The following is a 144,179-nucleotide window of genomic DNA, read 5'->3' as shown; positions in this document are numbered from 1 at the left end:
TTAAACCATATTTTTTTAGTTATCGGATCTCGAAAAGAGAGATGGTTTTAGCCCCACTATAGTTTCAATTTAAATTATAGGTCGACCGATAGTTGATTCACGGTATAGTAGACTAGATCAAAAACTACACAGAATACATTTTAAGATTTTTTTTATGTTAATAGCCGTTAAGCGCGCATACGGATCACCTGATGGTAAGCAATCGCCGCCGCCCATGGACACCTGATACACCAGAGGCGTTACAAGTGCTTTTGGGGGTTAGGAATTTAAGTGTTGTTGGGGAATCAGGGATTGGGAAGGGGTAATTGGGTCTCCGGTAACCTCATTCACACAACGCAAGCGTTGTTTCACGTCGTTTTCTGTGAGGCCGTGGTATCACTCCGGTCGAGCCGGCCCATTCGTGCCGAAGCAGGGCTCTCCCACACTTGTAAGATGTAATATTACTTACTTTGCGAGGTGACTGGCTGGTGTGAAACTAATGAAAGTGCCGCCTCCATACAGGGTGTTAGTTATCAAAGTTAATTTTCTAGTTTACCGAGTTAGTTCGTCAATCACCGTTGAAAACTTAAAACCGTCTCAATAATACGAAGTCAAATTGGAAATTTTAAGAGGACGATATTTGAGAATGGGTCCTGTAGATGAATTCCACTCGTTATCAAACTTAATCCAATTTCTCTTTGTGGCGAATTGAATTACTTAAGTTATTATGAATTTTACTGTACCTGGGTAAAGTTTTGAGTATCGTCGCGAAGTTGGGTTTTAAGTGTTGGAGAATGGACACAGCGTTTACATTGTGTCTTTTGGTTGATTCGATTATTTTTTTTATACTTTTTCTGACAGAATTTATCTGTTGAAGTGAGCAAAAATCGTCGTCACGATTTTTTATCTCCGAAGGGGTACACAGAGGTATATATTACGGCACGTAATGCCACTGTACAATTACACTCACTATTTGTGTTATAAGTGCTATGTAAAGAGAGTGAGCCTATTGCCATATACCCGATACAATTCCAGACTCCGTGCTACTATTAAGCGAAAAACACTTTGCATGACTTTGTCGAACCCAAAAAAGTCGCACTTTCGATCACTCGACCAACGAGGTAGTGTTGAAGTGAGCTTGATAAAGAAATGTGGCTTGTATCTTATTCGATTGTAATTACACTAAGCAGATGTGCTATTTTAGTACGTCTGCTGGTGATTAATGTGTCTCTTGCAAGCTCAATGTCGCGATGAAAGATTTATACATTCAATGAATTGGTATATTGGTTTGTTTTGCATTCCACAAATTACTAATTAGTGATATTTAGGGTTGACTAAAGTGTAAGGATGGTAACGATATAGTTTTTTATGGTATAAGCCGGTAAACGAGCAGACTGATCTGATGGTAAGCAATCGCCGCCGCCCATGGCCACCCGAAATACCAGAGGCGTTAGTAGTTACTTTTGAGGGTTTGGAATTTAAAGGTTACTACTAATCCGGAATTGGGAAGTTTAGGAAGAGGGGTAATTGGGCCTCGGTAACTTCACACAAACAACGCAAGCGTTGTTCCACGTCAATTGTTGTGGTCGTGGTATCACTCGGCGAGCCGGCCCATTTGTGTTAAAGCATGGCTCTTCTAGCCGGCACCAACATAACAATGACATACTATTAGGTAGGTACATATTTTTAAACGAGTTTGTATAATTTAGTGTAACAACGTCTCAACCTACCCCAATAGAGGACAAACGATATCAATGTATCTAAAAACAAATCTGTGACGTTGAGTATGTAAGGTTATTGAGTACCTAACTAATTTCTAAAAGGTTAACGACCTTAATAGATACAAAAATAAGATTTATCTAATATTTTATTTATGATAGACATCATGAACTGGCTAGATCTTATTTAAGCAGTGTATTTATTTTTAATCTCTCCTTAGTTTCTGCCTACATAGTTTTATTTTTATTTTCCAATTAAGTAAAGCTGTTTCTATTATTCTTGTAGACAAAACAAGGTTAAATTTCATACGGTCTTGTGTTTCAATTATTGTAACAGAGGTATAAGCGATTTACTGCTTTTTTTCTTTAATATTTAAGATTGTTTGCTTTAGTTATTAATGATGGTGAGCTGATTTTTTTTTAGAAACCTTGACTCCGTCTATTGGAAGTCTAGTGTATTTGAAGCTCGGGTTAAATATTACGATGGAAGTCAAGAATAAGGTTGATGACAATTCTTTATCATATTGATTTTAAATATCGCGTGTCGTCACTTATAGATACATTTTATACGTTTTATCTAAATATTGTTAGATTATATGACAAAAAATACGTGTCTAATATTTTTTCATTTCCTAATTGACGGATTAATTAGATATTTAATTTTCATACCCTGTCATCATCTCTATTATAAAATTAACCGTCAATAGTTATATTTTTTGACATCACCAAAATACGTACTAGCTACACTGACGGACAGACTATTATTTATTTGTTGATGTTTTAAAGTACCTAAGTATTTATGGTTTAACGTTTTCAAAGTCAAAGTCAAATCATTTATTTGGAAAAGTTTTCACAAAAAAGACCATGAATTTATATGCACATAGTGCCTAATATACAATTCTTCATAACAAGACCTAATAAACAAAGCGTTGTTCGTTAAGCAGCAATGAATTTAGCCTTCATTGATTTGAACGTGACGCGTAGGCGAGCACAATGCGGCGGCGTACAATTTATTACTTGATTGAATGGCACACAGATGGTGTTTACAAGGTAATTAAGAACAATATGCAGTACATTGCGGTGCCAGTAAGCTGAGGATGATGTCGGTCATCCATCATCGCCTTACATTACCATGTGGGGAAGGGATAAATTGAAGTACGTAAGTACTTTGGTAGTTATTGAGTCGTGGTTTTGGAACAGTTTTGAAGGTAGAGGTAGGATTGTATGGTTTTGATAGATGTGTAATGAGAATTTGTGTGGCTTATGAAGATAGTGAATAACGTTTGTTAATGAGATCGGTTTTTGTTTTGGAACTGTATTGTTGAACTGAGAACCAATACATAGGTATAAAGAAAGAAAGAAAGAAAGAAAGAAAGAAAGAAAGAAAAGCAGTTTATTTGCACCTTAAAAAAACAATAAACATAAAATTAATACATGATAAAAAAAAGATAGGATTAATCAAGCAAGCAATGAATTTTCTTTATCAAATCAATTTTAGTTTCTTTAAATGGTTAACAATGTGCCTTGAATATTCATTAAACAATTTACCTATATTGTATCTGAACGTCTTGTTAATACTAAATTACATTCAAAATAATATAGACTTTTGATTATAGAACATTTTAGCGGCTTTGATTAATAAATAAGTAAAGAGTACCTAACTATCGCATTTCCAAGAATCGTGACATGCTTCGAAATCAGTTTTATTAATATTGGATTCTGTTTTTTATGATGTCAACAAGGAAAAGAAAATTCAAAAGAGGCTTTTTACAAATTAACAAAAACATAAAAAAAAACTAGAATTTTTCACATACCAAGCTTCTATAGCTGATCACTGATTTAGCACTAGTTTTAGAGAATTTGAAATGTCGTCGAAAAATCACAAATGCAATATTGGGGTCACTTGAAATCGTTTCAAGGAATTTTGTGGACAAGATACGTGTTGACTGACCAAATTCTCAAATCTGTGTAGTCCCGAAAATAACACGTACGACTATTGCCAAGTAATCACTATTCTATCATCTGCTATTGAAAGGACAAATCAATTTAATGATGGCCGTTTAAATTGGGACATAATTTCTGACCAATTTCCAATTATTATTATGTACTAGATGAGCAATGATTACATAACATACAACATATTATGTTGAAGTATTTAGGTAATGTTCTTTGTAGTTTCTCTTTACGCTAAATTGCGTTCGTTTTATATTCAAAAACTATTTTCTAAATTATTTCAAAACTTATTTTTTGTTAAAACTTAGTAATAAAAATCTAGTAGCAAGCTACTAAAAAAGTAGAAATGTAGTAGTAACTTAACGTCTTTTCGAAATGTAATGTAGATTATAGTCTAAAACTAAATTCCTTGAAACACGTATCTATGCCTAAAAGCTTCTCCAAAATAAAATAATTGAAGCTAATTTTCTGTGTTGTATTTTCATCAAAATATTTTAGACAAACAACCGAAAATCAACAAATCCTTTTGATATATTAAACCTGAAACAAACATGCTGTTTAATTATTTCTGCGTATAATAAGCTTAGCTTTCGAATATTAAGTATTCGCCTTCATAATTTCTGTAATAAACACCTCGGGGTACGTTACACCTGCGTTTAAATTTGGGGTAACGAGAAACCGTAAGCAGAATTAAATTTAAATATGAAAAATGTTGATGAAATGTTTACATGTTGTTGGTAAAATGGGTCATACAAAACAACGTCTATCTATGACAATGTTTGCGTCTAGTTAGAGACTCAACTAATCTAACGATTGTTTTAATTAAGAATGTGTAAAAATGTTTGCTTGTTTGAATGTTTGTATGTTTGTCCGTCAATTACACTGAAACTTCTGAACGGATTTTGATGAAATATGCTGTAGGTGGGTATGAGCTGACTTGGGTGATAGGATACTTTTATCCTACAGGAACCTGGACGAAGAGGTTGGCAAAAGTAAGTAAATAAATAAAAGAACAAATAAAAATTAAAATAATCATTATAATGACACTATAGTTATTTATTTTAAAATCCAGTGTCTCTGTTGACCCCGGAGCTGCGGACTGCCTAGCGAGTTACCGGGGCTCCGGCTCAAAAAGCAGGAGAAGGAACGGGGTGGGAGAAGTGATTGGCTGATTTTCCCCCATCAAAAAAAAGTGTCGTAGTTGGTCAAATAATTCTTTTAATTATTTAGATACTACTACAGGGCTTACTACATGTGAACCTTTTTAATTTGTGGGACGAAGTTCAGTTTAAAATAAAGTTAGAAACAAAATGTGAATCTCATATAATGGTACATTATTATTACATTACAGCCAGTATTCAGACCTCATTCGTTTCAGAGTTATGTGTCTACAAACTTTGCATTTGTTTGAGATCAAAAGTAACTTTATTTGATTTTACAGCTTGTGAATATTATATTTTGTTGTTGTTTTTATTCTTATGTTATTTTAGATGAAGGGTTGTTGAGATGTTATCTATATAATGGTTAGTTGCTATGTAATACATACCTAAAAGAATTATTGTCTATCTAAACAGTTAAAAAACCTTAATAAAGAGAAAAAAAATTACAGGTAACTAATTGACGTTCCGATAACGCATAACTGAAACAATGTTTTATATATGTACATGTTTACAACTTTTTCATTTACACATAAATATATGTACTAGCTTCTGCCAGCGGCTTCGCCTGCATTCTCGTGGATAAAAACTATCCTATATGTTATTTTATTATTCTAAAGCAAAATCTACCCCTTTTCCAAATTTCATCCCGATCCCTTCAGCCGTTTTGACGTGATTGAGTAACAAATATACACACAAACACATAAACTCGCAAACGTTCACATTTGCTCCGTGCAGGATTCAAACTCGAATTCAGTTGCTACTAACCATAATATTGTATCTATACTTGCTTTTATTTTAAGTATATACATGTTAATTTTCTATTATATGTATGTACAGTTTCGTTCCTAAACATTTCTTTGAGCATTACATACAAATTAAATTTCATAACACAACGTATCTATGCTACTAACTACCCCTTCGGGATAGAAAGTCGTGATATTTTTCTTAAGTGAAACTAAGTGAGTTTACTAGAAGCTGTATTATTTATAAACAGTTTGCGTTCCCCCTCGATGTTATAAACTACGTGAACTTCATTATTATCTAGTTACTTAGTTTGTTCAAGAGAAACATTTTTTAATTTATTTTAGCTGCAACGACGGTGGATAAATATCATTAATATTTGTAGGGTGAAGTTTGTGCATAGTATCTACCTATTCACTTCATTATTTTATTATTTTCGTAAAGCATAGCAGAGTCTTCTAAGTGTGGGAGAGCCATGCTACGGCACGAATGGGTATTGACCGGAATAATATACACAGAAAACCGACGTGAAACAACGCTTGCGTTATTTGAATGAGGTTAATGGAGGCCCAATTACCCCGCTTCCCAATCCTCGTTTCTCAACGACCCTTAAATTCTTAACACTCCAAAGGCCGGCAGCGCATTTGTAACGTCTCTGGGATTTCGGATATACGTGGGCGGCGGCGATTGCTTACCATCAGGTGATGCGTCTGCTCGTTTACCGGTTTATACCAGACAAAATTCATTATCTGCTAGTGGATGATAGAATTTAAACACAAAGGCAAAAATATTTTTGTATTTAAATAAATAAGAAAGCCACCATATGTTGTCAACACGAACATCTGTTTGTTTGTTTGTAACCAAGCAAAGACCCAAAAGACAATAGAGTTACAAACTCAATCAAAGAAACATTTTATGACGTTTTAAACATTTATGAATCCATGTTTTGTGAGTATTTAAACAGAATTCAATACGATGTCCATTGAACATTTTGTATAGAGTTGCCCATTCATGGACTTGGGCATTCTACAGTTAGACAATGTTATCTTGAGACTACAAATTTCAAAGTGCGAGTAAGAGCGTTTCTATTTAATTAAAAGTTGTACCGTAGGGCCCGGCGCACACTGACGGAGTCGCGGCCGAGATACTGCGTTTTCATCACTATGCTATAGTACTTAAGGTTTATTTTAAATTGATTTATTTTCAGTATCTTCGCCGCGCGTCCGTCGGTGTGCGCTGGGCCTAGGGATGCAATCGCGACGTCTCGTGCTTTGTGTCAAATGATGAATGGAAAACCTTATTGCGAAGTATCTGAGTTTCTTTGTTTACAAAATACTGGATATTTTGGTCCCCAATACCACTGTATCAGTACCAGATGTTGTATTAATACCATAAGTGTGCTTTTCCACCAGAGATGTGCTATGCTATGTTACTGTGGTTGCGTTTGGCTTCCACCAATCATATTCATTGGTATACACAGGTGAGCATTGGTGAATACGGCCACTGCTAAGCTATGTTTTTTATATGTAAAGATGCGTGCTTTGGATGGGTTTCCTACTATCGATCGAGCTGCGCATCTCCCTCGCACAGCTACATAGCTTAGTATCAATGCAAACAGTTGCATAAAAACAATAATCAAAGAACTTTTCAAGGAATAATACTCTCAAATACTTATTTTCTTAATATTAAATTCTTATATTTAAGTAGCTGTAACTACTTACATATCTATATCTTGATTACCAATACAATATTATTGCGAAGTAACATTTTACACGTATGTCTGTACATAACGATATGCAGAGGACATTAAAGCGGTGCTCAGGCGCCTCGGGTGACCATAAAGTGCTGCGTCTTGGAAACTATGGCCACTACGGTAACCATGCTTGTTGGGGAGACAGTCTCTATGTAAACGATATACTTCGGGAAACTATTTAGTGGTAATGCTTTGGTTCGGTGTGAATAGATATTTTTATTAAGTGCTCATGTTAATAGGGATGATGGCAGGGTATGAAAATTAAAAATCTATTTAGTCCGTCAGTTAGGTAATGAAAAAATATTAGACACGAGTTTATTATTTTGTCGTATAAGATAACAACACTTAGATAAGACTTAAAATTGCAGGAGAAGGAACAGGGTAGTTTTTAGTCAGTAAGAGTCTGATACTTCCTCGGACTGCGTCTCGCCCAAGGCAGGGAATAGTCATTGGATGATGTTCCGCCCTCAAAAAAAAGGGGTGGCTAATTAAAATGGCCATTACTCTTGTATATTTAGGATACAGGTACCTACGGCCTCAATACGATATTTTTAAGTACGAAATTGTTTCGTAAACGTTTGCTTTCGTGCCAAAATTTCGTACAGTCCAATCTTCTTGTACGAGTATCACCGGACACAATTCAATGAAAGTGGATGTCATTTGGAACCAACGAATCGTTTACGTTTATCGTTACCACAAATGTACAAAAACCATTAAAGGGGAAAACAAAAGCCTTAAGCCTTAATAGCGATACAGAAAATATCGCTGATAAAATAAATAAGACCTTTCTGTAATCCGAATCTTAAGGAACCCGACAATTCGCAGGACATGTAAAAAGCTCCGTAATGTCCAATAGAAGATTCCATTTGTGAATAATTTTATCGATGTATCTATGTGCCCGAATACAATAACAAATTGTTTATAGTGTATTATCTGTCGGTTAGTGGCCGTTGAGAGGGGCGGGAGGGACGGGCCTCCCCATTTATGACGCTATAGCGGATCAAATGCCCTGGAAGTGATACACCCAGTGATCGTTTAGGCTTTATTGCGCCACGCTACGAATATACGCACTATAATAAAAAGTAGATGTTTTAATTTTATTCCGACATCAGTTTCTACGCAGATAATTTGGATTACTTAAATAAAGTCTACTTTAAAAACGTCCATTTATTTTCATTCGACATTTATTTTGCTCGATTCAAAATATCGAAAAACCGTTTTTATTAACTTTATGATTGCTCCTTTTTATTGAATTTGTTATTTTGTAATAAGAACCCAAATACAACGAGTATCAGCACAATTTCAAATGGATTCTCGGAATATCAATCATGTTTAATATCTTTTTCATCCAGTCGCACGATGGATTCTCAGATGATAGTTTTTACACAGAATAAAGCTATATTTTTGTAGCCGTATTGTCATTGATCCATCAATGTCACTCCACTTAGGACTGTTCGTAATAAAATCGAAATTACGAAGGATAACTAAAGTGCTTTCATCACAAGCGAAGATATGAATGTTTACCCAATATCTACATCGTAGGAGCGCCTTGACCGGACGAATAAATTTCAAGGAAAGTATATATTATTCATATTCACTCAACGACGCCAATCTCCTCGCCCTTTTCAATGAAACGAGTTTTTTACATAAAAGTAAGAGCCACATAAGTTGTATATGCATGGGAACACGCGGCATTCCGAGGACACGCCGGGGAGCCAGCAAAGTATATTATCAACCACTACGTCCTCCAGATTGTTGAATTGCCTTCAATTTCCTTTCGCAAGTGCCTCTTACACTGCCCCTAATAATGCTGTCATGCAATAACCCATTCAATTCACAAAGAATAAAGTGCATTTTATGTTTTTGTAAAGTAGAAGCTCTTGTTTTAGTCTAGAAATTCGATTACGCGGGGAATGTAATTTGCCTCGTCATGGTTTGACAACAACGTTTAATTTTCGGGACGCGCCGAACTAGGCTTAATTTAACGAGGTAGCTAAGGTAAAATTAAATCGAGATATTTGCTTAGTAAATTGCGAACAATGTAGTAATAATGTGTTAGTACCAGATCGTAGCTAAATGAAATAAAGATGACATAGACTAACAATACCGCCGTCGATCGCTTTCAGATTATTTAGGAAAGATAAAAAAGATAGATAAGAAAATTATTCGTCTGACGCGAACAGTTTCCGGTGGCTGGCCGCAATTTATTCCTCTCACAAACACGAACCGTGCTGATTCAATATTGACACTGGCTGGAGCCCGCGTACCTAGCCTATTCCCCAGTGCTTCAGATAGAATCTAACTTCGAAGATACGACTTTGTAGCCGCTTTTTAAGTTGCAAGCATACAGGGGTATCCCTTCGACTACAGTTTCTCTCCCTATTTGTTTGTCTTGTGATTGCTACTGAGACGTGAGCCGCTGCGTGCGCCTGGGGTGTCGCTCTGTTTGTTTTCAACTTCTTTTGTTTCCTAGAACTCTAAAACTGGTATGTTTAAAAAATAAACAGTCACACATCCGTTCTCGTTCTGTACCTTTATATTTTCGCAGAAATAATGTAGGGGAGATCGACGGTCTGGCGTTACTATTAATTACCGGGTGTTAAAGGAAAACTGAAACGAATAGTAATTGATTAGCGCTTTGTTCTATCAGATCGTCGCCGTTTTCAAATAGACGCGATCGCTCAAAGTCAACATTAATCCTCTACTAATGAGTTCAAAAGCAGCAATTGTTGAGAGCGGCTTACGTTCAGTAACCGACCCTCGGCTGTACGACTGTTCAGCCATCTTCATTCGCATTGAGCGCCATTACAGCTAATCCGGAATTGTTTACTGATTCTGCGATTACTTTTTAGTCATTTTATTTCTGTGGTCAAACAAAATATTAGCGTTTTCAATACTAAATTATGTCAGAGCCAACTATAAATTCACGTCACACGGTACAATAATTTAGTATGTCTAACAGCGACAGTGAGTAACAAAGTAGTTTACGAGTAACATTCACAAACCTCGGTGACATTTAAGTTTCGTGGTAACAGAGAGACTGAAACCGTGCGGCGATTGTGCGCAGTGCACACACTCGTGTTATATTGTCAGACAAACGTGCCGAGCGTTCGCGAGTGGAGCGATGTCGGCGACACGCGAAAACTGCATCAATCATAAGGAGGGCAGGACAATGGAGGTTTTTTATCGGGAATTCCCGTTCCGGAGGGACTCGTCTGTGACTCCATTTTACATTTGTCACATTACCTACGAACAAAATCTGTCGTTTTCGCCCTTTTTTGGGCTCGTTAGAGATTTGATGTCAAAAGTTTCACCGAACACGCATTGTGGCGGCGCAGCGGGAAATTTTATTCATAATTTGATTTCTTTTCAAAGCGGTTCTGAATTAAATGAGCGTATTATAAATTATAAATCAGTTTTATTTTGTTTGTCGTTAACTTGGCCGTCAAATCATTTTCTAAATAAAGGGATATAAGTCACGTTTTTTGTTTATAAATGAGAAAAAGAGACGAAATAAGTCATCAGATAGCGCTGCTGGCTTAGAAAGGATCTCTGTACATGTTTATCTCGAGTCCTAAGGGACAGTTGGAAGGAAAGAGGGGACTCTGGCAGCTAAGCCGGCGTGATTTAACAACCCATGCAATGCCCATACACAAACACTTGGGTGATCTTATTTGTCTCGAAATGTTAAGAAATTATTTGGAGCAGATTTATTCACGATCCGCTTAGAAAATAACATTTAACAGTCAAAGCCAAACAATTGTTCAGATTAACAATTAATACTCGCATGAGTATTTATTATCAGTATTATGCAATAAAACTGCATAGTTTTAGTGGATAATATTCCTAGGGATAGGCTTAAAACTATTTTCAGATATTACGTAGATTAAATGTCTAGTATTTTCCAAAAATTCTAAATATAAAGTACTTTTAATTGCATTTCTATTTTAACCCAAGCAACAAACGCATCATCAAGTGTTAAGACGAAAACTGCATCGAGTTTTAGCCTCAAAGTAATTTTGCTGTAATATGTACCTAAAATAAAGTAAATATATTGTTATCAAGTATGGCGATCTACTATCAAGTACAATGAAATAAACAACAATAATAACAGTTATCTGCGGATATATTTAGCAACGGTCGTGTTCACAGTTGACACTTAAGCTTTGCTCATTATAAATCACCCTTCTCGGCATACGGCTAGATTTGCGAACGTAACTGTGAGAACTGGGACAGCTAGCTGTCTACCAAAACCCTTGTACCTAGATTTACTGTGTAGCTAGATGGGTAGATATCAGATATTAAAGTTTTATAACCCTAAATATTTGCTACACTTAAACTTTGTTTGCAGTAATTTCTTTTAAAGTAAAAACGCGTACATAGTCTTAAGAAGTTGTTTAAACATCGTTCATGGACTTTGTGACTCTTCTTGGTTTTGCCGGTTTGCATAAGTGGAGCTGATAACTTTTCACCAGGTGATTTGTTGGCAGGTTTGCCTCCTATCTATACTAATATTATAAAGCTGAAGAGTTTGTTTGTTTGATTGTTTGTTTGTTTGTTTGAACGCGCTAATCTTTGAAACTACTGGTCCGAATTGAATAATTCTTTTTGTGTTGGATAGTGCATTTATCAAGGAAGGTTATAGGCTATAAAACATCACGCTATGACCAATAGGAGCCGAGCAGAGCGGGTGAAACCGCGCGGAAGTAGCTAGTCCCTTATAAACTAAATACCAGTTCATTATTAGCAACTCACAACTGTTATTTGGAGAAATAGATGAATTAAATATATAACTGAAAATTTATGCGGAGCTGCGGATGCCCTAGGGGTTTACCAGGGCTTCGGTTTAAAGGAGGATTGGTTCGGGGTGGTTTTAGTCAGTAAGGGTCTCGCACTCCGTCTTACCGATAATTTTCTCCCCTCAAAAATAAAAGAGAAAATTTATCGATATTAGGTTTTCCATTTTGAAAAAAGTCAGTGAACGTTAAGTCCTTCTATGACGAGACCCGTAGTCCAACATGACTAAGCATTAATATCACTTTTTCATTTCAAAATATTGACCGAAACTACGGATAAGCTTTTGAACGAAATATTGAAACCTTCTAATGCAATTTTATGAAGGATCGACCGGCTAATAAAAGTGAGTCGAATGCCTGAATAGAGTGTTACTACAGGCAGAAACTTCAGCCGTTATTCATGTCATGAAACAACACTTGAATTGCTTCGGTGCGCATGATTGATACGTTCACGGTTTAAAAGATGTCGGAATTTTTAAATTTTTAAATTCATATGCGCTATTGGCTTTTGGTTGCTTTATTGAGCATGAGTATGATGGTTTATTTAGTATTGGCGAATTACGATATAATATTTTTATTTAATATCTATTAGTTTTATGAAACAGTGCATCATAAAATCATCTTTATGAAGAAAATAAAATGGTTGAAATAGGTATTTAGGTATGCAAAATGAGAGCTTAAGGTTGCTTTTCCACCAGAAATGTGCAATGTAGCTATACTTTTTTTAGGTAAGCTACGAAGATGTAACAGCTAAGCTGTGAAACTATGTGACCGTTTCCACTGATACTAAGCTATGTAGCTGTGCAACGAAGATGCGCAGCTCGAGTATTCAATGTATTGATGATAGGGAAGCCATCCAAAGCACTCATTCATAGTACGCATCTTTCCATACAACAAACATAGCTTAGCTTAGTTCTTTTCCACCAGTGCTGAGCTATGTGTACTAATGAATATGATTGGTGGAAGCCAAACGCATCCACAGCAACGTAGTATAGCACTACACTGGTGGAAATGCACCCAAACCTCTGAATCTAATTAATAAAACTCAATCACAATAACCAAACAGATTATAAACATAAAAAACCAATAGGTACCATAACATCCCAAGATTACTCCGATTAGTACCGACTGGCAAGTTTGTATCGTGATTAGAGGAGGCTGTGGTTCCAACGGGTCCCGCCACCAAGTATTTATGACACCAGATTACCGAACCCACAAACCGACACAATTACTTTTGCACTACGTTAAATTAGTTACACTGACAATTATTTCATTGATTACTGCTTTAGCTTTTAGTATTAGTTATTTTATCTTTATGTTGGATCTTGTGAAACTCTACTTAGGTAAGTACATATACGTCACATAGGTATGTGATGATTGCGGTTGGACAGTGAATGAGAATGTGATTTGATCTTATTGATTTTAATTATTTTTAAGGCTGTACGGCACATTATTCTTGTTTGTTTTACAAATATGTAAAAAGAGTAACAACTTCCATTTTTTTTTACATATTATTGCTCTTTTTGAAATGAGCAGACATGTTTGCATAATATGGTTTATTGATTATTTTAATGCCAATCTGTGTCAATTTTGAATCCTACAATAAACTCTTGTACCTATTCAAATTATGATAATAGCACAATTTGCGCTCTTAGAATGAAAGTGACTTAACTAAAACTTTTTGTAATATTCGTTTTTATCATAAACTGGCGTTATAAAATATACTCTACAACCAAAATAACTAATCCATAAGAACTTGCAGTTTTTGGATTCGGCCACTTTCATTATTAGGGTGCAAATTGTTAACTTTACAATTTTATTATTTTAATGTAACTACATCTTAGCACGTTTATTTCAACACACAACTCTTTAAATCATAAAACCTCGTATCGAAAATCACCACCATGAAATTGGTTCAAAGGTAGAAACAGCGCTGATTTCCACACATTTTAATCCAATGGCAATGTTAGTCGTTCTACACTTCTACAGTTAGCGTGTCCCTGCAGTACAACATGTACCTACCATGTAAATGTATGTGTTGGAACATGGTATACATATCTACCTACACACCAGTATATCATGGTCTTGCTTTGTATGACATTTCCACAGGTACAGCGGTCAGTTTACACTGGTTTTGTATAGCTTGATGTGTCCAATGTAAGTGTTGGAACATGGTGTACATATCAAACGATACACCAGTATATCATGGTCTTGCTTTGTATGACATTTGACACACTTAAAGGTCAGTTTACACTGGTTTTGTATAGCTTGATGTGTCCAATGTAAGTGTTGGAACATGGTGCACATGACTACATATCTACACACCAGTATATTAAGGTCTCGCTTTGTATGACATTGTCACATGTTCGCGGGTCAGTTTACACTGGTGCTGCTTAGCTTGATGTGTCCAATGTAAGTGTTGGAACATGGTGTATATATCAAAGGATACACCAGTATATCATGGTCTTGCTTTGTATGATCTTTTCATACGTTCAGCGGTCAGTTTATACTGGTATTGTATAGCTTGATGTGTCAATGTGTACTTGGTGCTGGCTGCCAAGAGGATCGCGTGCGGCGCGACGATGCCTGTCTTCCGCACGGCCGCCAAATTCGTACTATCCAGCATGGAAATCTTATTAGAATGTTTGTTTTGTTACATTGTTTTATTTTGCATTTAATCTGTGGTAAGCACTTCAAGTGTTGAAGGACTTTTTGATAAGTGGTTGGTGTATTTGGTCTTATTTTTAGCAAATCTCGTATACATTTTTGTTAGCGCCTTTTACAAAGCTACCTTTGGTATTTTGCCTAGAGGCCTATTGGCCTTCCCAATGACACGCAACTTATCTTTAGTCCTTAGCTCTCTCTCTCTCTCTCTCAGCGTATATTAGCTAGTAAAAAGTCATCATAAACAGAGGTTTATGATGACTTTTACTTTTTAGCTGTATTGCTAGTATTTGTATAGAGTATCTCTATACTCTATACAAATTGCTATATATACAATAATACAGCTCTCAAATATAACTATTATACGTCACAGTCACGCCAAGCACTCAACATATCTAGTCAAACTAATAAATAAAATTGTTGGGTGTCTATTTGTTATATTGAAACAACCACGTTTTACTACACGTATGTATATAATACAATACATACACCGGATTTTTTTTTATAAAACAATGTCTGTCTGTTTGTTCTGCCTAATCTCTGAAATGGCTGGACCGATTTTGACAGGATTTTATTGACAGATAGCTGATGTACTAAAAAGTAACTTAGGCTACTTTTATTAGTCACAAAGTCCATAATTCTCACAACCGAAGCCGCGGGCATCAGCAAGTGCAATATATAGCAAACTATCCTTTACAACGTTCTATCACACACTTCGTTAGCAGATTGGTCGTTGTATCATGCTATTAGTACTCAAAGCAAATTCTAAAGGCCTGTCGTCAGAAGGCAACGGTTTATATTCCTTATCTGAACCCATCCAGCTACACAAAACCAATATAACCTGACCGTCCAAAGTGCAGAAGGTTCATATAAAGTGAGTCCATGATATACTGGATTTGTATAGTTTAATGTGTAGCTGTGTGAACCTGTGCCCGGTACTGACATGTGAATATTCAATATGGGTATGTTTTGACGTGTATTTTATACATGGCTATATCTGGACAGGTTGTTACGTGGGGATGTAGATTAATGTTCTGGTCTGGTTTAACTATCTATTTTTTGACAGACGAGAGCTTTTGTTATCAGACGTGTTAGGATAGGGAGCAAAACTGTTGTGAGACACAATACTATTCAAAATAATAATGAAATTGTATGCTGCTTGAAATTAAAGATCAAGATTTTAAATGTGGGAGAGCTATGCTTCGGCAAGAATGGGCTGACTCAACCGGAGTATAACACGGCCTCACAGAAAACCGATGCGAAACGACGCTTGCGTTGTATTTCGTTGTGTGAGTGAGGTAAGCGGAGGCCCAATTTACCCTTCCCAATCCCCGATTCCCCAACAATCCTGAAATTCCTAAAGCTAAAAGGCCGGCAACGCACTTGTAACGCCTCTGGTGTTTTGGGGTGTCCATGCGGGGCGCCGATTGCTTATCATCTAGTGATCCGTCTGCTCGTTTACCGGCTTATACCATAAAAAATCAAGTTGAACAATACTTCTACTAAGACGTTCAATTAAGTAAGAACGAGCTCGGCAGTTGGTTTTAATTTTAACCATACGACCAAGAACTGTCTACGTGACTGATTGATCTTAGAAAAAAAATGTCTATCCAACAAAGTAATTATTTCCAGAGCTCTTATTAGTGTCACCGCATTTCTCCTCGACCTCAAGCCCTAATCCCAATTTTTGTGAAATACCTACAAGGGTGTTTTGTTACGCGTCACACAAACGAAACAGTTCAAAGGTTTTCGAGTACCTACAGGCTCTCAGACCATCAAAGGATTTCCCAGGAGCCTGTTTAAGGAACAAGCTATGGAGTATCCTAGTAAACAAAACAAAGAATAAGGGCGATCGTTTTAAAAATCGTGACCTAATGATACTCGTGGCGGTAAAGGGGACACTCGAAAAATTCGATGGAACAGAAAATACGCGGACAGCGAAGTTTTTTTACGAGAAAATTTTACACATAAATTACGCCACATACGTTCTTATCCCCCATTATTTGGTCGCAGTGAACTTTCTGCCTGCCTACGTTTTTACAATGTTTTGGAGCCGGCGTAATTTGTCTTCAAGGTAACTTAGTACGGTTGTGAGTAATTTCAGCGTAGGATGGCACTAAATAGGCGCAGAGCAGACGAATTTCGGAGAAAACATTAAGAACTTATTTTATGATAAAATGAATAAACATGTTTTTCAATCATTTATAAGAAATATCACTAAGTCCGACTGTGCTGTTGAAATAATAGTACTCAGGTACTTTGTTCAAACTACACAAGTGTATTACGTGGATAGAAACCTATAGAAATACATGAATCCACACGGAAAATTGAGTCAAGTTACCTGCTGTGAATTTACAAGAACAACACCGATATCCGATGCGAATATTTCCTATATAAATCCTTTTATGGAACGAACGTATAAAGTTCAATAGGGATGTACCAGCAATTGAGTCGATTGAATCGACTCCGCCACTGCTTTTGTCGACTAAAAGACAAATTAATCGAGTTTGCGACTGTACGTCCGAACGACCCAAATCGAATGGCCCATGGGTCGTTCGGACGTAAACAAAAATCAGCTACGTCCGATTTGATGGCCCAGACGAGTAAACTGCAAAGTAATGACAGATCGATAGACGAATGGGACGCTGTTGCAATGTGTGGTGCTGCACTATCTCAGTGTCTCATTTATTTCTTTTCCGCTACACACTGTTCTATACTCTTTCCTGTAATTCAATTAAACGTTTTATGTGTGCACTAACTAAATCTTTACCTCTTTCTCTGATTTGGTATTTAGAATATCCTTAAATATACCCTAAATTTAAGTTTTAGCGTCTAAAACTTGAACTTATTTTGAAACGCATTAATATTGTCAAGTGTGAGAGAGTCCAATCAGGCTTCGGCACGAATGGACCGGCTCGACTGGAATGATACCACGACCTTAAAGAAAATCTGCGTAAAACAACGCTTGCGTTGTATCTCGTTGTGTAAGTAAAGTTATCGGAGGCCCAATTACCCCCCTTACCAATCTTTCAAACCCTGGTTCCCAAACAACTCCTAAATTCCTAACCTCCAAAAGGCCGGCAACACACTTGTAACGCCTCTGGTGTGTCAAATGTCCATGGGCGGCGACAATTGTTTACCATCAGGTGATCCGTATGCTCGTTTACCGGTTTATTCCATAAAAAAAACTAAGGCCGCCTGTCCAAAGGACAAATATTAACCACTAGAATTGCACAAAATCTGCAAAAGTGGACGGGTAACCTAAAGTTCTATTAACAAAATCATCCCCATACATACGAGTATCACAACCTCGTTACGTCCCAATAAAAGAACATCAAATCAGGAGAGATCACACAAAATATATTATAGAGAGAATGTTAAAATGATTACGAAACTCTTTTTTCCGGCTCGACAACCCCCAATAAAATGAGGTTGGAACATTTTATTGACAAGTTCAGTTCAGTACCCTTAATACGAGTCTGATTTACGTTTAAAGTAATCGAAACGAGAGCGCGTTCGGCGCTATGATTGGCCGGCTCGAATAAACCAACCAATCACAGCGCCGAACGTTCACGCGTGTCGATTATTTGAAACGTAAAGCAAACTTATACTAAGGGTTCAGGTCTATTTAGGTAAAGCTAAGCGCTTTGGGCATTTTGAAACCTATTCGGGTCATCGACTTAACGTTTGTGGACATATTTATTTCGCTTTTCTCTTATAAGAAAATGTTTTTGTATATTTGTTTTCTTTATTTATGTGTTTCTTTCTAGGAAGGGTGGTTTTGCGATTGTTTTGTAAGTGTTTGGTAAGTAAGCTGTAGAAGATGTGATATTGCAAATAGTTCCCTGTTTATAAAAATGTCCATGGAGTTTTTTCTGTTATTGATTTTGGGATAGTGATTATTTCATGTAAGGATTAATATATAAAACTACTAGTTTATGTCAGCGGCTTTGCGCGCGTTCCCGTGTAATAAAACGCATCTTATTACCCAAGTCAGTTCATACCTTGTTTGTATCCAAACTTCACCAAAATCCGTTCAGTCGTTTCAGCGTGATTGACGGACAAACATATAAACAAAGTTTCACGTTCTGGGGGCACGCAGTGCCCCTCGACAACCGAGCAAAAAAATGCGGCACGGCCGTACCATCCTTTTCTTTTTTCGACCCCCTATAATTCGGTTGTGGATAAAGCAAGAAACCTGAATCTTCAGTAACTAATCCGGCATTGTATAAACACGGAATATTTAAAATTTCAGTCAATTTGAACCAGTAGTTTAAGAATGACAACTTGTTAAAGTTTCTAAATTTTGTCACTCACTGACTCACCGATCATCAAAAGTCCAAGGCACTTCTAGCAGACTTAGAAGCTTCATATTTGGAATACATATAGAGTTTAGTGTCTTAATCATGGGAAAACTTAAATATTTTGTAATTTCGGTCCAGTTTTCCATGCATGAAAACAAAATGAATATTAAAATATTATATTAGATTCTTTAGTCTCTCGCGCCTCACGCGATTGAAACTCTCGTTCCTGTTGGTCGCTGGCCCGTCGTGCTGTGTAGTGTGATACATACTAATAATCAAATCAAGCGATGTCCAAGTCGATCTATTGTTTAAAACGTTAAATATTTTTAATATTGGCATGATAATAACTTATGTAATAACTTAAGACAGAAGGTCCTTCAAGTAGACACTAAATAGATTAATTTAAATAGATTAGCTGCGAGACTTGGGTTTTTTACAGGATGTTTTTGATGGGATTATAATATTCATGTGATTGTGTGATAGTTGTGTTTTTCTGAAACTGGTCTGGTTGTCACATTAGGTGAACAACTTGCAACCTGTAAAGATAACTAACGAGCACTCCAGGTTGTCAGTTCGATCCAATCCATATATAAAAAGAAACAGGTATCTATATACTATACTAGTATTGACTGGTCCATAGCAAACTCCCACGTTCAAAAGCAATATTAGAAGAAGCAAACTTTAAAAATACAGAATTAAAGTAACTGTAATTTCACGTAGCAGGAGTACAACGTCACGTCCTCACAGAATAACTTCTGTAAAAATACAATTCCCTGCTGCAAGTTTACACGTGAAAGGTTAAAACAACGCACTAAGGTAGATATTCGTATACATCTAAAACTAACTGAATTGTCTTTACTATGAAATCTTGCAACACACCTCGAGGCCCGGCGGAGCATTAACGAGGAAATAGTGGTCGTAAATCACGGGAAATTCGTTCTTATTGAATTTCCTTTTGTCGGTGAACGGAAGCACCGCCTAGGTTTTTGCTCCAAATGGACGTTTCGAGACAGGGACGGTTTTTTGAACCGTTTGCCCACGGCCACTCTACGTGGGGACCTGCTAATGGCTGAAAAGTAATCTTGGAAAACTAATAAGTGTTTGACTTCAATTCGATTACGTTAAACATTGAGTTTTACATTCTTAAAATACGGAAAATAATATTGTTCTTACTAATAGCAGGGATTACAAAATTAAGGTCCAGTGTCTAGCAATAAGTTTGATCTTACATAAAATTCAAGTATAACACAACTCAGGAGAAGTTATAAAAGGAAAACATTAAGATTTTTTTTGATTCTACTGAATACTTCTAATTCTATATATTCAAAAAACAAACCAAATTGATACTACATTATAAAAATACTTCTTAAAACCCAACTTATATCTACAGAAACACAATTGAACCATTCTAGGTTCACAGTAAAAACTTTAAAGCACTAAAAATTAGGTCATCTGTACTGAACCGAAGATCTTTATTCGAAAAGTTCACAAGTTTCATCGACTTTTATTCCTATCTTCGATCTAGTCTTGATATACTAAAGTACAAATAGAGCACTAATTCTACCTCTTGCCAAGTCGGTTACAAGGTATCGATTTACAAAACGTAGTTTACCCTGGTCTAAGTAAACTGTTGGAAATCTCCAGAATTGTAACGTGAGCCTTCGAATCCCCTAAAGTTTCAAGTTATCCGGTTATGAAAATCTCAGAGTTTTCAGAGAATGAAAACTAATTACTATTCTGTAAAGTTTCAGTCTCAATCAGCTGGTTTAAGGAGTTTCCGTAACAGTGGCGAATGCTGTAAAAGTTGCCTGTTTAACGTTCGGCCCGCATAGGAATAGCTATTAATTTTATGCTAGCTACAGGTAAATTGTTGTCGTTACCTCCGAACAATGTTTCAAGGGTTTCCTCTTAAGGTTCTGTGGTTTGAAAAAGAGAGTTGGTGACGCACGTGTATTTGTATCTAAAAATAGAAATCCGTTTTATAAAGTTTAGATTTTACTCGCGGTTTTGGTACAGTACAGATTTTTTATTAAGTAGGTATTTATCCATATCAACCACATTTTAACTGTCCCTATGTACCTAACAAAACATTTTAAGTCTCCTAAAATTTCAGCACAGAAAAATAATTTACAAGCTGGAAAAATTAAACAGCAACCTAGTTTACCCTGCGATTTACACTACCAAGTGATAAATGTTAACCAACGTTTATCATTTACGTGAGTAAATTCATTTGAGCTTCCACACTCGCTTGTAACCCAGCAAAGTTATTAAATTCCTCCTGAAAGTCGTAAGATTAAAAAAAATAAAAACTGCTTTAAAAGCGTAAAGTACATTCCACAAAATGAAGCACACGTGTAAATCTTAATTGCACGCGCCCAAGCCGCCACTAGTCAGACGAACGTTTACACTTGACGTTTTAAAAATATTACTTTTGCATTTTAATAACATTTATTTAGAAGGAAGCGGACTCGAAGCGAAATAATGAGGCGACGCGTGAATTTACCGAGGGCACGTAGTCGAGCTGCGGAATAGTTGAATCGGCGCTTGCGCTCGCCTTTTGTGCTCGCTCGACCGTGCCGCGGCAGGAGTTGAGCGGAAAATGTTATGATACGTCACCTCGGCGAGGCGGTGATGGCGCCGAGTGCTCGCAGCGCTCGTCACACCCGCACCGAAACCAACCAACAAATTAAAAAACTTTTCCGAATTTAAAACCACACACCAACTTTCCGTTTGCATATCAGTCGAGTCCCTGTACGTCCATAAGCGCGTCCCCAGCATATTTCCGTGTTTTTACACCATCGAAACTTTCCCACCGTCGCGTTCGATTGTAATATGCTAGTCACGGCTCCTGCTTTGGTGATTGAAATACAGCACGTACATTTTTGTAATCGATCACGTCAAAATTCTTTGGTCGGAAAATCCTGCACAAAGCTAAGCCAACAAGAAACCAAATGTTTGTTGCTAACTTCTTTAAAATTTTCAAAATAAATCAGCGAACTTCCCAAACTGTTGTATAGAAGTCTGAGTATGAACGTGCATTCGGCGGATCGTATTGGGAAGGGAGTGTGACAGAATTTCAGTAGTAAATCTTTGGTGGAGCGCGGCGGTGCGAGGGCGGCGCGACGCGGCGCTCGCTATCTGTTGCGACATATTTGGCAAGCGAGCCGGACTCTCAGCCAACTGTGACAATGCCTCCGTAGGTAGGACGCGGGAACTTATCAGATCGGCTGGCTTTTCAGATTAATACCTACTTACGATTCTGCATTTATTTTTGTTTAAACATTTCACAGACGTTTTAGAAGTTAGAACGTGTGCACTTCCTTTTTCATCGATTTCTTAAAGCTTTTGTTTTACAAGTTTTAGCAACGAAGTTGTTCGGTTCGTGTTGTACGGTTCCTTTCTCTCACTACCGGTTTTACGTTTCAAACTTGGGCATCCCGTCTAACCACGCTATTACCTGCGTTTATTCCTTTATTATGGAACTAATAAAGACTGACTGTTACTAAATGTTTTTTAAGCCTTAGATAGGTACTTAAGAGTTCTTAGTTAAATTGCCCAGAAACACTTTCAACTTAGGAGACATTAATGGTAGTCTTAAATAAAATAGAACAGCTTTGTGACTTCTTATAAAAATGGTGAGTAGCTAGTTTAAGGCAATTACAACTTTAAATGACAAACATATTGTACAAAGCTAGTAGTAGTAGTTATAAGTCCCATGTAATTATAGGCGATAAAGTTTTTTTAATGACACAGGAGACAATTCCATTTTCATGGGTACGTCCGTACGTACAAAAATGTCATTTCACATACACTATGGCACCAAGACCGAAACAATAATGCATTCACACAAAGAGTTATTCCGCGCGGGAGTCGAATCCGCAACACGTTGCCCACCCACCACACCAACTGTGCAGTCTAATTAATACTTAACCATATTTAACCCAAAAATCATATCAATTTTTTTTGCCTGTAGCAACAGTCGCACTTCTAACAAGTTAAGTCCTGAGAAAAATACTTTTATTTTTAGTTCTAAATTTATTTATCTACACAACCTACAACTTGCGTCACAACTCATAAGTTCAAAACAACAGCCTCGCTTCTCAATCAAAGCACTCTCTAATATTAATCAAATGACATTTATCTCGCAACTATCGTCATAGTCTCATTGTCTAATTCCACAACAAACTCATAAACCCATACATCATACGAGTCGTTCAAAGAATAGGCTTAGTAGTCACGAATGCCATTAATATAGTATACAAGTATATCACTCTATACTATGCATCTATACCTATGAATATATCATCGCTATATACTATGCATCTATACTTATAATAAAACAGTAAAATAGTGTGTCTGTACATTTAACATATTTGAAAAAATACAAGAACAGAAAATGATATAAGTTGAACCAAATTTCTGTTTGTACGTTTGTCTGTTTGGACACGTTAATCACTGGAATTCATGAACGAATTTTAATGAATATTATATTTTTTTTAGTTAATAAGCCTAGGCAACATTTCGGTTTTAATTCGTTTTGAAAATTGTAATGTCATTATTCTATCCGAACGAAGTTGCGGGCAGATGCTAGTACTATATGTATAAGTGTATCACTATATCTACTATATTCAATACATTCACGCGTTTACGTTCATTTCGTACAGAAGATATAATAACTGGTAGTTTTTCTACGAACCACGAAACTATCAGCGTGGCTCACGCGAAAGAGCAATCATGGCCGGTCGAGCACTGAATGAATGGATGCAACAAATCGAAATGTTTTTGATGAGAAATACAAGCTTAAGTCTGTGTTTACTTTGAGGTGGAGATAAGCGGAGCCAATGGCAATGAAAATAGTTTATTCTTTATAGAACCTTTTTTTAAAGTAAAGTTACCCAAACCTCCTTGTATCGCATTAGAACACAGTTTCAAGGTGCTTTTCCACTAGAGATGTGCTATGTAGCTATGCTACGAAGACGTAATAGCTAAGCTGTAAAACTATGTGACCGTTTCCATTGATACTAAGCTATGTAGCTGTGCGAGTAACATGTGCTATGAAGATGTGCAGCTCGAGTATGCGATGTATCGATAGCCATCCATAGCACGCACCTTTCCATATAAAAAACATAGCTTATCTAAGTTTGTTTCTGCGAATTGTAAGTTGTGGAAGCCAAACGCATCCACAGCAACGTAGCATAACACATCTCTGGTGGAAAAGCAATCCTAACGTAAATATGAAGAAAATATCAACGTATATGACCACTTCTCACTTTTAGAGAAAAGCCATTACCCACATTTTCTCCGTTTCATTGTAGGCTCAGCCTAAAAACTAGTAACATGGTCATTAAATCTTACGTTTTAGCAACGTTTGTGCTGTGTTTTTTCCGAATTATATGAAGAAAACAATTTGATATTGGTTACTATGCGTAACTTTTACAAGTGTATTTGCAGTATGCCTTGGTGGACAATATAGTATTACGGTTTAGTACCTCCGTTGATTTTTCTTTCCTTAAATGATGTGTTATTTTTTGTTACCAGTACCAAGAACATTTTTAAACCTAAAGCGATCGTGAAGTAATCTTCTAATATAAAGGCCAGCAACGCAACTGTGACTCCTCTGATGTTGCGGGTGTCCATAGGCGGCGCTGATCGCTTACCATCAGTTGACGCGTCTGTTCATTTGCTCATTATTCCATAAAAACATCGTTGTTTGATATTCACGTAACACCATTAAAACTGAGCTGGATAGTGACAGAGTATCGTCCTATAAATACCGAGGCGACATAACAAACATTTTTAAATCACTACATAAAACACGTTGGTGCCCGTCGCAGCATTTTCACAAATTTGTTTTGGCCGAAGCTATTCTAATTTCTGTTATCGAGGTCAAGCAAAACAATAAGTACCCTTCGGCTAAAACTTTCCTTATTTCTTTGTTTGTTTATTAAAACTGTGAGGGAAGCACTAAACTTTGTATAACTTGACGTTTTCGTTTATTTGCAATTTCATTTAGTGGTCCCTAGTCCCTACACTTGTTTATGTTACTTGTCTAGGAAACTTTGACGAAAATACGAGTATTATAATATTTGATAGCTGAGTGAATATTGTATAAAAATATGAGTTTCTGTTTGTTAATAATATAAGCCATTATTACAAATCATGTTGACGATATAGTAATAATTGTGTTGCCAACTAAGGCTAGCAATAAATGTCAGAAGTAAAGTAGGAACACAAATATTGGATGTATTAATGCCATTAGTGTCGCTGGGACCTCGAAATATTATTGGTTCTGTGGCTTAGGACTCTTCGTAATGTCCGTTATTTTTTCTTGATTTAACCTCACTAGAATAAAAGTGCTTATAATCTATTAACTCGAATTTTACCTACGAGTACTTGTGATTATTTTACATGTTAGTATTATAAATGTTCCGGAGCTGCGGACTTGCTACCGGGTTTACCGGGGTTCCGGCTCGAAAAACAGAAGCAGGAACGGGGTGGTTTTTACTCAGTAAGCGTCTGATATTCTCTTCCCTTCTTATCCTGGCGTGAGAAGTTACGGGATGATTTTCCCTCCTGAAAAAAAGAGGGTTTACCGGGGCTCCGGCTTACTGACTAAAAACCACCGTTTTTAGTAGGTAGTAAGTAAGAGTAAGAGTCTGACACTATCTCTCGCCTCGCCCAAGGCGGGAGAAGTCATTAGATGATATTCCCTCCTCAAAAAAGTATTATAAATGCGATAGTTTGCAACGATTTATGTATGGAGGAATTTCAAGAAACTTGGTAAACAGACAGAACAAGACCGTGATCTTGTTCTGTGAAGAATGTAAATGAGACCGCAAAGAAAAGCTAGTTTTACATAAACATATCATATGATTTTCTTCGAAACCGATGGCTGAGCGATATACACAGGTATGTTATTATCATTTCCACGTAATAATTATAATTAGTAGCTATACAATATCTTGAACGAAGAAACCACGAGTAAAAAATGTAATAGTAATCTTATCTTTCTCATTACATGTTTGTCTTTTATATGTATAAATGACAATTATTTGTAATTTGTATTTAATGTCTTATTGTTATGGATTTACAATATGATTTTAATGTGTATTTTATCTGTTAAACGTAATTACTATATTCATTAGTAGCCATTAACCATATAGTAATTGTCACTATGTTGATGTAGTTAACATGATTAACATTTTTGATAGTTTCAAGGACAGTAAAATTTTCATGACTACTTCGTTGGCTGAGTTGGAAGTGCTGATTTGGTTGCAAGTGCGACTGCCGGGTAACGGGTCTCGGGTTCGATTTCCGGGTCGGGCGAAGTATTGCTGGGCTTTTCGAAATATTTCTCTATCGTAGTACGGAGTCTGGAAATGTGCCCGGTATATGGCAATAGGGGTAAATACCACATATTACATGGGACTTACAACATAAATTGTATTGTGAAAAGTGTAAGTGTATTGTGAAATTGTACAGTGACATTACGTGTCATAATGTGCACCGCTGCCTATCCCTTCGGGGATAAAAGGCGTGATGATAAAATTTCCATCTGTAATCTAAGAGGTTCCCTAGAAACTACTACTAATATCTCCTAACATAGAAAAAAGAACAACAATTTCTAGAAATATGTAAGAAAACCTAGACTACATGTTATTTCTCTGTCCTCCCGTCCGCTTGTGTCTGGCCCTCTCAACCAGTTTTCATTAGACATTCTTACGATATCATTTGCTTACATGATTCCACCATTTTGAGTATTTTATTCCCTCGGCATGTTTCTCATTTACATCTATACGCTTTGTAAATGAGCTTTAGCTATCGTCTTAGCTGATATTTTCCTCACACTTATTGCTTATGGTATGGTGTGGTTTTAACACATTACTTCATAGTAAGTAAAAGTTCATTGGTGGTCTTTTTCTATTGATTTTATCATTGGTTTCTCATTCATAGAAGTGTATTCAGATATCCAATAGGTACTTTTTTTAAGGGGGTATATTATCCAATATCTTCTCGTCATTCGCAGTGGGCGAGGCGAGAGGGAATGTCAGACTCTTACTAAACAAAAAACACCTCGTTCCTACTTCTGCCCTTCGAGCCGGATCTCCGGTAAACCCGCAAGGTAGTCCGCAGCTTCGGATCAGGCATCAGCCCTACTGGGCCCCATCTGATCTAATAGGTACTACATTATGATTTGTGCACCTAACATCTACTTTTCTATAAGATCCCTGTATAGTAGAGCGAGATCAGTGCCACATCGGGTTAAATCTCGTACTCTGTGCCGTTACTGAGAATTTGGTGTAAACAAAATATTTAGGAAACTATGGCATATCATAATGGATTTAAATACACCTGAAACCGCTTCTTCCGAGAACATTAACTGTGATTTTAATCTACACACAATAGCTACCACAAAACAAGTTATAAAAAATGTAAATATTATTTTAAGATGACTCAAAATACACTAATAAGCAAAGTTTGAGTTATGTGAACCCTCGTGGTGTGGGGTTCTCATCCCTTACAGTGCACTGTGTAGCGTCCCCTTGTGACAGATAAAAATAATAACGGTAACATTTATCAACCGACATTTGAATATGGCTGTCTTCGGTATGTTTATGTGCGTAAACAGAAGATATACAAAATAACATTGAGTCATTGATGTTATTGTTTTACGTGGAGGTTATGAAATTACTGAAGATTATAAGAATTAATCAAATGTGTATAGATTACGCTAAGTAATGCAGCGGCCCGTGTGAATTGTGATTTGAATTTACTTGAAGACATGATCTGTGGAGCGACTTGTAGTTTACCAGAGCAAGTTAGCAGCTCAAGTCTCTGATGTTTATGAACTTAGTCCCTTAGAAAACTGCTTTACAAACACACAAAATGGGTGGTACAGTATGCAAATTTTGATGACGTCTGACTAACCTTTTTTAAGGCAGAAAATCATCCAATGACTTCTTCCCCGCCTTAAGCGAGAGGGAGTGTCAGACTCTTACTGACTAAAAACCACCCCGTTCCTACTCCTGCTTTTCGAGTCGGAGCCCCAGTAAACCTGCTAGGTAGTCCGCAGCTCCAGGTGTCTGACTAGCTTACCTTTTTATGTGACGGCCACAAACGACTCTGCCAAGACGTAAACAGATATGCACGTACCATATACATAACTTATACCTAACCCAATATACATATTACCTCGCAATTTTCACCAATCATAAAGTACAGTACGTATACAAAGCAAGCTATAACAACAGTTAGCGGTGTAGCTGTTTACCTGTACACCGCAGTAATAAAGTAATTTAGCTGACGCGGCTTCAGTCCGCCCGTCATGAATATCAACAAGGGAGTTTGGCGTCATCGTCGCCTTTATGCCGCAAAACTTGGCCAGACACCCCCGCCATTCAGGGTTAGTTATAAACAAAAAGGTTCGTAATATGCCTGCGGTTACTAGTAATAAACTTTAAAATGGTTGGTGTATATATTTTGGTTATGTTTTATGGTTATTTGGTTTAACAGTTAGTTATTGATTGCATTAAAACAAATGTTAAAATATTTGATCAATCAGTGTAAAATGTACTATTAGGTGTCATCTACTAGAAAATTACATTTAAAGTAGAATTAAGATAATACCTAGTTACTTAATGGTACACACGCTTATTTACTTTATATAGATAGTAGATACATTCATTCGAAATGACATAATACATAACCATGCTTTTTAGAAAGAGAAAACGCTATATTGCTCGCCTTGTCATTTAGTGACGTCATTGATGAGTCGTTTGTCTTACTTTTACGGTTTGAATTAGGAATTCTAATTAGAATTCAAATTATAGTTTACTGCACTGCTGCAGGTAAATATTTTTAAAATTACGAGTCCATTCCTGCAAGACTGGTGCAAAACCAAAGGAAAGGAAATCATACATTATGCATGCTGCTTTTCGAATAAAGTTCCCAATATATTTATGTCACTCACATGTCTCCAGTTTTTACGAGTTATGTTGTAGTAGCCTCAATCTATGCTGAATAGCATAAGCATAGGTAGAAACTAGGAACTTGGAAATTATGCCTAACTTAAAACAGATGTAATAGCTAAGCTGTGAAACTATATGACCGTTTCCACTGACACTAAGCTATGTAGCTGTGCGAGGAAGATGCGCAGCTCGAGTATGCGATGTATTGATAGTAGGAAAGCCATCCATAGCACGCATCTTTCCATATAAAAAAACATAGCTTAGCTGAGTCCGTTTCCACCAGTGCTAAGTGTACCAATAAATATGATTGGTGGAAGCCAAACGCATCGACAACAACATAGCATAGCACATCTCTGGTAGAAAAACTCTCTTATACAATTTCAAAATTCTAACATTTACCAACCGACGATAGAGTTTTACTAATTCATTTATTGGCTTCCGAAATAGGATTTGTCAATTCGTTTGCATGATAAAAGCTATGTAGAACCGTTTGTAGTTTCCATTCTAAGCTTAAAGACTCAAAGGGATTTTTTTATTTGATGGATTTAATCAATGTAATGGATAAAATGCCTGTAGGTCTCGGATTAATATGTTTCTATCTCCATTTTTCAATTACTTTTTGGCCACAGCGGATCAATAGTTTCCTTCTACGTAATAAGTATTTATATACAATTCTATATTGATATTTTTAATATCCTTCGCGGCATGTTTATAAGAATTATGAAATATGTTATTATTGGGAGCTTTTATGTCATGATGAAGTACGTTATTTGTGATTTGATTATTATTACTCAGTAGTTCTGAGCATATGCTACTAATAATCATATTTGTAATGCTACTAATAAAAAAAGTTTAAGTATGTACACATAGTATCTAGCTATCATTGTTCTTGGTTTGTATCAATAACCTAATACTTATATTACATTATTAATTATACGTATTTCTTAGTATAGAAGACAAGTAGCAATTACATTTGCGAACATTAAGATAAAAGCATCCCTATATTTTAAGTCGCACGCCGTCATAAAGTGACCACAGACTACCAATAAACATTACAAAGTAAAGACCAATAAACAAATTAATAAAACGTTTAACTAGTATGTTCTAGAAATCTAGGAACACTAAGTTACCAGCTTAACTCGTTTAATAACCTATTTAACGATGTTATTCGAGATTATGTTCAACACCTACTAAGTAATGTATTCCAGAGGCTTCAAGTAAAACTGCAATATTCTAATGTAATTCAATTATGTAAATGGTGAAGCGAGTTATTTTTGTATCGAGACTCCTTTTGCGCAAACTAATGAGGTGTTGGATCCTGCATTACTACTTTATTCACACCTTAGCGGACCTTAGAGGATTTATGCAGAAACTGGCCACTTAGAATTCTCCGTACGCTTTATTTTTTCCGCCATGTTGTTTATGTACACTATTTTAAATTCGGAACGAATGTTTGAATTGAATGTGGAATTGCAGATTTGTTGTTTACTAGTATTGCTGCTTATGTGAAATGCGTTTACTATTATTGCAATATTTTAATTAGGTAAGTGCGTAAGTCAGTACCTATTAAAAATAATTGTTTTGCTAAAGCAAATTGGTAAAATTGAACTTTGTTGTTTTGTATTTCTGAATATCGGTAGATAGCTATGTTAATAGAAGTACTTATCTTTATATATATAATTCTTCTGTAAGTGTGTATGTCACTGAACTTTGATGAAATTTTTTGTGTGTGGACAAGGGGATCTGAGAATGGTTTAGATTCACAATTTTGTCCGCTGGACAATGATTTTTTGATTATATTTTAATTTATCAGTAGTTGTTGATTTTGGAATGTTTTACATTGGTTCCGACAGACGGCGCTACCATCGCAGTCTCAAATATTAATGACGTTAGATATTGTCATAACATTTGAATACCGTAACTATTTTCATCAAAAAGATCCATAATGTTTTAGCTTATTAAAAAAAGTTTAAAATTTTCAAATTAAAGACCGCTAGTCTAATATATTATTAGTATCGAAATATAGTATACTAAATAGTTTGAATATTTGATATTGTTTGTTTACTACGAAGGTTAAAAGAAATGTAGCATAAATGTGTTTGCTTAAAATACTTATTTATTTTACCAGCATTAACTATAATTAAATAACTATAGAGTAATAAATATAAATAATAAGGTTAAATAAATAGTAAACAGCTATTTACAATTCCAAGAAACATAATAATATTAACTAAACTAAACGAACAACGCTTAGTTTTCTACTTAAACTTAACTACTTAACCTAAAACTTTTTAAACTTAAGCAACTCTAAGTTATACAAAATCAAATTGTGTATAAATAAATAAAATTATACAAATGAAAATCTTTATACATGTTTTGCTACTTAACTTTGGCTAAGTTAATTTAGAATGTAGCTTCTTTTGTTTTTGAGTCAATGTACCTTTGGAATAAAAAGGTATTGCATGACCTAAGGTGAGACGTGGACACTGGCACGTCTTTAGAGTTCAAAGTCGCTTAGCAAATTATAGGGAGAGTATGTTTCTTTAAGATGGTTTAAAAGGAATGCTGAATTGAAATGTTTTATACAAATTTAATCTTAATGCAATTGGTTGGTTATAGGTGTTGTCATAAACATAGCAAACTCAGTATTCGGTACCGTGTCAAAAATATTTTTTCATAAGTATTACAAGTAATTTATGTGTGGCAGAATCATGCTTCGGCACGAATGGGCCGGCCCGATCGGAGTGATACCGCGGCCTTACAGAAAACCGACGGGAAATTACGCTTGCGTGGTGTTTTGGGTGTACATGGGCAGCGGCGATTGCTTACCATCTGTTTGTTCCGTCTGCTCGTTTACTGGCTTATATCATAGAAAAACTAGTACCTAGTTAGAGTCAGTGAGTCAAATCTATCGGTTTTCCAGTGTCACCACCAAAACTATTTCAGAAAAAGCATGAGAGAAATAAAATAACTTTCTTCTCTGGTCGTTCTTAATCAATAAAACTATAAATATCTTATCCAGTTCACTTCCTACATCTATTTAGAATAAGGTGATAACCACACCACGTTATAAGAACCAGATAACTCAAGACGCTGTTGACAGTAATGTATGCAATCTTTATTGATATCTGCCAATAAAAGTTTACTATAAAATGGACTATAAAACCCTACACTTATCTAAGATGACCATCATTTACACATCTAATTGAAACGTTGTTGCTTACGTAATATGGCTGATTTTGTGTTTTCCTTAATGAAGCAATGTTAGTTTTAAGGAATTTTCAATTCACCTTAGCCATGTGACATCAGCTGCGGATTGCCTAGCGGGTTACCGGGGCTTCGGCTCGAAAAGCAGGAAGGGTGGTCGGAACGGGGTGTTTTTAGTAAGTAAGAGTCTAACACTGCCTCTCGCCTCGCCCAAGGCAGAAGAAGTTATTGGATGATCCCCCCTCCTCTAAAACCCATGTGACGTCAGAGTTTGTCATCAGCCCTGCTCCTGCCGCGGGTATCGTAAAAGTTGACTAAGGGACTATATTCTATTATTTAACAAGGACCAGCGTTTGCCAAGCGTGGTGATAATCACCATGTTGTATGTAAAGTCCTCTTTTGCCGAGGAGGTCCATAGTCTAGCAGTGGTTTCTCACAGGCTATTGATGATGATGGTGACTGTAATGTGTCATTTATATAGTGGGTCGGTGCTTTAATATACGGTACCATTATTAATATAAATAACTAGATTCTGCCAGCAGCTTACCCGCGTTTCCGTGGGATAAAAAGTATCCTATCACCCATGTCAGCTCACACCCTGTCTGTATACCAAATTTCATCAAAATTCATTCAGTAGTTTCAGCCTGATTGACTGATAAACATCCAAACAAACTCTCACATTTATGACATTAATATGATTTGTGTGATAAGCATAATACATTTTACATACATGTACAAACTGATATACAGACGTATACAGAACCACTGAAACACACGGTAGTTAAGTAAACAGTTATTAATTAATGTTACACTGAAGTACAAATTAATTACAGGGATAAGCACGTCTGCCAGCTAACCTCTTTTAGACGTTGAAATGATTTAGTATAAAAGAACTCCTTATGAGTAAAATTGTAGCTGTTTTTTAACTTGTAAGTGCTCTGTTCAAAATGTGGAAATTACGGATGGAATTTCATGCAACATTAAATCTTTATTGCATCAACATACGTCTCTTATTTCTTTAATTGGCAGGTTGAGATTAAGCTGTGGGCCTAGTACAATAAGTTGTGTATAGAATCCCTATGTTCGTTAATTTTTCTGTCCTACATTTATGCACTGGTTTTTTTATGAATTCCTGCTACTAACAATACTGTGCCACTTTACCTGGTACGTTTTCCTAACAGGAAATCAGATAGGGCACCTAACTGACAACCTAAATGTTTACCAATAGCGACATATTGCTTAATTATATTTACTTTCTTACTCTGTATTCGTACTCACATACATCATAATCATACGCAACTCGTAACCTATATTTTATGAGACAATTAGCAACATACACATAGGTACATGGCACTTAAAGCAGTACACAATAATTACACATTAGCCTACAGGACCGGACGGTACTAGGGTAGCAGTAGACACGAGTAGTAATAATTTACGGCTTGCGAGTAGTTACGGGCATACGACCATAATAATAACCAGTTATATGCTACAACTTCAGCTACCCTGGTACCTAATTGTGTATTTCTTACAACTTATGTTGTGTACTGTTCATTAGCGGCCATGTTTAGCTTTTATACACAATGTACACAGATCTCCATTACGATAATTTGAAAAGCAGTCTCTGTTAAACTAATTCGTGGTTCCCAAGTTAATTGTGGCAACATTGCTTGTATTTTGCAATTGTGCTTCGTTGTCGACGGTATTTTGCGTTGTAAGTTGATTTTATGTTGTATAGAGTTGTGTGTTTTGATTTTTGTGTGTAAGTATTTTATTTTTATGGATGACATGTACACGTATGTTCATAAAGTAGGTAAGTTTTTTTTAACCGACTTCCCAAAAAGAAGGAGGTTCTCAATTCGGCCTTTATGTTTTTATAATGTAGCACAGGAAGCAAACGAGCAGATAGATTAATTACCTAAAGGCAAGCGATTAGAGTCGCCAGAAAAGGCATTTAAGAGTTTTTGTTTTCTTATTAATGCATCATCAGGATTAAAGATAAAGCATGTGTCTTAGAAATTAATGTCATTGTCATTAAGCCAGTATGCTTTTTCCACTGCACAATATTCTGCCACTTTATGCTATTTATAAGTACAATTCTAACCTTTTAAACAGCAAATACGGAAAAAAGCCAAGTAAAAGGGAAAATTAATAAGAACGGAAATGGAAAAATAAAGGCTATTGTAAAAGTGGAGGCTTCGCTTAGTCAGCTGTTAATGGCATTTGTGTTTACGTGCAACCAGACGATGCCGACTTTACGACAACATTTTCGGGAAAGAATATGTTGGATACGACTTGAATGCTGATTTAAAATATACCTTATTAAATGTTTACATAGAGCTTGAATTTATTTTGACAAAAGAAGTAATTTTTAAATTATGTATCCTGCATCCGTATAATATTAAATAATGAATCATGTAGTTACAAATATTCAATCCAATTCAATTTCAGCCGTGATCGTACCACTGCAAGGCAATAGGTAGTCCCTAATCTTTCCAGTCTTCTTTTTAAAGCTTTATGCGTGCAAATTAAAAACGAATCATGTATTGACAAAGATTATTTACATAAAAATTAAATATATCAGCTCATATCACAAACAACAAATAAATCTCTAGTACATCAACAATGTCTACAAAAAGCAAAATATTTTAAATGGAACCGTATTCAATTAACCATGTATGACCATAATTACAAGTTCTAATAAGAATAAAGAATGCTAAGCAAAAACTAACGCGATTTAATAGCTTTACAAACTCGACTACAAAGTAACACAAGGGTGATACATCACTTGGAATCAGCCATAAATAATTCTAGTTTTTTCTCATGACTGGGATGAATCTCTGAAGGGGTAGGCAGAGGTGTACATTATGGCACGTAATGCCACTGTACAATGTACACCCACTTTTCATTATTTGTGTTATAAGGCTACATGTAATATTACGGGTGAGCCTATTGCCATATACTGGACACAATTCCAGACAGCGCTAAAAAAAAATAATTGAAAAAGCTCAGTAATACTTTGTCTGAATTGGGAATCGAACCCGAACCGCCACTGCCTGACAGTCGCACCTGTTATGTATGTAACATAACTTCACGTCTGTCTCCCATGGGGGTAGGCAGAGACAATGGACTGCCAATTACTACGACTCTTACATACCTCTTTCGCTTCATCAACAGTCATCAGTCTTTTCATGCATGCTCGTCGGTTAAAGGTACTTTTAAGTATTTTTTTCTGTAGATTAATTAAAGAGAAATATTAGTAGCAGACGGAATATCCATAGTGTTATATCAGAGTGCGCTTTTAGCTTAGTTATCAAGTCGGCACACGCAATCCCACAATCAGGCTTGGACCACAAAGAATGCATATCGAAAACTACATTTTAGCACCTCAACAATACATAAATAATCCCCTTCCGTGATTTTACGAAACATACAAAAGCAAGGAATTGCGTTCTTTTATATTAAAGCGAAAATTTAGGTCAACGTTTATTTAGCCTTTGTTATTATAATTGTGTTCGTTAGTGAGTTTCTTTCCATTGTCAATTTATTAGAATTTCCCTTTTTAATATAAAAACGGTTTGCTTAAAGACTAGATAATAAAATGGTTTATCTTGATGTCCATATAATTGGGTGACGTTAATGAATAGTCTTGATCTTGCGGATCTAGTCGCTATATGTCCGTCTAGGGTGTCCTCTATCGACAGCCCCATTCATATCCTATCAACGTATCTTAAAATTCTTTAATGATAACTAGGAAGCAACTAGGAAGCTCTTTTCGAAAATATAGCAGTTTTGAAACTAGAACGCTTTGCCTTAAAGCCTGCAAGGCATATGTGAATGGGCATGCATGTTTTAGGCAAGCGCACTGAATCTTAAGTCGCTTGTAGACGAAGCTGTGATCAAAGCTTACACTGAATCTACAAAATGTGACGTCACACAGAAAAAAGACTAAAAGAGACAGACCTAACAGTTTTGACTAACGTCGAACGTCAAAAAAATTGATTATTTACATCTACGGATTTCAATTCCATGCAAACACCATTACCAATACCTTTAATAGATTTATTAATATGCAAGGTCACACCTTTTATCCCCAAAGGGGTAGGCAGAGTTTCACCTGCACATTACGGCACTTATTGTAATTAATATAACTAATCAAATACCACTGGTTAGCACAGCAATTGAAAGCGAGATCTCTTATGTAGCAAGAAACCACCGCGATCAATCAAACTACAAGCCAGTCAAACCGCTCCTAATTTTTAACCAAATCCAAGTGTAGGAGTGTTTTATATCAACTTAAACTCACATAAAAGATGAAATATTTACAATACAGCCATTAATTATATATTTCCCATCATTTACATAATTAATAAATCAAGCTTTGTCATTTTTATTTGACCAAATTTCACGCTCCGTATTGAGCTCAGAAACTTAATATTGCAATCTTTGTCGTATAAAATTCGTATCTGTTACATAAATAATAATAAAAACGTATATAATAAAATTGATGACATATTGGCTAATGTAATCAAATAACTTAATATACGCTTTTAATTTTTAAACGTATAGTGTATCCGTTAGTCTCACATGTATTTAATTCATGGGTTGGGTAAATACATTTTGAAATTTTCAGTAATAGCTATATGTCCTAGTATTTTGTCTGCAACTTTATCTAGAAGGTTAATCTAGAAAACTAGGTGAAATGACATGAAAATAAATATGTCGAGGCTTTCTACTTACTCAAGTAGGCGCTAAGATATATAAATCAACTAAAACATTAGATAATTAAATTGTACTAATGTAATTAAGTTGTTGTAATTACATTAGGTGCTAAAACATTGCATATATAATTTCTATCTCAATTTATTAAACAAATAAGATTTTACACAACACACTCTACAGTTCCACTATCATAGCGAAAAATGAACAACAACTCATGTTTATACACCCGGTTATATCCTACTCTAGTAGATGACACAAAACCATGAAAGACCGAAAAGGCGGTGCAACTAAAAACGGACGCGGCCGATTGACGTTGCACATGGGAACTGTATGCTAATTCCGACCGTATTTCGGGGCTCCGTCAACGAGTAACAGCCTTCTGTCTGCCCATCCTACGTGCAACGTGGATAAAATGCAAAAACTTTCAACAATCGAATGTTTTTCATCACAAGTTTTGTTGGTAGTTAGAAAAACTAATAAAAACAAGCTTTTGATTAGACGTGTGTTACATATTCGCGTGACACGTGAACCGCTGATCGTGCATTAGCCTAATTAACGCCAGATTGGGCCCAGTAGGGCTGATGCCTGATCCGGAGCTGCGGACTACCTAGCGGGTTTACCGGGGATTCGGCTCGAAAGGCAGAAGTAGGAGCGGGATAGTTTTTAGTCAGTATGAGTCTGACACCCTCTCTCGCCTCGCCCAAGGCGGGAGAAGTCATTCGATGACTTTCCCCCTTAAAAAAGGCCTAATTAACGCGAATTGCAACAACATAAACACGAGGCGCCGACTCTTAATGTGATGCAGCCAGCACTGGACATTGCGGCCCTCTCCAAATCGTCACTTTTGACACAGCATCCTCAACATCAGGAGACATTAACCGCCTCGTAAAAAATCGTTTACAATTTTTAAACCTTCCCTGGACTGCACAAATAATTCAAGACTAACATTATTCAAGCAGTTTTCGAGTTTTAATGAGACTAACGAACAACAATACGTTTTGTATTTTGATTCGGTTACAGGTCAATATAACAAAAGCGCTTTAAAAACTACAATTTTACTTTACTTACTTGCTATTTTACTATTTATTTTTGTTGGAACATGTTGTATAATGTGTGTAGGGGATCGTGATCTTTGATGTTCCTGTTTGTCTTATTTTGACTCCCTTCTAAGGGGCGATAGTACGAGTACAATGTTTTATTTTACTTCTGGTAAATAAATTGTTATTGTGATGACTTCATGTGAAAGTTGTACAAAATTGCTCAACAGTTATAAAACTTGCCTGTTCGTTTTTTAAAAATCAATTTAATAACAGAACAATTTATTTTATGCGAAATGTAAATGCTGATACTATTCGAAAAGAAACTATAACTGACCATCAGTTAGTTAATCTAAGTCCATGGCTTCATATTAAAATAAAATATATATTTTAATAATATTCTTTCAGCATCTTTTTCGAATAAATCTTAAATCGTGACATAAAAGTTATTCTTCAAAACATAAATCCAAAAATTATGTGTCGAAAGCCTTTCAAATAATAGGATTAACTTAATTTCAAAACAAGTCCGTCAATCCGGAGTTAAACTAATATAAATGAAATAGCTATGCTAATGGGTGTCCAAGAAGCTAAGCAATAAATAATTTATTCTGGCAACATTGCCCCACTCATTTTTTATGAAGCAACTAAAAGCTCGAAATAAACCGACAAAGAATAACTCCATAAAGAGATTTCCTCATAAATTACAAAATTGTTTATGAAGAGAATCCAAAGTATTTTACTTCGGTACTAATTCCGTAATGAAAAGTCTTCGTCAGTAGAAATAAGTCGGCGGTAAAGTAGTTTCGTGTAATCCCTTTCACTAACAAATAAGTACAGAGGAGCTGATATTAAAATATAAATTTAAACTGTATGAGGCAGCGTGTACAGAGGTAAGCCGTAATTAAAACAAACTACGTACAATTTACCCATCATTGTTCGGTGGAAGTTCACGAGCAAGCAACACTAACACTCTACATTGAGATTGATGAACAGTTTCGGTTAGATTAAAGTATTCCGAACGAGGATTAATAATCTCTCGCTTTGAACATGAATGTCGAGGAAGCTACGCACAAAGCCAACATGGAAAGGGTATTAAACAGTGGCTTCAATAAACGGCCCAATAAGTTATGTAAAGTGCGGGTGCATCGCGTTACATTACAACCCCTACATGGGCCGCCGGGGTTGGGACGCATGCGCTCGCACCGCCGGCCGCGCACGGCATATGCGGAATATTAAAGGAGGAAAGAGAAAAAAATTAACTTGTGAAGCCATTTTCGTCTATCGGCGGCCCCCGCGCCCGCCGTAGGGTTTCTGTGATGCAGGCAGAGAGGCTCGCGCGCCCGTCGCGACCGAACGCCGCCTCGCCGAACGCGCTACGGACGCCCCGAGCCGCGACGTCGACCGGTCCGCCCGGTCTTGTGATTACACCTTGTGCGACACATTATAATTGTGCAGTGTTATTTGGACATTTGAGAAGCTTCTACTCCGTGAACAAAGTGTTACTCTCTTACTAACTACCGTTTAACTTGTAAGTGCGGTCTAACTTAACTGTGAGTGTAAGTTTTGAAAAGTTTAATTTTTATCTTTTACAGTGATACGTCTTGTAAAGTGAACTAAACTTTAATCGGAAGTCGTGTTTCATGTGCCGGGAATATTTGTTCAACAAGTTTTGTATGAATATCAGTTACTTTGCTTTTTAGTAAAGTTGAAACTTTTACAACTTACTCTGCATCATTTTTCATACATTTGTGTGTGTCGTCCGAATCAAGTTCAAGAGCATATGATCGAACACATTAAAGGTATTTATTGGGTTTACTATTAGACTGTAGCTACTTTGGTAGACTTATTTTTATTTGCAGATAAATAATTTTTGTTGTAAGCTACGCGTATTTCTGTTTCAAAGTGAAACAGAGTAAATATTATTATGTTTAATATCTGTTACATCTGTCGCATGCATAATTTTATTTTGTACAAACATATATGTTTTCATTCGTTTACGGTTTTCGGTTCCCGTATTTATTTTACGTAGTGGTAGAATGTTTTCACCTGTTCATCGTATCAGCTGTCCTTTGGAACCGGCTTGAGTTGTATTTGACGAAAGTTAACCATGTAGTTGTACAGGGCACTGCAGGATCATCGTAAAGGATAAAACAGTCATAAAAGAAGAAACTATCGTAGCGTAGGTACATTCTAAAAAGTTTTAATGGCATTCTGAGGATATAGTAAATCAAATCTTTTATTTATGAAGTAATAACAGTGGGACAGAGTGCACTCTAAAATAGACATGTATAATAAAAAATCCATACTCCTCCCAATAAATTATCGGAAGACGTTCTTTTTATTGGAGTAACGAATGGTGAGATGAGTAATGGCGTAAGTTTGTCCGATAAATCATGCTTGCCGAAACTGTGAGGAGCTTCCGACGTAGGGGTAGTATTTGGCAACCCTCACTTGTTAGTTTTGTATCACACACTTATCGAGACGGCAATCAATGGCGTAGAAAAATGAATGCTACAGTTTTAGCAGACAACATAAACATTTTAGAAACAAACACCGTGGAAATTGAAGATACAGAAACATCAAAACATGAAAGCTTTTTGAATGGTACTTAAGAATCAACATGAATGGAATTGAAGTCCATTTACAATACGAGATGCAATTTGTCATTGTTAGTCATGAAATCCTATACGCAACAATGATGGTTATAGAACACATACAATAAAATGATGTTCAACTTAAACGGTATTGTGAAAGAGTAGTAAAAACGTGGTAATTGTAGGAAAGCGATTCTTGTCAAGAAAATGGAAGTGCTAAATGGTACAAGGGCCGATGGCCCGTGAAATGACACGTCGAGTGAACCGATACCATTTGATGAACTATTGTTTAGGAATGTAGCTATGGGTGGAGGCGGATTGGACTCGCACTTAGATTTTCTGTAGAAACATGAATTGGAATTTAATAAAGAAATTCTTGTTACAACATTTTATTGATAGGTTATATCAGATAATAATCTTGTTCAATTTGTAGAATTTCTTGAAAATAATTTAACTATTAGTACGTGTTACATTTGTCATTTGAATGAAATTGAAGAAAAAAGCTAATCTATAAATATTCTAATTAGGATCTTTTACTTCTATAACAGGGATCATTTATATTTGACTTGCACATTATCCAAAACAAATTGATTGGACACAAACACAACTAGGGGAGGGGTGGATTATGAATATCGAGTATCAGACTAGAAATTATCGATAGCTATGAAAGGCGTTCCCACGTTGCCGGAAACAGGCACTGGATCGCCACGCTTCGGTACTTTGCTCTTTCACTATTGTCCCTTTGTCCGTACTTAGCTCCGTCAGGCCGTCAAAAGAGCGCCTCTTTATTCCACGGATCTAGTTTGCCGCACTTAATTCGTATTGCATCATTCGTTCCACACCATTTTCTTTTTTTAACATCGATCGCACCGATAACTCCCCCAATGTCGTGTCGTGCATTCGTAACAAAATTCTCTACACTACTTACCTTATCATATTTTTCAATCGGCTATTTGCTAGCTTATAATTATATAGCCGCACCACAATAGTTTGTAACGTATAATTTAATGCCTTATTACGGAGCTCTTAATTAGTAATTTCCTAGTCGAGCTTATGGCTAGCCGCCTTCATTTAGTTGCAACAGAGTTCAAGAACATAGCGGCCAGCAACACTAGTGAAATTTGCATTCTTGCTTCGCTCAGCCGACATAGCCTAAGGACCACCCGCGTTGAAGTGCCTCCGATTCAATACCAACTTTATAACATCGAGATAGAATTTCAAATCAAGATTCTCGTTTCTCATCATACCTATCGTTTGCAATAAGACGCTCTACAATCTACTCGCGTCTACTCGGGCAAATTTCAATATGCGTACCGGGAGAATATTTTATGTCGGTCCGCCCGTCCCATTCTGTTAAGAAACAAAATCAGTTACGTAAACAAAAACAAAACGAAGGGCTTTAATTTGCGGTAAACATCTTTTCTGCAATACCGTAAATAGAAACTCTCGGCGAGATTTTTTTAATCTTCGTCCAACATCTCGAATAATACAGCTGCAGCATTCGAATCTCATTAGCAAGTGAAACAAGAGAAAAAACTCAAAGCAATAAATTTTAGCAAGGCTCAAGTGGAAACGTTTACGGTTCCTTTTAATTTGGTTGCCATTGTCGAGGCGTCCCGCTGCGCGCCGCCCGTTGGATTTCTTGCTAGAATTCCAGCTGTTTCAAACATTAGTTACTTCTTATTAGTTGATTACTAAAAAGAATTAAATGTTACATTTAATTATTTAAGTTTATGGTTGTATAATTAAAAGTGGAGTATGTAATTCATTAGAATTCAATAAAACAAAACCACACATGGCGCATAATAAATTCGAAGTAGCCAAAAAGTTTCAATATCCTGCAACCTAAAAAACACCGGCAGATGCAAAAGCAACTGAGTCAGAGGATCATCGTAGGTATCATAAATCAAAGTGGAGTTTATGATGGTATGATGGGACCAATAGCTACCTCTCTCGACACATTCGTGGAAGGCGTGTTTATTTTAAATGATTGAAGTAATTCCAAGGGTCTAGAGAAGGAACCAAAGCGAGTGTGAGATCGATGACGTTGCGCTTTCTGGCCGCGCCGTCTGCCAGTCCACAGATAATATTAATACTAGCCCAGCTATCGATGGCGGCGATAAACTTGTTCGAGTGTGGAAAGATACCATACTACTACATCAATCATCCAGTAGTAATTGAAAACATGCAGCTGCGGCTTTACGATAAAACAATAAATAACCTTCACGACCCGAGCACCGAAGAAAATGTTCATTTCATTATCGTTATACAGAAATATGTTCTTTATTCGGGCGTTAAAGCAAGCGTTACTAGACATTTTATTACCGCAGCGACACGTGTTTTGCGAAGAATCCACACCAACTGCGGCCCAGCTGTGAGGAGCAGAACGTGCCGTTCTGGGTGCACATTAAAATTCCCACACATAAAATTCAATGATAAAAAAAAGGTTCACCCGATGGCCCCTTTCCTACTCACAACAAACAAGCAGGTAAGGGAATCTTTACGAGCCCAACAAAATGAAATATGCGCAATCCGGTGAAGGATTTTACATCTTATTACTGCTGCGTAAAGAGTCAGTTTGTGGAAGTGAATTGTAACAATGATCTTTCGCAACATTTAGAAAGAATAAAACTTTGTTTTTTTTCTATTCTCTGACAAATATGGTGCCATCAGATAAGAATAATCATTGCGTTCTGATAGGAGTTTTTGAGGTCTTGGCAACCCCTTAGCTGCAGTTGATTGTACTTTATATGGTTTGCTTCCTCGATGCGTCCGCTGCATTTAGTGTTTTGATTACATAATGGGAACTAATGAAAATGAATGAGTTGGGATGGTCGGGACACGCATCCGCTTCAGGAAATAATATGGAATAATGCATTATTTGTCTACGTATCGATGTATAACTTATTGATTCTGAGAACGCTTTGTTTGCCCGACAGCCACATGTTTGAGGTCATTGACAAAACATTATGTCAAGAAACGATATCCGTGGGTACTGGGTGTAGGCATCTCGACGATATTTCGGGTCCTCTGTATCGATTCTCATCAATAATAGTTCGTGACTGGATTTCGGCTAATCATTGTAAGCGCTTAAACCGGCTGTGACAGCGTACTTGTAATACATTCCATTGTCGCCCGCCGCGCCGCGCGCCCGGCCTCTATACAGTGCAGTGAGGTGGTCGGCCCAATCAAAACAAAGCAATATGATAAACTATTATGCACCGGCCACTTAACTACTATCAAGATAGTGTTAAGGTCGTTCCTAAAGTTACGTATAAACCACTTCTTAGAACGAACGAAAAGGACATCACCCTTCTTTCTAATTCGCGTTCAATAAAGTTCTGAAGAAAAATGATGAAAAGATATTTGCGATTGAAATTCAATGAAACGCCTTTGAATATGATAATTACATTTTTTCTCAGCCATATCTAAGTAGTTTATGAATGAACTAAGCTTTCTATTAAAGTCGTATCCCTTCGCGGTTCATGACTGTACAAACTGAGGTGTGAGATTTTTATTCCCTCGTAAGGAGCTGCATATATTATCGTAACTATGTTATCTAGCAACAAATAGTGAGTACATGTTGGCGTGAATTAATTTGTTCAAACACCGCGCCGTTATAAAGAATAGTTAATGCAATGTAAACAGAGATCTAACATCTAACATGTTCTCGCGTCGGTTGTTTTAGTTATGGTATATTAGGTAAAGGTGTTTTGTTTACATTATTTTTAAATTTCAAATAAGGTGGTGGGTATCTGAGGTTACGTCGGGAACATAACGGGTTAGCCACGGTATGGTCAGCCACGTCCAGCGCTGGGCGAGCAATCAAAACAATAATGTTATGATAGGAGGCGGCGGCCACGGAGCATCGCTGTTTATTTTAAACATTCGCCGCTAGCCGCGGTAAGATTATATTCCTTGTAATGCTATACCCAAGGGCTGTGTGTTTTACCTCCGTACCATTGTTTAACGGCCCCGCACTTTGTTTACACAAATTACTTTAAACAATTCGGTAAACACCAACCATTTCATAACTGGTAGTTGTCTGTGATAATAACTATTAATCTTCCGTTCCGCCGACGCAGCGTTCTCAACGGCACTCTCGTTCATTATAAGTACCCGAAATGTTATTTATATCTCTTAATACGGAATGATAGGCCATGAGCAGTTGTCATTAAATAATTTTTACGATAAAACGCCGCGCACCGACCGCACTGTAAGTAATATCTCGTTAACCGAGTCGTTCGACTGGTTGCATCAGAATAGTTTTGTGGGCAAACGGTTCAGTAATTTAAAGTGAGATAACATTCACCTAAGAATTTAATGTCAAACATAAAAATCGACGTAAAATGTTTATGGCGTCACGTAAATAATTATTTTGTTATTTAACAACAAACATCGTAAATAGTAATCCTAGAAGGTACTTTATAACATTCTTGACAAAGATTATTGATTCGAACTCAATCAAGTCGTAAACTGTACGTGTTAATGGTATAATCAAAAGTTTGTAAGTACATACAACACGAATACCAACTCCGTGAGAGACATACTCCGACGTAATTAAATTGTTTACATTGAAAATCGATTATTGAGTTGAGGGTGTGTGTAAGTCGAGACTCGGGAGGACACCTCAGAATTTCGTGCAATTGACTTCCGAGCCCGACGTGCGAGGGAATCGAACTTTACTGCCTATAAACTCTTTATTGCCCATTGTCGACGATTATTACTTAACCCTCATGACTTATGAACTAATAAATTCGATCTTTCCATGCCGATCGTGCTTACGATTTCACTCGTACGAGCTTTCGGAGTAAATAAAGAACGTAATTTTCAAGTTCCATCGTTATCTGGAGAAGTAAAGAGTGGTTCTCGAGTACTTGAGCCATGATAAATGCGGTTCTGCCTTATTCGGAGTCGGTACCGAGCCGGAATACCGATTGGACTAAATAAGAACATTAAAAGCGTGCAATGCCGCGTGCGTGAATCAATAGATTAGATGGAAATAAGCTTAAAATATCTCCGTATGGTCTGGCTGTAAATAACTTGTTTGTAATTGCGGAGCCGCGATTGTCTGCTACCATGGCGGAGGGCGGCGCTGTTTGATAGCAATCTTGCTTGTGCCAGCCTGCCTCGGCTCCCCTTCCTACCTTTTGCGTATTCGAGTGCCGTTTGCGTGTTACCGTTTTCGGTCATTGCTTAAGTAATACACTGTCACTGCGCACAATATGTCATTGTAATAGACTAGTTAAATATTCTAAACTGAGTTTCCATTAAACCTTTTAAGCGCAGTAATATTATCATGGAGGCACAATAACATTGCATTATTGCACAAAGGATATGAACAAGAGAGTATAACATCTTAGAAGGACCATTGGCTTTATTGAAAGCCGTGCTTGCTTTATACTGTCCCCCGCTTTCTGAGGCATAAAGTTATTTTCACAACAAAGCACGCGGAGCCTGTGAGCTCCTTATATTGGACCTCTCTTGAGCCGACCCATTGTAATCTTAATGCCGTATTATATTAATGCGATAAACATCTCCGAGACCTCTGTGCTCATTTTTTTTCGTGAATCATAGTAAGTTTAATATTGGCAGGGCACACTAGCCTGTTAGATGAGACGTTTCTCTGGTTACGAAGTCTTATCTTGAATCGATCCGAGGGGAACAAATTCTATGAACGAGTACCTGCTTTACGAGTTTTGTGGTTTAATTTCTTTAACGGTCTCTATTGAATTGATATTTATTTAATAATCCAATTCATGTGAGTTTAGAAGATGATCTGAATACCATAAATAATGGAGATATGGCCGTCATCTCATCAATGTCACATGCTATTAAATATGTATAATACGGAGCGCATTAAAACACTTATGTCGGATGACAAGGCATGAAAATCCAAATTTACTGAGCATATTGCCACGGAGCGAGCACGGCGAGCCGCGTACAATGAAACTTTGTGCCTTCTCTGAATAATTGCCGTATTTAACTGTGGAGATTTAGTGTCCCAGCTTGCATCACAATGGAGTATTTAGTCCGTGAAAGAAACTAAAAAACTATTGTTTGTCCCGCCTCAGACTAATAATCGTGTGTATAAAATTTATGAAAAGAAATGGACTATGAATCTCTTACGACATGTATTGGAAGCCAAAAAAACTGAGCAATTTGATTACTTCTGATTTGAACATACATAAAGCAACAACGAAGAGGGTATCTTAATCAGGTTGCTTAACTTTGACCGACATTTTTGCTTTATATTGAATGAGTTTGTACGGCTTTTGATCGATTGCAATACACTTAGAAAGGTAGAATTCTTTGCATGGTCCTAGAGATTAATCAAAAGAACCCCTATATCTATTCTACTGACCTCAAAGTCCTCAGTAGCTAATATATCTAATCTATCGTACACTAAATCTCATCTACCTATCATAAACTAAAACAATAAGAGAATATTAAAATAATATGTATGTTATACATAATATACATACTATGTAATGCAATAAATATCATTAGAATAATATTAGAGTGCTTAAAATATCAGATTTTTAACACATATACATCAATTTAAATGCGTCTAGGCAACATTAATTTGGGATAAAAAATCGGTTTCACACCGAAAAGTATTAAATTAGCATTCGTAAATCATAATACGTTCACTTAAAAACTTGGTTCACAGCCAAGAACAAATGTTTTCGTACAGACATACAATGGAACATTGAAATCATGGCTGTATGGTGTCACACCATATTTATTTTAATGGCTGAGGTCATTACTTTCGATACTTTCCACAGCTAGTAGGGTTGCCACTTCATTAGTCATTACGGACTCATAATTATCGAATTGATTAATCCTGTTGAGTACCTATTATTATTCATCTCTCTTTTCTGTTTGATTTAAGTATAAAGTGAATATTATTGTGTGTACCTTATCTAAACCAATTATTCGCTACTCACACTGAACAAACACTCCATTCAGAATGATTGCAAAAAAAACATGCGAGCCTTTGTATGTAAAAAAAACTGGGCCAAATCCTGAGAAATGCATATTGATGGCAGCCCTTAACCAGTACAACGTTGCTTTGTGTCCCGCTGAGTAATCGTCACAACTTAGCTCCTCGAATTTATGTCCCATTTATACTTCAGCCATAATGGAATATTTAGGGGTGCGCGAAAACTTTTGCACTGTACAACCATATTTTATTTACGCTGTGACATATGAATGTTATGTTTTTTGTTCAACGGCACGCCGCAAAAGGTTCATGGTGGATATTGTTAGTTAACAGCTTTGATACACCTGGCTTTATGGGCCGAGGACAACTTTTTAAAGTACGTGTAAGTTTTCGAGAGTGGAGAATGTTAAGCACCTGCACATGATTGTATACTATGCTTTGGTATGCGCTACGCAGTGCTACGAGACTGCTACGTGCTTACTACGTCAATTTTTGTATGCGTATTTGATTTATTTTATACTTTATTTCGTATTTATTTATTTGAGTGGAGTACACCTATACAATACACGCTCTACGCCCGCGTTACACGAAATAACCATCAAAATTAACAGACCATATTTGAAATTCTTTAACAAAATTCAAGATATGTATTATTTCACAATACATATTATATGCTTACGCTTCAAAGTATCTTCTACAAAGAACCGTTGAATAAAAAGCGAACAGCTGACCGCTCTCATAAAACCTATCTTACACAAAATGAACGAAGAACTAACTCTAGTCTGTAACACCAGATGTTATGCAAATACCAACTTTAAAACCTAAAGCATTACAGTTTCAACTTGTAAATAGTTTTTAATGTACCACTCACTCACGTTTTTAAATATGTAAATTCTTAATCTTATTTCAATGAGATAAGATTCCATAGATTAACATTTCTTTTGACTTATGCATAAGCTTTAAGATTTAACAGATGCTACGTATTTTACGATTATTTTTATTGCCAACGTAAATTTTCGAATAACATTTATTTCTAAAATTTATCAAGAATATGTTGTATTCTGTGCAGACTCTTATATGTATAATAATAAGGTCGTAAATTAGTTATGAATATATTTATATTAATATTGGATGGTGGGTCATCTGCTTCTCATTAAAAGTGTATAAAGGTTACATTGAGCAGCTTAAGCCGTAGTGAAACATTTTGGTTAATTTTATCAAGAACAAGTTTCGTGACAATTTTAAGAAAACTTTCTAATACATAATATCGTACCTACTTCAACAATCTATTATATTTATTGGCTTATCGTAACCATGACTGGCCTATTACTATTACTATTTAATGGCCTATGCCCATTATGGGGTCCTGTATCAATAAAAATATTGAAGATCATTTCTATTATTCTTAACCATAGTATATGGAAAAAATCTAAGCTTAAATAAATAAAACTACGACTGGTCAAACCTTTTAATGTAATACGTTCTGATTTAGGAAATCTTAAGACTCTTTTGTTTTTTGCTAAACATTCCTCCTCGTCCTTCAATAGGGAATACTTTTAATTTGTCCCGTTCCAATGTGCCACCAATCTAGCCGACATAGTTCTCATTTACCGTCTCCATTCAATCTCGTTTGATACCTACTATTTCGTTAATCTACTTTCATCCATCCTTTGACTTTGACTCAAAGTCTCGAGATTTGCTGGCTTACTATCCATTTTACTCCTCACTCGGTTTTGTTACGAAATTACTTCTTTCATTGTAAATTATAAATGAAAACTTGTCTCATATTCGGTACTTAGTAAGCTAGAGCTTTGTCAGATATTAAATCTAGAACGTAATAATGGATATTTAATAACAAATATAGGTACGTCAAAGACAAAGAAAGACGAAACGAAATAAACTAGTATAAAAGATTGCACACATTCGAACGAATTTATCGCGCTCTCAACAATACTTCTTGCGAAGTGAAGTTTCGTGAAAAAGTGGAAGAGCGTTATATGAGTAGAGGGGTATAATAAAACTTCCAACTTTTCTGCGAAGGTCGCTCTAAATATTACTTTCGCCTTTGACGTTTTGTCCTTTTTTCAAAGTACCTACGTATTTGTGTGTACTCTAAGTAATCTACATATATCACGGCTCATGTTTATCTTTGATACGAGAGGCAATGGTCTAAGTTTTGTCGGACGATATTATAATTTATCTCGTACACAGTTGGACTTGACAGGACTTTGGACTGAATATGAAACGTGAGATAACATTTATGAGTGTTTTTTTGGAATTGGTGTTATCAAGAGACGCTATAAGAGGTCAGGTTTGCTTATGTTACACCTACGCTATGCCATTAGATTGTTTTAATGGTAAAATCTTGTACGAGATCTAGGTGTGTAGCTGGTGTTTCGCCATAGGTGCGGCTTTGATGACTTTTAAAATGTTGCTAAAATAGCCAAGTTATAAGACAAATACATAAAGAAAAGTTTCCACGAATACTGCTGACTAAAATCATTGGAAAAATGTAAGTAACCTTTAAATATCGCTCTTTGTTTCGTTTTACAATGAACCATTATTGTTATCGTATCTGAACAAAGACTTTATTATTGGGGAAGCAATTAATGCTGAATACTGATTTATTACAAAATCTAAAGAATTCTAATTGTTGGATTCTTCTGTTCTTAGAAATATTATGATCTTGCTTTGATAGATACCCATAGCTATTCACATAATTTGATGTTGGTTATTAAAATAGGTTCTTAGTAAGTAGGATAGCCGACACGCATGTCATCAATACCAGCGCGTAGCCAACAACTGATGTACTCTGAGTATCCTCCGCATGCAAGGGCTTATCTTAGTCTCTACGCTTAGCTGGCAAATGGAAACTTTAGTTTAAAATGTGCTGATTTGTTTGATATCAAATGTGCAGACTCTAACTCGGCTCTTACAATACCATGGAGTATGGTTCCAATGTAGTAGTTCCAAGAGTATGGAATATGGATTGGAGACGCGGACTGCCGTAACTGCGGGTTACCGGGGCTGCGGCTCTAAAAGCAGGAGTAGGAACGGAGTGGTTTTCAGTCAGCAAGAGTCTGACCTCCTCTCGATTCGCCCAAGGCGGGAGAAGCCATTTAATGAATTTCCCCACTCTAAAAGAAATGGTTCCAAATGTATTCTTCTCTGGCATCATCCCATAACGCAACTTGTAATCATTAAAATAATGACTATAAACAAAACAATACATTGGGTTTCTCATTCCTACCTCATTTTATTAAATCATAGTGTGAAGTTCGTCCACTTAGAGCTCGGCCGCGATGTACTGAGGTTTCTCACTGAATAAATAATGAGCGGAGCCGCGCTAAACCCCTAGTCCACCAGTCGACACTTGACGAAGTTGTCTTTAACGTATTTCGAGTTATGTTGCGGTGTAAAATTTCTACATGTTTTGAGCATTTAGTTTAAAGATTAGTTCAATTTTTAGTTAACACATTGAACGCCGTGGTGGTCACCGGTGACCGACGCTAGTGGAGGATTTGCCTTCAAAAGTTTTCTATTGTCAGTCAAAGACTTAAGGGTTATTTTACAATTAAAAACATACGGTACCTAATTTGAAGGAAGACGTGAAAACTACTATCCCACCCAAAACATAAATGTGAAAGGCTGCCAAGTTCGATAATATTGGAATGCTTCGCCTATAAAAGTGAGATCTAAATTACAGTTAATAAATCTCCAAGGTCATTTAAAAAAACCCACTAAACCCAATGTAGTAAGTAGGATATGAAGGGCAGATGGCAGACGCCCGCGTCTCATTGATTATTTATTGACGCCAAATTTTTTATTTTGGGATTTCATTTATTTTTGTTAGGTTTATTTTCTAAATAATAATATGTTGTCTAGAATTCGTATTGTGTCCGGCTTATTACAAGTTAGATTTTTGTAAAGGAACATATAATTGGCAAAAAGGTACACTAAACCTAATCTGAGAAGACCGGACATGCCAAATTTCATTTCAATAACATTATTCTAGGTTTTTGATGGTCAATAAGAAGAAAAATAGCGATTTTTTGATCTTTAAATAAGCTACATACTCGTACATACCTGTGCCACATGGAAAATTTGCACCTGTTTTAATTAAAATACTAAAATGTTCATCAAAGACACCGACTTAAAGACCGGAATGCTTATCGTTAATTAATAAGTTTTTAATTAAAGATCCTATAACATTCTTGTAGTATCAATCATTAAAGTAATAGGTAAGTGGACTTGTACTCATAATATTAAGTTAAATAAGTAGTATCTAGAATTATTGTGTCCGGCTTATTACAAGTTAGATTTTTGTAAAGGAACATATAATTGGCAAATAGGCACTTAAACCTAATCTGAGAAGAGCGGACGTTTTATTTTAAACATTATTCTATCAATACTATTCAAAAAGAAGAAGTATTAATATAATTATTTAATCTTTAAAGAAGCTACAATACTCGTACATCATGGAAAATTTGCTGTTTTAATTAAAATACTAAAATGTTCATCAAAGATACCGACTTAAAGACCGGAATGCTTATCGTTAATTAATAAGTTTTTAATTAAAGATCCTATAACATTGGTTATTTTTAAGTGACTACTCATAATATAAAGGTAAATAAGTAGTTTAATGTTTACTTTGGCTAGAATCTGATTCTTCCCTATGGTAAATAATGTACTTTGGCTAATGTGTGCTGCGACTTGCGTGTCAAGTAAACTGTCAAAAAAGAGACTTAGAAAAAATTGGTCTTAAATTCTTGGGTCAATATTCGCATTTGCATTCGTGAATGTCTAAAATATGATATTCGTTACATCACTACTAAAATATATTTTTGACATTTAACTTTATTATGTTTGTAATAAACCATTCCATGTATATCACTGCTAATATACTTAATATAAATCTGACACGTTACCACATACCCTATTCCTAGATTGCCACCCAAGATATAAATTCTAGAATCACACACACGACAAATAATATGCAAATAGCGTTTAAATATAGTAACACTACACGAACGGAAATACGGTAGTGAGTGCTAAACTCAGTCAGCTTGATAGATTTATAGTATGGGGCGACGTCTACCGTCAGTTAGCCGTACTACGTTACATGATAATGCTTTAACCACTAAACAAATGCGATAAAACACCCCTATTGTACCTCCTTGCATAATAAGAAGGTTGTGAATACCCAGCCTTAATCTGTCATGGTTAGGTTACATGTGTCTAAACCCGGTCTTATGCATATGAGGTTGAGGAAGATACGTCACTAGCGCAAAATAGAATAGATATTCTTTTAAATTTTAAATATGGAAGGGTTGTGCATTATGACGTCGTTAGATTTTTATGTCAAATAGCTGACTTATTTCTATAAAATTAGCTAGAAACAAATCAAAAATGAAGTAGATTATCAAATCTACTAAGCAAGATATTCTTTTCTTTTCAAAAAAATACTATAATTTATTATCATCTCCAAAGCTTAGTCATACGCATTGAATATAAATATTGCTGAACAATTTATTAACGCTATATAACCCATCCCATACATATCACATATTTAATGCTCACAATATCAAATTATGGCACATTCACAATTGAAAATGAATACGCTTTTTAAATGCTAAAGTAACACTATAGCATGTGACAGCTAGTTATTGTTTGCGATCAGCCGTGCCGTGGTAGGCAAGTCCATTTAATTGGCCAGCACCGCACGTTGCAACTTGGCGTGTAAGATAACACCACGGCATATTATACGGTCGAGGGTGTGTGCACTATGCTCCTCACTATACCCACATAACAGAAGCTATTTTTAACTTAGCCCGGTTATACTACATTGTACGTCCACTTACCGGAGCATGGCGACAATTATTAAACGATAACACTTCGGATATGGCTTTCCTGTGCCTGAGTCGTGGGCATTAAAAATAAATTATGACAATCGCTCGGAATTTTAGATACGATAAGGAATAACTTGAATGTGAGATGTCGATGGAAGTTTAATAAGCACCGGGAATGTGTTTGTGTTGTCAGTGAGCCACACTCAATATATTTAATAAATGTTGCGTGAAATATTGTAAAGCATACTCGTACATCGAACAAAAAGGATCGCTTTTATTAAATTTTCGAAATAGAATATTGGCACGACATTTATTTATACAAAAAAATTGGTGGCGTATCCAATTTCACATTGAAATTTTTACCAAACGAAATTTACATAATTAAAAACAGCTACAATTTTCTTAAAGACACGACCACAGGGAAATAGTTCCGTCGAGGTAATTGTAGAGAAATAGTAAATGGCGGAGTTTGAAGACTGCAGACGGAATAATTTTAATTTGCATAAGTTTGAATAAAACATTCATTATATTTAACTATTATTCAAACAGATGAAACAGTTGTGCGGCAGAGTCGATACAGAGCGAGTTATGCAGTTGCAGTTTAAGTTTAACTCTAGTTTTATATGCTCCGTCCGCACTCCGAGGCGTTTGGAGACTTACCAAACGTAGAAGGTGTTTTAGTGTTAATGTATTCTGTAGTTGTGCATAAGTTAAACATAAACATCAGGACTACAAAATAATACGCATTATTTTGTAGTCTTTGAGCGGAGCTGTCAGCGTACAAATCAGTTCACCGGATCATGTGGTATCAAACAAAGCCACGAAAAAAGTGGTCGCGACGTTCCACGAGAGCGGAGCGTCACAGTCACGTCAAAGCTCGCTTTGTTCTTTTTGAGCAAGACGTTGAAGATAACCCGTGTTCCTGTTTGAGTGGCATGTCTGGTCGGTCGCGTGCTGGGCTCAGATCCATTAATGTAGGCAGCCGTGTGCTGCCGCCAACAAACAAATTACTGATGCAAACACGTCGCAACACGCGAGCCAGCCTTGAAAGCCTTTTGCTTGCTTTGTCAATTTTGTTCCTCGTTCTCGTCCCTCCCTCCTCGTATCGCCTCCGAGTTACTCGCCCGAATAATTTGATAAATGTTATTGTTATTGGTAGTGCCAACAAAGGTAATTGTTTTAGAGTTTGCTCACGCTACTCTGTGTACATATTCGGGGAATCATTTCTGAATACGCGTTTGTTTGTTGTGCATTTAGTTTGGGAACAGTATCGGCGCGTTGTGAATGATTAGGTCGTTGAGTTACGGCTGTGTACCTAGTTTAGAACAATGTTTGTGTTCAGTCCATTTCATTTTGTACCAGTCTCATAATGTAAAATGTGTTTACAAGTTTTATTTCTAAAAATAGAAGTTGCTCGTTCGACCTAAGTCGTCGACATAATATTTCAGAGGTTGTAAGCTCCCCATTTTTCAGTCTTGGCACGACCTACCAATCATATATCTGAATCGTCGCAACATCTCTTGCAGTCGGCCACTTGTAACGAAGGCTTCACGTGCAGGGTGTGACGTAAGCGGAGGTGGCAGGAGGAGGAGAAGGAGGGGATGTAACATGGCTCTACTAATTTCGCAGTCTCATGGGCTCGAGCCGCCACAGCGCATTTGCCCGCCTGTTGCCACAATCCCGTCTTACTCAAAGGATTAGTCCTTTTAAGCAATGCTAAAGAAATTATACGAATTGAATCTCATGTTTATACTCAAGCTAAATGTTAAGCAACCTATGCTTTTAATTATTCAAGATATAATTAATGCTCAAATTCGCAAACGAGCGTATCGTGGTTTTTTGTTTCGTAGAACGTGGGTGGTCAATTATAGCGAAATTATTATTGTCGGAAATTAACCTTTACGAAAAAGCTTTTCTGACGTAATTGATGGAAGATTAATAATTTTGTGAATAGTGTTTGCATAAAAGCAATTTTATTAATGGTGTACCACTATTATAGTCTGTAAACAGAGTTAGCCTGATTAGATATAATGGGTTAAATTTCATACGGCTTCTTACTACAGTAAGGTAACTGTAATTATCTCGTTTAGGTTCGTCTAACTGGTCACATAGGCCATTGAATAACTTCTTTAAAACCAATATGATATAGGCAAATGTAGCTACCATGTAATTAGCTGATTTTTTATAGGAATACTTTAAATAAACACGGTCTCATTTGCGTTGATCACGAGGAATGTAATTCAATAGCATAGATGGGTAGCAGTATACCAGTTGTTCCTCTATATAAAACATAGATCTATTAGTAGCAAGCTAAAATAGAAACAGTGTATTGTGTAGTGGCTGGGCAGACCTGTCAATTAGCTGGTACCAGCCCTGGCCGTCGCCTGTCACGAACTGAACTATGTGAAATTCTGTTCGCTCGATTGTCGGATATTTTTGGAAAATTTTGAATTCATCGAACCGAGTGCTGAAGTGTTGTGTGACGATTTTATTTATGAACTCACGGTGTTGGTTATAACTTTGTTTTGAATGAAAAGTGTTAGTTTGGGTAAAATTTTGTAGCGATTAAGATGAAAAATCTCAAATATACGATATATGTTAGCATAGAAGAATTTAGCTTCGAGTATTCTAATCGTTAACGATAATATCTCAGTTGTAATTCTCGAATTTTTTTTGCTCAATGACTATACTAAAAAGTTACCAACCATCTTTTTAAGGAAAAAACACACCATTATCATGTTCTTACCCATTAAAAACTACGTAAAAAATTTAGAATTTCCGACCAAGTAACAGTACATTGTACCATAACTTACGAGAACCGACAATTTGAATATTTTATCGTGTTGTATTGTTCCGCTAGATGATTCGTTAATGTAGTTTTGAACGCCTCCCAATCCCAATACCGGCTGTGTGCCGGATGCGTCTAATTTCGTGGCGTCCACTGTACATTTGAGTGTACAGTCCATGATAGGTAGATACACCGTGATAGCTACATAAGTGGTTTCTAGTGTCACTCCTGGGCCCATACGTGGCCATTTAATGTGACTACTTAGCTACATCAACATTTTAGGTAGCACTCCAAGACTGTTCTGTTTATACTTGGGAATTGGAAACCATGTTCGTACATTTAATATATGTTTCAAAATTGGGGTGTGTCTAACAAATGGTGACAGAACATGACGCTAAAATAAAAAAAGGACTTCTTAGATTATTCCATATTCTTTGGAATAGAATATAAAAGGAAGCTAAATATTTTAAATATTAAACAATCTAATATTGAGCTCTAGTTCTAATACTTACTATACATACTTAGGTATATTATCTAACGCTCATCTCACTACCTAGAAAAGTTCTATACAAAATCTCATTCAGTCTCCAAGGCCTAATTGCAAGAAACTAAAGATTTTATCAAAAATAACTTTATACATACGTACGTAAGTACGTTTTTAGATCGTCCCCCTTCCATTCCAAGTTACTAAACGGGGTCTTAGAAATCTCGGAGGCCACAAAGGAATACTACTGGTCCGATAACGAACAACTTTGCGCAAACTTTTGGAAATTTGATCATTTTGCGAGGCTCATACATAATAAATAGTATTCTTTCTTTAATCAAAGTCCCTGGAATGTACGTTCGATATTCCAAAACGGTGGATACGGGTTGAAGAGTTTGTTCACCCTTCCGACGCGGGAATATGTAGGGTTTCACTCTGTATATAAGTAAGTAATGTAATAATATAGACAGCTTCGTTCGTAGATTGTCTGTTGGACAGCTGTGTACGGTGATTCAAGTTCGGTTTGCGCTTTGAGTAAAGTATTATAGGGTGTTGTTCAAAAGCACTATCACTTATGAAGTTATGAGTAATAGCATGAAATTCCCAATTGTGTGTCACATACACAGGCAGATCAATCGATTAATGACATTGCACATAGTAACATTCTTCTTCTCTGTCGTTTCGCTCTTGGCATTGTCGTTTCGATTTGACTTGATCAGCCCAGGGCATAGGTGATCTACCTCGTGGACTGTCTGGCGTAGCCGGTGTACTTGACCAGCTAAGGCATAGGTGGTCTGCGTGATCTGCCGCTCTGGTTGTTGCTGTTGTCGTCATGGCCTCTGTCCAGTTCTTGGAGATGAATACGTTGGTGCGAAACTCAATCCACGATAATATTGTCCTCCAGTCCTACTCCAAATCTTCCCTTTTCCAATTCACGTACTGTCCACGTCTCTAATAGTAACATTGTAAGGTTTAAAATCGGATCTTTATGCCATATTGTACAATACCAGTTACATCAACAGTTATAAAGTAACATTGATTTAAATTAGCAGTAATTCGCATTTAATCGAGTACGTTGATACGAGTTATTAAGTTTTATCTTTCACCATTCGTCATATTGACTTTTAATTACCGTAATTTCGCTCATCATGGAGAACATTTGTCTCAATAAAATAACGTGTTTTAATGTCGGATTACTTTTATATTAACAGGTTTTTGAGGCACTAATGAACTTCAACTAGTATTAAATATTCTTTAGTTTATTAACCATACTTTAAATACATAGTTTTTTTGTCGTCATAGTCGTTTAGCGTAATCAAGGAGTTAATATTTTTATTTGAAATTGATAGAGTATCTGACTGATCGTATCTGGAAAGTTATTTAAACTGGTATGATTATGGGACTACAATAAAACTAGTGAATTTATTTTTATTCTTAAATCTGTGCTTTAAAATATCCAAACATGAATTATTATAAGTTAATATTTAAATACTTATATAGGTACGTTACAGCGTAATTACATTTATATTTCATTAATTACAACAAGATTTAAAGCTTGTTAAGTTCGTAGTACGAATATTAAAATAATATGATATTTTATTATGATTGCGAGCTTAAAGTAACTTGTGAAAGGTAACTTTAAACGAGATGAGATAAATGAGAAGATTGTCAATAAAACATAGCACATTCATTTTAATGTTTATTAAGGTCAAACAAAACGTGTTCAAGTAACACCAACTAGTATAAAAGTCACTAGTCATCGCAGTAACTCGTGCCAATAAAGAGCCATCGAGCATCGAGCGTTGGCTTGGCGCCGTGATGCCACCGCAAATACTTGTCATTCCGATCAACCGCGAACGACAAGCGTCCTCGAAAATGCATCCGCATCATTGAATAAAGAAGTCCACTGCAATCCACTCACGTAGAAGTACAAACGGACAGACGGACTGATGCGTCACGTGCACCCTGCTGCACTCTTTGCCCGCAACTTCAATTTAGTTAAAAGTAGTAGCTGAGTGCCGGCGTGAGCCGTGATCTAACTTCTCCCCGCGCCAGGAATTCGGTCTTGCTTTTTCAAAGCCCGAACAACTTTATACCACAGAAATGCGGTGACTGGAAACGGTGTGCGCTACTCCCGAAACTCTCGCGTTCTCACTTATTATACGATTTTTATTACTTCGGTTTTCAGTGACGGGACTGGTAAAAGCATTAAATGTTTGTACGTATTATTTTATAGCTTAATTGTATTTTTATTGATACTAAAATGTGGTAATAAGTTTTGAAAAGAAAGTGAATTGAATACCGTAAGTGTATTATGCAGTGCCTATGTAAGTTCCGTACACAATTTCACAGTTCCAAACACACGTAAACAATATCTAGAAACACAAGCTCGATGTTCCAATATTGATCAAAGTTTTATAAATGCAAAGCGTTCACATACCGTTGCGTGTTCGTGTTAAAAAACCATCTAATTTGGAGTGGGACGCACATCCATGGCTTGCGAGCTTCTCTTGTTTTATTTTCGGAGACAACACTCGACCGAGAAAGTTTTTCCACGGCGTATATCAAAATGTCTTTTGCTAAAGCCAGCTAAGCAGAGCAGTCTGCTTTCGTTTATAATTAATTTTGGCTGCAAACTTTACGCCGCGAATATCTTTGTAACTCCAAGTTACTATTTTAGGAATTTAATACGTCCTTGTTTTGCGGGAAACTCCAATTTAAATATCTTATAAGCGAAGTTTTGTATGCGGAAATTTTCGAACAATTTTTGCGGTCGTAAATGTACAAATAGTTTAATGTCAACCAAACCACAAAGGATATCAAACAACAACTCAAAAAAAAAAACATGTCAGTGAAACAGTTTAATAAACGTGTGAATAATTTATTCATGAAATCGAATGTAAAATATGTATGTATCATGTTAAAACGAGCTTTGTAGATGTTATCACTAAACCTTCCATGTAGCTGGTCGGTTTAGAGTTTTTTCAACAATAGCCGAAGCAGCGACATGTGTTTCGTCAGCCGGAACCGCCCCAAGATATTAACATACAGTTACCGGCTCTATAAAAAAGCCTTTTTAAAACTGTGACATGACAATGATGCGTTAACATTCTGACAATGCGCTGTTGGAGTAAAATGGGAAGTGGCGTCCATTTAAGTAGGTATTCACGCTGGAGCCGTGTTTACAACGCGCACGCTTCCATAGAGTAATGCTTAGTCACAACCCGCTGCGGAACTTGTTGCCTTAACGAAATTTTTATTAATGATCCCCGGGCCTCCAAGGAAGCCTGGTGTGTGTAATTCGGTCGCGGTCTATTTGGTACACATTTGTTTTCTGTTTAACGAACCGCGCGCATAATAATATTTCACTTTGTACTATCAATCACAAGTCGACGCGCGTAAATATTGCTGATAAATATTCATGTCGAACTTCGATTACTACTCATATATTACCCGCTACATTCCCACTCTCGGATTATGCGGCAAGAATTGCTGATATCTTAATAAATAGCGCCATTAAATATTTTGTCGTGGTTCGATTTATGAGGAGAGAAGCTTAAGCCCATTCTATATTAAATTAATTCCTTTTTTACGAGTGTCGCCTCCTACGCGTGGCCAGAGACTATTATACTGGTATGTAACTTATAATAATTTAATGCATGGCCGTCCCATTAAAATCCATTGGTGTCGGCGCTGTATCAGAAAGCATTCAATCGACGATGGGGTCGATTGGGGCAAATAAAAATAAAATTTTACGTGCGTTTTATACGCAGAATATTAACTTACAGCGTATTAAATGTCGTGGTTCTTGCGCATTGTTTAATGGGTAGGTACCTACATATAAAATATATAGGTATAAAAGTGTAATATAGAGCCTACATTGCGGTATGTTAACCCAATTTGTAGATATGTAATCGGTAATATGAAAAATGGAGCATAATAATAATGGTATCCAAGTATTTCCAATTCGATAATTAAATACAAAACCCAGCTTTTGACAATTGTACTATAGACCACAACACAATGAATCATAACTGGACCCTGTCTTCAAAACCTTTAGACATCTTAGACTGTCTCCGAAACACTGTCAACCAAAGCCCCTGCAATAAGACCAATTTCATCCGTTGTCAAGACGAGCCAGCTGACATCAAATGAATAAATCCAGGGTCATACTGGGGGCCGTTACAAAATTATTCCTACTTAAAGCCTTGCTTAATTAACGCTTCAAAGATTTATCACGGGTCAATCTCAACCATTTATTTTATGTGGGTTCCACCGTTTCGATTGCCTACTAAATATTCAACAAATAGAAATGTCGGTTTGCAAAATCCTTCTTTATATGATTCACTAAAAGTAAAGGTCGGACTGAGGGTTAGTGGAAAGTACAGCGTGTTTAAAGTTCTGTGAGTTTAAATACATAAATCAATTTTTGATGTTGTTAAGTCGAGTCAAAATTATTTATTTTAAATACACCAGGAAAGCACCTTTGAATTTCAAAGCAAATATAATAATATTAACAATATCTATCTGTCGATCAGTCCTCTAGTGAAGCTATTTGCTCGTTCCAAAGTGTAGATTCCTATGGAGAAGAACGAGTAAACTCCATAGGTTACTCCCTTTCAATCAGATTCACAATAGAATTCTTGACTACTTTGTTTCGATAGAAAAAGTTAATGTTCAAAAACTAGGGAGTTGAAGCAAAAATATAACAAACCGTGTCAAAAGCCCATAAAATGGTGACGTCAATTAGCAGTTGTTCCACGTACATTTATTGACAAATCTTGTTATAGTAATTTAGGCCGGGCCGACATTATACCAAGTTAGGGAAAGGCCAGGTGAAAGAAAGGCCAATTAACGTGCACCCGGCGTTTTTAGTCAAAGTATTTGATAATAAAAATATGTAAATATTTCTGTTTTGTACAGTCAAATCGCATTAACAAAACCAACCCATTGTCATGACATAATATGTAAAACTACAGTCATATTAAAGTAAGACATGATTATGATTATCAACAAAAACACGACTCAATCCGAAGCTTATCTCAAACAATCTCCATCTACGTAATAAACTCAGAATTACTTAAGAATCACACGTCTGTTGAATTCTTTGAAAGAAAATACTTCGTTTGTGGGACATTAAGAATATTATGATTACATTATATTCACCCAGGGCTGCAGCAGATGGTTCACAAAATTAAATACCACCTGTAGTTTAGTTGACCGGCCCGTCCAATGATTACGGAAGGTTCGACTCTAATGGCCCACTATCGTTACAATTTATCGTTCAAACTATTTATTCGAATTCGAAACGAGTTTTGAATTGCATTGATTTAAATATATATGGAGTTTGTTTACTTAAATTATATAATTAAAATTTAAATAGGACTGATCAATGTCGTATTTGTGTAAGAAAGTAACACTTGATGGCCAAGTGTGGGGAATGTGTGGTGGTGTGCGTGGGTGCGATACGAAAGCCTAGGTGCTTATTATTGCATCTGTGAGAAATATCAAAAGTTAATGGGCTCTTGTCCGCTGGTTCACTGCTCTTTTGAAATTAATTTAAAGTGCATGGGAGGAGTAATAATTATGAGGCCACGTATTAAGTAGCCATTATTGTAATAAACAGATGAATCATCTTGCTATTTGTATGTTAATGCTCGGCGTACGGAGCATGTTATTTAATTAGGCAGAATTGAATCGTAATTGTAAGAGGAATTATAATATCTATTTGTGAAACTCAGTATTAATTTACGTTTGATTTGAGCTCAGTAGTCATAAAATAACCATTAGGTAAGTTAGCGTTTCATAACCTCTTTTGTTACTGTATAAAAATAAATTTCTCTAAACAACTCAGACTCTAGTGCTTAAAAAGTTTTAAAATATGTTCTCATTTTAATATGGTGTAGGTAGGTCTTTAAATAGAAGGCTGAGTTTGCTCGGATGACGCAGTCTATCGTAAAGGCTAGTTTAAATATTCAACTACTGTTCAGAAATATTCAGAATGAAGTATGGATTGAGCAGCAGTGATTTAGTATCCATAAAACCGTATGCGGACTCCTAGAAATCGTTCAATGGTTTTTTTCCTTTACCATCAACGTTTGTTAGTTTATGATAGTTATTTAATACCCTTTATACCCAGTCCGTACGTTGCAGTATTTGCAATTTCCATTGGATTACTGGGTGACTCTACAACTCATACGATATTAAAAACGTAGTCGTTATTTCCAACTATGTTTCTACGAAATATAAATTACATATGATATCGGAATCCATATAAAAGTAGAATGCTATATATTTTCACTTCCAAGAGACATAAAAATGGAATCGAGCTGCAAGTAATTCTCGTTTCTTTTCAAAACATGAGGGCTCTTTTGAAAGTGCTCGCGTCTTAGCATTCAATGCGTTAATTATTTTCCATTCCTTTGCGAATTGTGCGAGCGTGGCTTTGTTAACGGCGTGTAAAGATTAAAGCACGAGATTGGCCACGCCCAGAGCTGATTGTTGCCGGTGATTGGTCGAGCGCACTCTTTGTTGCATACCGCTTTGTTTAACATCTCAAATTAGCGATTACTTACCTGCGTTAGTTAGAAAGTTGCGCGGAGTTGCGCGTGGGCATGCGGCCAGCGGACAGCGGGCCATCAGCCAATCACTATCTGTTCTCTTGGTTTGTTTTCCCAAGATTGTGCTTCTTAACGTCCGTCAGCACGGCATCGCCTGCGCATTAGTCAGCTTCAATTTGTTGTTAAACTTTAGATAGACGAGAAATAATGAACCGTCTAGAGATGCATATAAACCCGTATCATTTATCTCTTTACCCGTTTACAAGGTTCATTACAGCGATATTGGTTTCCATAAAAGGTAGAGCATACAAGTATTTATGGCCTCCGATATGCAGTTATTAAAAACATGTTCGGTTTCATTGAAAAACTAGGCATATAAACGGGAATAACTTTCAGGACGGCTTCGGTCTGTAGTTTATTTTTACAGCGAGCCACTTTAATAACGTTTTAATTTTATACCCGGTTATATTGTGTTAAACAATTAAGTGTCTGATTTATAATCATAACTTTGTTGATCGTTTAATATTAATCGTTTGCAAAATTGACTGAATTTAATTTACGTTAATAATTTGTTGCACGTAGTTAATTAGTATGAATTATTTATTTTCTAGAAGCCTGAATTGTATATTGAAATATTCAAAGTCAAAGTCAAAATTGTTTATTTCAAATAAACCGGGAAGGCATTTTTGAACGTATTAGAATAACAAAATGTCTGTCTGTTGGTCATTCCTCTAGTAAAGAAGCTATTTGCTCGCTTCTAATCCGTTTGAGTGTATTGACATAAAGTAATGAAATAGGTTAATTAACAAACCACATTTTCACGTTATCTTTATGTCGCATACCTAGAAAAAAAACGTAACATTACATACAAAACAAAATCTTCAGTAGAAGAACAAGATGTTTTTTTATTCATTCAAGATTGTAATCTAACAACTAAATACTTCTTGCACGAGTTAGCATAACATTAAACATTATATCCGCGATTTTAAAATAAACATTTTAGACAATGGCGGTGTGTCATGGCTGACAGGTGCCGGTCGACCATAGACTGATTTATTGTAATTTATTTACTTTTTAATGCTGTTCCTGGACTCTTGGGCCCCTGGTTATTCAGCCGTGGCCCCTTTTTTGAATATATTAGGTTTAAAATACGATTGTCATATGAGTGGGCGCCCTATGTTATAATGTATTTCTTTGAAAAGTAATGCGATATAAAAGGTTTTTTGTTTTGATTTGATTAGCCAGAGGCTGTCATGTGAAAATAATTTTGTTCCAAAATAGATATGTTTTTTTTTTGTTCTGGAGGCTAAATGTATATATGTATAGGTATGTGTAAATGTGTTTGAGTGAATTAGGAATTATATTATTTTCTTTTTCCTGAGTCCGGTTAGGTTTAGCTAAAACTTAGTTTAACTAGGAAATTGCCTGACTTTAGCTGAAGTTTTAAATATAGAAGTTTGGAATGTTCCTTACCCATATTATGTCAAATACAAATCTTGATACTAAGGAACTATAGTCCCTGACTAAATTCCTTTACACTCTTATACTCATTAATACAGGACGAAAATAAACTTCTATGAACATAGCTCTTAAATTAACGGTATTTTTATCTTCGATAATGTACCCATAAGCTAGCCTCAGGCGATAGGCGTTACAATCTATCATAAAGAAGAGTAACTTTCAAGCCGAAACAGGTACTGAGCAGTTGATTGAATAAAAAAATGTTTTTAACCTTTTGAACCGATTCGTGTAGGCAGCTTAGTACTCATGTCCTTGTCATGTCTTTCAAAGCTAATTTAGGAGCAAAAAACGTTAATAATTATAGTCAAATGATCTCGTGGGTGATCTCATCGCACGCTTGGGTCTCGAGCCTAATTGATATGAACCGTTTATATACACGGTGTAACAAAAAGGGGGTATACATATCAAGTGCACGGTTTCTAGATAACAACAAACGATACGGGAAGGGTTTTTAAAACTCATGTTTTCATGGAGCGAAGTTATGAATTTCTCCAATACATAAAATTCCAGAAACTGAACATCAAAATTAGGTAGATACAGGTACTAGGCGATCAGATTTACAGAAGAAATGTTTCAAGCTGAAACTTTGTGTAGAGATTCTATTCAACCTGTATTCTTCAGTGCTTCTTGATGTATATGGGTATTTTGTTACACGCTGTATAAGTAGGTATTGGCTAGGGTCTAAATTCTTTAGCGTTTACATGACAAGATCAAGGTGATTTCGATCTGTGAATTGATTGTTTTTTGTTTCTGTTAGGTATCGATATTTTTCTTGAGTCATTTGTCGACGTTCCTAATAAATTGATACCTAAGGTCGTTTCCTGATTCAGCTGTCTAGACTGTTTCAGTATTTTACAAAGATTTTATGGGTCTTGATTTTAAAAACATAAATTACATTGGCATATAAAAATAATTTATATACCTAGCAATATCAAAAGTTTTGATAGACGATTTCTATCATGTAAACAAGAGGATTCCGTTGTCACATAAAATCAAGCAAAACCTCACTTAACTGCGAAGTCATGGACCATCAAATACATTAAGTTAATACTTGTAATTCTTGCTATGATGGCTGTAAAACTCAAATGACGAACAGACAACATTGGGCAACTTTTTATATAGGGTGACGCCTTCACGGTGTATAATGGTCGGTAATGGATGTCTTAGCGTTCTTCCTTCGCGTGACTCCGTCGTAATGGTAAATGGTTTACAAATCTTCTTAATTATATCTACTTATATTAGAACTGGCTAGGCACACGCAACTTACAAGGAAGTAAGACCTACCACCGATAATATATATACTTTGTATTAATATATATAGGTGCATATACTTTGATATGTGTTAATAATACCATTTATGCTTACACACACTATGAATAAAATAAATATATGGACTCTGAGAAGGTATTGTAATTTGTAACACAAAACCTTCATAAAGAAAATAACATTAAATGATAAATGATAAATGATAAATGATAAATGATATTTATTTCTGTAAATAGATTATAAAATAACACTTTTACACGTCAATATTTCAAATAGCTAGATGAGGCCGGCATTTCCTATCCGACTACTCTGAGAAGAAATGCCGAAACAAACTCAGAGGTCATAGTCTCTTTTAAAGTCCAGACAAAATCAATTAAAGATGTCGGAGAACCGTGCAAGTTTATTCTGTAGTGGTCTTTTGAGGAAAGAACCACAGCAGTTTGAGCGGACCTGTTCAGATGGCAGCACGCATGTGTCAGTTTACAATGAGCTCAGCTGACGGCTGTTGCTGAATGATCCGACGAACATTACCTACCAAAAGAACATTTGGGTAGGCCACACAAATGCTCACACTGTCAGAATATAATTAACTAAAAGTAAAATGACTAGGCAAACTCTCGCACGGTCCTCAAACTAACAATTTTAAAAATAATATGTGAAAACAAAAAAATATCGAATGATATTAATGTAGGTATATCATGTCAAATTGTATAAAAATGTAACTTGTGTTACAAACATGTCAACATGACCTGTGTGGACATTATAGCGGCTCACTCCCAAGCCTGACTATCATCTAAGTAGTCTTTAATTTTATAAAAAGCTTTACTATACAGTTTTTCTTTAATAACATTTTTAAATTTATTCAGGCTCAAACTTTGAATATCGCTGGGAATTTTATTGTAAAAGCGTATGCATTGACATCTGAACGAACCACTTATTTTCTTAAGTCTAGTAGTGGGAACAATATATTTGTTTTTACTTCTAGTGTTTATATTATGTATGTCGCGGATTCAAACGGATTTGAATCTTCGTGTTGGTGACATTCGTCCGCCATCTCCATATTTTGTTCGGTCAGTGCGCACAACCGGCGCAGGCGACGTCTCTCGAGCAAGTGAGTGCTCAATTGACGTACACACTACTGACAGATTGAACTGACACATAGACACTTCATAACAAACTGTCACTGGCTAGTGTTGCCACTCGAATAAATGAATAATTATTAATTCTCCGACACGGCCATTCTGCAAATCAACGCGCTCTCGCGTTGTCCGTTGATATCATAGGTAAATCTGATTACACCGCAAAGCGTTGGAGCTTTCATCATAAGAACCTTAATAACACATTAGCTTAACAAATCTACAAAGCGTGGTAGCTTTCAGCAGTCGTACTAGATCAAGCAACAAGCTTTCAATCTATACCTCAGACAAAGCGTACTGATTTCCAGGCTAAGCGTAGCAGGTTTCAAGCAAACTCAGGTTAAATCAAAGCGTAAAAGCTTTCATCCTGTGTTGGACAAAGCGTAAAAGCTTTCAGTCAAAGCGTAAGAGCTTTCAGTCAAAGCGTAAGAGCTTTCAGCCAAAGCGTAAGAGCTTTCAGTCAAAGCGTAAGAGCTTTCAGTCAAAGCGTAAGAGCTTTCAGTCAAAGCGTTATAGCTTTCAGTCAAATTTACAGACAAAGCGTTATAGCTTTCAGTCAAATTTACAGACAAAGCGTTATAGCTTTCAGTCAAATTTACAGACAAAGCGTTATAGCTTTCAGAGTGTAATAAAACATTCGCAACCATTACAATCCGTTTATTGGATTCGGCATACAATCGGTACACAATTTACACACAATTTACAAACAAAAATAAATTCTCTTTTAATAGACTGAAAACAATTCGTAATTCTTATAACATCTCGATCGATGCTGATTTGCACGCACTAATAGAAACAAGTTGAAACAACGTCCACTACACTAAAATGTCGAAGTCAATCACTACTCTCTGGACCATCTAGACATTCAGACAAACCTGGTAAACACGATGGATATTTACGAAGTCTTTCATGACAGACGTATTGAGTACGTCTTCCAGATATTGGCTCAACCATGCAACGCTTATTTGAACAGACTTTAGTGATTTTACAGGGACCAGCAAACTTTTCACTCAATTTATTAATTATACGAGGGTTCTCTTAAACCAAAACTTAATCACCTACAATAAATGGACGAATGGTGGCTTTGTTAGAATCAAAACGACTTTTATCTTTAGCTGCCTGCTCGTCCATCCTATCTTTTGCCTCATTTCTAATTTCGGTTAAATTCTGTGCAGTATAAGTGTTAACATCAGAAGTCAGGAAATTTAATCTTGGGGGACTTTCGTTGTAGCCAATTAACAACAGAAGGATTTTTATTTACTTTGCAATTTAGAGTCTTTTAGTTCTTTTTGTTTCTCGTTACGTTGTTTTGTAAAACATGTGGATTCAGAATGCCCCGGTTTGTGACAATAAGAACATTGAGTCGACCTATCGTTAGTTTTGTCAATGGGTGCCCGAGAATGAGCGGCACTACCCTCACTTTTATTATTATTCCGCAACGACAAACAATGACGTTTTAGATGTCCAACTTTATTGCAATAATGACAACGTCTGTCGGTAGGGTCTTCATTGGGTTTGGGGCGATTAAAATATGAATGTTCGGGCTCACTCCGGGTCTTATCAGAATTTCGCTTAAGGTTTTTAATACTAGGATAAGTACTCAAATGTCTATCAAGTGATACAAAGGTCGTTGGGGTATTTTTAAGTAACTCTGAACGTACCTGACTATCCGTGATACCAGAAATCACAACTTCAATTTTGTTGGACTCGTTCCAGCCGGTCTCCAGTCGATCTATCAACGCTAACTTGTTCGTAGAATACTCGACGTACGTTGCTGCTAGATCGCTCTTGTACTCCACCATGTCACGGAAAAGGTCGTGAAACCTTTTTGTTGCTACAAACTGCCGTGTAAGCCGCTCCTGTAATTCTCCCCAACTTTTACATAAAGGATACGTACGCACCGCCCACTTCTTAGCACGTCCCTGCAGGTGTGTAAACGCAGCGTTCCTCGTTTCATAATCCGTCCACGAGTTGTTTTTCCTGTGGTGGTCGACCTCTTCGCACCACTGCGCCGCAGTAAACTGACACTCATCTGGATCAAATGGCGGTAGGAATACTTCACTCGCTTTCAGTTTTCTAGGTAAGCCAGCACTTGTAGAAGGGTGTTGGTTAGAATTCTGAAAGCCTGTCATCATATTTTGGAAGAATGTTGTCCATGTTTCTGATGTGGGTGCACGTGGTTGATTTTCTTCGGTTACCCCAGCTCCATCCGCCATATTTTCTTGCGCCGTAGATTGGGACGTAAAATATCCATGTTCTCTCGTAGCTGGCGTTGCAGTAGGCTCGCAGGATGCCCCTTGGGGTGATCCCACCGCTGCTGTCGCAGATTCAAACGGATTTGAATCCTCGTGTTGGTGACATTCGTCCGCCATCTCGATATTTTGTTCGGTCAGTGCGCACAACCGGCGCAGGCGACGTCTCTCGAGCAAGTGAGCGCTCAATTGACGTACACACTACTGACAGATTGAACTGACACATAGACACTTCACAACAAACTGTCACTGGCTAGTGTTGCCACTCGAATAAATGAATAATTATTAATTCTCCGACATGTATATCACAATACTTTTTGAATAAATTAATGTTTTTGTGAGCATACACTACATTTTCATAAATGTATTGAGAAGGAACAGTCAATATATTAATTTCTTTAAATAGTTCCCTAAGAGAGTGCCTCGGACTAAGATTATAATTTTCACATTTTCTTACCATTCGTTAAATTATACGATAGGTATTGCAGTGAAGACACATTTTCTCGTAAACACATCTGAATGCAGAAGTCCATTCAATATTAATAAAAGCAAAACTTATTCCTTTGTCATCTTTACAATATGCACGAGAATATTGAAGGAGCTCTTCAGCTTAGGCCACTCAGTGCCTCTACAAACTACGGATTCATACATAAGTCAATAATCATAACTATGGAAATAAAGTGAACTCATTTTTCGTATATTGTCGCTCACCTAGAACAAATATAATCTACCCACGACCGTCCCCCAAAGACACAACCAATAAATGAATATTTTATGGGTATGTACTTTTTAAATAATTCATACGTTGGTATCTTTATTCGGCGGGACATAGACCGGTGACTAATACATATTTAACAAACCTTTGCTGGCCTGTAATAAAGACAATGAAACGCTTTCGTGGTACACAAAAATAAATGGCAACTCCTCAACGAAACATTGCAATTACTCGACTCAATGAACGCAAATCGATTCAGACGATGCTTTACGACCTTGTCGATTCTCGTTATTGTTGAAAATTCGAGTGTAAACTTCGATATTTTGTGGCGAGCGCAGGCACACCGAAAGGGCCTCGTTTGTCGTACCATAATAAGATCGACCACTCTCCACAATAATAGATAATTTGTTTAGAGTAAAAAAACCTGCAAATGGGCCTTAAGCCTATAATAAAAACAGAGATATGGCGCTGGTGGGTCGGATCGAGAAATGAATTTAGATTACAGGTTAACGCCGACTAAGTGTGGGTTGCCGCTTCACCTGTGCTTGAAAAAACATTGGATAAAAAACGGCCAGCGGATGACTGCTCTTCAGGCCGTCACACGAGCCCGGCCATTTTAGGCGGACGCTTGTCAATCTGCCGGCTTATTATGAGTGTTACCGTATAACAAAAAGCATTTTCAAGTTCGTAACTGTTCACTTTTTATACTATTATAAAGTATGAGAAAACTTCAGATAAGATTAAATGTTTTTTGTTGCTTTAAGCTCTTCAGTCTTTAGATATCGTTGCCCAAAGCTTTTAATTCAAACTAAACGTCTGACTGGCTCCGCTGCCGCGCTGGCAAGAAAAAGTGCAGCGCGTTTCCAGCAAAATACAATTACACGTGTAAACCCAATATTCATAAATGTTATTTTCCAATAACAGGACGTAAAAAAGCTGATCGCTCGTTGCTGAGAGCGGGGCGGCCGGCAGCGTCGCATTAACGAACAGTAAAAATAAAAGCTTGCGACTGAAATTAATAAATTTTAATTGCATAAAAGTACAGGTTGCCGCCGGGTTTAAGTGGTAACAATCTACCATTCGCGTCTATATGGGTCGGAACACGACAGAATTAAACGATACGAACAAATAGACGATGATGGATGCGCACCCATTATGTGAGTGCGTTCTAAATCACAGCGTCGAATAACAAGTCAACCGGTCCGTGCACAGCATCAACTGGACGTTTAGACCTTGATTATTATTTACGAGAGAGCAATAAAAAAGACACGACAAACTCTCAAAATACAAAGAAAAACTTCTTTACGGTAAATAAAAAAAGTCCAAATCCCACGGTGAGAACTGTTTATGACAAGTGTCTTTTAAATCGAATTTTACACCGCTGAGACGTGTACAAGTAAAAAATCAAGTCGTCGCTAGTGTTCGACACTCAATAATACGAGCATCGATTTAGTGGAGAAATAAAGGCATGTCCACACTAAGCGTTTATATCGTAGTGACCCTTCTCGGTGCATCGGAACCGGTTGTAGAGAGGAATAGTTTCGACGTGAGCGCTGTAAGCACGATTATTAAGCACCCATAGTCGCTGTAGGACGTACCCAGCCCGTGACTAAATATGCCCACGCGTATAACTTATGATGCTTCAAATAATTCCCTTGTCTGCGCCGCGCACCGCCTCTACCTCGTGAACCGAACATTTTCTTTCGGAAGCAACGTTTCATAATTAAATTTAACGCACGGTTTACGCAGACGCCATGTAATGCGATTATAATTGACTTATGATCGAGTTTCAAATACGGTTGACTCGATACGTTTTGTAGAACGTTGTCCGTCATCATACAGCTTATTACAGGGGTGGCTGGCGTCAGATTAACAAAGTCAGATTACTTTTATAATTACCAATAATGCCGGCTTACAAATGAAGTAGATTAACTAAATTACTTTTTTTATTTTTACAAAGGAAACGCTTTCATTTTGATTCGATGTTAGGGAGTGAAAATAAAATGGCGCCGATCGCGTATGAAACTAAATTAAGTTCTCTTTGACATTCATTAGTTTCATAAAAATACCTCTCTAACTCTGAATAAAAAGGTCGGCGAATAAAAGCTCGTTAAAATCACTCGCTCTTCGACCCTGAATAAAAGTTTCTAACGTACTTTTCACCGACATGGATAAAAAGAGAGGGCAGGAAGTGAAGCGTATTTAATCATTACAAGCGGCAGTCATTTTTTCATCTCCTGAATTAATTTTAAATTTGATTCTATTAACATAATAAAATAAATCACTGGCCGGCCCGGGGCAAGAGTGAAGAAGTAATCTTGAGTGGGGATCTCGGAGATTTGAGGTCGCGAGGTTAATGTTGATTTGTTTGTACAGTTGTGTACATGTTGTGATCTGGTCGTTACTGCCGACTGCTCGGCCGGCCGTCGGGTGCCGGTTGTCGGTTGCGGACTCTTTGAGCCCGTTAACGTTTTTGTTGATGGCCGAGACAAAAACTAATGCCGTGGTGAGCGAACAAAGGTTGTAATGAAAAGGTGATGCAAACGTCCAAACACGATCTCCAACTATTCACAATTTGTTGAAAAAAATTTATGACTCTTGTTATTGAATTAAATTATAGACATTTATGTTTTTTTCTATTACGGCTCCGTTTTATGAAGGAATGTTATCACGTAATGTATTGCAGATTTGTTCGTTCCGTTATTAATATTTATCTGTGAGCATTTTAGTTTTAATCTTCTTAAAATTTTCTATTAGGTAGAGTAGTGCTCTGAGCTTATTTTATGGCAGATTTCTGTCAGGCTATAAAATGTTTATTACAATTAGGATTCTGACAGTCATCATAGTTATTTTTGATATAAAATTAATGATTATATTTCTTGAATGGTTAAACTACAGTTGTGGGCAAATAATAAGTAATATGAAAACATCTATTCTTTCCTTCTTGATGCAATGCGTTCTATCTTGCACTGCACGCTCGCATTCTTATTACAAATTCATAATAACACTAACAAAGAAAAACAAGCGCTTCATGCATTATATACTCTCTAGCTTTCAGCGCAAACACTACAATACAATATACGGGCAGTTTACAATACGTAAATCATGGAATTATTAGATTTATGTACAGTGCGCTCTGGGCCGGTGCACGAATCATTTATAAGCTCTGCAGCGACTCGATGTACGGAGTTAAAAGCTAAATACAGGGAATTGAGCGACCTAAATGCTTTAATACGGAACGTAGTGAGTGACCAGCCGCCGCAGTGCAAGTGTGTTGTGAATACGAAACGCCATTTCATATTTACGTGTGATGCGAACATATTTCGTGGAAGAACCACGAATATTCAATCGTGGTTGGTTCTATGTACAAACATATTGTGTTTACTTCGTGAATGCTAATCGTGAATTATATTATGCTAATGCCCTCGTTCTGGTTTACTCCAAAAATGTTTGAAGTAATTTTTTAAATCGCATACCTTAATAGTTTTAAAGATTTATCCATGGACACGTCATCTGCTGAACCCGGCTGACTAAGCTCTGTAAATTAATAGAAAACTACAATAAATTATAACCACATATTATTAAACTCCCAATGAATCACTCTATTCGTTGGCAAAACCGCATGCAAAAGCATGTAGCAGTTTTGGAGTTGTGTGTTACCAATTTCCTTTTGCTAGTCATTCCTCTACCTACCACTATTTTAGTACCTAACTGCCACACTCAGAGACATTTAATGATTACTTAAACTATTCCTTAGTAACGATTTTGTATCGAAAACAATTGCTAAGGACTGGGTTAAGTAACCATTAAATAACTCTGAGTACGGCAGTAAGTCTGTTAGGCATTCCTAATTTTTTAACATTGCTACAAAATAGAAAGTATTATAAAAATATCTTCATCAATAGGTAGGTACATGTCTTGTATCTACATAACAGTTGTAATACCCAATTTGTTATTTTTCAACCAAACAACGACCGCACAATTTACATAGCCTGTTTAGCGACCAAACTGATCATTGCAACAACGCAAACGGAATAAGTAATCATTAGTTACCTACATTTAGAATTTTAGATTGTTAGTTAGTTAATTGAAAATATCAACAACAGATCTGTTGGTTGTCAATACTATTGATGAGAGATAGAAACCTCAAATGAAATTGTCAATAGAACATGTAAAACTACTCTATTATATGACTGTGTAGGTAATTGACTATGCAAATGGGGAAAAAATGGGAGATTTCTGCACTTAGGTAAACACAATGTAGTTTTGCTCAAACTCGGGAGGTAAAAATCGCAATTGCACACTTAAAGATAGTCCCAAAATCCTGATAGGGACTAGAAAAACTCTAACTTTTAAGTAATCAAAGTCACGAGGCAAAGCTAGTCTAGTTCTCAATAAGTTTATAATTAAATTGTATAACACATTACAATTTGATCAATGAAATACAGTGCAATCTGTCGGTAGATAATTGTCATTAAAATTAGCTGTATCGAGCTGCAATTAACCCGTTTATGGTTCGTATTATTTTAATGTTCATTTGTTTTTGATAATCCTGTTATAGTGATATTTTTAGTGTATTTGTTGCGTTGGAAATCATTTCGTTTTTAATTACCCAATGCATTGTATCTCTGCTGAACACATATTTTTTTGCTTGTTCACTTAAGAACGCGAATATCGATTCGCTATTGCTTTGAATAGGTAGTAGTAAGAAGAAAACACGATATGTAATGTATATCACTTATCATCATGTTAACAAGACCGTATTCCTATTATAATAGGTGTTTGTAACGAAGCCTCACCTAGACTGGGAATAACAAGCAACTATACTGAAGCAGCATTCTATTTGAGCACCAAAGAGGCAACGAAATAAAAAACGAATTGTCGCCATGAATACGAAACAGACGGCTGCGTCGTCTCAGAAAATACTTCGTTTTCCTAATTTGGGAAATTCTTAAAATAAATATATCACAAAAGAATGTTCCTAGAAGAACATTTCGTCCATCAAACAAAATGTGCGGGCCTTAAGTAGCGACTACTCTGTTGTTTTTACATCAACAGCGAAATGCGCCATTAATAATTTCAACACCACCGAGGAAAACATTGCTCAGCCCATAAATATCCCCCTTAATGGCAACGTCTGTAATATTTCTTCCCTCATCTACATTACTTCTGCAAAAATAACAAAATAGTGTTCGCAGATTGCCACAGCTCGATAAGCCTTGGTGGACTGCATAGAATGAGGCACTTCAGCAGTGTACCTTTGTTATCTGATGCGAGCAAAACCGAATCATAATGCGAAGGATTAAGATTGCTTTTTGTGTTAAAAGTTTTTATCTAGAAGTTCCACTGAGGTACTGATTTGTAGTCGAGATAGGCACGCGAATGATGCTCTCGGTGGCCGCAACAAGGACAGAGCTGAAATAAAACTACATATTACTACGTGAAGATAAGAAACGTCCGCCTCTTATGACTCTAGTTATTTTTATAAAGCATCATGCCCGGGTCAAACGGTAACGTTTCACAACAAAAAGTTATGACGTGTTGAAAGCAAATATTAGTTGTAACATTTTATTTATTTAGGACGCACGGGGACATAAATATGTATGGGTATTATGAAGAAATGCGACCGTTTCCCAGTGGTTATAAATCAACGACGATTACGTTCCTATCTTTCGCTAATTTGCAGTATGTTGGAAATTAAATAACAAAGTAATCTAAAGCTGCATTGATAATAAATATCTACAACATCCGCTTGGTGTTAGTCATTGTAGTTTCAATGAAATGTACATATTTGTATTGTACAAAGCTGGTCAAAATGATTAGCATTACGAACGCAAATTAGCAGTCGGGGCGCAGGATAAACACATCAGCGTGCTGTGTCCGTCAGTCGCGGCATTACATAAATACATATTTATAAACATCTTACATGGACTCAAATCGATGTAAAGTTTTCATATGCAGGAGCGGGGCTAAGGTACTGCGACCACTGCCAATGGCGTCACGTACCACCATATTAGACAAGTTTTCAATGAATTTTAATGCGCTCCAAGATGCCCCCGACTTGGGATCGACCATTCAGTGTGGTCGAGTGCGGTGATTGATCGAATGTTCAAGTAATCCGATCTAACATCGATTTAATCGGTGCTTGTTTTGTTTATTCGATATTTTATTTTATTGTGTTGTTAGTCTAATGGCTGCCGGCTAATAAGTGTGAGGTTTCGAATTCAATTTTGGGAGGTAAGCAATATTGTAAGTTTACCAATTTCATAACTGTCTTATAAAAAATACTTCATTTATTTTGTTTACCAACTTGCTTAATAATTATTTCCACTTTAGTTCTTCACAGCTCTAGAATCTTCCACAATAATTTGCTTTAGGTATCATTTTTGTATGTTATAATTAAAATCGCCAATTAGCAAGCAAAACAAGCGAACTTAATCACTTGGAGCATAATAATAGCATTCGTTCCTGTCAGCTTTGCACCCCTTAATAAAACAACTAGTAGGTAGATTGTAGACGGGAGACTCAAGATGGGAAACTAGTGACGTAGTAGTACCTATGTATATTATTGCTACACTAATATTCTGCCATTGGCTTCACTTGGGAAGAATTTAGATGAGGTCTCGCATTTAAGTGCCAATTTTTTTATGGTATAAGCCGGTTAACGAGTATACGGATCACTTGATGGTAAGCAATCGCCGCCGCCCATGGACACCTGAAACACCAGAGGCGTTACAAGTGCATTGCCGGCCTTTTAGGGGTTAGGAATTAAAGGGTTGTTGAGGAATCGGGGATTGGGAAGATTGGGAATTGGGCAAAGGACTATCGGTATAAACTTGACTGCACGGTTGGTGCGGTGGCTGGGCAACTGGCTGCCGCGCAACGGGTAGCGGGTTCGATTCCCGCACGGAGCAACTCTTTGTGTGATCCACAAATTGTTGTTTCGGGTCTGGGTGTCATGTGTATGTGAACTTGAATGTTTGTAAACGCACCCACGACACAGGAGAAAATCCTAGTGTGGGGCAACGTTTTTTAAAAAAAAAAAAAAAAAAAAAAAACACACAAAACAAGTTTACAAACAATCCAGTAATTTAAGAGTCTATTCAAAACAAACAAACAAAGTTTTGCATAAATATACAATGCAGAAGCACGTGCGTTATAAAGAAATTGTCGTAAAAACGGAATTGATTCTTTATTCTATTCTACATACGTTTCATATTCATATAACTATTATTTGAATACTAACAACAAATATTGTGATTCCGTATAACTGTAGGAACGGTTCGATGTAGAATTTATTTATATTTAATGGTAGACCTTCTAAGAATGAAACTTCTGTTGGAGTAAAGGATTGAATCGTTCTCGGAAACCACACTTACGCAGCTGATTGGTATGGCTACCATTTGGTATTTTAATGGCGGAATTTTAATTTTAGTTTACGTGTTTTTATTGATCGTGTGTAGAAGTTTGTAATGCTTATTTTGACCAAAAGATGTGCAGTTTCCTTATCAAATACCACCTAATTTATTTTTAAGCGGGGTAAATCATCCTATAACCTCTCCTGTCCTAAGCGGGGCGAGAGGAAGTGTCAGACTCTTATTGACCACTTCGTTCCTTCTCCTGTTTTTGAGCCGGAGCCCCAGTCCGGATTCCGGAGTCCAGCCCAAACCCTCTTGGTAGCCCGCAGCTCCGGATCACCTAAAAAATAATTTAGTATTCATTAAGAAATTTAATAATACCTCATTGCTTTCAAAGTAAGATTCAGTCAATATTTATCAAAAACAGACATATTATGTGACAATATTGTAAACGATAAAAGCTTTTCCAAAAACAATAACAATACACACAAGAAACATTTAAACGTTTTGTTTATATCCATTTTATAGTTTAATAACAATTTTACAGCTGGAAACAATAAGCGGCTTTTATAATAAACTGAATGTCTTAACAAAATCCATTTATTTTTAGTGACATATTGTCCTGAATACTGACCATTGTTTGACGTCGTAAAATGTTCGTGTGTGCACTTCTTAGGGTTAGCAAGCTTTAACTGCATTCCGTAAATATTCATAAGGCAATAAATACGTCGTGAGCACAGAATTGCTTGTGAACGACTGGATTACAAATACTTAACTCGACAATAATTCCGTTTTAAGTCAGTCTTACGATTCAATGATTAAATTTGCTCAAAGTAAATGTATCCGCTTGTTCCACTGAATGACAAATCAAAACATATAGGACCTTAATTCTGGAGCTCGTTCCCTTGGGGACAGCCCTACGGTGTGTATGTGTGCGTGGGTCGTGTATGCAGATACTAATTTCGCTTTCGGCGACGTCGGCGTTTAACATTTGGAACGCGGCGCGAGTTTTAATTTGTGATCAATTATGCGAGGGCTCTGTTATTTATCGTTGTTTTATTTCATTTGCCTTCTCACAGCGGCTGTGGGTGGTCCGATCACGATTTTCGGCTTGCGATGTTCACCAATAAGTTCCACTGATTGCGCCACAGAGTTAGCAACGCGATAACAAGGTCCTCGTCTACGTTGAAAGGTATAACGTCGGTTCTTAATTATAATTATCTGGCTGTGTACTCAGTACGTGCCTTCATATTTCAACAGAGATTACCCTCGTTCCATCCAAATTCGGTTAACTTCTCACATTATAAATCTAAACAGATACAAAGTTTGTTTAATACCTGAGATCGTATATCTTCCCCACACTTAGGATAATTAACCGAAGCATAAAAGGTGGGTCGAAAATGTATTTATGAGCAAAATTTCCGTGTATTAAATACTCGTGGTCCCAGTTAATTTGATCGCGATCATTAAGTATAATGGTAAACAGAATTAAATTGAATTACTTTGTGAATTATTGGCTATTTCAGCATATAGAAAGAAGTAGCTAATTTCCCTGAAGTGAAGTAATAAACCAAGGAGATGTTATGGCATCCTTAAATGTAACTCTGGAGAATTAACTTTTTGAAGGTTTCTTGACATCTTTTTACTTTTATTGTTGTTTGGTGGGATGGAGAACTGGTTTAGAGCTCTACTCGAGTATCTATAAAGCTTTCCTACTCGCTTTACTTACGGAAATTATATTTTTAATTAACGGAGCATATTTTATTATTTTGCTTAAGGCTAGTAAGATAATAATTGGTTGTAACGATGCCTCAAGGCAAACCTTCGCTGCTTTAGTTTCTAAATATTTGAGTTTGTAATTTCAAACGTTATTTTTAACATATATTTTTTTCATCTATTGGTTGTCAAGTTGGATTTAGAGAAGTTGTAGTTACGTGCTAAGCATTAATACATTGAATTAACCAATGATTAATTACCTGGTCTATCAAAACCTCATACATATTGATTTCAGAAAACCTATGAATGAGAAACTGTATCATTTTGTAAGTACTTTCTGATTGCTACGTTACATAAAACAAACACACAAACAATAAAATTGAACAAGATGTCCAACTGTTTCGAGCACATCTGTCGATTATTTCGTCAATATTTCTCCATTAGCACTATTACCGAGATCGATGCTCACCAATAAATAAACGATGCGTCAATTCTATAATCTTCTTGATCTCGTGCGTACAGCCATTTTGTTATTCCAAGCGCATCGAGCGCCCCACGACCGGTTAGCGGTAAATTGTTCCACGTAATGTGATTCTAATTGAGCAGCTAATTCCTACTGAGCATACACTGAGTTAATTAGCCATTGCCCTCACTGAGACCGCTTCTTGTATTCTACAAACCTTTTTGTTACCACTCTGTTGCCATTATGTGGCTTACTCGCCTACAGATTACATGTAGGTACTATTAGAACAAAAACTTTTATGCACAGCTAACGGTTTCAGTGTGTAAACTACCGCAGAAGGGATTTTAGTCGACTCACTACGCTAACAGTATCCGAAATAAACAATTTGTTGCGAATAAAACGGCTTTCTAAACAAAACTGAATTAAAAACAATAGCTGAATTATCTTAAATTATTTAACTGACTTGCAAAAATGAATAAATAAGCTTTAAACTGTGGCCGACGGCTTTGTGTGTTGAAATGAAAATGGCGAAACCTTTCTATATAGAAAAAGTTTTCGACATTTACCCCGAGCCGGGTGTATGTTTAATAATTACGTCTACACAACGAAATGAGAAATTGTTTAGCGTTTTAACTCGAATCAATGTCTAAATTACTTAAGTACATTTGTTACTAAAAAGCAATGAATATACAATATTGCATTTAAACGATAAAAGAGATGAGTTTCCTAATAGCTCTGTACAGATAATAAAATTTCATAGATGAAATCCTTTTGTGGCTTGATTTGTTCCGGAGACAAGGCCGTGATAAAGGCTGAACACATAATTTTTCCTCTTAGTTTATGGCTTCAAATTACGGCGATTTTATTATAGATATTGTTACCAATTATCTGTACATAATAGTTGTGGTAGACTCTCTCGTTTTCCGGTTTGTTCGAGTATAGTTCGTTCAATGAAACTAGTCACGTGCCCGATGTTATGCGCACGTTTGGCTTTGATTTGGCGAGCTCCTGCTTTTACAAGGATCGACTGCCGATTGACCTCTTTTTGGAAGATAATAATGCAACATTACCATGCATTATGTGGTGTTATAGACATAAAAAATCTTTAATACTCGATTACCACATGATAATATCATAACTTACATTCAAGTCGCACACCTATCATAATTTCATAATAATGGCGTCTGTAAAAGCGCGGGAATTTCGAACTGTCACTGTCAGTTGTCTTTGACACTAGTGATGTGCACCACTGCTTTAAAAATCGAATAAATCTAGTCTTATTAGTTGACATTTTGTAAAAACTTCTATAGCTTCTTAGCCAATTAGTAAAAAGACAGAATAATATCGTCTGCTCCACAGAATACAAATAGGTTTGTGTTTTCAACATGAGTTGACTAGCTTAGTGCACTACGTAGGAGTACGTAGGGTAAGGTAAGGTTGTAAAGTGTATAATTTTGAGGGCGCAATCGTATCTAATGAGCGGTATACCGTACATTGAAGAGTACTCGTCATATTCCCGGTGTTTTCTTGCTAGAGTGAATATATAACTTAATATACGGTATAATATAAGCTGGTTGTACACCACTAATAGGATTTTGTATACTATTTTAAATGGTGAACTTAATACTCGTTAGTAATGCTATTACTTAGGGCCATTATGTAAAATAATCGGATTCATTTCAAGCTTAGCTGGTCGGTTCGACTAAAGTTTGGGATTTATTGTTTTTTTTTTTTAAATATAATAGTTTCATTGAATCACAATGTTCTATTATAAATCAAAGTACAATTTGAAGCATTATAATGTCCTACGTAAGTAGGTACCTATTGGTAAATCATTTAGCTGAATTGTCATTGAAGATACATTCTTATCAATTCTAATTGTGTTGTAGTAGTAGGCAATTATATTTTGTTGAACATTCTTGTTTATTACACTAATGTTATAAATGTAAAAGATTGTTTGTTTGGTTTGAAGGACGAATCGCTGAAACTACTGAACGGATTTTGACGAAATTTGGTATACAGACAGGGTATGAGCTGACTTGGGTGATAGAACATTTTGACAGAAGCTAGTGAAGAAATAAATGTCTAAAACCATATTACGTAATTTACAATTGATACTGGTTAGTGGAAAAACTATTAAACTACACGTGTCTTCATAGCTGAAACGACAATATTATTATACTCACCAACTATTACGCATTTTCCCTCCTCTTTCGAGGAAAACCGAAGTACAGTAGAGTCCGTTTATAATGACATCGAAAGGAATTGACAAACACGTCATAATAAGCGGACGTCATACAAAGCGTTATGTATAAATGAAAATCTTTTTTATGTAAATATGTATGTATTAAGTATTTTAATACAGAAACATAGTATATTTGCATATGTGTAAGACCATATTAAATCAAAATCAAAATTGCAAGTAATCAGCAGATTATTATAATAACACATACAAGTGTATTTTTTATTGTAAGTAATCTGTAATTTTTGTCTGCTTTTGTTTCTTCATTTTATTGTAAAAACAGACTCTCACACTATTGTGTATAGAAGACATAGCTATAGTCAAATTATCATTTTCAATATTGCTGTGGACAATGTGGACTCACTGAGATTCAAAACAAAAACTAGGCACGTGCCGAATGTCGTCGGGAATTAACGAACATTATTGAAGGTAAAGAATCGTGCCGGTCATTATAACCGGACATAATTTATTAAAAATGGGTCATATAAAGCGGCATGTCACTGTAAGGGAAGTCATTATATCCGACTTTTTTATAAAGAATTTTATATGAAAACCAAACTTCGTCATGCAATTACGTTATAATAACCGGTTGGTCAATATAGGCGGAGTCATAATAAACGGATTCTTCTGTATTATTATATGTCTTCCTCATCAAAAAGGATGTAATAAAAGAGCAAGTTCTATAAATGGATAGATATATAATTTTCAAGATAATATTGTGTGGAAAATATATATGAATAGACTGGATTCTGAATTGGGGACATATTCTCTGGTTACATTTTTATATTTGGAAATCTGTTGATAAACTCTGGATAGTGTGGTTATAAATTCCAATAGGTACTTTAACTAAACACCTAATAATAGTATTTCTTTTATTTTATTTAAAAAAAGTTGCCCCACATTAGGATTTTCTCCTGTGTCGTGGGTATGTTTAAAAACATACAAGTTCAAATACACATGACACCCAGACCCGAAACAACAATTTGTGGATCACACAAAGAGTTGCCCCGTGCGGGAATCGAACCCGCTACACGTTGCGCGGCAGCCAGTTGTCCAGCCACCGCACTAACCGTGCAATTCGTATTAATACTTTGTCCAAAAATTGATATCCGATTGTCATCAAAAATCGGATTTTCACAATTCTCTTACAAAAATGAACCTGCTTCTACATACTTCACAGTGTAACTTACAATCATTGATCCTACACGGTAGTCACGTAATTAAATGGCTATCTAATTAGTTTGTTGCCGTGATAACGACGATTGGAACGGAGAGGTCAAAGAGCTTATACTGGAGTAATTCTCGTAATGCTTAGGTATATAAGAACTGTAATGTGCTTGGCTATGTGTTCTGAGTGAGATTAGATTATAAGTATTTACTTCTTTATGTATGTATTGGTGGGGATGGAATTGGTCTTTTGTGCCTTCTTCGCAGAATAATAACTAAGACATTATTATTGTTTCATTGATCTTTTTCTTTATGAAGTCCGTAATCGAGCACATGGGTCACTTGATGAGTTATGAGCCGGTAAACGACCAAACATGATGGTAAGTGATCACCGCTGCCCATGGACACCTGAAAAACCAGGGTCGTCACAAGTGCGTGGCCGGCCTTTTGGGGGTTAGGAATTTAAGGGTTGTTGGGAATCGGGGATTGGGAAGGGGGGTAATTGGGCCTCCTAGTGGTCATAATCACAAGTGTGAGTGCCGCATGCCAAAAGTTTCATGTTCAAAGAGGTCCAGGGCCATTTACTGGATTTACTATTTTTAATCGAAAAATTCTCAATAATAGTACGGATGCTGGAATTGGTCCAGTGTGCGGTGTGTAGAAATAGACTCATAATATACTTAAATGATGAAAAGTAAATGTTACTATGGGTTTAAGTAAAAGGATTGGCGCAGTTCGTTGTAGTATTGAATTAGCTTCAACTTTGTATTTCTAAGTTATATTTAAAGCTGAAGTATTAAGTTAGTTCAGCTTACAAAGTGAAAGATTGCGTGTTCAGTTTCTTTGGCAGAAATTAAACTAGTTTTCATTTATTTTGCAGTTTCAGTACCTAGCGTAATTTTATTGAATTTTACATTGCAACTTTAATACTCGTAATGAAATAAAGTTATAAGATAATGTACCTAGTAGACGCTTTTTGCTTGTTGTTAAATAAATAGCTAATAAATATAAATGTTTAACTTACTAAAGAAAGAAAGAAAAGTGAATTAAAAATATAAAAAAGTAATAATTTTCCTGAAGTTAGAGATATAAGTTACACGTAAATCAATGAGTTATTTAGGTATTGTTATATTGAGTTTTTTATTGAAAATATCTTCTAATCTTGCCTCAATTACAAAAAGGGTTCCTATAGCGAAATGCATCAGCTGTAAACGTGATGCTAGAAAAATCTTTAAGTCGAATTCAAAATCGTCCCTACATTAACAAATCAGATAAAAACAGTGTGGGAATCAAGAGGCCACAGCCGACCGGTTGCCGGCCGTCCTTGTAAAAAACAACGTAACAACCGGTAGCCGGTAGAGAGCCGGTTAAAAAACCGTAGCAAATGTGAATACGGTCCGAACGCGTACGGTGTAATGTTTTCTGGAATTAAAATGGATTGCCTTTGTTTTTTTTTTCTTTTAAATAATAGGGTCGGTGTTGTCTTGTCATGTATTGTCTAGTCATGCTACTAGTTAAGTGTAGTTATGATGAAAAAATGGGTTTTTGAGGGATAGGTAAATGGATATTTAGTTAGGGATAGATTGGGTGGTCTCCGGATGTTACTGTTAAGAGTTTAATATGATTGGCTATATTTTTATAATAACTATCATGTGACATACTAAATTAACTAAAAAATCACAGTATAGCTCTTTTTATCATGTGCAGTGTGTGCAGACGCGGGGACGTCGCGCAGTCTACTTTAAACTAGTAATGCCTTTCTCCACTAACGTACGTGAAGTAAACTATGATGTTTTAGTTAATGATTGGCTATAGTTTAGCATTTTCTTCTACTTCAGACTTCTGTATATCCTTATCCAAAGTTATGATTGTTTTCAAATACACGCAAGGTTTTTACAATTTTTTCGTACCTAACATTTTTAAGCCATCTATTGATGATATTAAAAATGATTACAATATCTTTTCGTACAACAAATAATACATCCTTGATACTTGTCCATAATACCATCTATTTTATTTACCGAGCCAAACAATTTCGCGTACAAATTACATTGTTCATACGCTTAATTTATTTCCTATTGAAACGTTTAATGATCTCTTCGTAAGCTCACATTGTTATATTTAATATTCAATGACGTATCAAAATTAATTAGCCAGTTAATTAAACCATAGCAATAATTACGTTTTAAGCAGAATCCCTCTCGTCAAGGGGATAGCTGGAATTCGTTAATGAATGTAACTTGATTTAAATGAATTTAAAATGTGTCCGTTTTTACTTGAATGTGAAATTTAAATGTAACTGCCTCGTTGACATTAACTGACATCGCCGTTTTTACGCGTACTTTAATTTATTATGCATTTATTTTGTTGTCGAGTATTTTCAATAATGTTGATATGTACATTAACGACATATAACAGCATTTTTCTGAACTATCATATAGGCTTCTTCTACTTATTTGGTTTGTCATAGTCTCTAAACTTGGCTGGGCTGGTTACAAATAATGGTTTAAAAGGTTCAGAGGTCTTAGTACCTACGAGTTTTCTTTTCGTTTTCGCGTTCGACGTAAACCACACTCGTTTCGATTTTGTAAAACGTAAATCAAACTCGTACTATGGGTACAGAATTATAAGAGAGTACAGCTGCCCGGGCTCTTTCAAATTTGGAGACGATAACGTTTCTTCTGATCTACAACTCCGCATACTAAATGGTAATAGAACTACGTTTATACCACATTGTCAATTAGCGTAAATAACATGTACAAGCTGTGTAAATAGACCAAAAATGTAATTCTCTTTCTAAACCATGTTTGTCTTTTGTTACAGATCATTAAGCTTCATTCGTCTCGTCGCGTCTTGGACGAAGTAAGTCGTAGAACTCTTCAGAAAATGGATTTACTTTAAATTATATACCAAACTTCTCAAGAACTTCGGTCAAATAGAAATATTTATAATAAAAACTATATCTAAGTAGTTTTAATCATATCGCTAGACAGAGACACGAATCTATGAATAATTTAACATCTGTAATTTTAGAAATGGATCTGTGATTATATTGGCTACTTTTAATAAATATATAGCATCTTTGAAGTATACGTGTTGGAATAAATCTATGCCTTCTATAATCTATAGTATTATCTATGGTCATTTCTATAAAAAGAAATACTATTTGTCTATGAATATAACCTGTGATCATCATGTTCTAGTGCAGATGTATTTTAAATTAAATTAAAGTTTTTCTGCATTTCTTATTAAATAAGGTGATTTTATTACCCCATAACAACAATGTGGTTAAAAACACAATTGATAAAGTATAATCTTGAGTAAAGCTGGTACACACGTAGAAACACAAGTCACAATTAAAACTATTTAGAACAAAATAGTTTTGATATTTATTTTCTCACGAAACAAAAGACAAAAAAGATAATTACTCGTATCTAACGTGAAGTCAACATGAGTTCACATTAACATTAACGTACGTGACGACTGCGTAAACTTCGTGAGCGCACCAATGCCAAGGTGACCGGCAAATGAATTTATCCCTTGGAACAGTTGGAACCAAACTCCTTGGCTGTACGTTTGTCACTCCGGTGACATCGCCCACGCCCCCACTCTCTAATTAGTACAGAAATAACGTCAAGAGATTTGTCAACTTCCGAACCTTTATGGCATTCCTTTGACGATACTCCGGCCAAGTTGTACGTCCTACATCTCACACAGGAACTCAAATAGATCGTTAACTGACTGTGAAATATCGTTTTGAACTTTAGGGTGGTCCATGTTAATACCTCATATTATTTAGTTACATCGCCAGAACAAATTAATCTTGATTGTCGAATCAAGTTCTCGTCTACGAAGTTTTGTTGCCCAAACTTTGTTGATGGAAAAAGTTTAAATATACCTAAGTGCTTTGTTTTTAGAATCAAATTGTTGCCAATAGTTTATCTAAATTGCTTTTCGTAACGCTTAGTCTTTGTCATTCGCTTACATTAAAATTTATTCTAAAACTAATTATTTTACAGTATTTAACTGAATTTTATCCAAATTAATCAATTGGATTTAGTTAAATAACAACGCTTTAATACAGTTAAATACATTTGTTGTTCATAAATTTCAAACTTACTAAAACTTTTACTCCGACTCGAATTCAGTTCAACCGTTTACATTCGCATTATTCAAAATTTTAACAAGAAGAAGGGGTTATACAAAAATGATAAAACTAAGTTTCCCAACGTCAATATTACCGAGAGAAATTAATCTGAAGCTAAAAGGGAGCCCTCGAAAGTTATCTGAGGAAGCTGGAGCGAGGCATGACCTCACAATCAAATGTCAAACAAAGTTTTATCAGCGCAAAGTTGACAAATAAATCCGCCGTCCCGCAAGAGAACTTTTCTCATAGTCGACGCGACGAGACGTGATCCCCCGACTATATCAACCTCTTCATGTTCACGGCTCTCATATATTTTTTGTTGCTGCTATAATAGCTGCAATTTCCACAATTGCACAAAATTGTTTTTTGGTAACGAGCAAACAAAGGAACTAACACGCTAAGGTCCTTATTGTACATTCAATTATGTTTAAGAACACGTCATCTTTGTCGTTTCAATAATTGAGTCTCTTGTCTGTGGAGCACGCACGGCGCGTGGGGCAGCCGTGTCACGCGACTAATCCGAACTCCCATAAAATCTGTAAGACTCGAGACCTCACTCGGGGCGTCGAATGAGAAACGACTGACAAGCACGCCCACCTTGTCTCCTGTGACAACGTATTCCCGAGATTTTCTCACTTATTATTTGTTCAATTTCTTTTTGTGAAATCCCCTCGTGTATCCTGCTCAGTCTGAATTTTACAAGGATCGATTACTTGCTTTTTAAAAACGAATTTCTTTCCTTTATTTTTGTTGTTTGAAAGTGTAGTCTAAAACTAATCTCAGTAATATAAAACTTCGATTTAATGAACGCAAACAAGTTCGACGAAAATAGAAAAGGTATTTGAAGAAGTTGGAACAAACAAGAATATTCTTATTTGTACGGAAAGACATGGAGATGTCAAGAATCCAAAGTTGAAACATACTCGTGGCACCCTTCCGAACCGCTCCCTAATGAGCCAATAAGCAACTCTGGTCGCATAGAAGAGTCAGTAAACAGTAACTTTTACAAGTTTCGTGTTACATTTTGAAGAGTTCATTACTTTGTATTATTTAAACTCGAGTTAAGTGTGCTTAAACAGCTGTCATTTGTCAAGTGCTGGCCAAAAGTGATGGATGGCACGGGCGTTTCCGTTCGACTTTTAAAACTGGGGACTGTTGTAATGGGCCAGTATTGTTATTTCAGTCGTCGGAAACGTAACGAACTAACGTATGGGAATGTTAAAAGTGACGGAGCACATATATTTTATAAGCGTCCATTTGTCTGGAGGCGCATGTGTGTCCGCCCTGCGCGCTGAAATATTTACGAGCTATTAGCGCAACAAGAACAAATACGCACTCGAGATGCGTCTCGGAAGCCGGATCACAGGCGTCTTTTAGCGCATCACTGATTTAACACCACTACAGAATTAAGCCTAAGTAATTAATGTCGCATCTCCCGCTATATTCGGACCTTTGAAGTCAAAACATATATCTGTTAATTATTTTATGTTAAATGGCGCGTTATTGATCTTCACATTGAAACAGGACTATCAAAGGCGTCCATTGTGGTACAAGGTAAACATCGGTACTAGGATTACACGACGCATTTTTCTTCCATTATTTTACTGTTAAGCTTAAAAATAGAAAGCTATTGTATATTTACTAACTAATAAATTAAACTAGAAATATCACGTTTCAATACCTAAACAAAAAAAAAATGCCCATAATTGTGTTGAAAATGTGTAGAGAGGGAGCAATGGGCATTCGCATGTCCAATCCCGCATACAGGAGGTCTTTGGAAAATTATAATTACCTGCTTTAATTAAACTATTTGAACTATTTTTAATTACAGAAGATTCAAAAAGAAAGGTTTACGACGAGAAATTCAAAGATTTGATATTACGAGCCATAGAAGAGGTATCTGCTGATAAATATAAATATAAGCCTTTATGGGTTATAACTAATTTAAGATAAGTCGTGATATATTTAAGATGTCTTTTTTTGTTGATATTACGTATATTTTTGGAGTCTATTATAGATGTTAAGTGTTTTACAGGCCATGCCCAAGCCTCCCACCGGGTGTGCCCATATCTCCCTACCATAGGGAGCCTTGGGCACTTTTGACTTAATTTTTTAATTACCTTCTAATTAGGAGACTGATTATTATTATAAGAAAGTTCTTTATAAGATATCTAGCCAAAAGTATGGAGCAATAGGAAGTGGCAATAAATGTAGATTATCTACAAAATCTGACATTTTATGCATTAAATTGTGAAAAAGTGCCCATCCCTCCCCTACCTCCCTTACTAGGATTACACGACGCATTTTTCTTCCATTATTTTACTGTTAAGCTTAAAAATAGAAAGCTAGAAATATCCGTCCGTTGGGCTTTTCCCGGGAGAGGGACATTTTCAAAGAAAAACTGTGCATGTTCGACGTAAAAGCTTATTTGCTTTTCAATCCTCGCAACAAATGTGAGTGGGTCCGAATTAATCCCTGACGCCTTATTAAGGGTGATGTACGGCCAGTATCAACGCAGTAAGTAATTCAATTTCACGATGAAAATCTGTTTAATGAGCCTAAGCTAATGTGTCCACCGTTAACAAATAAAGGCGCAGCGCGCTGACAAATTGCTTAATTTTATTAAGTGGCCGTTCACTTGGCCGGAGTGCAGTGTTTGCTCGCTAGGACATTTACAGCTCCGCGCGACCCTCGCTCTATCCGCGGTTCATAATGTACAAATTCACTGAACTGCTATATTAGCCGACTGCGACAAAGAAACGGTAATGGACCCTCATATATATGCTAATAAACTTTCCAAATGCGTTTTAAATTAAAATAATCCCGAATTTATATGTAAATTTGTGACCGCACTTTGTCCTTCGCGGCTTCTCGTTCCGAAATCGATTACATTACACGGATTCGAGCTTAGATCCGAGCCAGATAAGTTTAATGAAGGGTTTTACTAAAACGAAGATCCTCTAGTACAATCCACTCGATTGGTGATTCTATCGGCTCTCTCGATTTACTTTTAGCTAATACGAACTACGAAATATAATTGTTGTAACGTCTTAAATATTTGTTTTTATCATCATCGCGTTTTATGTTCGCCTGTCGGCACAAATGTAATTCCTTTACAGATAGTATTAACGATGTTTTTATTTAGTGTTCCATTAAGCATTCCAGTATTATCTTAATTTTTATGTGGTTAACCTTTTAGTCGCGTATTATCTTATATTATAAAAGCTCAATGCTGGTTATGAGACCACCCGTACATTCCGACTAGTTTCGATCTAGATGTGTTCGTATCCCCCTTATGTCAGCCCAATTAGTCATGATTAAGTTAAATTTATAGGTTTGTTTAATGGTCCATTAAGGAACTCACTAGGATCTAACGACTTCTTATTGTGCTGCAACAATTCCATAAAATACTTTCGTCCAATTAAACAAGACGTTGATATTTGATCCCAATACGTTGATGTCACTCTCTATTAGAGTTTATTACTTAAAAGTAATTGTATCAGAAATATGGCTGGCAACACGAAGCCCTTATCCCGTAAATCACTAAAGACGTAACATTAAAAGAGGGAGGTGTGTTTTATATTTTTCTCAAAGAGAAAATGTTTAAGCTTAATTTGAGCAGACATTCAGTAAGGTTTCATTTCGTTTAGAACGTGAAGTGGGGCGTTTTGTTTGACATATTGCACATTTCGCCACGCTCGCCTCTATCTGTACGCCGTACGCGGATGGTATCTTGGTACATTTTCAAATGTTACGTTTTTGTATCAAATAACAAAACACGCGATCTCAGGCTTTTATTCTGAAGTTGAGCTCTTTGTGTTTCAAGGAAAACGTTGTTATTTAGTTCAAGTACCACGAACGAGTACATTTGTTGGTATTAATTAAATAAAGGTGGCACGTTTTCTCTTTGATTGTGTTCTGCTTTTACTGTACCAAATAAGCGTTTACAGTATTAAAGTGTACATTTAAAAACATAGATTAGTATTATTTTATACCTTTTAGATTAATAGGCATATTTCATGAGCGTACAATTTTCTATCTTAATCTCTAATGAGGTAAGTAACCTTTTGTATGGCAAGAAATTTATTTTATGACCTTTTCACATTTGAATATTGTTTACACAGCATAGCAATGTAACACTGAAAGCTAAAATATGTGATATTTATACCTAGCGCTGTTTCAAGGCAAAGTTATTTTGACAGGTCATTTTATAAAGTTCTAAGCCTTTATTTAGACGCGTAGCAGATTAATGTTTAGTCTTTATAACAAATATGTGTTATAAACGAATATTATATTAGCCACGTAAATGTTGACATTTGAAAATATGATAGTGCTGAGCTCCTTATGTATTTCATGATAAATGGATTTCAATTTGTACCGCGACAGCTATTGAGGAAAGTTTTCGGTAAGGAATGCTTATGTTTAGAATGCACGCAATGACCGGATTTAGTTTTGACTTTAATTCTATGGGAAGCTATTGAGATTAAGTGGATATGTTTAATTTCCTTAATTGTTTGTAGGATAATCTTCTATGTTATTTTGTGTGTTAAGTCGTAGTAAGGTGAAAAATATTTTACACACGTATCTTTTATTGTAGGAGTGTTTTGCAAATACGTAATGATATTATATGCAACGTCAACGGGGTAGGAAGAAGTGAACATTACTGTTAAATTTCACCATTTGTGTTATAAGTCCGTAAGGTAAATATACCTACTTCTGTAGAAAAATACATTTATTTTAACAAACAGGAGATCTAAGCTACTCTATGGAGAATTAATCACATCTATCGAACATAAGTATTGGATATAGCAACATACCACGATTATGTTTTATGTTATTCGAGCCACAGTAATATGACGTCACAACGTGACTGACAACTTAATGATCGTTTTAATTGCAGTTAGTTCAGCGGTTCTGGTGGTACTAACTCGTATTTGCCTAAAATGTTGATAAATTACATGAACCACGTCATGCATAGTTATGTACGTGGTTACCTTTTTTGTAGGGGGAAAGTCATCCAATGATTTCCCCGCCTTGAGCGAGGTAAGAGGAATTATCAGACTCTTAGTGCAGTAATCCTGCTTTTCGAGTCGGAGCCCCGGTAACCCGCTAGACAGTCCCCATCTGTTCTGGTTTGATGGTGGTCTGATATAGTTACCTGGTTAGTAATAAATGTGCTTATTGTATGGTACATAATTCGATAGTGAGATACAAAAAATTCTCAGTTTTTATGTGATTATGATAGGCCTGATGGTGATGATTACAAATGTAGATGTAATCGATAAAACCTTCCAGATACCTATAGCTTTAGTTCTTGCTGATCAAACTAAAAATATCTAAAATTTTCTCCTTTGCACTTTTTTGCAAAATCCATTAAAACTTTCTTTAAAAAGCAAAAATAGAAATGGCAGTCATAAATTGTAGAAATTTAAGTGTCGTTTATTTATAGGTAGGAGGGTGGCTAGACACGGAATGGAACCTTGGGCTTCATTAATCACCTCCCTTAATACCCGGGGTTAAACGAATATGTTAAACCAGCAGAAACCAAGATGGCGAGATGCCATTGACTTTTACATTACCAAATGTTAGCATAATTCTGATTCAGTGAATGACATGAGACAGATATTAATAGATTATGCTCTGTTAAAGGTACTTTGACTTGGAGCGTTAACTTTTCTTCTATTTTGGGGAAAGTCAGAAATGTATGTATTATGGATTGACTATCAACACCCAATTTGTATGCCAGTGAGACATTACTAGACTTATAGATACGAATAATTAACTAGTTACTTCTGCGCGGTTTCAGGCACTCTGCTCATCTCCTTTTGATAGTAGTATTATGTTTTAAAACCTAAAACCTTCTTCGATAAATGGACTATACAACACAAAAACAATTATTCAGATCGGACCAGTAGTTCTGGATACTAGCACTTTCAAACAAGTAAACTAAGATACTCTTCAGTATTATTTTATAAAAAAAAGTGTCAATTTACCAATCACTCAATCAATTAATCAATCAGAATCAAAACTAAGTACGTATGGATAAAATTTCTGAAATCTAAACGCCCAATAATATTTTACCCGACCCGGAAATCGTTCTTAACGTTCACGACTGTTCGATCAATGAAGCAGATGTTGCCATAATCCTGATTTAGTGGAATGACATGAGTCGGAAATAAATCGTACCTATACCCCTGACTCCGAAGGTCACTCCGAACGAACATAATTTATGTAAGCACTCCTATGTGAGGACTTGGTATTTGGTAGCCAATTTGTTATCGCATAGAACAATCTTTATTAAGAATTTATTATTTCCTAGAATACCAATTTTGAATTTGAATGTTGAATGTAGATAAGTCTGTTATTTATAGGTGTTTAATAAAATTCTAGTAGGTAGTCTACCTAATAGGCTTGTGTGCTTACTTCTATTTTTAGAAGCAAATTATAAATGTAAATGTTTGAATGGAGAGAAATATTATTGTTTTAGCTATAAAATATAAATCTCTTTTGTGTTTTAAAAAATATATTTCAATTTGTTTCTTAAAAAAATATTGTGACCAATGTCAAGTTCCATAAACAAAACTATATAACTAGCACAGATAACACAAAACAATAAAAGAGTATTTATTTCGGTGCACCACAAACAAATCAGGAACGCAACGATAATTAAATTCAAAATAAGAACACGCTAAAACATTATTCATTAAAACAAATGAACGGAACACGACCGTTGACACATCGCAGCCGGGTCGCTGATCGCTAACAAATAATGAGTAATATTAACTACTGCTCGCATTGTGTTACGAAAACCAACAACCAGTTGTTAATCATACGTAATCTTCGATCTAAATCTACTGCAACGTTAGATCATAATTAATGCGCAGTGAGACGTCGGGCTCAGGAAGCGTTTTGTCCGTATCTCGACCACCATCAGTTGTAACCACCGTCAAATGTATTTAAGCACCCTTAATTACCCCGAAAGCATCGAAAATGGTACAAAAATAGTAGCTATGATCATTAAGGTTGTTATCGATCCATCTCGTGTGGAAATTAAATAGAATTGCCGATGGGTTGGGCAGACAGGATGGAATAGAATATGGTAGGAAACGTGGCAGAAAGTTAATTTTTAACGATACTAATTTATATAAAAGGAACTTATAAACAGTGAGTTTCAATGAGCATAGAATGTTAATTGATTTGTAAGAAAATGCACATCTATCTACGCATTTGTCGTTCCATTATCTCTACGTATTTCACAAGATATGGGAGTGACAATAAGTATGTGTGTTCCATCTTAGAGAACAAACTAAAAGTCCCTCTTGTGCCCTTTAATTAAACTTACTGGCACAAGGCCCCCATGTCCGTGAAAGTGGAACAAACGACGTTCATGATGCGAGTAAAAACATACTCCTACCGTAGAAACATACATAGCATCTATATCATTATATTCCCCATACAATATCTTTCGCAAAGAACGTTTTACTACAAAATATTAAAATCATTCACTTCAACAATATCACAATAAATATTTTTGATGTACCAAAATCGTCTTTGAACATCTCAAGTGATCATAAACATCAATGAAATACACTACACGCTAAGCATATTGTCCAAATTGACAGATTCTTTGAATGAACGTGCAGAATTGTATTTCTTCACATCAAAGCGTGGTACAAAAGTGCTGTAGTAGGATTCTTTATAAGCTGATAGTCTCTGCGTCTCAAGTTTTTGCTTTACTGTGAGGATTCCCCCTCGCGTTTGACCCTTCAGTCTTACTCCGTTGCTACCCCTCCGTCAGGGGTTGTAAATCATAATTTATTTCATAAGAACACAAAGAAATTTCTTAAATAAACAAACTCATAGACGCAATTTAAAACAATTACTGTCTGAGATTTCATTTTAAATTATGCTATCATTATTTTGAATGAAAGATGATTTTAACGTGTATTTTGTTAAAGTATAAACATTTGAATTTGTTTTGGTATTTTCCGGTACGTTTTTCCGTCCGACTCCTACGTATTTTTCGTTGGTTATCAGGTTACTGGCTGGTTGAATAACACAAATACCTAGTTGTTATAATTTTCTTAAACTAGTCAGTATTTCATTAATACAAATGAAAATTCGGTTTATTCATTTTCAGATACGTATAAATTGAACCCGTTTAAGTACAGAGTTACAGAAGCTATATGTATATGTACACAAACACACGTTCAGACGTGTGGTTGCTCAATAATAAATACATTATCCGATCTGCAAATAGAATTGAATCATGCTCAGAAACTCAGTGATAGTTCTCATTGGAGTTACTGTGCTAACGAGGCAGGACTAATAATACGAAATACATGTATTCTAATACAGACGTACCTATGTCATTGTATATTTATTGCCTCCAAACTGACTCCTAGTCAAGTACTTTATCATAGTAAAACAATAAATAAACAAACAATTTTATAAAAACAACACAGAAAATTGCACTTAACTCCATAAAGAAACAAGTAGATATTTCAATAACACGACAAAGTAAACTTTGCAGGGTCGGATCCAATCCATCAATATACGTGTTTGAAGTAATTTTTTTTCTTCTATTTTTATAAAGAGTGATGTACGCATGTCAATATAGAAATATGCACGGAACCAACGCATTTCGTATCTCTAACATTTCTCGAATTGAGCTGAACGTGAGCTGGGTGACAAATTTGTTCGCGCACACATTTTCCTCAAGAAGGGATGTGGAGGAAATTTCCTTAAAAAGGAAACTTTTTTGTATAAGTTCATTATAAGGTATGCAAGGAGATTTTTTTCTGTAAGTTTTGTGGAACAATGTTTTCGAAATTCAATGGAAGTTAGGACGATATGCACCAGATTTCGTAAAAATTACTTGAAATTTAGAAAAATGTTTTTGGCGCAAACCTTATATTATAACATAGATTATTACTCAGCGTAAACATTCGACATAAACACGTTAACGTTTTAAAAACCATTCACGCGATATTTTTGCATTACAACGATACTTAGTACTACGAAATCATAAAAGGTTTATATCGTTCAACCTACTTTATCCACCACCGAAAAACACCACAAAAAGGGCAATAAAATTAGACTAGTAAATTGGCATGTAACTGTCAAAAAGTGTCAACACTTTACAATGGGAATACTTTTATGTATGGGAAACGTCTGAGCTTATTATCCTTATTTGATACTTCATTCTGAATGGTCCCTTACCTCAGTGGTATCCATCTCACGAAATGCCTATGGTTTTCCAAGAAACTTTATCCATATGAAAAACTTATAAGAGATATGTGGACAGAATTTCAAGTCAACGGAATATTTGGAACGATATTTACATAGGATCGACAACCTTAGCAATATGTCAAATATACATATAGAGAAAATTTTTCTTTCTTATAAATATATTGTTGCTATTTGGGTCTCTTATCCATCTTATCTCTGGCTAGCAAATAATGTATGTTAGAAAAAGCTGATTAGGGCTTACACGAATTACTTAGGTACTCGTAAACATTACGGTAATAATAATAGGTCTGCTGGATAAGACAGTAAAAAGCCCTAAGGTTTTACTTTCTTTGATACCATTAGCCTATATCAAAAGTAGTGTCTAATTATAACCTAGACTTCAATTCTCTTACTCACAAACTACGTCATAACACTGAATACTGTAATCAATGTGGTTGGTAGAGCTGGGTGGTTCCAAAAATAGGGATGATGACGGGGTATGATAAATAAAAAATCTATTTAGTCCGTCAGTTAGGTAATAAAAAATATTAGACACGTATTTTTTATTTTGTCAAACGAATCAAAGTTTAGGAGTGAGAGCAAATACGTAATTTCTACGTATAAAACATACCTTGAGTGATGAGTGAGTGACGTCAAACGATATTTCAAATCTATACCTATATTTTCGAAATTATTTGTTTTCGTAAGAGAATAAAAAATACATGTCCAATGTTTTAAAATAATCTACAAAACGGACATTGAAATACTTACATACAAATTAGTGATATGCCCTATTCGCAATTATTTCAAATTCCCGATTATGTACCTATAAAGATTACCTACCTACAGTTAAGTAGGGCTATGTACATTTCATAAGCAAAATAACATTTTATATAGAGCTAACTGAGACCGGTATATGATTTACTTAACATAAACACACCACATGATTCAATATAGAACATAAAACAAAACCAAATTTTAGAATTCATTTGTTTATTAAGCGTCAAAGGAATCCTTACCGGGGGCGAAAAAACTCGGATGTGAGAAATAATAATTCGCTTTTTATTTTGTTTCGTCATTGCGAACTGTTCAAAGGCTGGAGTACTTTCAATGGTGGATGAGTGCCTCATATACTATATTATTGGCTCACAGAATCGTGGGGGAATGTAAAATGAGGTCGCGATTTATCGGTACACAGCTTTGCATGCCTTAGGTACGTACAGATAAAGCCACTTAGTCATTCATGAATCATTTATAATAAATACCTAAGCTTTAAGGATAAGTGTTTTATGCTTAATGGTAATTCTTTGAATTAATGTTCGTGTGAATCAGTTTTATTGGTTTGAAAGTTACTTTTACTTTAAATATGGTTTAGACAGTTATTTTTTTTATGAGGTTAAAAGTTAATTTTATTATAACTTTCGTGAGACAAACTAAATTAGCGTATGTCGCTGATGCTCATATTCTTGAAACTAGTCGAGTTCTCCGTCAAACAGTTAGGTACGTGAAAGCCGATAACATCATAATTGAGGTTAAAATGTTTGTAAAACTACTTTTCAGATAGTTAAGACACATCGTATGACATATGAAAGATACTGATCTTCCTGTACTGTATTTAATTTTTGCACACTTTAAAGTGATTAGTACTGGCAGATTTACAAACACTATTACTTAAAATTACATTTTCCAAAGTAAATCATATTGAACCTCTATTTGCTTACCAACTTGACGTGGTAACTCGAATAGTTTCAAGCCTTGATAGGGTCCATACTCGTGAATAACATGAACTTAGCGTAGCGCAACCAACAGGTCAGCAGTTTCTAAAATAATACAGATTAAGTACCTAAACATAAGATACAATAACCTTCTTTAATAACAATAAATAATATCAGCTCTATTAATAATATAGTACAGTCTCCGCTTCATAAATAACGATTGATATTTTTTATAAATATTCAATTAACTACCAACTATCAATTACAATTGGAGTAGCCATGTTTTTTGTTGAGAAAATATATTGTATTAAAAGAACGTAGTAACCGGATCGATATCGTAATAACTGAGTTACGCGGTATCAATTTTCGATAGGAATTCGATATTAGGACGTAGACTGGAAGAATGATCCGTGTATGGCAATAGACTCGCTCTTTATCAGGAGTTAATAATGTTAACTTTTTATATACCTACAACAACCTACAATAGAACCTACTTCTTTTTCTTCTCCTCTTATAATAATATCTTCAGATTGATTTCGTTTCGAAATCCAATACAGTCATTCATGTCCCTAGGACGCGCCGGTTTAGTGTTCCTGTGTTTTCATGGTTGTATCTACTGTAGATCCTGACTTACAGGAGTTGCAACGGTATGGGAGGTTATGGTGGGTTTGTCCCATAAAAAAGTACATACAACAGAAGAGACAAACAGACATAAGGTCTTAATTTATTTATTACTCTCGTAACTGTTTGACGAAGAACTCGACTAGTTTCACACCACGTTAGAGGCTCATATTCATGAGCAAGCACTCCGCGTCACACATAAGGTCTATCTAAAGGGAAACAACCATTGCCTATGTCCACCTGCAACTCATTAAAACCTCATAATCAATATTGCATTTAAAATAATATGTAGCGCTATGCACATCTATCTACCATTGACTATCATAAAAATAATAAAAACGTGTTAAAAATTACGCAGTTTTATAATGAAACTCAATAATTATCGAAACATTAACATACTTTATTATTGACTTTAATAGAGTGGAATTTTCCGTGGCCTGCATAATGCGTGACAGACGTGTCAACGCCGTGACAGTCACTATCACGTGTCACCGACATTTCCGTGCGTAAAATCCGTAACAAAATTTCCGTATACACGAAACATTGCGGAAAATTCCGATATGATGTATGTATTGGAGAAATGTGTACGTGAATTATTATAGTAGATGTGTTATCAGTCGAGATATCATAAGTACTAAATTTGAGTTGTTGGCTGAGTCGGGTAAAGTATTATTGAGTTAATTGGTTATTCATTTTTCTATAAAGCACGGGTAGGTAGTATAGGACTATTGACTTATTCAGCCTCAATTTCATGAGAATTTTAGTTTAAAAGTTACTTATGTGGTACCTTGCTAATTACTTATAACATATTTTAATATGTGCTTACTCCTTTCCTTAAAGGGGAATAAAAGACGTAATGATATGCTACATAGGTAACGAAAATTATGACAACAATTTACATACATCAGGACTAACGTGGATAAGAATAATTGAAACGAAACGAGTGACATTACGTTTCGTATCACGGTGTAAAGATTACGGCTAGCTTTATACAGTAATAAATACCAATATTTCCCCTTACTTCTTTACATTTACACCATAATATTGCGTATTTTATTATCATGATCCACTACATTATGCATGCCACCTGTTATTTGAGAAGTTATCGCAGTCAATTTATTGGGAAAAGGTAATGTCCACAGTTATTTAACGTTTGTTGTGACGGGCAGATAGTTTAAAACGTAAGTTAATTTGTAATTTTGATCAACACTTAATAAATATCACGTTTAGAGACAAGATGTAAATGAAATTAGAATCAATGTACGATTTATTGAATTACATGACAAGTTTGAATTATTTATTGAAATGTATTCCGAGTTTAACATGAGGCCTGGTATTTGTTACCGTTGTTTTTCTAGACCAATAACTATATTGATTTTTAATTTTTGTCTGCCTGTCTGTTTATTCTGTCTAATCTCTGAAATGGCTGGACCGATTTTGACGATACTTTTATTGGCAGGTAGCTGAGGCACTAAGAAGTAACTTAGGCTAATAATATTGTAACACAATAAAGTTGTCCTAAAAACACTGACGTGGTTGCGCAAAAAGCTGCGGCCATCGGCTTTTTTTAAGGGAGGGAAATCATTCAATGCCTTCTTTCGCCAGGGCGAGGCGAGAGGGAGTGTCAGACTCTTAGTCACAATATAAAACTAAGTAAACTCTTACGTGTAGAGTTCAAGAAACATCATAAGTATAACGATATAATTGGCCTACAATTAATATGAAGCAGGAAACAATTTGATTGAAATACGATATCAATGCGGTGTCAAACGTACAAACTTAGGTATATAATTAGAAATGTTATCTCGGGTTCAAGAACCGCGTATATTTGATGCGAGATCGTTACTTACCTTGCTCTACTTATAACTACTTGACATAATATACTAACTAGCTTCTGCCAACGGCTTCGCCTGCATGCCTGTAGGATGAAAGTATCCTATCATAGTCAGCTCATATGCCTGATCTCTGTATACAAAACTTCATCAAAATCCGTTTAGTAGTTTCATTGTGATTGACGGACAAACATCCAAACAAACAAACTTTTATATGTATTTATAATTTTAGTGTGATTAACTGTCATTGTTGAAGGGGCAGTCAAATGCACTGCATCGAACTAAATATTTCTAAGTAAAAAATTAAATCTCTTTGACTGCGGTGAAGATCACTGCAATTAGACTTGTGTATTACAAGTATCAATAAATAGTATTTACAAGTATAAGTCACTCCGTCACAATATTAAGCTATACTGATACTTATACGATCTATACCGATTTAAAAAGCTCATCATCATCAATCAGTCAGTCACAATTTTACGTGCCAATTCTATTTTTACCACTTATATATCAAATCAGTTGATGAATTCCCTGATTCGGTCACGTAAGGCTATTCACCCACTGTTACCTTTCGGGGAATAATTGAAATAAAACCGGTGGCGTTAGTACGTTGTGTCACGCACCGCGCTGATGTATGGTGCAACGTTAAGCCAATGTATTACAACCCTAAGGATTAGGCGACACGTTGATGTAATCATTTATCGAATTATCTACGCCCCTTTTTGGGTGAATTTGTCTCGTTTGTGTAGGATTTGTAGGTATTTTTTGAACGAGGTGATTAGATATCGGATTAGATATAGTACTTTTGTGTTTGTGGGTGAAATCTATTGTTTTGCATTGTATGTTACGAAAATGTAATAGGTAAGCTGTGAAACTATGTGACCGTTTTCTCTGATACTAAGCTATGTAGCTGTGCGAGGAAGATGCGCAGCTTGAGTATTCGATGTATGAATGATAGTACGCATCTTTCCATATAAAAACATAGCTTAGCCGAGTCCGTTTCCACTAATGCTAAGCTATGTGTGCCAATAAATATTATTGATGGAAGCCAAACGCATCCACAGCAACGTAGCATACCACATCTCTGGTCGAAAAGCACCCATAGAAGGAAAAAGTGAATGGGAGATTGCTTGACATTTACAAAAAAAAGTAATCTCGTAATATTAAAAGTGTTGCCAAAAATAATTCGAAAACTTTACACTGTTAACATTTAAAAGCTTTCAGTCCTTAAAACACTTAGGGAACCTTCAAAAAACAGTCCATCGGCGTACATAAAACGAAAATTCGCGGCAAAGAAACAAATGTTATCAATTAATACTTCCTCATTCGATTCGAAAATATTACGAAACGAAAGAAGAAATCGCTTTCTTATCTTTAAGATATCTCCTAAGTGGTAAAACAGACTTTAAGTTATCTACCAAATTAGTGCGATAAGATAAAGGCAGAAACATTACATTAATTATGAAAGCGGTTGTAATCACAGGTGAGAGGCCTCCTTAACGTAATGATTACAAGACGCTACGAGTTAGAGCTGGGTTGTAACAGGTCAAATACGATACCTGTTATTCCCGTTATTGTTGCGTAAAAATCACAGTTTAACACCTGTTACTGAATAATAATAAGTAGAGACTAATATGCAACATAAAAAGCTTGAAATATGCATAAATATGCATGAAAAATGCCTAAAATATGCAAAAACTACAGAATATGCAACATGAGTTTTTTTTGTTTTGTAAATATTATTCCTTTAGATTTAAGTAGTTTTGTTAGTAAATACTTGTCTTATGTTTTACTTTATTATGTATGTATCTTTTTAATTTATTGTTATTTGATGAAATAAAGAAACTATTAAGTTTTATTTTTTTTATTAAAAAATCAGCATACATTTTTTTATAGAAAACTATCCATTGATCGACACAGTAACATGTAACATTATTTAATATTTTTGTAAACATTAACAATCAAGTATTGTTCCAAATGTTCAGTGGTAAGATTATGTCTTCTATTTTTATAGGTCGAAAATGATCGCTCCACATCTACTGAGGTAACTGGGTAGAATTTGAGCTTGGGTGCTATGTTAGCGCTTATATTTTCTGGCAAAACTTCCGTCGGACCATTAATACCTACTGTAAATTATAGCAATAATATGCATCATCACTAGATTTTAGTAAAAATATGCTATTAGCCTTGAAAATCGCTGAAATATGCAAATGCATATGCAAATATGCAAATGCATATTATCCATTTGAAGTATGACTGTAATTCGTGCTTCCCGCAGTCTAACCCACGTGTGAGATGAGACACCGGGGTGGGATTTAGTCAGTAAGAATTTGACAGTCCCTTTCATCCTCCCCAGACGTGGTTGTTCCATGAGGAATTCCCATCGTGGAGTATGAGTGAAGCTGTGATTTACCTGTGAGAACAACTGTTATGTCTGTTATACCTGTTACTTATTATAACTGTGACTATAATGTGCCTCATGCCTAGTCACGTCTAATGCAGTGTGAGTTAAAGAAGGCATTACTTCGTCGTCATTAGGTAAGGCTGAACTGAGTTTAATGCTAGTTAAGGCCGTATTAAGTGTTATGCCATTTTTGCCTGTCATGTTTGGAATCAAACTGTGTTTTAGTGAGAGACCTTTGGACATACCTATTGGATTACGTTTACGTTACGTTGACAAACGATTCATGTATTATGTAATTAAAAAATGTAGTATCTATGTATGTGAGTGCCAGTCCTTAGTTCTTCCTTACCCGGAGCTGCGGACTGTCTAGCTGGTTACTGGAGCTCGAAAAGCAGGAGTCAGTAAGAGTGACATTCTCCCTTGCACAAGGCGGGAGAAGTTATTAGATCATTATCCCTCCTCAAAAGAAAAAAATAATAACAATATATTCCTAAGAGATTATACGAGTAATAATATCAACTAATCTTTGCAATCACACAAACGCATCAGCTAGTCGAGAGAATTTCTCAATACAAATGCGTAGATATTATACGCGCAGTGTTTAGATGTAAATTGGACAGTAAAATACAAATGACTTGAAGCAGTTAGATTAAACACCGAGAAGTAACAAGCGATTATGGTAAATACGAAAGCAAAACAGCCAAGAGACTATTCCAGTGAAAATTCCATTAAAATTTAACGTTCATACATATTTATCCTCATTTGAATCGAAACCTTCCATTCAAGGATTATCACAAACAATTTATAGATAGGATCTTTCTTCGGTACCACATCCGTCGCAGACATGAAGCTTGACAGCCTAAATAATGGACCCAATTCATTAACCGATCTCTCGGTGGAAGACACGGTGAAATTTTAGACCTCTTATTGTTGGGAACCCGGTGCTATTGTCGACGCCCCCAGCCAAGTTCACATGTAACCAAGCCCTTTGTACTTCAGATCTGTCCTTGACGTCGGCCTGTTAAGATAAATGGAGCTTTCAAAATTATATTCAATCTAAATGATGAGCTCTATGTACACTAGTCGTGATACTGACGTGATGAAAATGTTAAATGTATTTTCCAAACTTGAAGTATTGATTCTAATAAACTTTCTGTTATCGAGATCTTTCCAACTATCGTTTTACTCGTAAATACTTTGACTCGAGCGACAATCGATCCCTGAACTTCGATATTGAAATACAAACGAAAGACACAAACTTGGACGAGACGAAATCATTTTGATTTTGTAGACTTACAATGAGCGAAATTTGCGTGCTTGAACTTATTGTGATAGGGTTCAAAGTTTAGACTAAGTAAATACGAGTTGATATGCAATCAGTGAGTATTTTAGCATGAATTTTGACATTTACATTCGCTTTGAGAAAATTTCACATTATCCGAAACCACAAAGTAGATCTATAACTCTTGGTAGAGAGCCACTTTTTTAAAAGTTTCGAAATTTATTATCTTCTATTAGAGTTCACAAAGGCTTTGTATCGTAGTCTAAGTTCGATGTAACTTGCAGTTCCAAGTACATGGTAGGTTTACGTGACTCAGTTCGTGTACGTAAAACTAAAATCCAAGCATCGTGAGACGTATCAAACGAAACTTATACAGGAATATAAATAAGCTAATTATTTCGAAACCCTTTCAACAAGTATCACGGAACAAAATAATCGTTTAGTCACCTCGTTGAATAGTTATTAGTTAACAAGAATCGGACGTTGAAAAATGTGGGCGAAATAAAAAAGAATGGTCGACAAGAAAAGTCTTGGCTAGATTTCGGAGGTCTAATAGCGGGTCTAATAATGTGCTACACTTTTATGGCGGAAGCAATAAAAAATAACAAGCACAGATTGTGCGACGAAAGTGTAATAGTAACCTCTCGCAGCAGGTGTCAGGAATCGGTATTAGTTGTCGAATAATAAACACGATTCACACCAACTTACGATTCCTAATTGATGATCGAGTGAGACCGGTATGAGTCTCAATCGCTTATCCCATTTAAAATCAATGGTGCGATAACCCTCATGCATATTCGTCTACATAATCGTAATCCAAATGAACGATTACCGCCTCGTGCGCAGCGTGTGGGCGCGGATTAACCTCGGCTCGAAATTTAGTCGGCTCGCCCTACAAAATTAAAAAAAAATCTTATCTACGTACCGCCGCCGTAATTATAATGCCGTAAGTCAGGTGACGGGGCTTTTTACAACGAATTAGACCGCTATACAAATACTTATTATAGATATGTATCTGCTTTCGCCGCGGTTTTATTAAGAGCTTGTGCTCAATGTGATCTTTGAACATTTAATATTAAATTGGGAATTAATTTATATTTTTATCTTTGTAGCTAATTTACTAAAATACTAAATTATATTGTCCAATTACGCCACTTCCAAATCTGCGCAATCCCCGATTCCCTAACAACCCTCGAGATTTTTAACCTCCAAAAGGCCGGCAACGCACTTGTAACGCCTCTGGTGTTGCGGGTGTCCATGGGCGGCGACGAGTGTTTACCCGTCGGTAACGACCCGTCTGCTTGTTTACCGGTTTATATCTTAGAAGAAATAAAATACTTACTTACTTACGAACTTATAATATTAAGTGGCCATTAAAGATGATAAGCGCTAATATCTTAAATATAACGTTAATACTTATAAATAATGTAAAAGAAACAGAAATACGAGTCATATTTATCTTTAGTTAAACAGTTTAGGCTAGATAAACACAAAAATTTGAGCTAGACACATTTGTTTGTACTAAGCGCCCACTCATGTCACTATAAATAAGCAAATAAATACTTTTAAAGCGAGTTAGGTACAAAAATGTATGTTCATAATAAAAGAGGTCAAAATACGCATTAGAGTGTGAATATTTCTAGCTCTGAATGAACTACGAAGGCGTGAATCTCGTAACTACTCGAAAAGTCATATTTTTCTGAGTTATAAAAATATGAAAAGGAATAAAAATCCAGAATTTTCTTTCTCATCATTTGTATGTAATGTAATGTAACCTTTTGAATACTTACTAATAGTATTATTATAAACTAGCTTTCTGCTAGCGTCTTCACCCACGTTCTTGTGGGATAAAAAGAATCCTATCACCCAAGTCAGCTCATACCCTGTCTATATAACAAATTTCATCAAAATCCGTTCAGTAGTTTCAGGGTAATTGACGGACAAACATTCAAATAAACAAATATTCATATTTATAATATTAGTGTGATACAAAAGTGGTGTATTTGTATGTCTTTTTTCATGTATCTACTACGGGACATTTTTGTGTAGTTGAAGAGAGAAAGAAGTTATTTTTCATTAAACTCGCGAGTAAAACCATGGCTAACGGCTAATAAATCCAGACTAATTTTCAGAACCTCTTCACAGGAGAACAATGTACAAATATAGGTAACACAAATATAGCCCAATAAATAAATTATGTGCACCGCAAACTAGTAAGATGTATAACAAGACCTTCTACAATAGGCTACTCGACTGTTCCAGGATAAAATAATAATGTATTGTACTCTAAAATAGCTGTATTATGTACACGTGACTACTCATCAAGCTATGCAAAACCAGTATAAACTGACCGTTGATTAAGTAGAAAGACCATATAAAGTGAGGCCAGGCTAAACTGGATATGTATAGCTCCCTGCCCTGTTTAATTCCACCCGGACGGTGCTAAGTTTAGGCCGCCTCTACAGGTCGTCTAGTAAATTCATTACTTAATTTAAAATGCTAATGGCTTGTCGTCTGGACGGCGAACAGATGAATAATGTAATGGTACAACCGATTCCGATCTGGAATTCTACCATGATTGAAGTCCTCCTATTAATAAACTATGAATAAATATTTTATATAGACATACCTTAGCTGCTTGGGTTAGGGCTTTTCCACCAGTTATGTGCTATGCTACGTAACTGTGCGATTAGTTTCATCCATCCATCAATCATATTCCTTGGTACACATAGCTTAGCACTGGTGGAAACGGACTCAGCTAAGCTATGTTTTTATATGGAAAGATGCATGTTATGGATGTGTGCTGTGGATGGCTTCCCTACTATCGATATATCGCATACTCAAGCTGCGTATCTTCCTCGCACAGCTACTTTGCGGCGACGCATCTTCATAGCACATCTTACTCACACAGCTACATAGCAGCTTAGCTATTACATCTTCATAGCATTGCTACATAGCACATCTCTTGTGGAAAAGCACCCTTACGCATTTTTTTTACCAAGTTCTAATTTTCGACCAAGCTGACCTTACAAAGGTTACCTACCAATAATATTTATTTCATGAAAATGAATTGGGTGAAAATAATACTGTATTGCTCAACCTCTACATTACGTTTGAAGGACTAGACAGCTATCTAGATGCTAGAAGGATACCTAGAAAAGCTACAGAATAGACAAGTAATCTATCTACAAAGGCTTCGTATATACGTAATAGGTTGCTTCACAGAATTTCTGGAGCTTAAGCACTTCGTAGGTACTCGAAACACGATTAGATACTATAAAACCCGAGGTAATGTTTACTTTTATCTCTAAATCCCTTAAATAGAGATAAAAAATCTCTACAAACTTGTACACGATTAGTAATTTAGTAATTTAATAACGTGTTCATATACCTAATTATAATATCTAATGAATAACATTAAAACTATATTTATAATGATTATATTATTTCTCTCAGGCCTTTAATATCCCAGCAATTAAAATTCGAACGTCCATCATCTTTTTTTCAAAGAATTCCATATTTAAAAGCTTAATATTCTCGACAGCCAGTCACATCGATCGTTAACAAATTTATAATAGAAATATGTCTAATTTAATATGTGGAAAACAAACATTTACTTTGTAATTAATTGTACATTCGATAAATTATAAGCGGTTTTGTATTATTTATGCCACAACACGTAGACGTAATTATACGCCGATGTGACAGTGGGTTATCAAACACAGAACATAAATAAACGGTAAATAGGTACGAAAACAATGATTTATTTGCGCCCCACGTACGTGTAATTGTATGTGGGGGACATTTTAAAGCGTTATAATGATGTACTGATTAATAACGTGGTTTGTTAGCGATGACAGTTATGAGACTCCATGATGGTTTAGTGGCAATTAAAGAACCGAAAAGTTTTATTTAAAAAATGTAGTCTAGAAATCCTAATAAATTAAATTCTAATGCATTAAGTGTAGGAGAGCCATATTTCGGTACGAAAACGGCCGTCTCGACCGGAGTTGCAATCTTCCCAATCCCCGATTCCCCAACAACCCTTAAATTCCTAACCCCCAAAAAGCCGGTAACGCACTTGTAACGCCTCTGGTGTTTATGGGCAGTGGTGATTGCTTACCATCAGGTGATCCGTATGCTCGTTTACCAGCTTATACCATAAAAAAATATCCAACAATTTTAATTGAAGATTTGTAAAATGACTAGCAATCAGTGTCAAACATCGACACGCAGCCACTAATTCGAAGGAAATAGACAAAAGATTATGTCAACAACGTCAATGTGACGTGTCTGTTTGTTTATTAAGAAAAATGTGACGTTTATTGTATGTCAATAATCCCGCATGTGGGTGTGGGCTATTATCGGGCAATTGACCAGGCGGACCTCGTGGCGGTCAAGCTCTCACGGACTCACTAATCAGTTGACATATGCCTTCCTCGTCATATTGACATTACGACATTTTTATATCACTTTTATTGCTGGTCTTTGCTTCCATTATGGCTAACGTAATTCCTTTTTTCTTTTTCCAGAATCGGACTGACAAAGTGCAGCTTAACCATGTCATAAGGTGTGTATTGTAAGTGCTTTCATATATTTACTTTAGAGATTTATAATGACTTGTAATATCACGTCAAAGATTTACTCACAGCAAACATTTGCTTTCATTGGCGGAACATTATAATGAAAAGGCAAATTTTCCCTAAAAGGCGAATCCCTTTCAAAACACAGGAATGAAAGCGGAACAGTTCACATAAACTCACGGTTGAATATCATCCTGTTTACGAAATTAAAAGTTTGGAAGTTTCAGTTCCAGTAGGGCCCGCACTGGTATGTCGCGAGAGCGCCCGGTGAAATAAACTTGACAAAAATCCATAAAAGTTATAATGGTCCTTACGGGTAATTCGTGACAAAGTTGTCCAGGTATTTTATTAAAAACTGAACGATGAACGAAGAGGATTTTGGAAAACGTAAAACTTTCAAATTCATAAATATTATTACGTGAAAGTCAAACATAATGGAGACCATAAAAATAAGTTGGGGTCCGCCACTTGATATTGATGCGAAGTTACTGTTGAACTTTGATTTATTCGCAAACTCTTTGAATTATGTTACTCTCGTCCTTATTAAATCACTTCATTGTAGAATACTGCTATCGATTCAAGGAATTTATGAGCTTCCCGCGATCCAATGGAGATACTCCCACAATTTCATGATAGATTCAAATGTACTATGTATGAACTTATATTTTATTCAATCAGACACAATATGTAGCCGAAACATCCCTTCACGGCGTATGTAGTTGTTATAACAATGATCAATAATTTAGAAGTTTTAAAACAACATTATATATTAAACGTTAGAAAATGAGTACAAAATTAAATGCAACTTGTCCATAAATTTCAATTAGGTAGGTACTTTACCTAGTACAATGGAAAACCACAAAACGATTACATTGAATTGAAATATATATTGTTTTTGCTTAAAAACACTTATGAAATTGCCTATCAAACTGTTATTGCCTATTATAATATAGTAGAAGCCGCATATTAACCGCGAATTAGTCATTTAAAATTATAGGTGATTACTAAATGTCTATAAATGAACACATTGAAGCATTAGCAATACATTAAAATTACTATAAAAAACTAATTAACATCAACAGTTTTTCGTGTGAATTTAATTTTTCAATTTACTTTGTACCCAAAAATATCGTTCGTCGTGATTACCCTTTGCATCTAAAGACTTGTACTTAACGTAGTCTGAGATAAGTTAGTGAGATTGATAGAAAAGCAAATGTGCTACAAGTGTACATTATAAGGAAAGTGTTTAACTTTTCAGTGTTAAGTAGAGATACTCGTTTGAAACAGACAAAGGGCCATGGAGTCAATTGTCGCATCTGTGTGCTTCAATAACAGTTATTGTGTGGTGTCCGGCCGGCGTATTTACCGTGGACGGAGCGCGGCCGGCTCGCCCCCGGCGCGGCGCCCGGCGCCCGGCCGTATGTCAACCGCTCCACTGCAGATTATGCTCTAATCCCCTTTCTCTCAACTAAGCCGCTTTCATTGCTTTGTACTGAGAATGTTGCCGAAGCCCGTCAAGTGGCCCGAATCTGTTTAGACCCTGTGATGTATATTGTACGCGCCAGTTCACAGCTTTATTGACTGATAGTTATACGGTTCGCTAAATTACTATCATCTCAGCTTTTAGTGCCTTTACCCTTAGGCATTCTGCTTTCCACTTTATTTATTGTTCAGTAGGTAATTTATGGACAGGATAAAATATTATATTCCATTACTGGGCCCCAAGATAATAATATATCTACAAGTGGCAAGTCCCGTTAATTGATTCAATGGCCGTATATTGATATTGTAGACGGACAAGCGCGCCGTTGTAATATTGTAAGTGGATTAATAATTAATAGCTTGTTTGTACTCTCTCACAAGTCTTGTCTTATAAATGATTATCTTTTGAATAAAATGGACGTGCTTAAGTGAGGCATGAAATAAAAACTGTTAAAACAAGTTCTCTTGTAACTACATTTTCCTTGGAAAGAAAACTCTTTGGAAATTTCTTGATCATTTTTTCGATACCTCTTTATCAATAAAGATTCGTAAGATAGCCGATAAAGTGGGTCTATTATTGGAGCTACAATTTCAGTATTTGACTTTAGAATAACAAGTAACCAGTCGAATTGAATTACTTCTACTGGGAACTGAAACTGAGTATTTTGCTAGAGTTCTGTCGACCATGGAACTTGGGATTGTTTTCCTAGTTACTGCGCGGGTTTGGATACGAGGTTCGATCTGTTATTGTTTCAATTCAATGATTATTTTAATGGGTTCAACAAAGACGAAGACTTGGTATTACCAACTATCTTTGTAGTTTACAATGGTTTGATTGGTTAAATAAATTAAGTCGATTATTCATACAGTTCCAAGAAGCATTGTGAGACTATTTTACTTAGAAGGGACACAGCAGCAAAATTAGTCTTAGCACATAAGTCATAAGATTTATTATCACTACATGCGATATTAATACAATGATACTTAAGGCTTACGTTAGTACATAATAAAGATTAGTTAAAATCCCCAAGTTACAAACCAAGACAGAACCTACTTAGACATTTTACGCAGTCGGAAACTTTATAATTCTGGCCTAAAGAGGCTTCAAAGTAGACTACTTAAAACAAGCGACGTAGCAAAGATAAACAAACGAAAGAGAAAAACGCTGCGGTACACGGAAAAGATATTTAGCGACATCACGTAAAATAACCTGTGCGCAACAAAATGTCAAGTCGTAATCGATGGAGACCTAATGTGGGTTTAATGTGGCCGGGACTAGGAGCGCGTGTCCCAGCATCGGCCGTCGAGATTACGCCATAATCCGCTTTCTTTGTGCCTAAGTCACTCCGGTCTGCCCAGACTAAGCTCAGGACGCCGTTTGGCGAATCAATTGCGACTTATAGTGCTCCGAGCGCATTCCAGATGTCACTTTATTAAATTCTTTGTTGGTGTCGTTTGCAAGTTGGTTTGTTATTGGGACGTGTCAATTGGGTTCGCTATCGATTGTTGTTGTATTATTTAACTTACTACTTTTAATACTTTTACATGATCTTTAAAAGCAATGTCACTATGTCATACCGTTCTAAAAAATTGTTGTGAATTTCGCGTCACGAATTTTACGAAAGACGTAGACGAGACGCTTACCCAACATCATCATTTGTAAATAAATAAAAGTGACAACTTAAGTACCTACAGTTTACTAAATCATTATATCAGAAAGCGAATTAATTTTGCCAAAACAAAATATATCATCGGTAAGCTGAATGAAAGTGTCAGGAGCTTTAAAATGTTTTTCAATGAATAAGACCATATATTTTCTTGAGGAAACATTCCCTTTTATGATAATTACTTAACCTTTGACCTTAACTTATTCTGTAGGCCGTAGGTTGAAGAGAAAACTTTACATTGTAACAACGGCTAAAGCTAATTCATCTAAAAGAAAATGTATTTCACATTTTAATAAGCATAAATCATTCGGTAAAGAATCAGAAAATTCTGCCCTCATTTTAATCTCTAGAGGCTTTTTTGGTTTATTGTATAATTTATGATAATGTTTACTTTGATTTGACTGAATGATAAATTAATTACTTCTATCCAGATAGGCTCACTACATTGTCTTGTCCTTAACTGGCCTTAAGAGGCCTCGGTTTTACATTTATGTACTAGAATGTGTAACATGTGTCGTGTACATCAATCCTTAACATCGATAACCTATGACAGTCCTCCGTAGTACTTTAGGCTTCCTTTATTATGAGGGTACCTATGCTACGGATGGCAGTTGGCAACATTTTAATATTTTACTATATTTAAACTTTAAAAACGCTTACTAACTTAGAGTAAGTGTAAGAGTCTCTTACTGACTATAAACCAACCCGTTCCTACTTTGCTCTTCGAGCCTGATTCCCGGTAACCCGCTAGCTAGTCCGCAGCACTACGTAGAACTCTGGACATATCATTTCAACACCTCAATTTGCCACCTCTACTTCATTTATCATACCTACAACCCACAAAGTAAACTATCTCACCAATAATGCATAGCAACATTTCTGCAATGACCTCATTGTGACGTCACGACAAGCTCGGACATGACAGTTGCGGCTCTCTCATAATCCGTATAACTGACAGACTCGAGTCCTCGATCGCAATCCGCACTGATCCATTGTCAAGCTGCACCACAACACTGCATAGTATTAGAATAATGCTAAACTAGTAATCACTTTGTGGTTCATTCCAATTAATGTATTAATTAATTTCATGGCTGTATTCTGTTGAGGCACGTTTTATGTCCCTTTCTGTAATCGTATTGAACTGTAATTTAATTACTATTGACAGATATAGATTGTAATCTATTTGCTCTGTATTTCCAAACATAGAAATTGACCTATCTGTGTATTAAATAAGAGCACTTAGTTTCATAGACTTCAGAAAAATGAGCAATCTTTTTTTTCATATTAATAAAAATCTAGAAAGCTAACTAACAGTCTGAAATCTGTCTAAAAAGTCTCATAAAAGTTCTAATAATTTTCATCGTAAAACACGTAAAACTAGATTAAAAATATTTCAACGAATAAGAAATAACATTCGTACATTAACATGTTGTTTCAGAAGTCAAAAGACATTTCCGTCGAATAAAAGAATGCGTAAACGAAAAAATGTTAGAATGCGAATAATAATTCAGTTTCCGTTTTTACGCAGCTCAGCACCCTTAGTATGAGTTTGTTTTACGTTGAAAGTAATCGAAACGAGAGCGCTTTCGGCACTCTGATTGGTTGGTTTATTCGAGCCGGCCAATCAGAGCGCCGAACGCCGATTACTTTCAACCTAAAGCAAACTCACACTAAGGGCACAGTTATTTGTGAAACGGCCCAGTAGGCACACGTGTTTATTATTTCCACAGAAAGTTTATTCTATGTTTTGTTATCCAACAAAATTTAAATAGAAATAACACCACATGTCGGACGCAGGGACGCGTATCCTTAAAATTTGTTTGTCTTAGTCCCAGGCAAAACAAAGAATCTCATGAACCGTTACTGTGAGAACATTTTTATCTGTTATTCTGCCTTTCTATAATACGAACAAACTAGCTGTCGGTTTGTGATGAATATTAATCATTATTTTAGTGGTTTGTCCGTGTAAACTGTAAACATTTTGTTCTATGTTTATTATTGTAGGCAATCGGTAGCCAATGGGCGTATTAAAATTATTATGTGAATATTATAGATGAAAGTTTACTAAGGATCGATACATTGTTTTACTTATCGACGTGTTTTTGAAAATTTGCGAACGTTTAATGTCGAAGGTGAAACCGAATATATGTATTTTCTAAATAAAAACGTTGTCACTTGTGGTGAGTGCATTTACAAACTTTCAAATTCACATACACATGACACCCAGACCCAAAACAACAATAACGGGATCACGCAAAGAAATGCCCTGTGCGGGAATCGAATCTACTACATGCTGCGCGCCAGCCATGCAGCCATCTTTTAATAATCAGGTTAAATATTTAAATTAGGATTACAAATCGTATTTTCCTTTGCTGCAGTGTTGAAACTGAAAATGAAAGTATCAGTAATCCTTAAATGAAATAATAATAATTACTGTAACTCTATAAAGCGTTGGAAGTGGACTTAATGGCGTAGCTTCCGGCGTGCGCCCGCGCGCCCCCAGCCACGGAACTTCAATTTCCGCTCCAAAGCTGATTTTCCCTTTATGACAGCAACACTGCTTCTATTTATTTACTTTTTTATTAAGATGCTTATTGACAGAATTTCGTATTCAACACTTAAGCAATTTAGGAAGGCACGTATTAGAATAAAAGTGGCATTCATTTGATCTAAGAGGGGTGAAACAAAGTAGAACATTATGTCTACAAAGATTGCATCTGCATTCCCTTTTAATGAAAAGTAATATAGATGATATTGTTCCATTTGTAACACGGAAATTGAGTGACATTCCAAATGTCTTTTAAATAAATATTCCATGCGTAGAGAAATAATATGTTAGTCTATTATTGTCATTAATTTCTAACAAAACAATTTCAAACGATATAAAGACAAAATAACTAAATCATAAATAGAGAAATAACTATCGCGACACGTGTTCATTGATTTATCATTACCAGGAATATATTTATGACAGTCGTCTGTCCAAACAATCACCCGATGGGCGCTGCGTCGCGACACGACCGTCTACTACGTAAGTACGTAATACTCACATTCCCATCGCCATACTCATTCTTCTGTGCACGAGTATAAATCTGTCGTGAGATCGTGTATTAATCGTCGTATTTGGTGAATAAATTTACTTTTGTTTGAGTTTGCTTTCGCGTTATTTATTCAGTAGGACGACCCCGGGCCACACTTGAGAGATACTTCGCTGTTTACATAACATTTTCGTGCCGGCGACTGTTCGCCCCACGTTTCCACCGACTTGAATTTATCAAGTATTTAGTTTGGCATTATTGAGGGTACCTTTCCTATTGATTTTTCTTGTCTTTGTATTAATTTCATTGATGTTCTTCCTCATTAAAATTCGAGTGATTATTTACTCCTGTTTGTAGCCCCGGGCCAGTCATTACTGTGTATTTACATGAAAGCAACTCAGGTGCACGGAATTAAAACAATTTTAAATATAAAATACAAAATAACAAAGAACAAAAGCAATAAAAGTTTAAAAAAGCTGGCTACATAAAACAATATTGGTCCGTTTCACGCAAATTTCGCTAGAAGTTGCAGTGCGCGCATTGCACGCGAATTGTAGCAAATATAGCTTTATTTATTTTATTGACGCCCTCACAATGCGCTGTATAAGTTATGCTATTGATGTGTTTACGATTTGTGGTATATTTCGTTGATCGTCGTATACCGAGGCAGCCTGTTGCGTGGGTTCTGATTTAGTGCGACTGATCGGTCGACAATAGGCGTCTCCTTGCGAGCACAGGACTACTGCCCACACTGCCGCGTGTTTGCCGTCGTTATAAAGTGCTGCGGTGTCTACATTGTCGTCTCGCGTCACCGGGGACTAGGGACTAACATTTTATACAGCGAAACTGAGTAAAATACTGGAAGGAATACTTTTTAAAAGCAAACTTTGTATAATGTGTTTTTTTCTAAGAATATTGTAGCTCGAGGTGCCCTGTGGGTGTCCTGGAATGACTAGATTATTCACGGTTTGCGGCACCTGTGTACTTAATAATACTAATACTGCACTGTCTGTGCGGCATGTTGATTATAGCAATATTACTCAGTATTACGGACGGTCGTAGCTTATAGGAACGGTTCATATTCAACAGTAATCAATTACATGGCGCTTTGATGATGATAAATTGCCTTAGGTATCTGGCTAAGTTATTACCTCTACAAAGTACCATGCTGACATTAACAGAAACTCATAATGCGAACCCATAAGGCTGGCAATGATGGTTTCCATATTTTATATCGCCTAAGAAAGGAAGGAGCTTTAATAAAAATACATTTTGGATAGTTATATTAAAATGAAATGTTGCGTTCTACATTTATTAGGGTAACAAAGAGGAAACCAACTCCACCACATTATGTAAAGACAGTTCCTTTACTACATTACGGACGTAAAAGACAAAAGTATAGAGATTTTATTTGAGTCAAAAACTTTAATACGAGTTTACTTTCCCGACATCACTGAAATATTTTGCGCTCTTTTTATTTGGTTGGCTTTATAAAGTACAATGTGAGTTGGAACAACTTTTCCTGTCGGTTGAGCAAATCCACTGAATCCTAACTGCATCACAAACCTGCAAGGTGGCTTTAGCCGAAGCCACTATCATTCTCCGTCCCCTTGGGAATTTCGTGACAAAAACAAAACAGAATCACCATAAATAACCGTACCTCATGTATTTACATATTACATTCTCGAAACAAGCAGACTGAACAGTGAACACTTCCCGTGTACTCCACAATGAATGCATTTCCATATTAAAAGAAATGAACAAAAACAATAAATAATTGCCAGACTTTTATTTCTCTCATAACGTCGAATTATAATAAGAAATTGCAACACCTCTTTCGCATTCGAAATTAAGAAACACTCTTACTGTAATGAACGAACGGGGACGCCATTAAAATAGCGGATCATAAATAATTCAAGCGCGGGTTTGGCGTCGTTTCAAGACATTTCCACATTAAATTTCATGAGAGGTTCATTTTTCCGGTGAGCGACGCGTGCGATCGTGCGCGCGCCCTGCCGACGTACTCGGTGCTCCGCCGCAGCCCGCAGCACAACGAGACGCGACCACTATTTCACGAGTAATTGACCGTTTTGTCTGATTACCAGAGCTGTTACCTCTGGAATTGTTCCATTCCCCTGATATACAACCTCTGCGCAAACATTTTTGGACGCAACAAAATACTAATAAACGCAAAACAATGCTTAACAACGTAACCTTAAACTTTCCCCGATTTATTTATACAAACGACAACAATGCGCAATTCTCAAACAATTCTGCCTTAAGTATTTCCAGTCGTGGTGGAAGAAATGTTATTTGTTCGTTTTGTGTCGTCGCCTTACCCGCCGGCAGCGCTGACGGGGACCACTCGGTTCATTTTTATTTTTATGTCGTAAACCAAAGTCTACGAGTTATGAACGTTGATTTATATGTTAATGGTCTCTGCAGCGACTGTCCAAATTTCATTTAGTCTGGAGCAGTGTAGCAGGGCTTCATACGAGCGTAGTTACTTCATACCGGAGGGTACCACGTCGGTTCGGTGACATTGTGGAAACGGCCATCCATCATCCTAGTATCAAAATTTGAAGTTGACATAAAGTGGATGAGAAAATGATTGATGCGTCGGCGACTCCCCAAAGCCATTGGCACTTACCGAAACTAAAGCATTAATTTAATAAACCCTTCGTAATTAGTATGTGAGCACAAGAAATAAATTAGGCTTCGGTACATTTTTTGTTCGTGGAATGTATTACATTAAGAAGGTATTCCGAAAATTCTTAAAATATAATGTCGTGTACATTAATTTAGTTCTAATGTTCCGAGGAAAAAATAATTAACACGTTGTAGTGAAACAAGCCTATCTGTTTTCATTTGTTGTAATGTTTGTGGGCACGCTATACACTAATTAACAAATTATACCTTAACGAAATGCTGAACTAAACGCAAGAATTTATACAATGAATTGTGGAAAAACTTTAATTAGAAAAAAGTAATTTGGAATTGCTTTTATACTTTTGTAAGAATGTACAGTCACTATTCCTAATTTAAACCTACTGCTATTATTTTATTTTTAAATTGACGGTTAGAAGTTTGTCACTGTCGTATAAAAACTATTAAGAGAAATAAAATGAATTAAAACAATTTTTGTAACTATTAAAAACACAATAGACTTTGGTCTAAAATGTTACAAAAAATAAATAACCCAAGTTACTGACAGCAAGCGTTTAAAAATATAACTTGACGAAAACAATTGAAATTGTTTTTAAAATTCCGCAGACATCGTCAAATGAAACTTCTCCGTCTCTCTCCTGTGTAGTGAGTTATAAATATAGATGCAGGTACATTCCCCGTTCAGTTACTCCGATTGATATAGTCACAAGAATGAAAGGTCAATGGGAAAAGATCTTAAAATAGGAACCCTTCACGATATTTTATTGGGATTCCTTTGAATACAATTGGGATCTTCCGTATTTCATACGAATTGTTTCGGACCCAGCCCCTGGTTTCTTGAGGGATTTCCAATGGCATCCCAGTCATGAACATAATATTTTCCGCAGATTCTTATAGGAATTGAATACAAATTTATCGGTTATTCAACGAAATAAGTGGAAATGATAGATTGAAAGCTATGAATGAACATTTTCCATTGAAATCTGTGAAGTAATTATATTGTTTCGATGAGGATTAAACTTGTAAGTTTACAGAACTCAATGAAGCGTAATTAAAACGTTAAATTCGCTTTAACTTCGTTGAGTTCATTCATTTGCACTCCGTAGCAGGGAGTTGAGTTATTTATAAGTGTTTCAGTTCCATTTAGTAAAATATGAATAATAGGATTTTCTCCTGTATCGTGGGTGCGTTTACAAACATACAAGTTCACATACACATGACACCCAAACTCGAAACAACAATTTGTGGATCACATAAAGAGTTGCTCTGTGCAAGAATTGAAGCCGCTACACGTTGCACGGCAGCCAGTTACCCTGCTACCGCACCAACCTTGCAGTCTTATTATGTATTATAGTGCAATTACGACTGATCAATAAATGTATTTATCGTTCCTTAACATTACATTCACAATTTCAAAACTCACGTATTCACAGTAGAGCAACCAATCACTACAACAGAATACTTCATCAGAAACTTCCAAACGGCTCGCATTCTACGAAAGTAAATTTGTCATTCGTAATGGTTGCAACTGTAGTTTGTGTACGTGCTCTCCTATTCTTACAGTCATTACTTGAACACCCCCCCTTGCCCCCTACCTACCCATGTCGACCCGTAAAATTTTCCACGAAACCATTACTTTAAACTTCATATGCAGAGGGGAGATTGCAAATTCACGTGTGAGACTAAAAACTGGGCGTTCATTAGTTTAGTGACTTGCATTGTGTTGGGAGTCGACTACTATACCGTTGTACAGTGGTTCCCAACCTGTGGTCCGAGGGTTGTTACTTGTCCGCAGAAGATACTTAATAAGAGATAAAAAATGGAGCGCGATTTTTTTTTAAATATCGTCCATCTTTTATCCCTGAAGGGGTATGCATAGGTGCACATTATGGCACGTAATGCCATTGTACAATGTACACACACTTTTGACAATTCATGTTGTAAGCGTCATGGTGATGAGCTTATTGTCATATATTGACAAATAAAAAACAAATACACATATTTTTTTCGTATATTTTCACGCCTTTTATTCCCGAAGGTGTAGGCAGAGGTGCACATTATGGCACATAATGCCACTGTACAATGTACACCCATTTTTCACAATTTTTGTTGTAAGCGTCATGGTGGTGAGCTTATTGTCATATATTGACAAATAAAAATCAAATGCACATGACTATACCTCTGTCCAATAAATACCACAGTTAAAGCAAATTAACTTATATTAAAGGAGGTTATCTCCTTTGATATAAGTTAATTTGAGTTAATTTGAGAGGAGCAACTGATGTCAATAATCCAAAAGTCACTATTTTTGTGAGTAACTGAGAAAATCAGATTACAGGACCATATGGTAATAGTAATGGTGACCTCTAATTTAACAAAAAATATAAAAGTGGGCCTTGGCCAGAAAAAGGTTGGGAACCCCTGCCGTAATGGCAGTAACGCTTACAGCCTTACCCTTTGTTTTCATAAGTATCGCGTGCCATTCGGGTATGTTGCTTTTTCTACACACATTTTCTAAATGACAACTTTAAGCTACTCTACACTGAACGTTAAACTATCTGAACTGTACCAAAACCAAGATAACATATCTCAATCTAAATTAAAAAAATTAAAACGCCATCCATCACCAAATAACCAGAAACATTATTTTTAATTGCATTTAATAATCTAAACGGTCATTTATTTATAGCGATCGTTATCACAGTTTTATTACAAACCCACAGTCCCGTAATAAATTCTCCACACATAAACATTTACCCCGTTTGAGGATTTATTTGATTGTTTTCATGACTTGCATGCCTCCCTAGCTCCACTGATAACATTTTTTATGTCCAAACTACGCGAAAAGAGGTTACTGCGACCCTTTCGTTGATCCATGAATGACGAACAACTTCTGTGTGGATCTACGTCTCCCCCCGGAAATATTATCGACGAAAACCCAAACAGCTACGTCACTTGATTCGATTTTTCGTCTCCGTTCTGTTTGTTAGCAAGTACGAGTCAATTATTAATTTCATTTGAGGCAAGCATAAAATGTTTAGAAGCTGTCACTGTGACGTTTAATCAGCCCGTGAAGCATCACCGCTTAATTTGTAAAGTGTCAAAATAAACAGATTGATTAAATTATGTACAAAGGTGGGTTCGGACGTGAAGGTGAGTGGATTCATTAGTCCACGTGACTTGCAGTGTAAAAGCGAATGTCACCGACCACCGCCGACCACTCCCGGCCGGCGCTGGCGGCCGATGGCGACCGCCCCCACGGTTTTACTGCTTTTAAAATACAACCCGGATTCACCGGCTCCATTACACTAATTACGTTTCGAATTTAGAACGCTCATGTTTATTTATATTGTTTGTTTTGTCCAAACTTTATGGCTTTTATAAAATTTTAAAGTGTCCAAATTGACTCATTTCGGTCGAGCCCAGCCACCAATAAAAATAAAAACACTCGATTGTTAATTGACTCAAAAAATCGACTAATTAATAAAATCTTAAGTTTAATTGTGTCATAAAAATGAAATTAACTCACTACCGTGTTGGTTGGTTATTAATTCGTGTTTATCAGATTTAACTTGGAACGGGTTTATGAAAGTTGGTTAAGAGTTAATTTTATATAACTTAAGGGGGATAAGCTTATTATGTCCTTGTTGATTCATAATAATTAAAGTAGGTGCTTCAGTGAATGGGGAGTTTCTGTTATCTTTACTGGTGTATCTGTATAAGTTATGATACCTGTGGACTTTCACCTAGTGTCGCATGCACTTAAAATTAACGGTATCAGGTAAGTACACACGGGGGTACGCGCCGCCACACCGCCGCCGATAGCACTGCAATAAACCGAGGCCTCATCACACTATTTCGTAATTGGGTCGTAAACTTCTGTAAAATTATGACCTGTCTTTTACTACCATACTTTCATGACCATTTTATTTGCCTGCCATCGCATTTTCTTTACAATTTTATACCGAATACTGTTTAGTTCTCGACATTTCATTGAATTGTTCGTTTTGTTGTAAAACCTACAACAACTATACAACAAAACTAAACTACTATAAACGTGTTTCATCAGTTCCGTATTATGTCGAAAGTCTATTCGGTACAATCTTTTCTTTGCGTCCAAATTATAAGCAATAAAGTGTCACCATATTTTTCAATTTAATATGTTTTAAAATATTTTATCAACGCATTGGGGCGTTAGACAATTTTTTTCTTCGATAACTTTCAATGTTAACCTATTTATGAAACATGAATGGTGTTTTTCTCGAAAGCAGCGGAAGATTGGGCAATATATTTCAACATATCGCTTATCGGGCAAAACGTTATAATAGCTGTTATATATCAAGTAGATAGGCTGGCTGCTAAAGCTGAAAACGATTAGAGAGATAAGTTTCAGTAACATTTGCTTTTATTTGTAAACATAGCAAGCTTCTAAATATTTAATAACAAAGATAAAGCTTAACATTATGCTAAGGAATTTTCATGTAATTAGTTCGCGCTGAGGGACGCAAAAATTAAACCTAGGTAGTCAAGGCCAGGCTCCAAATTAGTTCTTGTTAATTCTGATGTTTTTTACTTAGAGCAATGTCAACGGTTTACGACTTAAATTACGGTTTATTATTGAAAATACTACTGCTCATTACGTGTCCCAACAGATTGAAAGACAGACTTAGTACGGCCTCACTTTCTATGTATCAAAGTACTCTTTAATGTACGTTAGAGACCAAAATCTCGGTTACATGAAACCAATATCGTGTACCTACTAGAAAAACCTCTACATACCTAATTTAATTATCTAGTGACACAAACAGAATTCAATCCAAAACAGACCTTAAATGACAAATCAATTAGATTGCATTTCGTATGGCATGTACGATAAAATGCAAATATCAGAGAGTAACTATCTTCATTATCATTGCGCCAACTGATTGATGTCAAAGGTCGCCAGCCTGTGACGTCACTTATCTCTTATGATGCGCACTCATAGCATGAAAGCTGTTTTATATCGGACGTGTGAATCATTTTTAATGCCCTCACATATCACATTTCAATCACAGCGTTGATATAGACCAAATTGTAAAGGATCAATTTATATATGAATCAGAAGAGTTTGTTTATAGGTTAATCTATTATAAGCATACATACATAGAGTACTCTTACAGAACCATCTAGAAGCATGTTTGTTGTTCCGTAACTCCAAAACTGCTAAGCGGATTAAGATAGGATTTTGCACTCATATAGACCATGGTCTTGCTCTAGCTCTAGAATAACGCATAAAGTTTTTATTACAGTATTATAGGCACAGCCGCGAGTTGAGCCCTAGTCATGAATATCCCTGTCGGCAATTGGACACTGCGTAGGCTTCATTCTGATTTATAACAGGTCTGGCAAGATTATGCTGAATTCCTCACATTTACAACTGAATGAACTAGTCAGTTCTCTACATGTTACGTGTACCAAGATAACGTCATTAGACATCTTCATCTGTCAAGTGAGGCGTGACCACCGACGTATCTGAGACATATCGAATGCCAGGCATTCGTGGTGACTAATACTGGATTAATTATCTCTGTGTGCTATGCAAGCTGTCGGGGTAATGACCCCTTTTTGCACCTCCAGCAAAATGCTGATTTGATCCATCCAACGTCAGCAAAGTAGACTTTACTATAACATTAGTATTTTCAGTCAGCTGTTTGAGTTAGTACTCATCCGAAGCGCAAACTAATTTATTCAGGGCGTGAGTTCACACAGCCGCGGCCACGACACTCGGTTTGTTTATCGTGACTCAAATTAAAATGTCGTGAAAACTCAAAGATATGAAGCTATGTAACGTAACTTCACCATTTTTAAGGGTTAAACAGATACGTGTTTGCTTTTCTTGTTCAAATTTATAAAATTGTTTAATTTGGAACACGCTTTACTATTGCAACATAATATTGGGCAAAAAGAAACTTTATGCTTATGTGTATTTAAAAATAAACAAACGTCCATGCAATCTAAGCGCCATGATGGTTTCAATGTCTTGTTATTTCTCAGTTTAATTTAAATATGTAAATTTTATTAGGCATAATACAGACTGAGGACTCTTGAATTGCAAATGAATGTGACATTACGTTTTATAGGCTGGTAGCCAATTCGCCGGCTCGTTTCCTTAGAGCTGACGGCAAATTTTCACTTAGAAATGCCCTCAGATTTAGTGGTATTCCATTGGATACACATTGAAACGCTTTGGCAATCAGATTATTTAAATCCGAGCCTGCTACACTTAGTCGGGCTATTCTTGTAAGTAAATTAGTCTGCGTGTAGTGTTACGATAGTCTGGGCACAGGGCTGGAACATACAATTAACTGACAACAATACAAATAGTACAATGAATAGTTTAGAATTAAATTCCCAGCATAAACTACAAACAATACAATTTGATTCGTGGTTCAATGTGAAAATCAGATTAGAACGTTTATTGAATTGATTGTGGGTATAATAATATATTTTACTGACATTTAATATCGTTTAGTGGAGAATAAACGTTGTAATTCTCAAAAGGGAGACGATAATCGCGGTAACATTCACTCAATACATATTTAATGTTAAAGATGAGAGACAGATTTTGTAAAGCTTAATTTCATCGTTGAGCTTCGGAAATATTTTCCCTTACATATAAAATGATCCTGACACAAATCCTTAAAAATGTGTTATTGGGAAGCTCGGGGATGAAGCAATATTGGAGGTAGTCGCGTCCCACCTCAGGAAAATCTTGCCGTAAAATAAATGGACGATTTCATAATCCGAGACGTGATATAAAATCTTTTGAAAAACTATTTTTAAAACGAAAAGATTTTGCTGAGGTTGTCGTGGCTGCAGTTTTGTATAGTTTAGCGGATTAGTGGATTTCTAGATTATGTTTTTTAGATTATAGTCCTTTTTGAGTAAATGACTGCCTCGTTGGTCGAGTGCGACTGCCGGACAAAAGGACGGGTCGGGCAAAGAATTAATGGGCTTTTTTCGGTTTTTCGAAAATTTCTCAGTAATAGCACGGAGTCTGGAATTGTGCCCAGATGTTATGGCAATAGGCTCACCCTCTATTACATGGGACTTATAACACAAATGGTGAAAAGTGGGTGTACAGGTATAGCGGCATTACGTGCCATAACTACCCCTTCCCCCTACGTCACGTTGTTTTTTTAGGAAATAATAAGGTTGACATCTATTAAGAAATTATCCAAATTGGAATCAGCTGCTATGTCTATACTGAAAATTATGATGGCTCACTTTTAAATTGGTAAATAATGTATAACCGTGGGACTCACCTAAAACTTCTGCACGTATACTTAAGCTAAAAATAACCCAGAATTCAGACTAGAAACTTTTACATAACCTCTAATTCTACGTGAGAGAGACCGCTAGGATATCCATATTCTCTTGGGTGTTATGAAAACTGCAACTCGAGAATATCACTTGAAGCCACGTACAATAATAACGTGTTGAGAGCAAATATCTTTCCTTACTTTAATGCTAATATATTCCACAGTTACCTTCATGTAAACTTAGCTCTTAAACTCCCTTTCTCTAAGATGTTTGTGTTGGCTACCATACCATATATGTGTTTACATGGCTACTGACAATTCTATAGCTCCATTAGAATTTTGGCAGCGAAATATGTTAAGCAATGTTTGATGTTAAACGTCGAAAATATAATTTCGAAATTCTAATTGCTCAAATCTGTTGTCGAATGACATGTTTGCTTGCATTTTCGTGTGACTATAATTATTAGGGAGTTCACAAATCACTACTTATTTACCAATGTTGACTGTTGAACTTACTAGAAATGTAATAGTCAATATAAGTTTTTAAACTGACATGGGCACTAACACATATCTATATCCTGTTTCGAGTTCTAATACTAGTATAATCGACAAGTTTAAAGTAAAATATCAAAAGAAAATCCTTTAAAATCTTAACATATCTAGAGATCGTATAAAACCATATATTCATTAAAGTTAAAAGATTGAGTGTACAGCTCCCAACACTAAATATATTAAAGCCTTTGTACGTGGGTGTCTCCATCCCGCTGTGTACCTACACAAGTTGCGGGATCATGTTCAAACAAGACAAAATTTAAATCAACCGTGAACTAGAGTTTTGAAGTTACTTTATTACAATAATTACACAGCCAATTTCGTTGAACAAATATAATGGCTTCTCTTACATATCGGGGGTGACGCGCGTCCCTAATTTTGGTTGCAAAGCGTGTATAAACTCGAGGATAATTGTTAAGACGAAGTGAGCCTATTCGTTTGTAATGTGTTCTTAGCTTTACTGAATTTTAACGAGCCACCCGACCTGCTGATGGATCGTGAATGCGTGGAATTAAGGATGTAGCTGTACGGAAAATTTTGTTAAAACTTCTGAACGCGCCCGATTTGTGTAGCCCTCTGTCTGAGGTATGATTCCAAAATTTAAATTTTCTTGTCATGATTTTGTGTTATGTGTTCGGCGTAGATTAACATACGACCGTACATTTTGTGGGAATTTGTGTTTTTATGTATCCGTGTTTTGTTAACATATTATCGTAGTTGTCAGCGGTGTTGTTTTACAAAAGTGTACCTATTTATGGAAATATTTATGCATTGCCTTTACTTTGGACCGTAACCGATGCCACAGAATGAAATACTTACGGATCTCAGGTTTATATACCTATACTCATTTGAATTTAGGTAGAAAATACTTTATTTACAGTATAAATGCATTTGTATTATTCTGAATGTGAAAACATTTATTTAAAGCAATATTTTATTACTGTTTCATTGAATTCGGAATTTGAAAATCGAAAATATAAATTAAATACAGAGAAAAACCTTTTTGCTTCTACATTTTTTTTTTATATTTTAAAAATCGAACGTAGCAAAGAAGTACCGTATTCAGCGTGGTCACATTAGCGACCGCTACCTAAAGCGATATAATTTTATTTAAAAATGGCGAACCTTTTACCAGAAAGTTTTACTCCTTGCAAAAACCACAGGAGCCAGACAAGCGTGGCGGCGGAAAAAGTCTAAACGAAACATTTTACTAGAGTTAATTTATTACCACAAAAACTCTTGTTACATTATACGTAACAACATATATTTACATTAAAACAGATTCAATTTAAATAACAAGAACAACGAGAATCTGAATAATTAATTTACTAAAATTACCTGAGCTTGCTTCTTCGAGAATTAATCAGTAAAAGTTGCTTAAATTCAACTACTTGAGTTTTTAAGAAACAATTATTCTTTATTTCGTATATTAAGAAATAGCTAGTATTACGAGAGTTTTTTTTTCAGTAAAAGTTACTTGGCCGTTCCCCAATTTTTCAATTTGACATTTCTTTTTTTTATTACATCAATTTTATTTTGACTTAAACACATTTATGTACTGCCAATAATTTTTACTTGCGGCATTGATGACTAAATTTATATTTTGGATTTGTTTCATACTTTAACACGTTTAGATCAAAATATAAATGATCAGGGTAATGAAAAAGTCAAAACAAGAGACATCAAACTCAAATAGATTATTTTCGTCAATTACATCCACTAAAGGGATAGGAGATATTAGAAGGAGGTAGACATGAAAACATTCAATGCTTTAGGTACCTACTTAAGTCCCTAACGTACTAAATAAGACCTATCATCGTAAACCACGTATAAAACTAGACTCAACTAATCTTGAACTTGTAAAATCCAATAATAACAGCAACCCAGAATTACACAGTCAGCAGTCAACACAAACTGCTGACAACAACGGCATCTCCAAAACCAAAACAAAATACTAAAACAAGAAACGAACTCAATCTCACAATAACTATAACTTACTTTAGGGCAACATTAGTAGTCGAATAAACTGTGAATAGTTACGTCTTGCAAAGATATTTTCGCACATTTTATTAACTACTTTCTTGACGATAAAACGTGAAGATCTCTCTCAAAGAGCAGTTAAACCGTTCTGCGTTGAGTGTCGCATAAACCCGATAGGCAGAGGAATTAACCGTTCTCTATAACATTTGTAAGTAATAGTTTCCAAGGATAGGCCCTAATCTGTGTTATTACATGGAGACTGAATTAAATGGTTAAATGTATGGACATAATGTAATTATGTATTTACACCGCACCGAATTGTGGGAGAGTCATGCTTCGGCACGATAGGAGTGATGCAGAAAATCGACGAGAAACAACGCTTGCGTTTTGTGAGTGAGGTTACCTAAAACCCAATTAGCACCTTCCCAATCTTCGGGTGTGAATAGGTGGCGGCGATTGCTCACCACCAGGTGATCCGTCGGCTCGTTTACCAGCTATATACAATAAAATAATAAATTAAACAGCTAAATGAATAGATTAATATGTAATTGTATACACCGCAAAGTAAATAAAACTGCATGTGGCTAACTTTCAGGTCTATTCTTTACATCTTGTTTAATTCTATGAGGTAAAAAATCGTTAGGTCCTGTGCCCTATTATATAATACGAAATTGATTCACAATCACAGAAAAATGTCTGAAAGATAATTAAAAGCCAACATTTTTTGCCTTTGACCACACGAACAAGACTGCGAATGAAAAGCTTGGACCTAATTAGATAAATACGAGTAGACTTATTCATGACCAACCAATCATATATCTTTTATGGATTCACATATTATGTATTATTTATCTGTATATTTTCTCGTAAAATCTCCTAAATTCGACTTTAATTAGAGCGTGGGGGAACAGGAAGAAATTAAAATCACCCACGTGGAATTTACGCACACGATAAAAATAAATTAGTAGCTTTCCCAACGTCTCTAATTTATTCAGTATTCATTGAAGTGTGCCAGTAATTAATATAATAAACATTGGTATCAGAATTACAAACGAAAATCTTGGATTAGTGACTATTAATAGACAAGACTTAAGTGTCATTATCTTTATTAATGGAGTCTCGGCGAGCCAATCGGCTTCGTTCTTATCTCGGCTTTCCCTCATTTCGACTTTTAACTAAACTTTCCTTTTGTTATTTATTTCCCAAATTCCGTCTCTGGGTGAAGACTAAAGAGTAAATAAAATAACAGAATTGTCGCGAAAATGGCCGCTCGTTTGGTATTCAAATGTGAACAACTACGTTCAGTGTAATAGCTTTCTTGTACTAACATGTAAATATCCATTTGGGCTGTTGACTCGTGTATTTATTGGTGAAAGCTCAAATCTTAGAGCTCTGATAAACATAAACACTATTATTATAAGTTTACAGTACTTTCTTAGACTACATTTTATACTTTAAACTAAGAGAATTAAGTCTTAAAATATATTTTAAGTTATTAAAAGAAGCTCTAAACGCATAGATATGAGGTACTAATCTGCTTATTAGCTCCAAACTTTCTAGAACAATATTTAACAAGCAAAATAAACATATTAATAGTTACTAGATATAACATAAAACCCAACTAAAACATCTGTCGAGAACTCGTATTGTCTTAATATTTATGATCTTTGTAGAGCACTTAATAAAATCGGTTTAACGAGTATTTTAAATGCAATTTACGGCGTTGTTTTTAAGACACGTCTTAGATTTCATTGCACCGGCACCAATGCGATTATAAACGACTTTAGGTAGAATTAAATAGCTGTTTTTCTTTTCTTTAGGAGTAGCTATTGCTAAAAGTTTCGGGTAATAAGATTCAGTTCAATTTAAGTTTAATGTATTGCATAAATTTGTTTAGTATCTTCTTTGAATTCGATAGTAGTAGTAAGATTTATTTGAGTGTTAATTTTATAATTTTATCCTCGATAGTCAGATGCGAGTTGAATTTTCAGAAGTGATATTAGTCGTCCTTTTTCATTGACCTTTTGTTGACTTATTAGAATATCATAGTATCTTCCATGGAATTGAAAGCAACAAACGTAAAATTCTACTGATCATACAATACAAATTGTAAATATGAAAGTTTGTAACTATGTTTGTTTCGCTATCATACAAAAACTACTGACCGGATTTAGGTAGAGAATACTTGACACAGATATAGATGCAATGCCACGCCTTTTATCCCCGAAAATAGAGGTAGGCAGAGGCTTTAGACATAGGTGGACATTAATGTCCACCAACAGATATAAATTATATACTGAATATAGTCTAGAATAACGCATAGGCAAATTTTAATCCCAGTAATACAGGTAAAGCTGCTTGACAACTAGGCCTTTTATAAATCCAACCTTGCGTCAGCCGTCATTCATACAGAAACTGTTAAACTAAATAGACATTTACTAACAAAGCAATAATAGTATAGTTATATAGCATCAATCCGCTTCATTTCTCTGCACTACCCTATGGTTGACTGTTAGGTACCACAAATACTCCATGAATACTTAAAACATTTACCATAGTTCCTATAAATTAAAACAGAACAGTGAACTTACCCAACTTATAAAATTAACCCAGCAATGTATCGATGGATAAAATTTTAATTGGTTAGCAAACCACAGCGGCTGCCTTTACTACAGATAATAATTTTATTTCGATGCATAACGAACATATTCGAAACACTTTCCTGTTCCATATTTTTACATGTGCTTGTTTGTCGGCCAATAACGCTGAAACTATTGAACGAATTGTTATGTTAGGTTAGATACAGATAAGGTATGACTAACTGGGAAGAAAGTTTTAAATTAGTATACAAGCATTTAGCTGATGGATGCAGCTTGGCTCGTAACAGTATTACCGCCATGATTTCGCAACTTGGTACATTAGCTACCTACCAATAAAAGTACCGACAAAATGTGTACAGCCATTTCAGAGATTAGACAGAACGAACAGACAGACAGACAAAAACTGTAAAAAAGTATTTTGCTGTCAGTATGTATAGTATATGGTTGTTTCAATGTTATAAACAAATCCAATTTTATTTATCTGTTAGTGTAGATGTCACACAAAAATATAACACTTACCTTACCTTATAAAACTAATAATTTTAAGTAATTTCTAGCCCCACATACATACATATTGATAAACAGTGTCACCTATCAATCAAAATAGTTCCCCAAAAAAAAATATATACCACAGTATTTGCTTACTTTAAAAATGGTTTCCTTAAATAAATAAGTAAAACGTGATCTATCTGTGACAGTACGTGACATCTGGCGCGAAGATATAAATATCGAAACATTTTTGGGACAAATTCTTATCACGCTGACACTGATAGCTACAAAAAGCGTATAGAATTTCAATTTTAAACTATTTCGTTGTTCGAACACGGGTTCTAGAATTCAACCGACGTGTCGAGTATGGTATTTAGATAAAAAATCAGAAATTGAAATTATTTTTCTAAACTTTCAAAATTTTCTGATTATGAAGGATATTTATTATGTCTGAACGCCTACAAACTATCTCGGAGTATGTTCATATCTGTTAACAACTACAGTAATTAAAAAAGTATCGTCATGCCTTTTGTCCCCAAAGGGTAGGCAGAGGTGCAAATTACGGGACTGTGCAATACATTAAGTGTGAGAGAACCATGCTTCGGCACCAATGGGCCGGCTCGACCTGAATGATACCACGGCCTCACAGAAAAACGACGTGAAACAACGCTTGTGTTGTGTTTCGTTAAGTGAGCTGAATGAGGTTACCGGATACCAAATTACCCCCCTTCTCAATCTTCCCAATCCACGATTCCTCAACAATCCTTAAATTCCTAACCCGCAAAGACAACGCACTTGGATGTCCATGGGCGGTGGCGATTGCTTACCACCTATTGCCATATGCTGGACACAATTCCAGACTCCGTGCTACTACACCAATTAACTAATATGACTATTTAAAATCTAAATTGTGTAATAACACCACCATAAACCAAGCCAGTCAATCATAGAGTAGTTAGTTAGCGACAAATTGGAACGTGACAAGCTTTCATTAGGTCGTCACCTAAGTATTGAGTCACCAGACTACACTGCGACGCTATTTGATACATAAACAATTAGCCCTCAGTGCAACGAACTGGAATTTTCTAGAAGTTGCTGCAATGTTAAGACAAAAATTGTTGATGTTTTTTAAAGAAAGTAGAATCATTTGTTTCTAGTTTATGTACCTTTTTCTTGCTGTAATGTTGTAAAAGTGTTGCATATATTTATTATGTATCCATTTAGATATAATCATAATAAATACCCCATTCCCAATCCTTCCAATCTCCGATTCGCCAACATTCCTTAAATTCCTAACCCCCATAAACTGGCAATGCACTTATAACGCCCCTGATGTTTCGGGTATCCATGAGAGGCGGCGATTGCTTACCATTTGCCCGTTTACCGGTTTATACCATATGAAAAATGTCGTCTTGTTAGGAATAAAATTATTAAACATCATACTTGACACCTTACATTTACAAGTTACTTCAAAATGTACCCCAAAAGTAAACTCCCACTAAGCTCTTTAGAAAGAAAACACCATATTTTTTCAAACACACTTTATCAACAAAAATCTAAAACGAATGCAATCCTAATCGCGTAAAAACATCACATTTCATATTAATCAACAATTTGTCAATACCACATAACACCGTCTCTAGTAGAAAAAAAAGGACAGACACCGATTAATATGAACGATCTTTTTAAACTAGGAAAAGGGACCTTATGGCTTAGGTGATAGGAAGTAATTTGTTAAGATTACTATTATTGTGATCGTAGGGAACACATGAGTCCACTGTACACAAAAAACTTATTATTTATAATGATGGCTGGTGTGGGGTGCATAGAAAATGAAAACACTTATTATTTTATCGCCTCCTGATGGATGGTGATTACTCTAATGCAGCAAAATTATTACTTTGGTTAGGTACGGCGTAGCTAGTGCTTATTTGATTTTAATATCAGTGTTCTGTCTCTTTCTAACTGAATTCTAGGTGTAGGTATCATTTTGTTTCAATGTAAGTACATTGACCTTGGATCTTGGTATAAAAGAATATGTATTTCAGCTATGGATTGTTAGAAACCGTTGTATTGTTAGACTTAGATTTGCGTTTGTCTAAAGTTAATGAGGTCTTTAACAATTATTAAAAAAAATAGAGAAAATTGTGCATTATAGATACCTCATTACTTGGTCTACTTACCTACTCCAATGTGGGCATTAGTTATTATGTAAAGCGCTACTAAATCTCACAAAATAACCTAAAAATATGATGCTATATTAGTTCCGTAATATACATACTATGTTACTGTTTAAGTGTACGTGCCACGTTTTAATGGACATTTTTAATCCCCATAAATTAAAGTCGGCAATTAGTGTCAGTTATACCGAGTTACATTAATAAATTTTATTGCAATTACGACGCTGTTATGTACATTGCATGATTTTTTAACCCTCACAAAACGTAATATATTCTTAAAGCTTAGGGGAAGTTGAAAGGGGGAGCTAAAAATGTGCTTACAAAGCGGCGTATGGGAACGCAATCGTAATGTATCGTTCTGTCACCAAATATAATTCCACATCGACAGTGAAATTCGTTATTTATGTAAAAAATATTTTTCATTCTGCCGTGTACCATGTTGACGATCGCACCTACTCGTATAAGGAAAGAATATTACAAAATGAAACGATGTTTTGTGCCCACGTGGCCACAAAAGCGTCCCGAAAATTGTGTTATACCGAAAGCTTGGCACAGAACGTCGTTTGGGCAATACAAGCCCAAATCCCAAGCGATGCAATGGCGGACTATGTAACAAATTATAGCGGATGGACGGTCAACGGGCTCTTTACGATCCGCTTCCCAACACTGATGATGATTTAGATGCAAGGAATATCGGGCGGAAGCGACGCGATAAACCGCGGGGCCCTGTTGCCATGGAAACCGAGGGTGTCGCGTCCCGACGCCCGCCCTTGCCACTAGTTCACGGACACTTATCGTTATAGTAATAAATTGGTCTGGAATTCGTGCAATAACATCCGAGCGAGACGCAATAAAAATGCTGATTTTTGAATTCGGTTATGATAGTTTACTGTGTTTGCGGGCAATAAATCCAATGAAGTCATACATTATTTGCATTTTATTGAGAAATATGAATGTCTGTACATTTATATTCACACGTCAAGCAAATGTTATGTTATTATACTATGAATTTGTCTTCTAATATACCCACGTCACTCTTAATTCGCACACCTTACATTACGCCGCGTATCACCAAACAACAAAGCTTCTAAAAATCTGCCATACAAAATGTAAACACGGCACAAAGTCCCCGATTTATTACCCGGGCGACTGATGATGATATATCGACGTCGGCTGCTCTGTTGATCGTCACTTACCCTACCCTTATCACGCAGCACGTAATTTCGGATTCATTGCCCTCGGCTCCGCTACCGTCCTCGGTCCGTGACTTTTATTAAAAAGAAAAATATTTCATATTTATGCCTAATGTTGCGTCAAGAAATATTAATATTCGTTCATTTTTTACAGGTACTAATTGGATATGAGAGGATGAGCCATGGAATCACGAAGCGCGCCGCCGAGCCCCGACGAGCCCGGGGAGGCGGTGTACGACAGTCGGTGTGGACGTTACCCGCACCCTCCGACTCTGCAGCGGACCTTCGCCAGCTGCCGCGAGACCGCACGACCTCGCCCCCATCACCGTCATGCCACATCAGAACCCGCGCGACCAGACGACCACGTACAGCAGTCGTTCGTCACAGCAGAGGTTCACGACTACCCGTCCTCAGAATCCGGCATCGCTGCCGATTGCCCTCACGCTCATACTAGCAACGCTGATGACAGCCCTTCTTATGATCGCTCAGATTTTGAGGGAAATTCCAGCTATAGTCTGAGGCACACTCCTGATTATCACCATACGCTTGATTGCAAACACAGGCCTATTGATTACAATCGTAGCCACACACCTGATTACAATCATGGCCATGGATCAGACTGTGACCGAGCACACGGACGCTCACAAACATCACGCCGACCTCATAGGAAGCACAGGCGCGAGGAAGATGATGGTGCGCAGTCACTTGATGAACGATGCGCCAGAGATCTGGATGAAATCCTTCCAGCGAGGCTCGCCGCAGTCAATCTATCGAGAGAGCCTCCACCTCAGACTTGGAACAGGAGCAATATTGCAGCAACTATGGAACGATTTGAACCAGTTGATTACTCTTATGCTTACTACGACCACCACCTATCAATGCCTTCGTCATCAAGAAAAGTAAACCGTCAGCGAGGTAGAGGCGGCATACCGCGAGATAGGTCATCTCGACACAACTACGTCACTAGATATGGCACCGAAGAGAACATTTATGAAGAAATCACAGATGGCTCTAGAACGTGTCCCAAACATCGGTACGCGCCGCGTCAGTCACTAGTTTCTTTAGATAGAAGTGTTGTCGAGGAGGAAGTTCGTCGGGTAGAATCGAGGCACAAACGAATTTTGGGCGAATTGAATCTTAGTGTAGAAGCGATGCTGATGCCGGAATGCGAATCTCCCGATTCCGAGCGTGCAGAAGACAGAGACAATATCGAGGAATTGTTGCGAGTTGGTCCGACGGACGAGTTACTCTCGCCGGCAAGTTGTAATCCACCAGACTTAGACAGCGGGTTTAGTGGCAGCAGTAGCGGGGCAAGTTATGTAGGTAGTTTGCGCCGTAAACCGACGGGATCAGTGCCGCATTTGCCTGCCGTGGCGTACGGCACGCGCGGAGCCGGCGTGCGGATCCTCGGCGCTGAAGAGTGTGGCCTGCGATGTCCCAAGGACATACCGTCACCACGTAGCTCCAGCTGTGGAGATGCCAAAGCTAGCGGGTTTTGGAACAAAAAGGCCTGGAAGAAAATATCAGGTTTCTCTAGTTCTAACAGCATCAACAAAGCCGGATTAACTGGTAAGATTGTGATTATCATTACTTAGTAAGATCATTTAATTTGTTCATTTTCTAGTAAAGCATGTAAACGTTTAAGTCTGTAGTTACCTTAGAATCTTAGCATTGTCTTAGTTTATAATGAGTTCATAACTTCTGTATTTAGCTCAAACTAAACTTGAAACATAAGCACATACTCGAAACATTCGTCGACGCCACTTAGGAAGTTCCACGACACACAACGTAGTATAAACATAAATCCAATACAGAAATGCATAAAGTTTCATTCTCCCATAAAACGTGAATGAATCCTAGCGGTATCAAGTCATGAAAACTCTGAGAGCATCATTTCTTTTATTTTTTATTTTGGCCCGCTTTCGTCCGCCCATAGGCGTTTTTCAGATGGACGCGCGCGCGTGGCTCTGTGTTTGTTGTTTTCATTTTGGTTTAGTTGTTTGTTTTGTTAACGGTGCGGCGTTTTGCATTGCAGGTCTGCTCGTTAGGTACACTTTCCGGCGTAAGTCCGGCTCGCAGGGCTCTCAGGGCAAGCGGCGTGCCGAGCCCGTCAAATGCGATGCGTGCCTCTCACAACGATGTTAGCCGCTCTACGGTAAGGCTCTCCGCCAACACACTAGTCACTTTGCTGGCAGAAAGTACACTGGCTCCCTCGACTGATAACTTTCTACCAGTAATGCATATTAATTACCCACTAATTGGCAAAGGCGCGTCCATTCAAAAACTTATCTCTCTTAGAGAACCTCATGAATCTAACTTTATTTTATTTTATTTTTTGTTTTCATTTCATACCAATACACAGCACAATTGTACACTTAACAATGTAATTTTAAACAAACAAAACTACTTAAAATGATAAAGGTAGAACAGATCGAATCGGTCGGGTCAGAAACGATTAACGAAGTCGATACAAAGTTCCCTCATTAAGGTATCGCAGATATTACTTCTACTAACTTCGGCTTAAGATAAGTATTGTTCCGCAAGAGTCGAGACAATAGCGTGCGCTACCACTTAATTAAACCTCGTCGATACGATATAAACTATGAACAAGCGGAAAGTTTCCATTTTATCCGCCAAGACAAACGCTCATTACAAAGAAGACCATACCATTTAAAATCGTTCACATTGAAATGTCTTGGTTGCAGATGACGCGTGTAGGCCAAGCAGAGCTAAATCCAGAACAGCCACTATACCATACAGGTTAATAACTACTTATTACTTACTGTTCCGTTCATTGACCTAACTTAAACATGCATAGCAACTAGTTTCGACTTTATAAACAAAAGAAAATTAAATTGCGGACTGGTCACGGTTCAATATTACAATAGACGATTTTTGTTACAGCTACTCCAACGGAAAACTGGTGGTGCCGCTGGATTCCCTAGCACAGAGCTGAGGGGCCAGTCCCCCGCGGCATTCCCGCCTCCAACTCCTCCGAGGGACTCCTCAACGCCGCAGGACAACGCTGAACACATAACACGGGAGATATTTTTCTTAAATCTATCGTGTCACACTGAACAAACATTCCATTTGAGCCCGACTACGGGCGCCATTAGATTGTCGACACCTCAGCGAGTCTCAAAGACAAACTGTTCGTAGGTGTACCCAGTGTAAATATAGTGAACAGACATTGACATGTTACTGTAGGACAAGCGAGGAGAGTATACGTCGAAGTGATAGAAACGCCTAAATTAATTATTCGTATTGTTATAACGATCGTTTCATAGAAACGTAATGACTACGTTGTTGTTACTTATCAATTTTTAGTAGTTAATAGGTACATGAAAAGGCTGACAAAGTTGAAACCGATTTTGTAAATGATATGAAGCTGCCATGTTAGCTAATACTTCAGTTTTGTCTACCAGTTTGGCGTTTATCTGCGATTTTTCTATATCAAAAATATTAGATAAATGTAATTCGATATAAGAAAATTTATAACTCTAAAAGCTACAGATCTTTGCCCAAAACATGGTGCTTGATATAACATTACTGGAACATCTGTCACTGCGTTATTTACTGACCGTGTAAATAACTTCATGACCCGAGCTACAAGAATTGTAAGGTCCAATCTATTTATTTCCAACATACAAGTATGTGTAAATTAATTTGTTTCATAAAAGTTTTAAACGTTTATCTCATTCGGTAAAACTATTGTTAATAATTGTTAGTTGATAGTTGTATATTTTGTAAATACATGCGAAAAATATGGTGCACTATTTGGTTTATAATTTATGTAAATAGATAATAAATGTATGTATACAGTCACAGTCGTACGCTTTAACTATATTTTACATGCATTTCTCGTAAACAGTTGAGTGTCCTCGTAATAAGAATTTGAATAAAATATCATTAAATATCGTGTTTTGTTTCGTGGGATATTTATTGTGATGATAGTAATTCATTCTTGTATGTGTAACGCGGTGTTGGATTGGAACACATGCCTTTATAGTAGTATTTTGGTATTAAGTGGTTGATCCATTACATTTGCGTACCTCGGCGCGAGGCGTCGTTTGTATTCGAGGCATCCGCTTAGCTCGAGGCGTCTCAAATGGAGCACCGGCTTTACGTGTACAGATTTGACATATGGGAATTACTATGCGTGCTGATTTACAAACATAAATAAAACTGAACGGCTTTCACTCTACGCCACATGTTGCCAGTAATTGTTTGTGATTTTGTAATAAGGATCTCGATGCACACATGTTGTTTGGTTCATAAAATTATCTTCCTGTAATTTACTGCACTTATAAATATTATACAGAGTCATGTCATGTTTTTCAACAAGTATACTGTATACTTAAAATTAGGTTTAACGTAAATTTAAGGTCTTTACTTATGAAATTGTCGTATTTAAAAGGTAATTTCGCTGCATAAACGGCATTCTTACAAGTAAAATTCTCAGCAAATACTAGCAACACTAAGGACGTAGAGTGAACCGCTACCATAGTAATTAAGAATATAATTTACCACCAATCACAAGAGGAATGTAAATAGTACTAGTAATAATGTAAATTTTTCATTTTATCAGTCAGTGAGGGAGTCTGTGTAACTATTATTATTCTAAGCTCGACTGATACGACGTAAAATAATCTCAATGTTACATGAAATAATATTTCTTTAACTGTCTGTAATTTAGTGATCGTGTTCAAGTCAAAAGAGATTTTTATTAAATAAATTTAAAAAAACATGTGTTGTTTTTATTTCATACTCGCAGATAGCAACAAAGATCTAATAAGATACTTAAGTCTTATTAAAACATACAAAAAAGAACACCGAAGTGCAAAATTTAAAACTGTCATAAAATGAATAAATGAAACATGGATTTCACACGCTCACAAGCTAAATAAACGTACTTAAGATGTATACAATAGTGCATGAGCGCGACCTAATTTGCGTATGCACTCAGTACCCAGCTGTGAGGCAGCCTTATTTTCGAAATATATTATGGGAATCATTCACGAGTCCAAAGCTTTCATCCCACAAACCGGAGAGAGAACAAACCCTAAATTCACCACAATACGCCTTCAATGAGTATAAAATTTCGCCCCGCACAGTGGGGAGCCCCCATTCCTTTGTGCCTCTCGACGGGTTAATTGTTTAATTGCCAATAAAAATAAAAAACAGAGCACACATACCCTTTGTTGAAGTACATGCAATATACAGCTGCTTGTTAAACGATTGTTTAATAAATCGCGAAACATGAAAGGTATACCTACCTATGTATAGGACTTTGCTAAATGAATTTGAATAGGGATCAATTTTCATAATTAAATTAAAGGTCACCGAATTTCACAGTAAAATAAAGCTAAAACTAGACGCCCGTTGAACTAGAAATAATTTCACAGAGCGATCCAATTGAAATTACAGAGTCAAGTCACAAACGACGAGTACTTGAATGTCTCTATCGCTTTAAGAAACCATTGACTACAGAAAATGCTACTTAAAAAACGCTGAAATTCCACGTTGAAAAGCTCCGAGCGCAGAGCGACTACTGTGTCCTTGCTTAATTAACTTGCCAGCAATATAAAAGACGATAAATATACTGAAACTTATTACCAGAGCACGGTGAATAATGATTAAACTAGCCAGACCACTTATCTCAGAAGTAAGACCACTTTAACCAATGTAATAGAAAATTACTCCACTTACAAAATATCAGGCTGGTCGGATCCACGGCTGAGGGCTCATCGATTATTTCTTGAGAGTACTCGAACACGATTGTTACTCGTCTCATTTGACTTTATAATCACACACCACGCCCGAACATAAATCAAAAGTATTCAATTTGATCAGGTGAATTAAAAGATATAAAGAATCTCCTAAAATACCTCCGTTCATTTGGATTTATTTGACGTTTGTATCACAAACTCACAAAGGGAATTCCTACAATCGAGTTCGTCCTTTATTAATCTGCTGTTGGTCCCATCCGAGCGGTTTCTGTGTCGTCCAATTAATATCAATATAGCGTGCAGGGATTTGAGCATACCATACGGATATACAGATGGCTGGCATTACATGTCTCGAATTGTTTGTTTGAACGAATGTTGGGTTCGATAAATTAGAGGCAGCACACAGTGAAGCTCGCGTTCGTTGGATCCTCGCATCGAATGAATGTCGTATATATTGACACGGCATATTGCTAGTGCCTTGATGGATGTACGGAAATCTGTTTGCTCTGCCGTATCGTTTGTTGGTCCTAATAATTGTCTGTCATGGATACGAGCCGCACACTTATCTTGTTTGTTTAATTGAAATACCATTGTGGCTGCTTTTATTATGGATCTGTAAGAGGATTGTTTGTATTATGGAACGTTATGTCTGAAAATGACAGGCGTGTTTATTTAGTGAGCGAGAAACATGGTGCGTTTAATTATGACAATAATTTGATCAGTAAGATATAAGCAAAGGCAGATTTGGCTGAAATGTGTTACTTTACATCATATTAGTACTACGCATGTCTAGTAATGTGAGCGAAATGAGATTGATTAAAGAGTATGTATGCTTTCGTCTTACGTGACGGTTTAGGAAGTTTCTATTCATACTCCAGCTGCTGAGATTCGTTACTAGAGCTGAACAACATACAGGAAAAAGAGGTATGGTATAGCTTAAAATTAAACCCTCTTAATTCAACTATTTCTAAAACTGTAAAAAGTTACGTACATAAACAACAAGAAAGTCACAAAACGACCAATTAGAAGTGACCACAAAAACCACTACACCTAACAGTCAGTTCATCAAAAAATAATGTTCAGCTAATTAACGTTGTGAATTAACGAGCAGCGTAAACAAGTCCTCATTACCCACTAATCTACGCAACAAGAAGGAACACCAGCGGTAAATAACCTTAAATATAATGGGGAATTACCATTATACTGCTCCGTTTCGACCCAAAAACCACAACACGAAATTAATATAACAAAGTAGAGATAACTATGTATAATGAACGGGGCTTGTAACAATAAACGCCTGCGGCCGTTGTTTTTGTTCGAGTATCCTTGAAGATAGGCACTATCTGCGCTCGGTAAGTTGGTCTTAAGTAAACATTATCTGACTTACGATAGTCCGACCTGCCGACCTTTTCCGATCTTAGCCGACCTCCCCCGATCTCAGCCTCGCCTCTAGCCAAATTAGTTTTTAACACTAACATCAAAGTAGACAATTAGGATGTTTTAGTGGATGTAAAGTAACAAATTGTTCTAATGTTGTCAGGTTGGTATGTACATTATATGCTATTTTAGTTTCAATGAAGGCTTCTTGCCTAAATACTACATGCCTGACTGTCTGACAGAAGTGACTTCTAGACAAGGGGTTGGTATCACTTCTGTAGCTAGCTTACTAACTGACAGACGCCTACATATTTTGAAAATATGATTTCCAGATCCTTCTTGCTAGGTCTTATATCTACGTGAACGGATCTTATACGTAGAACATCTACTTTTCACCAGTTATGTATGTATAGTCTACTAGTAATAAGCGATGATGATTCTGCTATTTTGAGGCAGTCCCCCATACGACATTATAATTTTCCAAAATTAAGATAAACTCCAGAATGATGAAGCAAATTAAGTTGAACGTAACAGGTGGCTGCTCAATCTGCAATTAATTAACTTCTTTCTCGAAATTAAAAAGTTAATTTACTTGCTTTAAATAAAGCCGTATACATATATAAATATTAATTAATGTATATTCCAGGGATATATATGGATTTAAGAGTGGATATACTTGGGTTTTACGATATTTTATATTTAAACTAGCAAACCCAGCGAACTTCGTTTCGCCACCTGCTCTTGTTTTTTTTTTTAATTTTCTTTGCTATAAACATCACGGAACCCGTTACCTTTCCATCGAATGCAAAACCGTGGAAATCGGTTCGTGCGATCTGGAGTTATAGCGTCAGGAAGGAAAACCCGACTTATTTTTATATAATAGACTAAAAACATCGAAAGAGATTTCTCTTCCTAAATAAATCTTTGTGTATTTATTTTAGCACAAATATAACGTCAATACATAAAGCCGAGGGTGGTTGGCCAGCGCATGGTCATCTTGAGTTGTTATTGAGGCTCTTCCAGCGAGCGGACCGGACGTTGGAAGCATGCGGGCAACGTGCTTACTACTCGCTGACAGCGATCCCGACGGCGCCCGGCGCGTCAGGTGGGATTGAAACAACGTCGCATAGCAGTGGCCACATGCCGTGCCAGGGCTAAGTCGGAACCGTGCTCGTTAAATGTGCTTTGGTCTTAAACTGACCCCTGCTAAGCATGAAGATTATGGCAAACCTCCTTTTTTTCGAAAGACTTTAGTTCAACTGATGATAATGATGTCGAAGTACCAAATGTAGAAATAAATATAGCACTGGTAATAGTAACACAGTATGAGAAATATACCACCATTTTAAAATACCTAAATATTCTTTTCAACTTCAACTCGTTTGCTTTGCAACTATGCAGGTGAATTTTAAATAAGACGTCAGCATTAGATATGTACCCCGGGCTACTTAGCCATTCCCCACAAATATCGCTTCCACACTTTTGCTGACAGCTACATAAAGCCGTCTCTATACTTGCGTTGTGAATTACTGTCGCTACGTGAATGCACGGATGCAAACAAAACTAGTGGAAATCTTGGTAGTTAGGTACAGATATTTTGTAACTGGTGTGGAATATATATCTTGGTGAGGAGTAGAGGTATACTATATAAGTATTTATATTAATTACCAATATTTATTTATTTGTGGCTTATCTTGTAAGTTGCGTTATAAATCCCATGCAAAAGTAAGTTAATATCAAAACTTATCACAATGTCTAGAATTTCAGAAGGAGTAAAAAAGGTGCACTTTACATATATTAAAGTTATGCTTTTAGTCAATTTTTTTTGAAAACCATTCAATTCATGATTCATGTTACACCTCTGCTAGAACAAAATGGTGGTTTTCATTTTCTACAAAATCTGAACTCAGACTGCATTCAAAAACACAATCTTGCAAAGAAAATACTTTTGAGATGAGTTTGTTGAATATGAATAAGCAATATCGTTGAAAATATTAAAGATTGGCCTTAGCTCGTAACTTTATTCAGATCAATACTTTTTATAAGAACTTAATACTGGCCTTCTCATTTCTTTTTTCTATAACACAGCAATACTTTTAGTTAATTACGTCTAAATTCGTTTAGGAGTTTGAGGATAATAATACATAACTTTACACATATAATCACTGTATGTGTAAAATGGGCTACAAAATATAACATTATACATATATACGGTAAATCTTTTATGACTACTCCACCTAGCTTCACTGATGGACAGATTGACAGACTATTATTTAATTATTTATGTGTTGACGTTTCAAAAGTACATAATAATTGTTTGTTTGGATGTTTGTCTATTAATCACGCTGAAACTACTGAACGGAGTTTGATGAAATTTGGTATATGATAAGGTATGAGCTGATTTTGGTGATAGGATACATTTTATCACACCGGAACGCGAGTTAAACCACAAGCAAAAACTATTACTAAAATAAATTCAGACGTTACTTACGTATTAACATTAGACTTTACTTTAAAATAAGACAAGATAGGTACAATTTGTGTAATGCATTTGTGTAATAAAAGATAATGAAAATTCTTTTACGACATTAGAATTGGGGACCATTTTTTTTCTTGTAAGCTACATCAAAGGAATGTAATTGGGACTTCCGACTTATTTAACATTTAACATACAGTAAACAAGGCATATTCAAATTGTATCCTATTATAAATAATTGTATTTAATTTTAATTCCATACAGACAGATAATTCAATTTAAATTTAATTTCGATACAACCATTTTGCATGAATAAAATATGTATTTAATTTATATGTAATTTATATTGTTTTAATTAATCAAAATACGTTTACATTTTCGATTAAATTCTTTATATCTTGATGATTACACGTTTTACTGTTTAATTTTATTCACAATAGTAAAACATATGTATCAAATACAAATATATTAACTAAATACAACGGTATACTCGCGTAAATATATTGAGAAAAGCTATACTAGTGCTGGAAGCTGGAGTAGTGTGTGCAACATTAGGAAGACTCCCTCTGTGACT

General features: G+C 36.0%; 1 protein-coding gene across 5 annotated transcripts; it reads left to right on the top strand.

Moving 5' to 3' along the window:
- Positions 1-39,310: 39,310 nt before the first annotated feature.
- Positions 39,311-138,770, top strand: LOC118268977 (uncharacterized). 5 transcript variants are annotated; one of them, XR_004783074.2, is made up of 7 exons: positions 39,312-39,801; positions 85,883-85,921; positions 108,824-108,861; positions 134,178-135,592; positions 136,059-136,178; positions 136,729-136,783; positions 136,928-138,770. XR_004783074.2 is itself a non-coding variant. In XM_035583832.2 (6 exons), the coding sequence occupies exons 4-6, from the start codon at positions 134,206-134,208 to the stop codon at positions 136,977-136,979; spliced, it is 1,494 nt and encodes a 497-aa protein (XP_035439725.1). In that variant the 5' UTR covers positions 39,311-39,801; positions 85,883-85,921; positions 108,824-108,861; positions 134,178-134,205; the 3' UTR covers positions 136,980-138,770. The 5 variants fall into 5 exon arrangements, 3 of the variants coding, with proteins under 3 accessions (XP_035439725.1, XP_035439724.1, XP_035439726.1); XR_004783075.2 differs by having other exon boundaries at positions 108,824-108,870; XM_035583832.2 differs by lacking the exon at positions 136,059-136,178 and having other exon boundaries at positions 39,311-39,801.
- Positions 138,771-144,179: the final 5,409 nt, after the last annotated feature.

Source organism: Spodoptera frugiperda, chromosome 2, assembly GCF_023101765.2.
Source record: "Spodoptera frugiperda isolate SF20-4 chromosome 2, AGI-APGP_CSIRO_Sfru_2.0, whole genome shotgun sequence".
Classification (NCBI taxonomy): Eukaryota; Metazoa; Arthropoda; class Insecta; order Lepidoptera; family Noctuidae; genus Spodoptera; species Spodoptera frugiperda.
This window is presented reverse-complemented; position numbering and strand designations above follow the sequence as displayed.

Bases quoted from the DNA above. Each gene is read 5' to 3' on its own strand.
- LOC118268977 (XM_035583831.2), top strand. From the start codon at position 134,206: ATGGAATCACGAAGCGCGCCGCCGAGCCCCGACGAGCCCGGGGAGGCG. The intron at 135,593-136,058 runs GTAAGATTGTGA...TTTGCATTGCAG, and splicing joins CAACAAAGCCGGATTAACTG to GTCTGCTCGTTAGGTACACT.